At 44.2% G+C, this 144,179-nt stretch overlaps 1 protein-coding gene across 1 annotated transcript; it reads right to left on the bottom strand.

Annotated features, from left to right (window-relative positions):
* Window positions 1-47,728: 47,728 nt before the first annotated feature.
* LOC122922745 (complement C3-like) lies at window positions 47,729-124,126 on the bottom strand. The gene is made up of 41 exons (XM_044273454.1): window positions 123,995-124,126; window positions 120,547-120,740; window positions 119,008-119,170; window positions 117,488-117,558; window positions 111,869-111,963; window positions 111,141-111,223; window positions 110,349-110,436; window positions 108,633-108,735; window positions 107,472-107,592; window positions 106,323-106,438; window positions 104,473-104,616; window positions 102,757-102,969; window positions 102,474-102,674; window positions 101,881-102,042; window positions 101,514-101,643; window positions 89,977-90,042; window positions 87,154-87,363; window positions 86,019-86,160; window positions 85,385-85,470; window positions 84,286-84,425; window positions 83,434-83,646; window positions 79,117-79,183; window positions 78,853-78,942; window positions 78,391-78,594; window positions 78,229-78,304; window positions 77,816-77,975; window positions 76,691-76,786; window positions 76,248-76,398; window positions 74,945-75,108; window positions 74,694-74,852; window positions 74,007-74,066; window positions 70,250-70,340; window positions 69,874-69,925; window positions 69,694-69,781; window positions 68,889-68,978; window positions 68,468-68,573; window positions 67,671-67,760; window positions 53,353-53,439; window positions 48,897-48,980; window positions 48,477-48,612; window positions 47,729-48,263 (listed from the first exon to the last, which is right to left on the bottom strand). Exons 2-41 carry the CDS (start codon window positions 120,574-120,576, stop codon window positions 48,125-48,127), a joined length of 4,767 nt encoding a protein of 1,588 aa, XP_044129389.1. The 5' UTR covers window positions 120,577-120,740; window positions 123,995-124,126; the 3' UTR covers window positions 47,729-48,124.
* Window positions 124,127-144,179: the final 20,053 nt, after the last annotated feature.

The raw sequence follows: 144,179 nt of genomic DNA, 5'->3' as shown, positions 1-144,179 counted from the left end.
GGATGTCACTGTTATGGAGGCACTGTGGAGGTCACTGTTATGGAGGCACTGTGGAGGTCACTGTTATGGAGGCACTGTGGAGGTCACTGTTATGGAGGCACTGTGGAGGTCACTGTTATGGAGGCACTGTGGAGGTCACTGTTATGGGGGCACTGTGAGTTCTTCTAGTGGCCGTAGTAGTAGTCACCCAGCTTCCCCAGGATCTTATATAACTAGTAAAAGCTGAACACAATAATGCTGATTATGTGCCCGCTCATCCCTGCCCCCAGAACATGACCCCTTACTCTGACCATCCATGTGACTATGCAATACCGCGCTGCTCTGTACCGGGGGTTTCCTTTTTAATGAAAGAGTGCAACTGAAAGTCCTGCAGCCTGGGAGAGAGCGGCCTGCCCCCCCCCCCCCCCCCATATCATGCATGGAGCAGAACATGGGGGCATCTGTACATTCCTGCCCCCCATTAATTCCACCAGCAGAATAGTGAGTGGATGTAATAGTGAGTAGATACAGGATGTAACTGAGGATCAGTACAGGATAAGTAATGTAATGTATGTACACAGTGACTCCACCAGCAGAATAGTGAGTGCAGCTCTGGAGTATAATACAGGATGTAACTCAGGATCAGTACAGGATAAGTAATGTATGTACACAGTAACTCCACCAGCAGAATAGTGAGTGCAGCTCTGGAGTATAACACTGGATGTAACTCAGGATCAGTACAGGATAAGTAATGTATGTACACAGTAACTCCACCAGCAGAATAGTGAGTGCAGCTCTGGAGTATAATACAGGATGTAACTCAGGATCAGTACAGGATAAGTAATGTATGTACACAGTGACTCCACCAGCAGAACAGTGAGTGCAGCTCTGGAGTATAATGCAGGATGTAACTCAGGATCAGTACAGGATAAGTCATGTAATGTATGTACACAGTGACTGCACCAGCAGAATAGTGAGTGCAGCTCTGGAGTATAATACAGGATGTAACTCAGGATCAGTACAGGATAAGTAATGTAATGTACATAGTGACTGCACCAGCAGAATAGTGAGTGCAGCTGTGGAGTATAATACAGGATGTAACTCAGGATCAGTACAGGATAAGTAATGTATGTACACAGTAACTCCACCAGCAGAATAGTGAGTACAGCTCTGGAGTATAATACAGGATGTAACTCAGGATCAGTACAGGATAAGTAATGTATGTACACAGTGACTCCACCAGCAGAATAGTGAGTGCAGCTCTGGAGTATAATACAGGATGTAACTCAGGATCAGTACAGGATAAGTAATGTATGTACACAGTGACTCCACCAGCAGAACAGTGAGTGCAGCTCTGGAGTATAATTCAGGATGTAACTCGGGATCAGTACAGGATAAGTAATGTATGTACACAGTGACTCCACCAGCAGAATAGTGAGTACAGCTCTGGAGTATAATACAGGATGTAACTCAGGATCAGTACAGGATAAGTAATGTATATACACTGTGACTCCACCAGCAGAATAGTGAGTGCAGCTCTGGAGTATAATACAGGATGTAACTCAGGATCAGTACAGGATAAGTAATGTAATGTATGTACACAGTGACTCCACCAGCAGAATAGTGAGTACAGCTCTGGAGTATAATACAGAATGTAACTCAGGATCAGTACAGGATAAGTAATGTATGTACACAGTGACTCCACCAGCAGAATAGTGAGTGCAGCTCTGGAGTATAATACAGGATGTAACTCAGGATCAGTACAGGATGAGTAATGTATGTACACAGTGACTGCACCAGCAGAATAGTGAGTGCAGCTCTGGAGTGTAATACAGGATGTAACTCAGTATCAGTACAGGATAAGTAATGTATGTACACAGCGACTGCACCAGCAGAATAGTGAGGGCAGCTCTGGAGTATAATACAGGATGTAACTCAGGATCAGTACAGGATAAGTAATGTATGTACACAGTGACAGTATTTTAGGGTACTTTCACACTAGCGTTTTTCTTTTCCGGCGCTGAGTTCCGTCCTAGGGGCTCTATACCGGAAAAGAACTGATCAGTTTTATCCCCATGCATTCTGAATGGAGAGCAATCCGTTCAGGATGCATCAGGATGTCTTCAGTTCAGTCTTTTTGACTGATCAGGACGGAGATATACCGCAGCATGCTACGGAAAATTTGCTGGAATGCCAGAGCTGGCATTTGTTTCCATAGGAATGTATTAGTGCCGGATCCGACATTCAAACCTGATTGTTTCGGCAGTGGGTGTGAACCCAATGTGCCATCTAGCCGGTTTTGATGTGGGCTAGCTGTAGTGGTGTTTTCCCCTGGTATTTACCCTTTAACTCCAGTACAGGGGTCTGTTTTTTAATGCAGGGAGCCACCAGGAGGCTTTCTCTTGAGATAGTCCCGTTATGGTTGTCGGCTGACTCACGGGGGTCAGAGACAACAGCACTGAGAGGTCAGATGATATGTATACGTAGTCTGGTAACAGGCCAAGGTCAGGGCAGGCAGTGTACAAACGAATCCAAGAATCAAGTCCGAGGTCAGGGCAGGCAACAATGGATCAATACAAGAAAGGGGCTAAGGTCTGGGCAGGCAGCGGTAAAGAGTCAGAGTCTGTTGTCAGTTTTGAGTATGGTGCATGGGTAGTCAGACACAGAATGATACCATTGCTGGTAACTAGATAGTAGCTAACCTAATGCTCACGCTGGTTAGGGCGCCTTAAATACCTGGAGATCCTCAGTCATTGGTTCCTAGAAGAATTTTTTGGTAATATCTGGGCGATGAACAATGGGAAACGCAGAAGAAGGAGCCTGCTTCAGACTTTAAGAAGCTGATTCTGCCTCTGGAGTCCACTACTTGGCATAAACAGCTTTGTGGGTCAGAGCGGGTATAGGTTCTCTAAGGTGGAGAAACAAGGGATGAAATATCTAGAATATTTTTCAAGAATAACTGAATTGCACATAAGCTGGATGGTCAAAAACAATCTAAGAAGGCGGACAAATTTTCAGGATCCATTTGAAGACCTTGTTCAGAAAGTATATAATCAAGGGATAGGAGGGAGCTTTTCTCAAAGATCCATTTGTCGAATTTTGGGTAGAGTCTGTTCTGTTGACGTTACGATTAAGGATTTACTCCAAAGCACGTCAATGTCTGTCCAGATGGTGGTGGACCTGGCTCGTTGTATTGCTACTGAAATGTCGAAATAAAGCCTAAGAAACATTCAAACGGTGCCGGAGTTTCCTTTTCTCCAGTGTTGACGTTCTCTGGTCGGACCTGAGAGGCAAGTGAGCTGGAGTATTTTACTGTTTGTTAGACTCTGTTCTCTCTTTCCCTGCTGGAGCGCGGTGCGGACATGTTTGTGATGAAATATGAGGTCGGCAGAGAACATTAGGATGTAGTCGAGGTACACCACTGAAGATATTATCACAAACTCACCAAAGGCCATCTTGTGTTAAGTTAAAGTATTGGAGGCAGTCTTCCATTCATCACTTTTGTGGATACAGATCAGATGATGAGCCCCACGCAGATCCAATTTAGTGAAGAATTGTGCTGCACGCAACCGGTCAAAAAACTCAGGCATTAACAGTAGGGGATATATATATATTTTTTTTTTATAGTAATGGCATTGAGGTCCCGAATGTCAATGCAGGGTCTGGCTGAGTGGCTGACCATCTTTCTTTTCCAGCTGGGGAAGCGGACTTGAAGACTTGAAAATCTCTCTATAGATATTTTTTAATAGTCCACTATAACTTGAGTTTTTGAAAGAGATAATGGATATATATACACGCCTTAAAGGGGTTGTCCCACTTTGCTTTTTCAATCTTACCAGCAGTAGATGTCCTGATAACTTCCTGGTTTGGCTCCGGCAGTTGAGTGAAGGCCACGCCTCCTCATGACTCACCCTGAGAGCTCAGTCCTTGCGTGCTCGTTCATGTGGATGAGTCATCCTTCTGGAGCCGACAATGTATGTGAGGCCCCCCCCCCCCAGTATAATAAACATTGAGTGAGGCCCCCCCCCAGTATAATAAACATTGAGTGAGGCCCCCCCCCCAGTATAATAAACATTGAGTGCGCCCCCCCCCCCCAGTATAATAAACATTGGTGGCGCAGTGGGTAGTGCCAATGAGGGTTAAAAAAATAAATAAAAAATTAACTCACCTCCACCAATTGATCGCGCAGCTGCCGGTCTCCTGTTCTTTCTTTAGGACCTGTCAAAGGACCTGTGGTGACATCACTGTGGTCATCACATGGTACATCATATGATCCATCACCATGGTAATCGACCATGTGATTAGCTCAGTGACGTCACCACAGGTCCTGAAGCAAGAACAGGTGACCAGCAGCTGCGCGATCAATTGGTGGAGGTGAGTTAATTTTTTATTTATTTTTTTAACCCTCATTGGCACTTCCCACTGCGCCACCAATGTTTATTATACTGGGGGGGGCCGCACTCAATGTATATTATACTGGGGGGGGGCCGCACTCAATGTTTATTATACTGGGGGGGGGGGGCCGCACTCAATGTATATTATACTGGGGGGGCCGCACTCAATGTATATTATACTGGCGGGGGGCCGCACTCAATGTTTATTATACTGGGGGGGGGCCGCACTCAATGTTTATTATACTGGGGGGGAGCCGCACTCAATGTTTATTATACTGGGGTGTTGGGGGGGCCGCACTCAATGTATATTATACTGGGGGGGGCCGCACTCAATGTATATTATACTGGCGGGGGGCCGCACTCAATGTTTATTATACTGGGGGGGGGCCGCACTCAATGTTTATTATACTGGGGGGGGAGCCGCACTCAATGTTTATTATACTGGGGTGTTGGGGGGGCGCACTGCGCCACCAATGTTAATACAAATGCAGGTGGTGGGTGCCGGAGTGAAATAGCCGGCACCCGACCTCTATGATAGGGGGCTGCGATCAGCGGCAGTTAACCCCTAAGGTGCCGCACCCTGTCATAGAGGTTGGGTGACGGCTATTTGATTCCGGCACCCGCCTCCTGTATTTGTATTACAGGTCAGTTTTCATCATTGGTGGCGCAGTGGCCACAGCCCCTCCCCTCCTCCTCCCATGTCTCTTCTTATTGGCGGGTGTTCGCGCATGCGCAGCGCTATCTCCGACACACAGGATAAACTGCGCATGCGCGGACGTGCGCGGACTCGTACGAATAGAGAGGCGGCCCAATGACTGTGTTCAGCGGTTGTGCGCAGGCGCGGCACAGCGATGTGGCCGGCCAGAAGAGGCCGTATCCATGGGATACTGAAATAAACAAAGGGATCGCATATCTGGATTTATTGAAAGAAAGGTAGCTTTTTGATAATGACATAGATAGGAAGATATGTTCTGTGGGGGTAAATAAATTAGATAAAACATATTTAATGAAGTGGGACAACCCCTTTAAGGAAGCGCGACCTGAGGTACCAAATCAATTGGGCAATCATAAGGATGAGGTGGCAACAACTCTGCTTCTTTTTTGTCGAAGACACCCTCAAAACCATGGTATGCTACATGCAGGCCTTTTGAGGTAGTGGTGGACGTTGGAGAGGCTGTACATAAATCAGGCAATTGGAATGGCCAGTTGATCCCTAACAGAATTTTGCTGGACTTCCAAAATAAGACAGGACTATGTGTTTGGAGCCAGGGTTGTCCCAGCAGCAGGGGACTAGAAGACTTAAGAAGATCCAGCAGAGAGATCTTCTCAGAGTCCAGAGTTCTTGCAGATCCATGGGCACAACGTCAAACTGAATGGACTTGGAGAGAGCCTTCCCATCAACAGGTCTCAGAAGCCGTTGCATGGGTATCCAATATTGATTCACTACGGCCTGATGCAGGAAGTTTCCTGCCGAACCAGAATCCAGAAGGGTCGATATAGTGTACCAAGTACCTGAGAAAGACACAGTCACATGCAAATCCAATCTTGGAGAGAATTGATCTTCACCTATAATAGACTCTCCTACTGGACTTAAGCTCTGGAGTTTCCTGGCATGAGAGGGCACGGGCATAATGCCCCTTGTCTCCAGAATAAATGCAGAGATTACTAGTATTCTTGTTCATGCTCCTCCATCAGCCTGAGCCTGTCCACCTGCTTAGGCTCTGATCCAATAACTGAAATGGAAGTAAGAGATACAGAAAGTATTGTCTGGACCTGGGTTGCCAATCAAATAGGTCTTCTTTTACAGTCTGTTTACTTGGAAAGATCACAGAACTGCCAGGGAGATCAGAGCATCCAGAAGAGAGGAAATGTCAAGAACTGCTGATTCAACCTCGAATCTTCCCAAAAGACCTTTCCAGAAGGTTTCCACCATAGTTTCATTATTCTAAGCAGTTTCTAGGCCAGGGTTTGGGACTGGATGGGGTATCAGCTTGTGGTGAAAGTACCCTGATGTAATCGTAGTAGGGAGGAGTCAGCTGAAGAAGTGCATCTATGTTCTTCAAAGACCCTCTGGAAGGCCTCCAGGAAATTTCTCAGGGTATTAGTAATGGGATAATTCCTCTCCCATAATAGATTTATCCAGGACAGCGCTTCTCCAGAAAGATGGGACATTAGAAACGCTATAAAGCATAAACAAACATAAAGCAACAGCACTCTACAAACACAAATACACTGGGAACATTTTTTAAACATAGTAACATAGTTAGGGATGAGCGAACTCGAACTGTATAGTTCGGGTTCGTACCGAATTTTGGGGTGTCCGTGACACGGACCCGAACCCGGACATTTTCGTAAAAGTCCGGGTTCGGGTTCGGTGTTCGTCGCTTTCTTGGCGCTTTTGTGACGCTTTCTTGGCGCTTTTTGAAAGGCTGCAAAGCAGCCAATCAACAAGCGTCATACTACTTGCCCCAAGAGGCCATCACAGCCATGCCTACTATTGGCATGGCTGTGATTGGCCAGAGCACCATGTGACCCAGCCTCTATTTAAGCTGGAGTCACATAGCGCCGCCCGTCACTCTGCTCTGATTAGCGTAGGGAGAGGTTGCGGCTGCGACAGTAGGGCGAGATTAGGCAGATTAACTCCTCCAAAGGACTTGATTAACTGATCGATCTGCAGCTGTGGATCATTGAGCTGCTGATCCTCAATTGCTCACTGTTTTTAGGCTGCACAGACCGTTTGTCAGTCTCATTTTTCTGGGGTGATCGGCGGCCATTTTGTGTCTTGTGGTGCGCCAGCACAAGCTGCGACCAAGTGCATTTAACCCTCAATGGTGTGGTTGTTTTTTGGCTAAAGCCTACATCAGGGTGAAGCTGTCACACCAAGTGCATTTAACCAGCAATAGTCTGTTCATTTTTTGGCCATATACAAAATCAGGGGCAAGCTGCGCCTGTCACCAAGTGCATTTAACCCTCAATGGTGTGGTTGTTTTTTGGCTAAAGCCTACATCAGGGTGAAGCTGTCACACCAAGTGCATTTAACCAGCAATAGTCTGTTCATTTTTTGGCCATATACAAAATCAGGGGCAAGCTGCGCCTGTCACCAAGTGCATTTAACCCTCAATGGTGTGGTTGTTTTTTGGCTAAAGCCTACATCAGGGTGAAGCTGTCACACCAAGTGCATTTAACCAGCAATAGTCTGTTCATTTTTTGGCCATATACAAAATCAGGGGCAAGCTGCGCCTGTCACCAAGTGCATTTAACCCTCAATGGTGTGGTTGTTTTTTGGCTAAAGCCTACATCAGGGTGAAGCTGTCACACCAAGTGCATTTAACCAGCAATAGTCTGTTTATTTTTTGGCCATATCCCAGTCTAATTCTGTCACTAAATCCATACCGGTCACCCAGCGCCTAAATACTAGGCCTCAAATTTATATCCAGCTAAATCTGTCCCTAGTGCTGTAGCTGGGCGAGTTATTTAGTGTCCGTTCAAGCACATTTCTTGTTCTGGGTTGAAATACAATTCCCAATTTAGCAATTTCATAATTTAGTGGTTCCTGCTATATCAGAGCTATTTGAAATCTATCCCAAAAAGGGTATATAATATTGAAGGTGCACATTGGGTCATTCAGAATAACTTCACACACACCCGCTACTGTGTATTTCCAAGTCTAATTCTGTCACTAAACCCATACCTGTCACCCAGCGCCTAAATACTAGGCCTCAAATTTAAATCCCTCTAAATCTCTCGTTACCGCTGTACTGTTGTTGCTGGGCAAGATATTTAGTGTCCGTCAAAGCACATTTTTTGTTCTGGGTTGAAGTACAATTCCCAATTTAGCAATTTCATAATTTAGTGGTTTCTGCTATATCAGAGCTATTTGGAATCTATCCCTAAAAGGGTATATAATATTGAAGGTGCACATTGGGTCATTCAGAATAACTTCACACACACCCGCTACTGTGTATTTCCAAGTCTAATTCTGTCACTAAACCCATACCTGTCACCCAGCGCCTAAATACTAGGCCTCAAATTTAAATCCCTCTAAATCTCTCGTTACCGCTGTACTGTTGTTGCTGGGCAAGATATTTAGTGTCCGTCAAAGCACATTTTTTGTTCTGGGTTGAAGTACAATTCCCAATTTAGCAATTTCATAATTTAGTGGTTTCTGCTATATCAGAGCTATTTGAAATCTATCCCTAAAAGGGTATATAATATTGAAGGTGCACATAGGGTCATTCAGAATAACTTCACACACACGCTTCTGTGCATTTCCAAGTCTAATTCTGTCACTAAATCCATACCGGTGACCCAGCGCCTAAATACTAGGCCTCAAATTTAAATCCCTCTAAATCTCTCGTTACCCACCGCTGTACTGTTGTTGCTGGGCAAGATATTTAGTGTCCGTCAAAGCACATTTTTTGTTCTGGGTTGAAGTACAATTCCCAATTTAGCAATTTCATAATTTAGTGGTTTCTGCTATATCAGAGCTATTTGAAATCTATCCCTAAAAGGGTATATAATATTGAAGGTGCACATTGGGTCATTCAGAATAACTTCACACACACGCTTCTGTGCATTTCCAAGTCTAATTCTGTCACTAAATCCATACCGGTGACCCAGCGCCTAAATACTAGGCCTCAAATTTAAATCCCTCTAAATCTCTCGTTACCCACCGCTGTACTGTTGTTGCTGGGCAAGATATTTAGTGTCCGTCAAAGCACATTTTTTGTTCTGGGTTGAAGTACAATTCCCAATTTAGCAATTTCATAATTTAGTGGTTTCTGCTATATCAGAGCTATTTGAAATCTATCCCTAAAAGGGTATATAATATTGAAGGTGCACATAGGGTCATTCAGAATAACTTCACACACACGCTTCTGTGCATTTCCAAGTCTAATTCTGTCACTAAACCCATACCTGTCACCCAGCGCCTAAATACTAGGCCTCAAATTTAAATCCCTCTAAATCTCTCGTTACCGCTGTCCTGTTGTAGCTGGGAAAGTTATTTAGTGTCCGTCAAAGCACATTTTTTGTTCTGGGTTGAAGTACAATTCCCAATTTAGCAATTTCATAATTTAGTGGTTCCTGCTATATCAGAGCTATTTGAAATCTATCCCTAAAAGGGTATATAATATTGCAAGGTGCACATAGGGTCATTCAGAATAACTTCACACACACCCGCTACTGTGCATTTCCAAGTCTAATTCTGTCACTAAACCCATACCTGTCACCCAGCGCCTAAATACTAGGCCTCAAATTTATATCCCTCTAAATCTCTCGTTACCGCTGTCCTGTTGTGGCTGGGAAAGTTATTTAGTGTCCGTCAAAGCACATTTTTTGTTCTGGGTTGAAAGTACAATTCCCAATTTAGCAATTTCATAATTTAGTCGTTTCTGCTATATCAGAGCTATTTGAAATCTATCCCTAAAAGGGTAGATCATATTGAAGGTGCACATAGGGTCATTCAGAATAACTTCACACACACGCTTCTGTGCATTTCCAAGTCTAATTCTGTCACTAAATCCATACCGGTCACCCAGCGCCTAAATACTAGGCCTCAAATTTATATCCCGCTGAATTTGAATACAATACATTGGGCCAAATAATATATTTGTTGTTGTGGTGAACCATAACAATGAGAAAAACATCTAGTAAGGGACGCGGACGTGGACATGGTCGTGGTGGTGTTAGTGGACCCTCTGGTGCTGGGAGAGGACGTGGCCGTTCTGCCACATCCACACGTCCTAGTGTACCAACTACCTCAGGTCCCAGTAGCCGCCAGAATTTACAGCGATATATGGTGGGGCCCAATGCCGTTCTAAGGATGGTAAGGCCTGAGCAGGTACAGGCATTAGTCAATTGGGTGGCCGACAGTGGATCCAGCACGTTCACATTATCTCCCACCCAGTCTTCTGCAGAAAGCGCACAGATGGCGCCTGAAAACCAACCCCATCAGTCTGTCACATCACCCCCATGCATACCAGGGAAACTGTCTCAGCCTCAAGTTATGCAGCAGTCTCTTATGCTGTTTGAAGACTCCGCTGGCAGGGTTTCCCAAGGGCATCCACCTAGCCCTTCCCCAGCGGTGAAAGACATAGAATGCACTGACGCACAACCACTTATGTTTCCTGATGATGAGGACATGGGAATACCACCTCAGCATGTCTCTGATGATGACGAAACACAGGTGCCAACTGCTGCGTCTTTCTGCAGTGTGCAGACTGAACAGGAGGTCAGGGATCAAGACTGGGTGGAAGACGATGCAGGGGACGATGAGGTCCTAGACCCCACATGGAATGAAGGTCGTGCCACTGACTTTCACAGTTCGGAGGAAGAGGCAGTGGTGAGACCGAGCCAACAGCGTAGCAAAAGAGGGAGCAGTGGGCAAAAGCAGAACACCCGCCGCCAAGAGACTCCGCCTGCTACTGACCGCCGCCATCTGGGACCGAGCACCCCAAAGGCAGCTTCAAGGAGTTCCCTGGCATGGCACTTCTTCAAACAATGTGCTGACGACAAGACCCGAGTGGTTTGCACGCTGTGCCATCAGAGCCTGAAGCGAGGCATTAACGTTCTGAACCTGAGCACAACCTGCATGACCAGGCACCTGCATGCAAAGCATGAACTGCAGTGGAGTAAACACCTTAAAACCAAGGAAGTCACTCAGGCTCCCCCTGCTACCTCTTCTGCTGCTGCCGCCTCGGCCTATTCTGCTGCTGCCGCCTCGGCCTCTTCCTCCGCCTCTGGAGGAACGTTGGCACCTGCCGCCCAGCAAACAGGGGATGTACCACCAACACCACCACCACCACCTCCGTCACCAAGCGTCTCAACCATGTCACACGCCAGCGTTCAGCTCTCCATCTCACAAACATTTGATAGAAAGCGTAAATTCCCACCTAGCCACCCTCGATCCCTGGCCCTGAATGCCAGCATTTCTAAACTACTGGCCTATGAAATGCTGTCATTTAGGCTGGTGGACACAGACAGCTTCAAACAGCTCATGTCGCTTGCTGTCCCACAGTATGTTGTTCCCAGCCGGCACTACTTCTCCAAGAGAGCCGTGCCTTCCCTGCACAACCAAGTATCCGATAAAATCAAGTGTGCACTGCGCAACGCCATCTGTAGCAAGGTCCACCTAACCACAGATACGTGGACCAGTAAGCACGGCCAGGGACGCTATATCTCCCTAACTGCACACTGGGTAAATGTAGTGGCAGCTGGGCCCCAGGCGGAGAGCTGTTTGGCGCACGTCCTGCCGCCGCCAAGGATCGCAGGGCAACATTCTTTGCCTCCTGTTGCCACCTCCTCCTTCTCGGCTTCCTCCTCCTCTTCTTCCACCTGCTCATCCAGTCAGCCACACACCTTCACCACCAACTTCAGCACAGCCCGGGGTAAACGTCAGCAGGCCATTCTGAAACTCATATGTTTGGGGGACAGGCCCCACACCGCACAGGAGTTGTGGCGGGGTATTGAACAACAGACCGACGAGTGGTTGCTGCCGGTGAGCCTCAAGCCCGGCCTGGTGGTGTGTGATAATGGGCGAAATCTCGTTGCAGCTCTGGGACTAGCCAATTTGACGCACATCCCTTGCTTGGCGCATGTGCTGAATTTGGTGGTGCAGAAGTTCATTCACAACTACCCCGACATGTCAGAGCTGCTGCATAAAGTGCGGGCCGTCTGTTCGCGCTTCCGGCGTTCACATCCTGCCGCTGCTCGCCTGTCTGCGCTACAGCGTAACTTCGGCCTTCCCGCTCACCGCCTCATATGCGACGTGCCCACCAGGTGGAACTCCACCTTGCACATGCTGGACAGACTGTGCGAGCAGCAGCAGGCCATAGTGGAGTTTCAGCTGCAGCACGCACGGGTCAGTCGCACTACAGAACAGCACCACTTCACCACCAATGACTGGGCCTCCATGCGAGACCTGTGTGCCCTGTTGCGCTGTTTCGAGTACTCCACCAACATGGCCAGTGGCGATGACACCGTTATCAGCGTTACAATACCACTTCTATGTCTCCTTGAGAAAACACTTAGGGCGATGATGGAACAGGAGGTGGCCCAGGAGGAGGAGGAGGAGGATGAGGAAGAGGGGTCATTTTTAGCACTTTCAGGCCAGTCTCTTCGAAGTGACTCAGAGGGAGGTTTTTTGCAACAGCAGAGGCCAGGTACAAATGTGGCCAGCCAGGGCCCACTACTGGAGGACGAGGAGGACGAGGATGAGGAGGAGGTGGAGGAGGATGAGGATGAAGCATGGTCACAGCGGGGTGGCACCCAACGCAGCTCGGGTCCATCACTGGTGCGTGGCTGGGGGGAAAGGCAGGACGATGACGATACGCCTCCCACAGAGGACAGCTTGTCCTTACCCCTGGGCAGCCTGGCACACATGAGCGACTACATGCTGCAGTGCCTGCGCAACGACAGCAGAGTTGCCCACATTTTAACCTGTGCGGACTACTGGGTTGCCACCCTGCTGGATCCACGCTACAAAGACAATGTGCCCACCTTACTTCCTGCACTGGAGCGTGATAGGAAGATGCGCGAGTACAAGCGCACGTTGGTAGACGCGCTACTGAGAGCATTCCCAAATGTCACAGGGGAACAAGTGGAAGCCCAAGGCCAAGGCAGAGGAGGAGCAAGAGGTCGCCAAGGCAGCTGTGTCACGGCCAGCTCCTCTGAGGGCAGGGTTAGCATGGCAGAGATGTGGAAAACTTTTGTCAACACGCCACAGCTAACTGCACCACCACCTGATACGCAACGTGTTAGCAGGAGGCAACATTTCACTAACATGGTGGAACAGTACGTGTGCACACCCCTCCACGTACTGACTGATGGTTCGGCCCCATTCAACTTCTGGGTCTCTAAATTGTCCACGTGGCCAGAGCTAGCCTTTTATGCCTTGGAGGTGCTGGCCTGCCCGGCAGCCAGCGTTTTGTCTGAACGTGTATTCAGCACGGCAGGGGGCGTCATTACAGACAAACGCAGCCGCCTGTCTACAGCCAATGTGGACAAGCTGACGTTCATAAAAATGAACCAGGCATGGATCCCACAGGACCTGTCCGTCCCTTGTCCAGATTAGACATTAACTACCTCCCCATAACCATATATTATTGGACTCCAGGGCACTTCCTCATTCAATCCTATTTTTATTTTCATTTTACCATTATATTGCGATGCTACCCAAAGTTGAATGAACCTCTCCTCTGCCTGTGTGCTAGGCCTAAATATATGCCAATGGACTGTTGCAGTGGTGGCTGACATGAAGCCTGATTCTCTGCTATGACATGCAGACTAATTCTCTGCTGACATGAAGCCAGATTGTCTGTTACGGGACCTCTCTCCTCTGCCTGGGTGCTGGGCCTAAATTTATGACAATGGACTGTTGCAGTGGTGGCTGACGTGAAGCCTGATTCTCTGCTATGACATGCAGACTGATTCTCTGCTGACATGAAGCCAGATCCTCTGTTACGGGACCTCTCTCCTCTGCCTGGGTGCTGGGCCTAAATTTATGACAATGGACTGTTGCAGTGGTGGCTGACGTGAAGCCTGATTCTCTGCTATGACATGCAGACTGATTCTCTGCTGACATGAAGCCAGATCCTCTGTTACGGGACCTCTCTCCTCTGCCTGGGTGCTGGGCCTGAATATATGCCAATGGACTGTTGCAGTGGTGGGTGACGTGAAGCCTCATTCTCTGCTATGACATGCAGACTAATTCTCTGCTGACATGAAGCCAGATTGTCTGTTACGGGACCTCTCTCCTCTGCCTGTGTGTGTGCTGGGCCTAAATATATGCCAATGGACTGTTGCAGTGGTGGCTGACGTGAAGCCTCATTCTCTGCTATGACATGCAGACTGATTCTCTGCTGACATGAAGCCAGATCCTCTGTTACGGGACCTCTCTCCTCTGCCTGGGTGCTGGGCCTAAATTTATGACAATGGACTGTTGCAGTGGTGGCTGACGTGAAGCCTGATTCTCTGCTATGACATGCAGACTGATTCTCTGCTGTCATGAAGCCAGATTGTCTGTTACGGGACCTTTCTCCTCTACCTGGGTTCTGGGCCTAAATTTATGAAAATTGACTCTTACAGTGGTGGGTGACGTGAAGCCTGATTCTCTGCTATGATATGAAGACTGATTCTCTGCTGACATGAAGCCAGATTGTCTGTTACGGGACCTTTCTCCTCTGCCTGGGTTCTGGGCCTAAATTTATGAAAATTGACTCTTACAGTGGTGGGTGACGTGAAGCCTGATTCTCTGCTATGATATGAAGACTGATTCTCTGCTGACATGAAGCCAGATTGTCTGTTACGGGACCTTTCTCCTCTGCCTGGGTTCTGGGCCTAAATTTATGAAAATTGACTCTTACAGTGGTGGGTGACGTGAAGCCTGATTCTCTGCTATGATATGAAGACTGATTCTCTGCTGACATGAAGCCAGATTGTCTGTTACGGGACCTTTCTCCTCTGCCTGGGTTCTGGGCCTAAATTTATGAAAATTGACTCTTACAGTGGTGGGTGACGTGAAGCCTGATTCTCTGCTATGATATGAAGACTGATTCTCTGCTGACATGAAGCCAGATTGTCTGTTACGGGACCTTTCTCCTCTGCCTGGGTTCTGGGCCTAAATTTATGAAAATTGACTCTTACAGTGGTGGGTGACGTGAAGCCTGATTCTCTGCTATGATATGAAGACTGATTCTCTGCTGACATGAAGCCAGATTCTCTGTTACGGGACCTCTCTCCTCTGCCTGGGTGCTGGGCCTAAATTTATGACAATGGACTGTTGCAGTGGTGGCTGACGTGAAGCCTGATTCTCTGCTATGACATGCAGACTGATTCTCTGCTGACATGAAGCCAGATTCTCTGTTACGGGACCTCTCTCCTCTGCCTGTGTGTGTGCTGGGCCTAAATATATGCCAATGGACTGTTGCAGTGGTGGCTGACGTGAAGCCTCATTCTCTGCTATGACATGCAGACTAATTCTCTGCTGACATGAAGACAGATTCTCTGTTACGGGACCTCTCTCCTCTGCCTGGGTGCCGGGGCCTAAATATCTGAGAATGGACTGTTCCAGTGGTGGGTGACGGGAAGCCAGATTCTCTGCTATGGAACCTCTCTCCAATTGATTTTGGTTAATTTTTATTTATTTAATTTTTATTTTAATTCATTTCCCTATCCACATTTGTTTGCAGGGGATTTACCTACATGTTGCTGCCTTTTGCAGCCCTCTAGCTCTTTCCTGGGCTGTTTTACAGCCTTTTTAGTGCCGAAAAGTTCGGGTCCCCATTGACTTCAATGGGGTTCGGGTTCGGGACGAAGTTCGGATCGGGTTCGGATCCCGAACCCGAACATTTCCGGGATGTTCGGCCGAACTTCTCGAACCCGAACATCCAGGTGTTCGCTCAACTCTAAACATAGTACATAAGGCCAAAAAAAGACATTTGTCCATCCGGTTCGGCCTGTTATCCTGCAAGTTGATCCAGAGGAATGCAAAAAAAAAACCTGTGAGGTAGAAGCCAATTTTCTTCCCGACTCCAATCAGGCATCAGAATAACTCCCTGGATCAGCGACCCCTCTCTAGTAGCTATAGCCTGTAATATTATTACACTCCAGAAATACATCCAGGCCCCTCTTGAATTCCTTTATTGTACTCACCATCACCACCTCCTCAGGCAGAGAGTTCCATAGTCTCACTGCTCTTACCGTAAAGAATCCTCTTCTATGTTTGTGTACAAACCTTCTTTCCTCCAGACGCAGAGGATGTCCCCTCGTCACAGTCACCGTCCTGGGGATAAACAGATGATGGGATAGATCTCTGTACTGACCCCTGATATATTTATACTTAGTAATTAGATCTCCCCTCAGTCGTCTTTTTTCTAAGGTGAATAACCCTAATTTTGATAATCTTTCAGGGTACTGTAGTTGCCCCATTCCAGTTATTACTTTAGTTGCCCTCCTCTGGACCCTCTCCAGCTCTGCTATGTCTGCCTTGTTCACAGGAGCCCAGAACTGTACACAGTACTCCATGTGTGGTCTGACTAGCGATTTGTAAAGTGGTAGGACTATGTTCTTATCACGGGCATCTATGCCCCTTCTGATGCAACCCATTATCTTGTTGGCCTTGGCAGCAGCTGCCTGACACTGGTTTCTGCAGCTTAGTTTGCTGTTTATTAAAATTCCTAGATCCTTTTCCATGTCAGTGTTACCCAGTGTTTTACCATTTAGTATGTACGGGTGACTTGCATTATTCCTTCCCATGTGCATAACCTTACATTTGTCAGTGTTAAACCTCATCTGCCACTTATCTGCCCAAGCCTCCAATCTATCCAGATCCCTCTGTAGTAGTATACTGTCCTCTGTAGTATATATACAGTATACTGTCCTCTGTAGTATATATACAGTATACTGTCCTCTTCAGTGTTAATTACTTTACACAGTTTAGTGTCATCTGCGAAAATTGATACTTTACTGTGCAAGCCTTCTACAAGATCATTAATAAATATATTGAAGAGAATAGGGCCCAATACTGACCCCTGAGGTACCCCACTAGTCACAGTGACCCAATCTGAGTGTGTACCGTTAATAACCACCCTCTGTTTTCTATAATTGAGCCAGGTACTTACCCACATACAGACGTTTTCTCCCAGTCCGAGCATTCTCATTTTATATACTAACCTTTTTATGTGGTACAGTGTCAAATGCTTTGGAGAAGTCCAGATATGCGACATCCATTGATTCGCCGCTGTCAAGTCTAGAACTTACCTCCTCATAGAAACTGATTAAATTAGTCTGACATGACCGATCCCTCAGGAAGCCATGCTGATATGGCGTTATTTGCTTATTTTCATTGAGATCCTCCAAGATAGCATCTCTCAGAAAACCTTCAAACAGTTTACCCACAACAGATGTTAAACTTACCGGCCTATAGTTTCCAGGCTCTGTTTTTGCATCCTTTTTAAATATTGGCACCACATTTGCCATGCGCCAATCCTGTGGGACATTCCCTGTCAGCATAAAGTCTGTAAATATCTGAAATAAGGGTTTGGCTATGACATTACTTAATTCTCTTAGAATACGGGGGTGTATGCCATCCGGTCCTGGCGATTTGTCTATTTTAATTTACTTTTACAGTCTGCATTTCCTCTGACAGTTTTTGGTGAAAAAAATATTTAACAGCTTTGCTTTCTCCTCGTCGCTTTCTGCAACTCCCCCCTCATTTATATAATTGAAGAAAACAACTGCAGTTTGTTGTCGTAACCGACTTGAGTGGGAAAATGCTCACATTGGATGGCGTCTGGCTCGTTGGAGAGGCGTTCTGTTCACGGATGAGTCCCGGTTTTCACTGTTCAGGGCAGATGGCAGACAGCGTGTGTGGCGTTGTGTGGGTGAGTGGTTTGCTGACGTCAATGTTGTGGATTGAGTGGCCCATGGTGGCGGTGGGGTTATGGTATGGGCAGGCATATGTTATGGACAACGGACACAGGTGCATTTTATTGATGGCATTGTGAATGCACAGAGATACCGTGACGAGATCCTGAGGCCCATTGTTGTGCCATTCTTCCACGACCATCACCTCATGTTGCAGCAGGATAATGCACGGCCCCATATTGCAAGGATCTGTACACAATTCCTGGAAGCTGAAAACATCCCAGTTCTTGCATGGCCAGCATACTCACCGGACATGTCACCCATTGAGCATGTTTGGGATGCTCTGGATCGGCGTATACAACAGCGTATTCCAGTTCCTGACAATATTCTGCAACTTTGCACAGCTACTGAAGAGGAGCGGACCAACATCCCACAGGCCACAATCAGCAACCTGATCAACTCTATGCCACGGAGATGTGTTGCACTGCATGAGGCAAATGGTGGCCACACCGGATACTGACTGGTTTTCTGACCCTTTCCCCTGACATTTCAGAGTTGAATTTTATTTTGGGCAGTCTAAGGCACACCTGTGCAATATTCATGCTGTGTAATCAGCACCTTGATATGCCACACCTGTGAGGTGTGATGGATTATCTCGGCAAAGGAGAAGCTCTCACTAACACAGATTTAGACAGATTTGTGAACAATATTTGAGAGTAATGGGTCTTCTGTGTATGTAGAAAATGTTTCAGATCTTTGAGTTCAGCTCATACAAAATGGGAGAAAAACCGAAAGTGTTGCGTTTATATTTTTGCTCAGTGTAATAAAGCAAATGCAATAGTGCCATGCTCACTATAGAAAATCTACTAGTGCTAATGCTACGTTATAAATGTGAGATTCTTGGCAAATTAATTTTGTGGAAAATTATTTGTGCCTGTCCGCCAACAGCAAGGTGATCTCTTTAGGATGAGAACCAACACAAAATACTACCTCCGGTGTTGCCATGCTGGCCTCCATTAAATTCACTCCTAACTAACCTGTCCATCCCATAGGCTGATTTTAATTAGTACAACGATAAATAGCAATCAACCCGCGCTTACTAGTAGGCACCTATCTCTTCTTGTGGGGTATTGGTGGTGATATCAGTTGGATGCTAGTTTTAATATTAATATTCCAAACCCACCGATACCTATTGTGCCAACTGCAATAGAAATAGAATAGTAATAAGACTCCCAGACGAAGGAGACAGAGTTTAAGGACCAGTACACCTGACGAAGGAGACCGAGTTCTCTGAAACGCGTTTGTTTGTTTGTTTCTGGTTCCCAGAGGCTGCTGTACTTTTGCGATGTCACACCAACACTTTGGGAAGCCCGCTCTGACTTCTAAGACACGAGCGTACGCCGCCGGCCGGGTAGGTTTCAGTGGGTTTGGAATATTAATATTAAAACTCGCATCCAAGTGATATCAGCACCAATACCCCACAAGAAGAGATAGGTACCTACTAGTAAGCGCGGGTTGATTGCTATTTATTGCTGTATATTCACCACATCAAGTACGGCAGGTTACTTTTATTACAACCCAGCAGCTACACAGAAAAGGAAAGTTATATTTATATACATAAGAATCTATACTGATAGGATATTTAGTACAGCACACCCAAAATATTACGGAGCGCAGCAGTGGAACGTTATTTAAGTTGTGTGATTTGATTTTAATTAGTGCAAGTATAAAGCTGAAGCCGGCTCTCTGCTTTCATTGGAGACCATTGTGGCACCACAAGAGGTAAAATACAGAGTGGGGTCAGCAAATATGTGGAACCTCAAATTTTCACTAAACAAAGGACTCCAATTTTCACCAACCAATAAACTGGACAAATTTTCTACTTACATCGGCATTGAGAAATTTGTGAGAAAAGTATGCAGGGAATCCAATAGCACCAGGAAATACAAACAATATCCAAACAAGAAATAGACCAGAAATAGCAACATTTCGATGAAATATAGAATCGGATATAAGAAAATTAAAAAGTAAAACAATGTTTGACAATCTGACAAGACAGGAGAGAGAAGCCATTAAACAGCTACAAGCTCAGCACAATATTGTTATGAGGCCGGCAGATTAGGGGGGCTGCCATTGTGATATTGAATTCTGATCAGTACGATGGAGAATGCAAACGCCAATTGTCTGATCCGGATACATACAAACCGGATTCCCAAAAAGTTGGGACACTAAACAAATTGTGAATAAAAACTGAATGCAATGATGTGGAGATGGCAAATGTCAATATTTTATTTGTAATAGAACGTAGATGACAGATCAAACGTTTAATCCGAGTAAATGTATCATTTTAAAGGAAAAATACGTTGATTCAAATTTTCACGGTGTCAACAAATCCCAAAAAAGTTGGGACAAGTAGCAATAAGAGGCTGGAAATAGTAAATTTGAGCATAACGAAGAGCTGGAAGACCAATTAACACTAATTAGGTCAATTGCCAACATGATTGGGTATAAAAAGAGCTTCTCAGAGCGGCAGTGTCTCTCAGAAGCCAAGATGGGTAGAGGATCACCAATTCCCACAATGTTGCACAGAAAGATAGTGGAGCAATATCAGAAAGGTGTTTTCCAGTGAAAAATTGCAAAGACTTTGCATCTATCATCATCAACTGTGCATAACATCATCCGAAGATTCAGAGAATCTGGAACAATCTCTGTGCGTAAGGGTCAAGGCCGTAAAACCATACTGGATGCCCATGATCTCCGGGCCCTTAAACGACACTGCACCACAAACAGGAATGCTACTGTAAAGGAAATCCCAGAATGGGCTCAGGAATACTTCCAGAAACCATTGTCAGTGAACACAATCCACCCTGCCATCCGCCGTTGCCAGCTGAAACTCTACAGTGCAAAGAAGAAGCCATTTCTAAGCAAGATCCACAAGCTCAGGCGTTTTCACTGGGCCAGGGATCATTTAAAATGGAGTGTGGCAAAATGGAAGACTGTTCTGTGGTCAGACGAGTCACGATTCGAAGTTCTTTTTGGAAATCTGGGACGCCATGTCACCCGGCCAAAGAGGACAAGGACAACCCAAGTTGTTATCAACGCTCAGTTCAGAAGCCTGCATCTCTGATGGTATGGGGTTGCATGAGTGTGTGTGGCATGGGCAGCTTGCATGTCTGGAAAGGCACCATCAATGCAGAAAAATATATTCAGGTTCTAGAACAACATCTGCTCCCATCCAGACGTCATCTCTTTCAGGGAAGACCCTGCATTTTTCAACAAGATAATGCCAGACCACATTCTGCATCAATCACAACATCATGGCTGCGTAGGAGAAGGATCCGGGTACTGAAATGGCCAGTCTGCAGTCCAGATCTTTCACCTATAGAGAACATCATAAAGAGGAAGGTGCAACAAAGAAGGCCCAAGACGATTGAACAGTTAGAGGCCTGTATTAGACAAGAATGGGAGAGCATTCCTATTTCTAAACTTGAGAAACTGGTCTCCTCGGTCCCCAGACGTCTGTTGAGTGTTGTAAGAAGAAGGGGAGATGCCACACAGTGGTGAAAATGGCCTTGTTCCAACTTTTTGGGGATTTGTTGACACCATGAAATTCTGATTCAACATATTTTTCCCTTAAAATTGTACATTTTCTCAGTTTAAACTTTTGTTCCGTGATTTATGTTCTATTCTGAATAAAATATTAGAAGTTGGCACCTCCACATCATTGCATTCAGTTTTTATTCATGATTTGTATAGTGTCCCCACTTTTTGGGAATCCGGTTTGTATAAAAGACTAAAAGGTGACCCCACCCTCCAATATCAAAATGAGTTGATAAATTACTGCAATAAGGGAATTCTGCTCGAACATAAAATACAAATACATAACTGGAACACCAAAACAATTGCCCGTTTTTTACTGCATCCCTAAAATTCACAAAAATTATACCGAACCACCAGGGAGACCTCAGGCATCGGCTCAATATTGTCCAACCTGTCACAATATATACAACCAATATAATCATCAGAAAGATGGAAGACAACATGTGGAGATAAACACAATGTATTATCATAACATATTTTATTAAATGACATCATTAAGAAGACAACATATAAATAATTGAAAGTATGAATGACTATATGGCAGCAATGCGGTTAGCGCTGCGAATAAGCAGCTCCCCAGCAGGTACACACAGTTAGAAATCCCCCCTCTGAATAATGCATGAAAAAGACATAAGGGACTCCTCAAAAAACAAAGGAGGAAGTCCTCTCCAAATAATACAGGTAAAACCGCAGACGTTACATGAACCAAATAGGTAAAAGAGGTCACAGCATGGACAACCAAATGCATATATTCCAACCCATATACAGCCAAAAAACAGCAAATACCGGATTAGCACCTGGTTAATGTTGAGTAGGGAGAACAAGCCTGGACCACCCTGGCGCGCATTTCGCTCTGCTTTCTCAAGGGGCGTGTCTAACCTGCCTTCCTTATCCTCTTAAATACCCCATGTAATTGGTAAATGGGAGCACTCATGTCCCGCGATGTTGAATGTGAATTTGACGATAACGTCACATCCGCCCGTCCCATCTCACCAAGATGGACGGTAAAATCTTGCGTGATCTTCAAGCGTTCACGTGATTATACTGGTCACATGATCGGAGTAAGCTACTGCTCCTCTGTCAGCTCCGAATACGCAACAGTGTGGCCATGGTATGGTGACGTCACCGGTTCCCATGGCCACACTGTTATTCATCAGAATACAGGTGGATAAAGATCCCTTCCTACATTTAACAAGTTTATATATTTAAAGGGGAGCCATAAGATAAGATGCCTTTATTGTCACTGTACAATACAATGTAATACAATGTACAATACAATGAAATGGTGTTTAGAGCAATCCTGGATGCCATGGACAGAGGAACAAGAACTGACATTTAAACTAAAGCATTACACTAGAAAATATTTATAGTCACAGTTCACAGCATATACAGTGGAATGCGAAAGTTTGGGCAACCTTGTTAATCGTCATGATTTTCCTGTATAAATCGTTGGTTGTTACGATAAAAAAAGTCAGTAAAATCTATCATATAGGAGACTCACACAGTGATATCTGAGAAGTGACATGAAGTTTATTGGATTTACACAAAGTGTGCTATGATTGTTTAAACAACATTAGTCAGGTGCATACATTTGGGCACTGTTGTCATTTTATTGATTCCAAAACCTTTAGAACTAATTATTGGAACTGCAATTGGCTTGGTAAGCTCAGTGACCCCTGACCTACATACACAGGTGAATCCAATTATGAGAAAGAGTATTTAAGGGGGTCAATTGTAAGTTTCCCTCCTCTTTTACTTTTCTCTGAAGAGTAGCAACATGGGGGTCTCAAAACAACTCTCAAATGACCTGAAGACACAGATTGTTCACCATCATGGTTTAGGGGAAGGATACAGAAAGCTGTCTCAGAGATTTCAGCTGTGTGTTTCCACAGTTAGGAACATATTGAGGAAATGGAAGACCACAGGCTCAGTTCAAGTTAAGGCTCGAAGTGGCAGACCAAGAAAAATCTCGGATAGACACAAGCGACGAATGGTGAGAACAGTCAGAGTCAACCCACAGACCAGCACCAAAGACCTACAACATCATCTTGCTGCAGATGGAGTCACTGTGCATCGTTCAACCACTCGGTGCACTTTACACAAGGAGATGCTGTATGCGAGAGTGATGCAGAGGAAGCCTTTTCTCCGCGCACAGCACAAAAAGTGCTGCTTGAGGTGGGCTAAAGCACATTTGGACAAGCCAGCTTCATTTTGGAATAAGGTGCTGTGGACTGATGAAACTAAAGTTGAGTTATTTGGCCATAACAAGGGGCGTTATGCATGGAGGAAAAAGAACACAGCATTCCAAGAAAAACACCTGCTACCTACAGTACAATATGGTGGTGGTTCCATCATGCTGTGGGGCTGTGTGGCCAGTGCAGGGACTGGGAATCTTGTGAAAGTTGAGGGACGCATGGATTCCACTCAGTATCAGCAGATTCTGGAGACCAATGTCCGGGAATCAGTGACAAAGCTGAAGCTGCGCCGGGGCTGGATCTGTCAACCAGACAACGACCCTAAACACTGCTCAAAATCCACTAAAGCATTTATACAGAGGAACAAGTACAACGTTCTGGAATGGCCATCTCAGTCCCCATACCCGAATATAATTGCCTTCAGAACTGCCTTAATTCTATGTGGCATTGATTCAACAAGGTGCTGATAGCATTCTTTAGAAATGTTGGCCCATATTGATAGGATAGCATCTTGCAGTTAATGGAGATTTGAGGGATGCACATCCAGGGCACGAAGCTCCCGTTCCACCACATCCCAAAGATGCTCTATTGGGTTGAGATCTGGTGACTGTGGGGGCCATTTTAGTACAGTGAACTCATTGTCATGTTCAAGAAACCAATTTGAAATGATTTGAGCTTTGTGACATGGTGCATTATCCTGCTGGAAGTAGCCATCAGAGGATGGGTACATGGTGGTCATGAAGGGATGGACATGGTCAGAAACAATGCTCAGGTAGCCCGTGGCATTTAAACGATGGCCAATTGGCACTAAGGGGCCTAAAGTGTGCCCAGAAAACATCCCCCACACCATTACACCACCACCACCAGCCTGCACAGTGGTAACAAGGCATGATGGATACATGTTCTCATTCTGTTTACGCCAAATTCAGACTCTACCATTTGAATGTCTCAACAGAAATTGAGACTCATCAGACCAGGCAACATTTTTCCAGTCTTCAACAGTCCAATTTTGGTGAGCTCGTGCAAATTGTAGCCTCTTTTTCCTATTTGTAGTGGAGATGAGTGGTACCCGGTGGGGTCTTCTGCTGTTGTAGCCCATCCGCCTCAAGGTTGTGCGTGTTGTGGCTTCACAAATGCTTTGCTGCATACCTCGGTTGTAACAAGTGGTTATTTCAGTCAACGTTGTTCTTCTATCAGCTTGAATCAGTCGGCCCATTCTCCTCTGACCTCTAGCATCAACAAGGCATTTTTGCCCACAGGACTGCCGCATACTGGATGTTTTTCCCTTTTCACACCATTCTTTGTAAACCTTAGAAATGGTTGTGCGAGAAAATCCCAGTAACTGAGCAGATTGTGAAATACTCAGACCGGCCCGTCTGGCACCAACAACCATGCCACGCTCAAAATTGCTTAAATCACCTTTCTTTCCCATTCTGACATTCAGTTTAGAGTTCAGGAGATTGTCTTGACCAGGACCACAACCCTACATGCATTGAAGCAACTGCCATGTGATTGGTTGACTAGATAATCGCATTAATGAGAAATAGAACAGGTGTTCCTAATAATTCTTTAGGTGAGTGTATATACACTGATTCAGACACCACTGCAGACAAGAGGTCATCATGGGGTCATGAATGCAGCAGTCACTTTCAGTCTGTGGTAGTTTCTATTCTAGGAAGGGGCAATAGTCTCTGAGCATTTAGAAGACTGATTGCTTTGGGGTATAAGCTGTTCTTCAGCCTAGTGGTGCGGGCATGTAGGGCTCTAAGACGCCTACCAGAGGGTAGGGGAATGAAAAGGCTGTGGCCGGGGTGAGTTGGATCCCCGCAGATAATTTTTGCCCTGTTGCTGCAGCGAGCAGTGAAGATGTCATCCAGTGATGGTAACTGAGCACCAGTAATTCTGCCAGCCATTCTGATGATGCGCTTGAGGGTCTTCATATGTATTCAGCTTGAACTATTATATTGTACGAAAATTTAATTAGATGTATTCAACGTAAACTTTGATATTTTGCAAAAATTGGATGTATTCAGCGCGATCTTCTGTACTCAGCAGAGATTGGATGTATTCAGCGTGAACCGGTATGTCGATACTAATGTATTCAGCAAGCACCTGATATATTCAGCAAATACCTGATGCACCCAGACGATTAGCAGTTTATTATCAGCAGGACTTTCTGATCTATAATAATATATTTATAATTTTTTGTTCTTAATGTTATATTTTTTATCTTTTTATCTTTCACGCATTTAGCAATTACTTCATGTACTCAGCCGAAGTTCCAATTTTGCATATGCAATGCTAATGCATTCTGCCCGCACCTATTTCCGTGAGTACTGAGCTTCTTTAACGGTTATACTCTCACAGAACAATTACAGGTCACAGATAGAGATACACACAGTTACACCATTTTATTTCTATGTTTTCTTTTTTCCTCTTCCTATATATTTTTAATTTACAGTACAGACCAAAAGTTTGGACACACCTTCTCATTCAAAGAGTTTTCTTTATTTTCATGACTATGAAGATTGTAGATTCACACTGAAGGCATCAAAACTATGAATTAACACATGTGGAATTATATACATAACAAAAAAGTGTGAAACAACTGAAAATATGTCATATTCTAGGTTCTTCAAAGTAGCCACCTTTTGCTTTGATTACTGCTTTGCACACTCTTGGCATTCTCTTGATGAGCTTCAAGAGGTAGTCACCTGAATTGTTTTTCACTTCACAGGTGTGCCCTGTCAGGTTTAATAAGTGGGATTTCTTGCCTTATAAATGGGGTTGGGACCATCAGTTGCGTTGTGGAGAAGTCAGGTGGATACACAGCTGATAGTCCTACTGAATAGACTGTTAGAATTTGTATTATGGCAAGAAAAAAGCAGCTAAGTAAAGAAAAACGAGTGGCCATCATTACTTTAAGAAATGAAGGTCAGTCAGTCCAAAAAATTGGGAAAACTTTGAAAGTGTCCCCAAGTGCAGTCACAAAAACCATCAAGCGCTACAAAGAAACTGGCTCACATGTGGACCGCCCCAGGAAAGGAAGACCAAGAGTCATCTCTGCTGCGGAGGATAAGTTCATCCGAGTCACCAGCCTCAGAAATCGCAGGTTAACAGCAGCTCAGATTAGAGACCAGGTCAATGCCACACAGAGTTCTAGCAGCAGATACATCTCTAGAACAACTGTTAAGAGGAGACTGTGTGAATCAGGCCTTCATGGTAGAATATCTGCTAGGAAACCACTGCTAAGGACAGGCAACAAGCAGAAGAGACTTGTTTGGGCTAAAGAACAAAAGGAATGGACATTAGACCAGTGGAAATCTGTGCTTTTGTCTGATGAGTCCAAATTTGAGATCTTTGGTTCCAACCACCATGTCTTTGTGCGACGCAGAAAAGGTGAACGGATGGACTCTACATGCCTGGTTCCCACCGTGAAGCATGGAGGAGGAGGTGTGATGGTGTGGGGGTGCTTTGCTGGTGACACTGTTGGGGATTTATTCAAAATTGAAGGCATACTGAACCAGCATGGCTACCACAGCATTTTGCAGCGGCATGCTTTTCCATCCGGGTTGCGTTTAGTTGGACCATCATTTATTTTTCAACAGGACAATGATCCCAAAATCACCTCCAGGCTGTGTAAGGGCTATTTGATCATGAAGGAGAGTGATGGGGTGCTGCGCCAGATGACCTGGCCTCCACAGTCACCGGAACTGAACCCAATCGAGATGGTTTGGGGTGAGCTGGACCGCAGAGTGAAGGCAAAAGGGCCAACAAGTGCTAAGCATCTCTGGGAACTCCTTCAAGACTGTTGGAAGACCATTTCAGGTGACTACCTCTTGAAGCTCATCAAGAGAATGCCAAGAGTGTGCAAAGCAGTAATCAGAGCAAAAGGTGGCTACTTTGAAGAACCTAGAATATGACATATTTTCAGTTGTTTCACACTTTTTTTGTTATGTATATAATTCCACATGTGTTAATTCATAGTTTTGATGCCTTCAGTGTGAATCTACAATTTTCATAGTAATTTTCTCTTTGAATGAGAAGGTGTGTCCAAACTTTTGGTCTGTACTGTATATTTTTAATGTTCAAATGGTAGGTTATTTTATATGAATAAATTAATATTTTCCTACTTGATAAATCACCAGATATAAGAGTGCCTTCCTTTCTATGTAATTTAATGGAGGCCAGTATGGCACCAGAGGAGGTAGTATTTAGTGTAGGTTTTGTGCTAAAGAGATTGCCTCGTCGTTGGCGGACAGGCACAAATGATTATGTAAAAAGTGTATTTGCCAAGAGTCTCACATTTATAACGTAGAACTAGTAGAATTGTGCTCCCAGCCATAGCGACATGCACCTGCGCATTGGAATGTGATGACTGACCCTCATTTCTTTCTTTACATTAGAAAGGCTGAGGGGTTGTAGCAGGGGAATTGGTGGGACTGGAGGTCAAAATGCAAAGTACACTGGTTAATGAATCCCTGCTTAGAATCACCATCATAACCTGGAGGACATGTTAATATGAGGACCGGAACCTCTCGTAGGTGTGGTTTGAGGTGGTGGTACGGGTTCTGTGGCTGTTGCTGAAAACACAAATAAAATAGTAGGAGTATCAAGACTATCAGGGGGAGCACATGTCCTGTGTCCCACACCTCACGTCAAGAAGGCTGACAGTTGGAGCCCACAGTCAGAAAGCAAACAGACATTTCTTGAAAAGTGGGGTATCTTTATTCTAGCTCGATGCATTTTGAGGAACCAGTATTTCCCCTTTATTAGGAGTAAAAACCTGAACAAGATCAGGTCAGGAGGAACTTCGTAAGCGACTTGATGCATGTCAACGTGGAACACAATGGAAGTGTAAAGTATATAAAGTATTCCAGTCTGGGACACATCGCAACTGGAATATCTAGAACGTCTCTTTCCTACACAATTGTTTAAATGAACCTGATTTGGGTTTAGTTGGAGTAATGGAGAAATACTCTTTCTCAGAGACTGAGAAGCTCATCCAATATACAGGAGGCCACAAGGGCACTCCACCATATAAATCACAAATCTAGACCCACAGTCCAAGAGTGTTTATTCTGGAAGGTCTCCCCACGTTTCCTGATTGTAGTGGTATGGGTGTTATGTGTGATGTTAGAACTGGGGCATAGCAAGGGGGGGCAGCTGGGGGCACGTGCCCCGGGGGCAGAGGCTGGGAGGAGGGCAGTTCATTTCCATGGTAAATCAGGGAGCTGTCTGCTCCCAGCTTCACTGTTCTGCTGGTCTGAGGTGCTCCCCTCTCAGGTCACACATCGCCATCCTTCTGCTGGATGTGCCAATCATTAGGGAAACGGGTAAGCATTTGTGTTTTTTTTTATTGAGCTGGAGGGAGCACTAGGGACCAAATGAGGACATAGGGGCCATAAGAAGGACACAACTACAGTGAGGGACCACAAGGAGGACATAACTACAGTGAGGGGCACAAAGGTGGGCATTACTACTATGAAGGAGCTATAGGGAGGACATAATTACTGTGAATGGGCCACAAGAAGGACATAACTACTGTGAGGGGGCATAATGTGGGCAGAACTGCAATGAGGGGTACAAGGTGGGCATTTTTGCTGTAAAGGAGGCACAATGTGGACATTACTACTGCGAGAGGGGCACAATGTAGCCATCGCTTCTGTGAGTGGGCACAATGCAGGCATAACTACTGTGAGGGGGCACAATGCAGGCATAACTACAGTGAGGGGGCACAATGTGGGCATTAGTACTGAGTGGTAGCACTAATGTAAAATGCCCTAGATTACACTGTCTTACAGGCTGGCACAGATATTTAACAGGGACAGTTGCCATCCCTTCCAGCAGACATCACGCCTACACACCAGCAACACCCTGGATGAGGTAGGATCAGTTGGTTCTTCTATATATTGCAAGGTGTATTGGTGTATTGGTAGTGCTGTGTACCCGATGATAGATTTTATTAGGTGGGACTGGGTGAGTATCCATTGGGAGAAGTTAGAGAAGTGGCTTAGTCTAAAAAAAATTACACACATTGCTGAACTTTTTCCTCTTTATGTAAATTTGAGTGCCACATGTCCAGGGCTTTGGGTGAGTAGGGTGGGGCGCCATGCTAAATTGTTGCTCCAATTGCTGGAAAGCCTAGCTACACATCTATGTTAGAACAACATTTATTCCTCACTTATAAACGCCCATCTCCTTGTTTTGTCCTAAGGTATTTACCGTGATCTTTGGATTTCCAGGAAGCTTTCATTTGGATATGAGGGAGCCACCAGATTCTTCAAAATACGGACTCTCCTGTCTTCGGTCTAAAGGGCACTAGATTCTTCAACAGTGGATCTCCAAGAATGATTGGCCAAAGGGATTCCAAAACAGTTTGTCTATGACAATAGTTCACCCACCATTTTAGGTAGTCACTCTGCGTCTTAATCTTAGCCCTATCTATAGAATCTCCAAGAAACTTCCTTGGATATCCCTTTGGAAGAAAACAAGTTGGCTCTCTAGATGAGTATTATGTAAGCATCTACCCTGAATTCTCCTCATTTGGCTGTAAGGGATGTTGGTTCTCTACTTACGGTAATGCCAACTGTTGCAATCTAAATAACTGTTGGAATCAACCTTCTTAAAGTGGGTCCTAGTTGTAATGACGTTTCTGTAAGAAGAAAAGTGCAGACCTTGGGAAACCATTTTAATGGGATCTATGTGTGCCGTAATTTCAATCCACCAGTCATTTTGGTTCAGTCCAACTATAAAGGTCATAAGCTTGTCCTTGCCAAATAAAGATGATATCATCGACCACATCCTTTTAAAAACCTAATCTTTCCTCAAGGGCACATATAGCATAGCAAGGGACAAGCTTTGTCCCCATAGCTGTGCCTTTAAGTTGTATATAAACTTCAGGCGATAGCTATGTTGTAAAATGACATTTATAGCCCTTAAGATAAAGTCTTCCTCAGAGTCTGGAATTGATGTGTCAGATCTAAGGAATTTATCTACTGCTCTAAAGCCTAACCCATGTGTAATTTTGCTATAGAGTGAGGCCACAGCATGGCTCACCTACATCCAGTGGTGTATCTTGGTTTTGTGCTGCCCTAGGCGAGACTAAACTCGGGCACCCCCCTAATATAAATTTGACCCACCCCTTCCTGTCAAGGCCAAACCCCTTCCTCTGTAATCCCCATCCCTTCCTCTTTAGGCTCCACCCTTTACTGTTAGAGCTAGCTATAGTACAGTATTAACTAAGTAATTCATTTTTTGTGAATAACTGTAATTTAAGTACTTACAGTTTTTGAAGACAGCAGGCTCAGGGATCAGTGCATTGGTGGCCGCGGCCTGGCCTTAGTTTTCACGGTAACCGTGTGCAGGATCCGTTTTGCACTTGGAGGAGATAAGGCTCACCCTAGCGTTGCCGGCCCGTGACTCCACCTCCGTGTGACGTCACAACAGCAACGTGCGGACGCAAAAGGCAGGGGAGGTCGGGAGGAAGTCAGGAGGAGGAGGAAGTAAGTCTTTCAACTCCTTCACTATGCGGCGCCGGCAATGCCGCTCGCATAGTGAAGAATCGGATCCAACAAGGGGCAAAAAAAATATTTAGCATATTGTGTAACTATCGCTAAGCAAACAAGGCATTTTGCTGCCCCATTGGCAAGTGCCGCCCTAGGCAAATGCCTTGTTTGCCTTGTGATAGATACACCCCTGCCTACATCCCATCCTTCCTGGAAAACTCCTACAGTAAAAAGATAAGATGACTAGCTCTCGTATAGGAAGGTAATTTGAGAGTAAACCTTTAAAGCTTGTTGTCTATAGATTCAGAAAGGTTGGCAGTAAGAAAACCAACCCCTCCGGGTGGTTTAGTTAAAGATTTATGATTTCTTTTGTAAAAACAAAGAATATGGGATAGCTGGGTGAAAGATTTTAATATATCTCTTTAAATATTTGTAACTGTCCACTCTATCAACTCATGGAGGGATTTGGTAAAATTGGAGGTTGGGTCCTCCTCCATTTTGGCATAATATTCTGCATACAAACTCTTCCTGGTGGTAATCAGTGGAGTTCATTATAACAATGCCCCCACCTTTATGTACATTCTCAATCACGAGTTTGGGGTTAGTTCTAAAGTAGTCAGTGGCCAAAGATTGTGGATTTGAGACCTTCCTGTGACCAATATCTTAGTGGTTTCCCCATGGACCTCAGATCAGTCAAGACCATATTATAGAATGTTTTAAAGTGGGGGCTCTGACTCTCAATGGGGTAGAAAGAAGACTTATTTTTAAGGCCAGAAGGAATGGGTTCTTCCTCAGGTACGCTGATAGGGTTCTCACTTTCAGTTTAAAAGGTCCCACACGTAGAGTCAATATCTGAATGGAGAAGAATAGGCCTCCTAGGGACCTCCAGTTCCTTCCTCTTTCGATAACTTGTCCCATTAAGCTTTTTAAGGACCAAATGTCTCTTTAGAGTTAATTTAGGAATAAACTGGTTAAAGGCCTCTTTACACAGGCTGAGAATCCACAAGGTAATCGCTAGTGTTCATAGGAACGCTTATTACTGATTACTCTCAGTAATGTTTGTTTGTGTAGGCACCTAAATCACTGTTTGATCAGCAGATCAGGGTGTCTAAACAGCATATGCTGCCGTCAAACAACGAGTTAGTATGGGAACAAGCAATGGCATTAGTGATCTCTCCTCCCCATACTGTAGAGGGGATCGCTGTATGTAAATGTCTCCTCCACTGACCAGCAGGTCATTGTTGTGAAGGAACACTTGCTTCAATACAATTGTCTGCTAAATTCTCCCGTGTAAAGGGACATTTGCACACTTACTTAATCTCTATTGAGTATATTCCGATAGATTAAAAGGTCCATTGGTTCTACGTTTGGCCATCAATTGTTTGTTTATTGGGCTCCTTCCTCTTCCCACTCTACATCCCTGTCTTCTGAGTTTAGTCTATTTTTGTTGTGTTGTTGGAGGTGACTGTGAAATTGTCTTATATTGGTGGATTGGACAGTCGGGAACCTCAGTTTAGGTGTTGAGTAATAATAGGAGTCAGTAATTGGATGCTGGACAACACCGTCCTCAAAGTCATTGGTTGGGGGTGAAGGATAAAGTTGATTGAGAGGTCGGTCCTCGGAAATGTTGGTGGCAGAGAAGATATAATATGGACTGAAATATTAGATAGTAGTAGTGTATTATCCTAATCTATGCAAAAAAGGAGGGCTACTAGGTGTAGATGCTGATGGATCAGAGGAAGAAACCTCAGAGAAAGACAATTTGAATGATGTGTATTGTTGAATAGCATCTAATAACATCTATGATAACATCTGAATGAGTCAGCGATAAAACCTCAGAAACATCATAAGGAAGGATCTTGGATTGAGTAGTCTTCATGATACCATGTGTTAAAGGAGTAGGAAGTTCTAGGCAAACGACTAATGGTGAAGGGTCAAGTTGAGGGTTGTTTTCTTTGGGGGTGGGGGATGGTTTTAAATGAGTTACTATTGTGACAGACACAATGTCTATGGCTGTGAAACTACTTGGGTGTAAGTTCTAGTAAGGGGCCCGGCTGTCTAAAACTTTCCAGTAGAATGGAGTGATGAATCCCTAACTTTCGTTCTCATAACCTAATTCTCTTGATATGTTAATCCATAATACTGTTTAATCCCTCTAGATTATTTAGATTATTTTTTCACTGCTTCATTATGTTCAAATCTCCCCAAAAAATATATATATATTTTTAGATAAAGAATCAATACTTCTCTCTGCATGCAATAAACATTTCTTAAACAGTCTCTGTACTTCCACACAATGTCATATCTTTTACTAGAGAATGGTGTATAGCCTGGATCCACCTGAAAAAAAAAAAAAAAAAAAAAGCAGTAAAGTCATGGCCAGTAGGGGGTCATCCCTAGTAACAGAGACTCAGAAGACAGAAGTGGGGGCATGTCAGAGCTAGCTGAGCTCCTGAGCCAGATAAAGCAACTGCTTCTGAACATCACAGGAGCCTCCTGTGTGTCTGTGAGATCTGCCTCCTTATCTGTTCTGTGAGCTCCAGAGCTGAAAGGACATCACAGCTGTACAGTGCTGGCAGAAGTGATATGCTCCCTGCTTCTGAGTGAGATGCATATAACTGTGCAGCTGAAACAGGGAATTATATGGTTAAATGGCTACAAAAATGTTAGAGAAGCCCACACATAGCTTTTCCTTCACATGTATGATTGTACAAAGAAGAACAGCTATTGTGTAAAAAAAAATTTTAAGTCTCCCCATTAAGTCTTCACATAAATTAGACCATGTACTGGAAATCTTGAAGTCAGATTTTGATTTTTCTCTTGTGGTGGTTGTATGGTTAAAATTATTCATACATCTTTCTAATAGTCTTGGGAAGTCCCTCAGGATATACTCTCTTCCTGAGGCTGCCAAAATATTGCTGAAGGGAGCGGAAACGGTAGTCCGGTCTGTCATGATACGTAATTTCCCCCCACCCAAAAAACAAACAAACAAAAAAAACAGATAACGGTTATAAACCTTACTTCAGGGGACACTGACTGAATATAAATATAGGAAGGAGGGGACCATAAAAGTGGAGGACCATCAATCAATGATCAGAAGTCCAACCAAGGAGGCAGCCTTGTCTAACCACCAACGTTTCCCATGTATTATACCAGGAACCATGTGACCCACACCACATAGCCAGTGTCCCACACCTCTCTTGCCAAAATCACTTGTAGTTGGAGCCCACAATCAGAAAGCAAGCAGAAATGTGTCCAAAAGTGGTGTAGCTCAACGCGTTTTGGTCAGCCAAAACTTTTCCTTTCATCAGGAGTAAAAACCTATACAAGATCCTCATGTACTTATGTTAAATATGCCATCTTCATACCTCACTTCTCTTGTTTGGGAGGGCGGGGAAAAACAATCACATATGGTGCTTCGGAAAAAGGAAATGACTTGGTGCGTGTCAACGAGGAATGCACCGGAAGTATAGGACAGACGAGGCCTGCGCTGTGCGCTATATCAATTTGGCTGAAAGCTTCATACTTCATTTTGCTGACCATCCCTTCTGAAAAGTTGACCAGTCCAGTAATATTAATTTATGGATATTAATTCACTCAATGCTTCTTTGTGTAGATGTTGCTGTTACACACTTGTTATGGCGCCCCCTAGTGTTACACACTTGTTATGGTACCCTCTGGTGTTACACACTTGTTATAGTACCCTCTGGTGTTACACACTTGTTATGGCGCCCCCTGGTGTTACACACTTTTTATGGTACCATCGGGTGTTACATACTTGTTATGGCACCCCCTGGTGTTCCGTTCTTGTTATGGCTCCCCCTGATGTTACATTCTTGTTATGGCTCCCCCTGGTGTTATCTATTTGTTATGGCATCCAATGGTGTCACGTTCTTGTTATTGCCCCATTAGTGTTACATTTTTGTTATAGTGCCCCTTGGTGTTACATACTTGTTATGATGCCTTCTAGTGTTGCACACTTGTTATGGTGCCCCCTGGTGTTACATTCTTGTTATAGCGCCCCCTAGTGTTACATACTTGTTATGGCACCCCCTGATTTTACATACTTGCTATGGCACCCCCTGGTGTTACACACTTGTCATGGCACCCCCTGGTGTTACATACTTGTTATGGCGACCCCTGGTGCTATGTTCTTGTTATGGCACCCAATATTGTTATGTTCTTGTTATTGCCCCATTAGTGTTACATTTTTGTTATAGTGCCCCTTGGTGTTACATACTTGTTATGATGCCTTCTAGTGTTGCACACTTGTTATGGTGCCCCCTGGTGTTACATTCTTGTTATAGCGCCCCCTAGTGTTACATACTTGTTATGGCGCCCCCTGATTTTACATACTTGTTATGGCGCCCCCTGGTGTTACACACTTGTCATGGCGCCCCCTGGTGTTACATTTTTGTTATGGCACTCCTTGGTGTTACATACTTGTTATGATGCCCCTTGGTGTTACATACTTGTTATGGCGCCCCCTGGTGTTACGTTCTTGTTATGGTGCCCCCTGATGTTACATACTTGTTATGGTGCCCCCTGTTGTTCTTTAGATTCCCTCACGTTAATTTTATCTAATGTGTCAGCGCTGGTGAGAAGAGGCGACTCTAGTGCTAATTCATATTGGTTGCACACATAGGAGGAATTACTCCACTGCCCATTTACAGGTGGCACAGAGCTACTGAAGAGGTATGACCATGAGCCCTGGACACATCAGACAGACCTTCTAAGAGGGAATAACAATAGTAAGAAATCTCTGTGTCCTGAATGGCCAAAAAGCCAGATCCAAGTGGGTTAAAGAAATAGAGATTTACAGGACATGTTCATATGACACAGATGTCCGCCCTTCATGACCCTGACACTGGAGTAATGGTCATGTCCTGGCTGAGCTGTGGAGGAGCCTGCAGGAAATAACACAGGAAGCTTTGCTCCTTGAAGTGCAGAAGAACGTGCAGAGAGCTGTAATAAAACCTAGAACTTCTGCATCACTGCTGGAGATGTTGCTCCAGTTTCTGTATGTCGGCCCCTACTGGAGCAAGATTGTGCCATTTTTATGACTATTTAAAAGTCGCAGTTTGTAAATCTGGAATGTACTTAATGTAGATAGCTAACCACACCCACTTCCACACAAAAGTGCCGAGAGCGGTGTAAAACCCAAAAAGTTGCAAACATGGCTTTCACCATAACTTGGGACTTTTTGACGCTGCTTTTCTGCCACAAGTGGAATTATTCAACCCCCACTGAAATTGAGTGTTTTGGCCAGTTTGACATTGATTTTGATAATTTTAGTCATCTTGTAAGTCAGACAAATATAACATAACATTTATAATGAAATAACCACAAATGTCTTTTCTGTGCTCACATCATTATCAGTTTTATTCAACCCCCAAGTGACATTCAATCTTAGTACTTAGTACAACATCCTTTTCCAGTTATAACAGCTTTTAAACTTGAAGCATAGCTTGACACAAGTGTCTTGCAACGATCTACGGGTATCTTCGCCCATTCTTCATGTTCAGTCACATTCTTAGGCTTGCGCTCTGCTACTGCTTTCTTTAAGTCCCACCAGAGGTTCTCAATCGGATTTAAGTCTGGTGACTGCGATGGCCACTTCAAAATGTTCCAGCCTTTAATCTGCAACCAAGCTCTAGTGGACTTGGAGGTATGCTTGGGATCATTGTCCTGTTGAAAGGTCCAACGTCTCCCAAGCCTCAGGTTTGTGGCGGACTGCATCACATTTTCATCCAATATCTCCTGGTACTGAAGAGAATTCATGGTACCTTGCACACGCTGAAGCTTCCCTGTACCTGTAGAAGCAAAACAGCCCCAAAGCATGATTGACCCCCCGCCATGCTTCACAGTAGGCAAGGTGTTCTTTTCTTCATAGGCCTTGTTCTTCCTCCTCCAAACATAGCGTTGATCCATGGGCCCAAACAGTTCTAATTTTGTTTCATCAGTCCACAGAACACTATCCCAAAACTTTTGTGGTTTGTCCACATGACTTTTGGCATACTGCAGTCGACTCTTCTTATTCTTTGGAGACAGCAAGGGGGTGCGCCTGGGAGTTCTGACATGGAGGCCTTCATTACGCAGTGTGCGCCTTATTGTCTGAGCTGAAACTTCAGTACCCACATCTGACAAATCTTTTTTCAGTTCCTCAGCAGTCACACGGGGACTTTTCTCCACGTTGCGCTTCAGGTAGCACACAGCAGTCGAAGTCAGCATCTTCTTTCTGCCACGACCAGGTAGCGTTTCAACAGTGCCCTTTGCCTTGAATTTGCGAATGATGCTTCCTATGGTGTCTCTTGGTATGTTTAACATCTTTGCAATTTTCTTATAGCCATTGCCCTTCCTGTGAAGAGAAATCGCCTCTTCTCTTGTCTTCCTGGACCATTCTCTTGACTTCACCATGTTTGACGAACACACCAGTAAATGTCTAGAAGGAGCTGAGTATCACAGTCCTCATCTGCCTAATTGGTGCTTATTATGCTCTATTGCTGATCCTTGACATCCATAGGTGTTTTCAATACCTGATCGAAAACACTTGAATGAACCTCTGTTCTTAAGAGTGGTAGTCTTTAAGGGGTTGAACAATTGTGTCAATTAAGAAATCACAAAAAAAAACCATTTAATATTGTATTACAAAAACAATTGATGTCACAATTACAAATGTACACTAAATTCCCTAAAACCCTTTACAGCATTGGGGGTTGAATAATTTTGAACACAACTGTAAACTCTCAATATTGATTTTCCTTGATTCATAAAAAAAACAATTGCGGTAAATAAAGCTGCTAGATTTTTGATTCACAGAGGCTGAAGAGAAGGCTGTAGAGCTTCAAGCTGAGATGGCTGGTCTCCCATGGGGTCAAACTGGGTTTACACTTGTCCACCAATTATAGTGTCTCTGCCAAGAAGTCAATCGTAGTGCCTCTGTAAAGAACTATTGTAACCAGTAAGCCTGTGAGAGAGACACTTGAATCACTAGTCTCAGTAGTGGGTTCCTGTTGTTTTTCTGAAAATCTCTGCTACATTTTTGTGTGGGCCACAGAGTTCAGGTCAGAGGACAGAGGTCTAGAAAAAACTGAAGAATTGATCCTCCTCCCCTTCATCATCTGGTCTCAAAGTTTAGTGCTGGAAACAAGCCAGACTGTCAGAATATTTGGACTTTGGGATTTTACATATCTCATTCCCACAGATAAATAGAGAGAGGATAGATCTGAGATGTATAGATATGTACCATGGTAGAGCGTCCTCCTCTGTTACCAATTGTTTAGCTCTTTTAGCCGAGTTGGGCAGTTGGGTTTTTATATGGTTCCTCACGAGGTAATCTGTATTAAACCTGTTTTTCCCAGCTCACCACACTCAACTTACCCAAATTTCCTGGGTGTCATCCAGGTTTTTGCCCCCTCACCCGCTCACATTTGTCATTCACCCAGCAGAGATACATTGTTAATTTTTTTTTACTGCAAATTTTTAACATCTTTGCTAGAGCCCGGAGAGATCCACATGTAATTTTCAACATCCCTGTGTTTTTGTGGGAAAATTCCCACCATTTTGGTCCACCATCTCTGGGCAGATTTGCTGGGACGGTGGTCTGAGTTTATTGGCTAGCTTTTTTACCTATGCTGATTTTGTTGCTGGGGAAAATAAGTTTGTTCCCCCAGTAACAGAAGGCCATTGGGGCTCAGAGTTTGGCATATGACCGGCTTGAGCTATTTAGTTTGGACTTTCAAGGTTGGTGGGCCTGTTTGCTCTTCCAGCCTCGAAAAGCTAACGCTGATGGTCTTCTTTCTACGTACCTAATGGAGCCTTTGATCTTGGAACTGTGGAGACGAGCTGTCAATGCTGAATCCCCTGCCTGGCTCCATGACTGACACAGTCTTGGTGTTTGCCCTGATGTTTGGTCCAAGAGTTCTGAAGAGTGGTGTTGCTGCCGCCTCCATACCACTGTAGAGTGGAGCTGAGATCCAAGAGACAGATGCAGAGATATTCTCCTTCTCTTGGACATAATCTGGCACACTCCTTGACTTCTGGTCCCCCTGTTGAAGGTACCAAACAGCCATTTCCAGTGTGCAGAGATGCACTGGTTCCAAGGGGGTTAAGCTGGTCTCCCCTCTCTTCCAACAGTCCCTGTATCACTATAGTTGCTGTGTTCAGTGTAGCATGAGGATCAGAAGTGAAGAAGTCAGTCTTGGACCCACTGAGCCAAGAAGAACGTCAGGACCAGCCGTGGACACATTCAGTGGGCCTGGGTCACAGTCTGCTGAGTTGCCTGCTTCACTACTTCTTGATCTGGTACCCCTAGGCCCAATAATAATATTGCCAGTGCTTGTTGACAGTGAGGGCGAGCCAGGTTACATTCAGCCTTGCCCCCCTTCTGCCATTAAAAAGGAGTGGCTGAGTCGTATTTTGGAGAGGTTATGCAGTGTGATATATCTTCTCTTGACTTTCCTTTACGAGGGTCTAGCAAATAAAATATCTACAAATTAATTTTTCAAAATTCTTTATCTCGCCTTCCTGCTAGTAATAAATTGGACAGAAAGGATGAGAAGTCTGAGGAGGACAGTCCCCGGCCAATACCACACGTAATAATTGGTTGCAGGCGTTCTGCATTTTTTCCTATTATAATGGTTGAGACATATCTGGAGAAATGTCCCTACTTCAAGGCCTATTATGCTGAAGACTTGTGAAAACGTTGGTGGGTTTGGCCGATTACAATAAGACGGAAATTTTCTATGGGAATTGGCTTCTCATGCTCAATTACATTGTGGTCCAAAAGATGTCGGCTTGTGACTTCATGTAATGATTCTGCAAATCCGGTGGTCCCTTTGCAGAAAGTTTCTTTTGCTACCACCATGCCGAAAAGGGGCACTTTTTTAATGACCTGCTAGCTGTTATGGTGCTATTAGTGGTTCAGAAAATTGATCAGTTTCAATTTTTTTGTGAGATTTCAACGGCTATGTTTTTTCTTGGTCAAAATCAGTTGGAGCTTTACACGAGTCTGTTGGTTTTGGGATTTTTTGGTCAGATCACTAGTGTGCCGAGGTTGCCTCCCTCATGGGTAGCTAATGGTATTGTTCCTAACTTGGTTTTCTTGGAACATTTTTGTGGGGTCGCTACTTTACGAATAGAAAATTTATTTTTCATGCTGATAGTAAAGGAGTCATGTTTGTTATCATTTATTTGACTTCCAAGTGCCCTCTGGTGGTTAAACCTGAGAGATGTGGTGTTATTATGTTATGTAAACAAAAAATGTGGGTGAAAGCGGTTCATTTCTGGTGTTTTTAATACTATTGCAGATTCTTGTTCACGTTTACCAATGAAAACATTCCAGGAACTAGAGTTCTTGGCCAACGAAATTGGGGAGCAGAACCTGGATCACCTTGGTTTTGATTTGGTTTTGACTAGAGATGAGAGAATTTCTTGAAATTTGTTTCAGGTCCAATTATAATGAGTCAGTCACAAAATTTGATTCAGGTCCAAATCGATTCCACCTGAATCAAAAGTGGTCAAATTGCCCTGAAAATTGGTATATGACGCTCTGAGGTTTCCTAGAACTCATATTTCTTACTCTCATCTTTCTCTCTTGTTTTTGTTTTATTTTTTTAATTTTTGATCTTTCCTCCTCACCCCTTTTAAGCTCATTAACAGAATGACAGCGATAGTAAATAATGTCAGAGTGACATATATAGCTATGGGTAAAGGCATGGTTCACAGTGTCAACAAACAGTGTGTTTAAAAACACAGTATCATTGGGGGAAAAAACTGTGGCTTGTTCTGAGCAAGCCCCCCCAAAATTCTCCCTTTTTTGGGAACAGCAGCAGCAGTGGAGAACTTCAAGAACAAGGCAGGAGATGTGAAGCTGTTTAGGGGTAGTAGTAGCGACAGCAGGGGAATAGCAGCCACGACAGACAGTGGCAGTTGCAGCCAATGTCAGCAATGGCAGACCTTTCATTGCCACCAGAGATGTGTGGAAATCCTCATGGATCCATGTGCCTTATTCATTTTGACAATGGTAATGTTTTGGACACTTGTGCAGGACAACTTTATCCATTTGGGTGTGACAAAGCCACCTACCACTCTGAAAACCCTCACTGAGATGACACTGAGGGCTGGACAGAAGTAGCAACACTAGTATAGAACAGAATACAATTTGGGTAAAGAATGGAAGTACATGGCATGGCATCAACTACACCACCAGCAACTTGGCCAGGTGGAAGTTCTGCTTATGTGATGGTCGACCGCCCACAGGGGTAGTGGGAGGTTGCGAGGGCAGATATGGTGGCAGTGGGAGGACGGAGGTAGTGGTTACTGATGGTGCTGATCCTTCTCCAGCAACGCATACAGTGAAGGTAGGGACACACCTTTTCTTCCCCTTGGGACACACCCTGTATGGGGGTCTCCTGGTGTTGGACCACCACTGATCAGATAGTGATGACCTATTCAAAGGTTAGGTCACCAGTAATTAAATCTCGAAAAAACCCTTTTAAAACATCATAGATCCAAGTCTGTGAATACCACCTTCTCTGAAGGCATCTTCTCACTTTTACTAAATGCGGCAAGAACGGTGTAACATTGGGAAAAGTCGTAAACTTTGATGCAAAATGGTGGAAGCCTCAAAACTTTCCACTTTTGTTAGCTGACATACATCCTTTGATAAGATTCCCCTGAGGTGTGTATTTGGAGGGTGGTAGGGGCAGGTTATTTATTGTGTCCCGGTGGTACAAGTTAGAAACCATGCCAGTGTCAGTTTTTCACATAGCTTAGGTTATGTAATGCTGGACAATCTGACTTGCACCACTGTGGTCCCGGATTTAAAGGGTTTTCCCACTAATAGAATAGAGCATAAGTGTCTGATCGGATGTGGGTTAACCACAGGGACCTCTTTACCGCCAACATCTATATGGTGTTGATGTGTCCCACTGTATTTTGCTCCCAAAACTCCAGATTACATCCATGTGCCAAAAACTAACCGTTTTGGCATTAAGCTAGCAGTAGATAAATACTTTAATTTTCACACCTTTTGATTTGATTACTGCTTTGCACACTCTTGGCATTCTCTTGATGAGCTTCAAGAGGTAGTCACCTTAAAATGGTCTTCCAACCGTCTTGAAGGAGTTCCCAGAGATGCTTAGCACTTGTTGGCCCTTTTGCCTTCACTCTGCGGTCCAGCTCACCCCAAACCATCTCGATTGGGTTCAGGTCCGGTGACTGTGGAGGCCAGGTCATCTGGCGCAGCACCCCATCACTCTCCTTCATGGTCAAATAGCCCTTACACAGCCTGGAGGTGTGTTTGGGGTCATTGTCCTGTTGAAAAATAAATGATGGTCCAACTAAACGCAAACCGGATGGAATAGCATGCCGCTGCAAGATGCTGTGGTAGCCATGCTGGTTCAGTATGCCTTCAATTTTGAATAAATCCCCAACAGTGTCGCCAGCAAAGCACCCCCACACCATTACACCTCCTCCTCCATGCTTCACGGTGGGAACCAGGCATGTAGAGTCCATCCGTTCACCTTTTCTGCGTCGCACAAAGACACGGTGGTTGGAACCAAAGATCTCAAATTTGGACTCATCAGACCAAAGCACAGATTTCCACTGGTCTAATGTCCATTCCTTGTGTTCTTTAGCCCAAACAAGTCTCTTCTGCTTGTTGCCTGTCCTTAGCAGTGGTTTCCTAGCAGATATTCTACCATGAAGGCCTGATTCACACAGTCTCCTCTTAACAGTTGTTCTAGAGATGTGTCTGCTGCTAGAACTCTGTGTGGCATTGACCTGGTCTCTAATCTCAGCTGCTGTTACCCTGCGATTTCTGAGGCTGGTGACTCGGATGAACTTATCCTCCGCAGCAGAGGTGACTCTTGGTCTTCCTTTCCTGGGGCGGTCCGCATGTGAGCCAGTTTCTTTGTAGCGCTTGATGGTTTTTGTGACTGCACTTGGGGACACTTTCAAAGTTTTCCCAATTTTTCGGACTGACTGACCTTCATTTCTTAAAGTAATGATGGCCACTCGTTTTTCTTTACTTAGCTGCTTTTTTCTTGCCATAATACACATTCTAACAGTCTATTCAGTAGGACTATCAGCTGTGTATCCACCTGACTTCTCCACAACGCAACTGATGGTCCCAACTCCATTTATAAGGCAAGAAATCCCACTTATTAAACCTGACAGGGCACACCTGTGAAGTGAAAACCATTTCAGGTGACTACCTCTTGAAGCTCATCAAGAGAATGCCAAGAGTGTGCAAAGCAGTAATCAAAGCAAAAGGTGGCTACTTTGAACAACCTAGAATATGACATATTTTCAGTTGTTTCACACTTTTTTTGTTATGTATATAATGTGTTAATTCATAGTTTTGATGCCTTCAATGTGAATCTACAATTTTCATAGTCATAAAATTAAGAAAACTCTTTGAATGAGAAGGTGTGTCCAAACTTTTGGTCTGTACTGTATATCTCTAGGGGTTCTGGTGTGACTGTGTGGATTGTGCTCACCTGCTGGGGGTGCGGGTCAGTCACTGCTGCTGCAGTCACTGGGAAGGGGGGGGGGGGGGGTGCAGCAGGATCCTGCCACAGATAAGAGCGGCTGTGAGCTAGGCAGACAGCTACAAGCAGAAGGACGGTGAGATCCAGAGACTGCCTGGCAGGATTGAGAGAGAGACCCAGGGCTGGAGGAGATCACAGGCTCGAGAGATAGGTCCTTGTGTGGATACTGGTGGTGTCAATGCCGCTGCACCACGAAGCAATACACAGACTGACGAGCAGCTTCCCCGTACCCCACTGATGTCAGGGGCTGTGTATAGTTTGATGTACAGCGCTTTGCAAATGTATTCACCCCCTTGACTTTTTTCGTGTTTTGTTACATTACAGTCTTAAGTTTAATGTTTTGTTGATCTGAATCTTATGTGATGGATCCAAACACAATAATCTAAGTTGGTGAAGTGAAATGAGAAAAATATATAAATACAACTATTGTTTAGAAATAGAAAACAAAAAATTGGCATGTTCGTATGTATTCACCCCCTTTGTTAGGAAGCTCCAAAAAAGCTCTGGTGCAACCAATTACCTTCAGAAGTCACATAATTAGTGAAATGATGTCACCTGTGTGCAATCTCAGTGTCACATGATCTGTCGTTACATATACACACCAGAGGCTGCATCACCTAAGCAAGAGGCATCACTAACCAAACACTGCCATGAAGACCAAGGAACTCTCCAAACAAGAATGGGACAATGTTGTTGAGAAGTGCAAGTCAGTTAGGTTATAAAAAATGTTTCCAATTATCTATATCACTGCAATACGCTCCCTCCTCTGGCTTGGTGAGGAGGCTTTATCTCCTCATGAACGTTCTTGTCAAGCCATAAGGAGTGGCGTTTGAGGGGGTATAGTTACCCTGTGTACTTCTGGTGAGCTGCTGAATCACAAAAATTCATTATCATTATGCATGTGTGTTATTGTTTTTCGGTAATATTGAGTATATTCTCACACATAGCCTTGCATCTTTTTGATGATTGCTTTGGTTATAACAAATGGAAAGAGCATGGTACAACAGCAAACTTGCCTAGAGACGGCCGCCCACAGTAGACCGGGTAAGGAGGGCATTGATCAGAGAGGCAGCACAGAGACATAAGGTAACCCTGGAGGAGCTGCAGAGTTTCACAGCAGAGACTGGAGTATCTCTACATAGGATGACAATAAGCCGTACGCTCCATAGAGTTGGGCTTTATGGCAGAGTGGCCAGAAGAAAGCCATTACTTTCAGCTAACAACAATAAGGCACGTTGTGAGTTTCGCATGTGGGAGACTCCCAAAATGTATGGAGGAAGGTGCTCTGGACTGAGGAGAGTAAAATTGAACTTTTCGGCGATCAAAGAAAATGCTATGTCTGGTGCAAACCCAACACATCACATCACCTAAAGAACACCATCCCCACAGTGAGAAATGGTGGTGGCAGCATCCTGCTGTGGGGATGGGACTGGGAAACTGGTCAAGGAATGATGGATGGTGCTAAATACAGGGATATTCTTGAACAGAACCTGTCCCATTCTGTGCGTGATCTGAGGCTCGGACGGAGGTTCACCTTCCAGCAGGACAATGACCCCAAACACACGGCTAAAGCAACACTTGAGTGGTTTAAGGGGAAACATGTAAATGTGTTGGAATGGCCGAGTCACAGCCCAGGACTCAATCCAATAGAAAATCTGTGGTCAGACTTAAAGATTGCTGTTCACAAGCGCAAACCATCCAACTTGAAGGAGCTGGAGCAGTTTTGCAAGGAGGAGCAGGCAAATATCCCAGTGGTAAGATGTGGCGACTGCTCATAGAGACTTATCCAAAGCAACTTGGATTCGTGATAGCACAAAAGGTGGCTCTACAAAGTACTGACTTTAGGGGGGTGAATAGTTATGCACATTGACTTTTTCAGTTATTTTGTCCTATTTGTTGTTTGCTTCACAATAAAAAATAAAAAAACATCTTCAAAGTTGTCGGCATGGTCTGTAAATTACATGATGCAAATCCTCAAACAATCCATGTTATTCCAGGTTGTGAGGCACCAAAATACAAAAAAAGTCAAGGGGGTGAATACTTTTGCACTGTATATATGATAACTTAAGACTGTGCTTATACTGAGTAACCACCAAGTGTTATGTGTCTTCTGATAGACTGTAACCATAAGGCTGTTGGACTTGTGTATATTAGAAACTGCTAAGTCCTGTGTGCTGAATAATTGTTGATTGTGAAGTACGTGTCCTCCTGCAATTATTATTTTAATCAAAAGATTAAAATAAGACAGATATGAGATACATAAAGATTAGATTAATAGATGTATATGGATGCCCAACATGCTGCCCTCCTGTTGTTGCAAAACTACAACTCCCAGCATGCCTGGACAGACTACAGCTATCAGTCTACAGCAGGGCATGGTGGGAGTTACAGTTTTACAACAGCTGGAGAGCCGCAGGTTGAGCATTCCTGAGATAGATGATAGATAGTGTTCTCCGTGTTTCTGTAGGTTTCCTCCCACACTCCACAGACATACTGATAGGGAACTCAGAATGTGAGCCCCATTGGGGGACGGCCCGATGCTAATGTCTGTAAAGCGCTGCGGAATATAAATAAATAGATAAAAAAATAGTTAGAAACATAGAATGTGTCGGCAGATAAGAACCATTTGGCCCATCTAGTCTGCCCAATATACTGAATACTATGGATAGCCCCTGGCCCTATCTTATATGAAGGATGGCCTTATGCCTATCCCATGCATGCTTAAACTCCTTCACTGTATTTGCAGCTACCACTTCTGCAGGAAGGCTATTCCATGCATCCACTACTCTCTCAGTAAAGTAATACTTCCTGATATTACTTTTAAACCTTTGCCCCTCTAATTTAAAACTATGTCCTCTTGTGGTAGTTTTTCTTCTTTTAAATATTCTCTCCTCTTTTACCTTGTTGATTTCCTTTATGTATTTAGCAGTTTCTATCATGTCCCCTCTGTCTCGTCTTTCTTCCAAGCTATACATGTTAAGGTCCTTTAATCTTTCCTGGTAAGTTTTATCCTGCAATCCATGTACTAGTTTAGTAGCTCTTCTCTGAACTCTCTCCAAAGTATCAATACGAGATCTGGTCTCCAGTACTGAGCACAATACTCCAAATGAGGTCTCACTAGTGCTCTGTAGAGCGGCATGAGCGCCTCTCTCTTTCTACTGGTAATGCCTCTCCCTATACACCCAAGCATTCTGCTAGCATTTCCTGCTGCTCTATGACATTGTCTGCCTACCTTTAAGTCTTCTGAAATAATGACCCCTAAATCCCTTTCCTCAGATACTGAGGTTAGGACTGTATCACTGATTTTATATTCTGCTCTTGGGTTTTTACACCCCAGGTGCATTATCTTGCACTTATCAACATTACATTTTAGTTGCCAGATGTTTGACCATTCTTCTAGTTTTCCTAAATCCTTTTCCATTTGGTGTATCCCTCCAGGAACATCAACCCTGTTACAAATGTTTGTGTCATCAGCAGAAAGACACACCTTACCATCGAGGCCTTCTGCAATTTCGTTGATAAAAATATTAAACAATATGGGTCCCAGAACAGATCCCTGAGGTACCCCACTGGTAACAAGACCTTGGTCTGAATATACTCCATTGACTACAACCCTCTGTTGTCTGTCCCTCAGCCACTGCCTAATCCATTCAACAATATGGGAGTCCAAGCCCAAAGACTGCACTTTATTGATAAGCCTTCTGTGTGGGACAGTATCAAAAGCCTTACTAAAGTCTAGATAAGCGATGTCTACTGCACCTCCTCCATCTATTATTTTAGTCACCCAATCAAAAAAATCAATAAGATTAGTTTGACATGATCTCCCTGAAGTAAACCCATGCTGTTTTTTATCTTTCAATCCATGGGGTTTTAGATGTTCCTCAATCCTCTCCTTGAGTATGGTTTCCATTAATTTCCCCACTATTGATGTCAGGCTTACTGGCCTATAGTTGCCTGATTCCTCCCTACTACCTTTCTTGTGAATGGGCACAACATTTGCTAATTTCCAATCTTTTGGGACGACTCCTGTTACCAGTGATTGGTTAAATAAGTACCGTATTTTTTTACCCCATAAGCACCTGCCATATCAGGTAATTGAACTTACAGAACATGCGACAACAGATCACCTTCTATTACGAGACATTTCCATTTATTGATACATTTATTATTTTACACCAGAAACTATATAACAGTGATTTACTACTAGTAAAGAGAGGAACAGGGGACGGGGCTGTGACTACCTGTCCTTTTACCTAGGGAAGCTGTCTGACAACCAACATGGTGTTCAGTGAAGGCCCCACAGGGGTTGTTGTCAAGCCTTCCTGGATGGTAAACCTGCCTTCTTATGAAGTGATACATATGTGATGTGCCATTTCCAACTCTAGGAAAGCTGGATCATGTGACAACCACAGTGGTGGCCATACTGGTTGTCACCCAGCCTTCTCAGGAACACTTGCAGTGTGAGGGCACCTCAGTGAGTTCTGGTAAGGGGCTGGAGGCAGAGGACACTGGACGGGTGGACTCCAGCCTCAGTTCTGGCATCCGAACAACATCAGATCATCAGCAAACGTTTCCATCTCTTTACACTCCTTCTTCCTGGTGGTGGTGCACTCCTGATCGGAGGGGACACTCTCAAACCACGTCCCACCATTGATGACATAGGACATCCTGAGGAAGGGAAGGCACACAGTCATGGACAAACAGAGAAAATCTATATCTATCTATTATCTATCTATCTATATCTCTCTTTATATTGTCTATATATTTATTATCTATCCTTCTATCTATATCTATATATCTATCTCCTATCTATTATCTATCTATCTATCTATCTATCTCATATCTATCTATCTATGCTTTGGTTCGCCTCTCTGTACTCACTTGTTCTGCATTTCCCATATATCTTCTTTGCTGCCCCAGATGATGTAGGTTTGTCCCACTTGGACCTCCACTGAGTCTCTGCAGCTTTTGTGGATGAAAAATCGCCGTTTGTCACCATCCTGTAATTCATCAGATCCTATAAAGAGAAGATCGGGAGGTGACATCATCTGGCCCAGTATTTACAGTAGTTAACCACTTGGTGCAGAAGTTTGAGCTCCAGAGCTGTACTTGAATCAGGCAGGTACAGCCACAAGCAGCCATTGTGCTCAGGATGGAGAAACATCTGTTCTATCTTCATACTGTTAGTTACTCCACTAGACAAGTATTAGATGGCAGCACACACCTAGAAATAAAACCTGCCTCAGGGCAGTACAGCTGTAATATGGAGAGACAGGAGCACCCTGAGGCACAGGTACCTACCCCTCTTGATGACACGTAGGACCTCCATGATGTAGATGTCATAGGCCCCCGTCTTCTCAATCATATCCAGTTTGCACTTATATACTGTAATAAAGAGAGAGAAAATATCTATTATAGTCTGGAGATCCATCCTGGCAGACCGGGGACAAGATGTCTCCATGGAGCCCAAGCCATGGGAAAATAGATATGAAATAGATAGATAGACAGATAGATAATAGATAGATAGAGGATAGATAGATAGATAGATAGATAGAGGATAGATAGATGATGTGAGATTATAGATAGATAGATATGAGATGGATGGATAGATAGATGACCCCAGGAGTGAGCAGAACTGAACACGAGCTCCTGAGTTTTCATCACTTTATACCTTGTAATGAGCAAATTTTTAAACAAAATCTGGGAAATATCGACTCCATGGGATACAGAAACGAGCAGGACTAAAGCTCTTCATGAAAAGGAAAAACGTATGGATTTTGCTTAGAGGACAGGCGGCAATTAACAGGACAGACTACAAACAACAAGCACCATCATCCTCCAGAGTCCAGAGAACTGAGCACCCACAGGTAAGAGCTCCTACTCCAACACCAAACCCCCTACAACCTCACTAGAAACTGCTAGAGACCAAGCTCCTTAGAAATAAGGATATCATTTAAGAAATGGAAAACCACAATTTGGAACAAGGAATGTGTAGGAATGTAGCTAAGGAAAAGACACAAGCCTCAGCAAGCAGGGGGTTAGACATCCCTGAGATAACATACTCAGAAGGGCTGAGGAGAACTCAAGCAAGGAAAGCTATAAAAGATGCCACCATTAGATAGAGTCCAGAGACCCTCTATGCTGATTTCCCTTATAAGGAGCCACAGAGGAGAAGAACAGACGTAGTGTTCTTCACTGATAATCCGTTTGCCTGGCACACAGCCTTCTGCAGACATTATATTAATGTATCAAAGTGCGGCATCAACAGGGGCCGACAGATCAGGATAAAGGAAACAGGGGATGAGGAGGACACTGTACTCACCATAAATCTGTACAATACCGGCACCCTCATGATACAAATGTAACTCCCCAGAGTTGTGTTACTAAACTCTTTTACCCCGCTACAATCTGTTAAGAGTCTTAACCTTGTCATCTAATGTGATTTTACATAATATCCTCACAAATGTGCATTGAAAACCTTGTTAATTGTATGTTGCTGTAACTTCCATGTTCACCAGCAGGTGGCAGCAATGCGTTAGCAAGGACTTAGTTTCAGTTTAGTGTTCCTAGGCTGGAATAGTTCATTCCAGTTTAGCTCCTCCGTCTGTGAGCAGAAGTGGGCTATGCCTATATCCTGCCTCATGGGGAGAGAAGGAAGTTAGAGTTAGTGTGCCAGCCACCCTTGCTAAGGGAAGGCTGTGCGTGTAGGAACTCCCAGATATAGGGAATAAAGCCAGGATCTTGTCTCGGCTGAGACATTGATCATCATCCCCATCCTGAGCCCTGCAGTATCAGCTGAAAGAAGCAAGCAGACAACTCCAGAATTCCAGGAAGAAACCATACCCTGTGAAGGCAACTGTGAGTAGAGACCAGAGACCCAGGAGAAGCCTTATTCCTCCTCAGCTAGTCAGTCCCCAGACAGCAGAAGATAGAAAGTGCAGAAGCCAAATTCCTGCCACAGTATAGAGCTACAAAGCAGACATCCTTTCCTGCAAGTTCTAGGTACATGAGAGAGCAGAAGATTAATTCTTGCCAACCATTGCCAATACCTGCTGGGACCTAAGACTAAAGCTGTACCTTGCTTGGATGAAAGCTACTACCAGTAAAGACAAGTTTGAACTTTACCCAAGGTTTCGATCTCAATTACTGCTGCAAATTCCTCTATTACTCCTACTAGCACCACACTCATTTTATTGCAGGTGAGCCAGGATCCAGGAGTCCAGCCGTACCCAGGTAGGAGACACTGTTGACACCATTACCACTACCATACAGAGACATTACACCACACTGACATTCCTAACCTGGGGCGTGAGTTACAACACCTTAAAGGGCCCTGTGATTGTACCCTGCGCACGCTGCAATTGGCGTCACAAACAAAACTATAAACTATTACCTACATCTGACCCAGCCATTGCATAATTTGGCGTCAGAGTGCATACCCCGGTCCAGCTCTATTGCACAAGGCAATGAGGACAACTTAACACAGTTTGAAAGAACCTTTCTCCATATTAAAAACCTGGCCCAAAAATACAAGTCAGAAGAAAAACCTGAGACAACCCCCAAAGACCCCCCTGAGGCTTGCGGTGAGGATGCTTCCCACCCAACACCCGGCATTCTCAGAGACTGTTTATCTCAATTAGAAAGAGACTTTGTTCAATTCAAGGAAGAACCTCAAAGAGACCGAAGTGACAAAAATGCAAATGACAAAGCATTTAATGAAATAAACAAACTGAAAGGTGAATTTACAACAGTTCTGGGAGAAATGCAATGTAAACTGCAAGCCCTACAACAAGAAAATAGAAAGCTACAACAAGAGATAACAGATCTAAAGACGCAGATACAGAGTTAGGAAGGGGGGTCAGGGAAGAGCACAGACACAATGACAACCATCATCCAGAACTTTATAACAAAGATATGTAACACATTAACAACACCAGAAATGAATATAACCACACCAACCAATAGCGGACTGCTACACGCGGAGACAGAGCCAACGGTTATTAGAACCCCAAGCACAAACCAACATGAAGACCCAGTAAAAGGACCGAACAGCACCCAGGAAACCTTCACCAAACAGCAAGTGGCCCGTAAGCCCCAATGTCCTGATACAGTACTAATCATAGACTCCAATGGGAAATGCCTGAACATGAGGAAGCTTTTCCCAAAAGAAAGGGTTAAAAAAATTAATTGTGCAACGATCGAACAAGTCACAGCCGTTATCAACGATCCACACTTCACCAATCCAACCAATATCATCATACATACGGGTACAAACAACCGTCAAGACCATCAGCAGCAGATTGCAGAACAGCTGACCCAGCTGGCAAAAACTGCACAACAGAAGTTCCCGGACAGTAAAATAATAGTGTCATCCCTGCTGGCCAGAAAGGATGTGCCCAACCATCCAAACCATCAACAGTGAACTAGCAGCTAAGATCAGCTCTGTGCCAAACGTCACCCTGGCACAACACCCCACTATCAACCGCCTTCATCTATATGACAGCAAACACCTCAATAAGCAAGGAGTCAGCCTCCTGGCCAAAGAAATGAAGGACATTGTACTAAACAGAACCCCCGGCCTAGACCCAACACAGGCCAATTTGGAGACAACAGGTAAAGTCCAAGGACAACAAAAAGACCTCAAGTATCAAACTCCACACCACAAACCGGAAACAAGGCCCTGTACCCCAACGTGGGCCACCAAAGGCAAAAAACATGGAGGAAACCACCCGCCTCATACAGAAAAATATGTAGAACATTCAAGTGACTGGACAACACAAGCCTAATCTATCATACCAGAACCAGTCAGACCCCCAGCTCGTCCTATGAAACCCACTCATTGCTAGGTATAAGGACCTGCTATGACATCCTTTATATTCAGCGGCTGGAACATCCAAGGTCTGAACGCGTCAGCCTTTGGATGTAAAGTAAATGATCCAGACTTCTCCCAGAGTTTGAGAAACATCGACATTCAAATCCTTCTAGAAACATGGACTAAGGCAGAGATTGAGTCCCTGGCGCCCACTGGATACAGGGAAATCTCTGTCTCTGCTCTGAAAAATATAACCACCAAACTTGGCCGCTGTTTGGGAGGAATACTAGTGTGGTATAAAGTGGAGCAGATCAGACCAGTGAAACGGGGAAACAGCCACATCTGGATCAGAAAAGAACCCTCCATCCTCACCTCTGTGTGGCCTACATACCACCACCTGAGTCCCCCTACTACAACTCAGAATGCTTTGAGATCCTGCAAAGGAAAGCCGTCCACTATCAAACCCTTGGCAAAGTACTTATCATGGGAGACCTCAATGCCAGAACAGACAGGGAAAGAGACTACCTGACCACAGATGGAAACATCTATATATATGGAGCAACAGCTCAGTACATACAGAGAGGAACAGTTACGACAGCACTGTAAATAAAAAAAAAGTGGCAAAAAATTGTTGAATCTTTGCCGAAGCCTAAGACTCCACATCCTCAATGGTCGCACCAAGGGAGACTCTCTAGGAAGGACTACATTAAACTCCCATGTGGACTATGCCATCACAGACATGGAACCCGCAAACATTGGGGCCTTCATAGTCAGCCAACAATCGCACTTGTCTGATCACAACCAAACATCCCTATAGATAGATAGATATGAGATGTATGGATAGATAAAGAGATAGATAATAGATAGATGGATAGATAATATGAAATAGATAGATAGATATGAGAGAAAGGCAGATAGATAGATATGAGAAAGAACTCTCCTCACCATAGTCCACCCCGGGAACACAAGCTAAATTCACTCGTGAAGCAGAGTCCAGATTTCCATTGTAGGCGTTCTTAAGGTTGCATCGTTCTGGAAGACAAATATTTAGACTTCTATTTAGTATTTCATTTACCTTATTGCATGTACATGGGGACAATTCATCAGGACCAGCACTGCCCCAGCCATTTGTGCCTCAAGAGCTGAATTCATTTATACCAAGCTCTGTATACCATGGTTAGATACATATGGCTCCTTTTCTACCATACCTGTTCACAGCCACATTTGTCTAATCCTGGAGAACCCCTTTAGTTCTGTTGACGTAGAATACTCAGTCAAGGTCTGCTTTTTTTGGTTGGCTTCTGGATGGCTTCTGGTTGGCTTTTGTGTATACGGGACTAGTGATGGACTAACATCGGCCGGGATGGTTTGCGAACACGATTGCGCGAACGCGATCAAATGTTCGCGAACCGCAAGTTTGCGGTGGGCCCCGTTTACTTTAAAGGCAGGTGAACCTGGAATACCTTCAGCTCATATTTGCTGCCACCAAATACTTACTAGAAGTGCACAAATAGTCCCACAACATGGACAGTGACATACCAGATGCATTATTCAAATTTGCGATCTCCATTCATTATTTTTTTCAATGCGAAATATCGGCAATGTAATTTTCGCCTATGCGCATGCGCAAAATATGTGTGGCCTACTACAGCAACTGGGTTTCCACCAGACTGAAGTTAGATGCAATCAGAAAAGATGGTTGGCTACAATTTTTGCGACGCTGGGGAAGAATTTCTGATCACTGTAAGTATATTGACATTAAAGCAGTGTGTTTGATTACATTTCACATGCATGTTATAACAATCGCTGTATATGCCGATCGAGTGTTTAAAAAAAGCGCCATTACGAAAATCCCTAATGATGCGATTTATTTTTTCGCGGTACACACAACTTTACATTTTATAAGGTCTCATGAGATATTAGTGATTGGTGCACTAAGTATAGTTGTGAGAACTTGCCACTGCAGTACAGGCCCCAAAAATTAGCCAATAGGCGTTCACCTGACAGCACACAACTTTGTAGGATTCTGTGGCTGGAGGTGCATTAGGCAGTCACAGGATAAAAATGTAACTGTCAGCCAGTACAGGCCCCAAAAATTAGCCAATAGGCATTCACCTGACAACAAAGAACTTTGGATTCTGTGGCTGGAGGTGAATTAGGCGGTCACAGGATAAATATGTAACTGTCGGCCAGTGCAGGCCCCAAAAATTATGCATTCAACGGACATAAAAGGCCTTTTATGCTGCTGTATTTACCTAAGACAGGAACCATTATTTGTTCTGGGTGGTGGCGGATATTTGTGGGCTGTCATGAGGAATTTCAATCAAACATGGTCGACTCGTCACATGTGTTGAATTCCTCAGAGATTCCTGCCTCATAAATTTTTAGAAATGTGAGGTAGTCCACACTGTCGTGAGCTAGGCGAGTGCGCTTACCGGTCCCGATCCCCCCTGCAGCGCTGAACGTCCTTTCGGACAGGACACTGGACGAGGGCCAAGCCAACAGTTCCATGGCAAATTGTGCCAGCTCTGGCCAGAGGTCAAGCCTGCACACCCAGTAGTCCAGGGGTTCCTCGCTTCTCAGAGGGTCCATATCGACCGTTAACCCGATGTAGTTGGACACCTGTCGGTCTAGGCGCTCCCTGAGGCTGGATCTGGAGGGCGGCTGTCGATAGGTTGGTTGCAAGAATGATCTCATATCCAAAGTGACTAACACATCTTCAAACCGCCCTCTTCGTGCATGCGCTGTTGGATTGGTACCCGCAACTGTTTCCCTGTGGGTGGAAATTCCACTGCCAGCGCCTGCAAAAGCAGAATGCAGCATTTCTCGCAGCAAGACCTGAAAGTGCTGCATTCTGACAGCCCTCTGTGATGTGGTAACATTTCCGCCATTTTGTGTTTGTACCGTGGGTCTGAGTACAAAGCCACCCAGTACTGGTCCTTGCCCTTTATGCTTTTTATACGGGGGTCCCTCTTCAAAACACTGGAGCATGAAGGCCCCCATTTGCACTAAACTGGAAGCGGTGGAGTGGCCTGGCTCCTGCTCATCATCCAGGATAATGTCGTCCTCGTTCTCCTCCCCCCATCCACGGACAACAACAGGGATCCCAGAAACGTTTAAAGCATGCTCTTCTTGCTCCTCCTCCGCGCCGCCACCATCCTCCTCTGAATCCTCTTCAGACTCCTGTTGCTGACTTGTCTCAGATGAAGTAGCCCTTTCCCCTGGGAATTCATCCAGCATTGCGACTTCCTCATCTTCCAGCTCCTTCTCCTCGACGGCTTGATCAATCACACAAAGCGATGCACGCTATTTCTGCTGGAGCAGCCTATCAAGCATATACAAGGTGGAGTTCCATCGCGTCGGGCAGTCACAAATCAGACGTCTGACTGGCAGGTGGTGTCGCCGCTGAATGTCTTCTAAAATGGCCAGAGATTTTTCTTGTCTGTTGCAAGACGTACTGGACCCCGGGGTATTTGGTAACGAATTGCTGCACGACTTAGTTCAGGACATGTGCCATGTGTAATTTTGCCCTGTTTCAGCACACTCAGCAGATTGGCACCGTTGTTGCACACCACTTTACCAACTGTCAAATTGAGCAGGGTTAGCCACTGATCTGCCTGTGACCGCAAAGCTGAAAGGAGTGCAGGAACGTTGTGGCTCTTCGCTTCCAGGCACAACAGACGCAGCACAGCATGGCAACGTCTCACCTGGCACATCGAATAGGTTCTGGGGAACTTGGGGGGTGCAGCGGAAGAGGCGGTAGCAGTGGAAAAAGAGGAATCAGCCGAGGAGGAGAGGGAGGATGGAGTAGGAGGAGGAGAAGAAGAGGCAGGCCTGCATGCAATCCGTGGCGGTAACACCAAATCTACACGGGTGCCACGGGTTGCATGCTTGACGGCTGTCAGAAGGTTCACCCAGTGGGCAGTAACAGTCATGTACCTTCCCTGCCCATGTTTGCTAGACCACGTATCTGTGGTCAGATTTATCTTGGCACTGTGTGCCAGAGATACATTCACTTGCCGCTGAACGTGGCCATATAGCTCTGGCTCTGGGAAGCCCTTCTGGGAGAAAAATTTCCTTCTGGGGACCTTCTATCGAGGTGTTCCAATGGCCACAAATTTTCTAAAGGCCTCCGAGTTCACCAGTTTATATGGCAATAGTTGGCAGGCTAGCAGTTCTGACAAGCCAGCGGTCAGCTATTGGGCAAGAGGATTATCCGGCGTCATCATCTTTTTTCGCTCAAACATTTGGAGCAAGGAAGCCTGCCTTTTGCCAGATGAATACGACGACGGCACGGTGGAAGGTGGAGTGGAGGATAACTGGGAGGAGAGAGGAGAAGGAGAAGAGGCAGGACGGTGAGAGCCGGGAGTGTGGCTTTGTGGGTTCTGACGGTGTTGAACGTGGGTGCCCCCCCTCCTCTTCCTCTTTTGTGGGCACCCACGTGACGTCCATTGACACGTCATCATCGGATTCGTCACCTTAACCACCACTGACATTAGAGATCTCAGAGAAGGCAGCAACAGCGGGCACCACCCTCCTTGGGCTGATCAGGGTACTGTCATCAGACTGCTGGGTGGCGGCTGTTGCTACCTCCTCTTCCTGATCCGATGCCAAGAATGGCTGCGCATCGGTAAGGTCTTGGAATGTATGGGAAAATAATTCCTTTGACTCGAGCGGAGGGGATATGGTGGTGGTGGGGTCTTTGGGGGTGGACACAGCAGAGAGTAAAGAGGGTGCAGATACAGAGGATGAGAAGGGTGCAGAAGCTGAAGGTCGAGTTTGGTGCGTCCTTTGATGTAATCGCACACACCTACTGCGACTTCCCACTTAGGCTCTTGCCTGGTGCACCTGCCCGACCCCTACCACCCCTGCCGAATGGCCTGCCTCTTCCTCTGCCTGTCATTTTCAAAATGACCCTGTGACCAAAGTCCCTATAGAAGAGCAGTATTTGTGGAAGAAGGTATATAACACCCCTGCCTCAATCACTTTTTTGGGGGCAACTGGTATATCACACCAGTAGAAATTATTGGTTCCAATTGTGTTTGTCACTCTGTGTAGATGCGGTAACACAGCAAAAACTCAGACAAATGCTGCACTACCTAAATGCACTATATAGAACGTATATTATTGGTAAATAACACCCCTGCCTCAATCAGATTTTTTGGGGGCAACTGGTAAATCACACCAGTAGAAATTATTTCTACTGTGGCTGTGGTATCGCAGCAGAACCGCACACAACTGCTGCACAAAACAATTGCACTATAATATACTTTCTATGTTGGAAAGTATATTATAAGTATATCGCACCCCTCAGTATGTCACACCTATCAATAGCACACCTATACCAGTCCTTAAAAGGACTTTTGTGGTCCTATTAGCTAGCATTTGGTGTCCCTAACAGTCTGTTCCTGTTCCACACAGCAACCTCTCCCTACACTGGCAAAATACTGAATGTAAAATGGCGCCCAGATAAGGTTTATTTATAAGGTAGGGGGTATGTCCATGTGCTGAAATGTCTCAATTGGCTGTCCTGTACCACCTGATGGATGTGTCATGGGTCAAAGTTCTTCACAATGTAAAAAAATATGGTGGGCGCGAATATCGGCATATGTTTGCATGTTCGGCGAATCGAGAACGCGCAAAGTTCGCCGCAAACCGACCGCCGGGGCGAACCTCAAGGCCATCTCTATACGGGACTTCTTCAGGACGTCAGTGCACGGAGAGTTGAGGTTTGATGAAATATGTGGCTATAAGGAGTTGTCTCAAGATACAAACTATCCACAGGACAGGGGATGAGTATTTGATTGGTGGGGGTCACATGTACCCTGCTACTCCATTTATTCTCTTTAAGAGTGCTGGAAATAGCCAAATGTGCATGTACTGGATATGAGGGATTTGGAAGGAATAGGTATCTACTGAACAATCATCGAAAGATGAATCAACCTGATCAACGTAGACTCATGACTCATTGGTCTACAAGACTAGGAAAAATTGGTCTAGTTCAGAAGCCGTGGTGCCACGAATGGTATAACTTGTATTCTAAGGTCAGCAAGATCATAGAACACAAATAAGGCCATTCACATAAAGGAACCCATGATCTTGTACATACAACTAGAGTTGAGCGAACACCTGGATGTTCGGGTTCGAGAAGTTCGGCCGAACATCCCGGAAATGTTCGGGTTCGGGATCCGAACCCGATCCGAACTTCGTCCCGAACCCGAACCCCATTGAAGTCAATGGGGACCCGAACTTTTCGGCACTAAAAAGGCTGTAAAACAGCCCAGGAAAGAGCTAGAGGGCTGCAAAAGGCAGCAACATGTAGGTAAATCCCCTGCAAACAAATGTGGATAGGGAAATGAATTAAAATAAAAATTAAATAAATAAAAATTAACCAAAATCAATTGGAGAGAGGTTCCATAGCAGAGAATCTGGCTTCCCGTCACCCACCACTGGAACAGTCCATTCTCAGATATTTAGGCCCCGGCACCCAGGCAGAGGAGAGAGGTCCCGTAACAGAGAATCTGTCTTCATGTCAGCAGAGAATTAGTCTGCATGTCATAGCAGAGAATGAGGCTTCACGTCAGCCACCACTGCAACAGTCCATTGGCATATATTTAGGCCCAGCACCCAGGCAGAGGAGGGAGGTCCCGTAACAGAGAATCTGTCTTCATGTCAGCAGAGAATTAGTCTGCATGTCATAGCAGAGAATGAGGCTTCACGTCACCCACCACTGCAACAGTCCATTGGCATATATTTAGGCCCCGGCACACAGGCAGAGGAGAGGTTCATTCAACTTTGGGTAGCCTCGCAATATAATGGTAAAATGAAAATAAAAATAGGATTGAATGAGGAAGTGCCCTGGAGTCCAATAATATATGGTTATGGGGAGGTAGTTAATGTCTAATCTGGACAAGGGACGGACAGGTCCTGTGGGATCCATGCCTGGTTCATTTTTATGAACGTCAGCTTGTCCACATTGGCTGTAGACAGGCGGCTGCGTTTGTCTGTAATGACGCCCCCTGCCGTGCTGAATACACGTTCAGACAAAACGCTGGCTGCCGGGCAGGCCAGCACCTCCAAGGCATAAAAGGCTAGCTTTGGCCACGTGGACAATTTAGAGACCCAGAAGTTGAATGGGGCCGAACCATCAGTCAGTACGTGGAGGGGTGTGCACACGTACTGTTCCACCATGTTAGTGAAATGTTGCCTCCTGCTAACACGTTGCGTATCAGGTGGTGGTGCAGTTAGCTGTGGCGTGTTGACAAAAGTTTTCCACATCTCTGCCATGCTAACCCTGCCCTCAGAGGAGCTGGCCGTGACACAGCTGCCTTGGCGACCTCTTGCTCCTCCTCTGCCTTGGCCTTGGGCTTCCACTTGTTCCCCTGTGACATTTGGGAATGCTCTCAGTAGCGCGTCTACCAACGTGCGCTTGTACTCGCGCATCTTCCTATCACGCTCCAGTGCAGGAAGTAAGGTGGGCACATTGTCTTTGTAGCGTGGATCCAGCAGGGTGGCAACCCAGTAGTCCGCACAGGTTAAAATGTGGGCAACTCTGCTGTCGTTGCGCAGGCACTGCAGCATGTAGTCGCTCATGTGTGCCAGGCTGCCCAGGGGTAAGGACAAGCTGTCCTCTGTGGGAGGCGTATCGTCATCGTCCTGCCTTTCCCCCCAGCCACGCACCAGTGATGGACCCGAGCTGCGTTGGGTGCCACCCCGCTGTGACCATGCTTCATCCTCATCCTCCTCCACCTCCTCCTCATCCTCGTCCTCCTCGTCCTCCAGTAGTGGGCCCTGGCTGGCCACATTTGTACCTGGCCTCTGCTGTTGCCAAAAACCTCCCTCTGAGTCACTTCGAAGAGACTGGCCTGAAAGTGCTAAAAATGACCCCTCTTCCTCCTCCTCCTCCTCCTCCTGGGCCACCTCCTCTTCCATCATCGCCCTAAGTGTTTTCTCAAGGAGACATAGAAGTGGTATTGTAACGCTGATAACGGTGTCATCGCCACTGGCCATGTTGGTGGAGTACTCGAAACAGCGCAACAGGGCACACAGGTCTCGCATGGAGGCCCAGTCATTGGTGGTGAAGTGGTGCTGTTCTGTAGTGCGACTGACCCGTGCGTGCTGCAGCTGAAACTCCACTATGGCCTGCTGCTGCTCGCACAGTCTGTCCAGCATGTGCAAGGTGGAGTTCCACCTGGTGGGCACGTCGCATATGAGGCGGTGAGCGGGAAGGCCGAAGTTACGCTGTAGCGCAGACAGGCGAGCAGCAGCAGGATGTGAACGCCGGAAGCGCGAACAGACGGCCCGCACTTTATGCAGCAGCTCTGACATGTCGGGGTAGTTGTGAATGAACTTCTGCACCACCAAATTCAGCACATGCGCCAAGCAAGGGATGTGCGTCAAATTGGCTAGTCCCAGAGCTGCAACGAGATTTCGCCCATTATCACACACCACCAGGCCGGGCTTGAGGCTCACCGGCAGCAACCACTCGTCGGTCTGTTGTTCTATACCCCGCCACAACTCCTGTGCGGTGTGGGGCCTGTCCCCCAAACATATGAGTTTCAGAATGGCCTGCTGACGTTTACCCCGGGCTGTGCTGAAGTTGGTGGTGAAGGTGTGTGGCTGACTGGATGAGCAGGTGGAAGAAGAGGAGGAGGAAGCCGAGAAGGAGGAGGTGGCAACAGGAGGCAAAGAATGTTGCCCTGCGATCCTTGGCGGCGGAAGGACGTGCGCCAAACAGCTCTCCGCCTGGGGCCCAGCTGCCACTACATTTACCCAGTGTGCAGTTAGGGAGATATAGCGTCCCTGGCCGTGCTTACTGGTCCACGTATCTGTGGTTAGGTGGACCTTGCCACAGATGGCGTTGCGCAGTGCACACTTGATTTTATCGGATACTTGGTTGTGCAGGGAAGGCACGGCTCTCTTGGAGAAGTAGTGCCGGCTGGGAACAACATACTGTGGGACAGCAAGCGACATGAGCTGTTTGAAGCTGTCTGTGTCCACCAGCCTAAATGACAGCATTTCATAGGCCAGTAGTTTAGAAATGCTGGCATTCAGGGCCAGGGATCGAGGGTGGCTAGGTGGGAATTTACGCTTTCTATCAAATGTTTGTGAGATGGAGAGCTGAACGCTGGCGTGTGACATGGTTGAGACGCTTGGTGACGGAGGTGGTGGTGGTGGTGTTGGTGGTACATCCCCTGTTTGCTGGGCGGCAGGTGCCAACGTTCCTCCAGAGGCGGAGGAAGAGGCCGAGGCGGCAGCAGCAGAATAGGCCGAGGCGGCAGCAGCAGAAGAGGTAGCAGGGGGAGCCTGAGTGACTTCCTTGGTTTTAAGGTGTTTACTCCACTGCAGTTCATGCTTTGCATGCAGGTGCCTGGTCATGCAGGTTGTGCTCAGGTTCAGAACGTTAATGCCTCGCTTCAGGCTCTGATGGCACAGCGTGCAAACCACTCGGGTCTTGTCGTCAGCACATTGTTTGAAGAAGTGCCATGCCAGGGAACTCCTTGAAGCTGCCTTTGGGGTGCTCGGTCCCAGATGGCGGCGGTCAGTAGCAGGCGGAGTCTCTTGGCGGCGGGTGTTCTGCTTTTGCCCACTGCTCCCTCTTTTGCTACGCTGTTGGCTCGGTCTCACCACTGCCTCTTCCTCCGAACTGTGAAAGTCAGTGGCACGACCTTCATTCCATGTGGGGTCTAGGACCTCATCGTCCCCTGCATCGTCTTCCACCCAGTCTTGATCCCTGACCTCCTGTTCAGTCTGCACACTGCAGAAAGACGCAGCAGTTGGCACCTGTGTTTCGTCATCATCAGAGACATGCTGAGGTGGTATTCCCATGTCCTCATCATCAGGAAACATAAGTGGTTGTGCGTCAGTGCATTCTATGTCTTTCACCGCTGGGGAAGGGCTAGGTGGATGCCCTTGGGAAACCCTGCCAGCGGAGTCTTCAAACAGCATAAGAGACTGCTGCATAACTTGAGGCTGAGACAGTTTCCCTGGTATGCATGGGGGTGATGTGACAGACTGATGGGGTTGGTTTTCAGGCGCCATCTGTGCGCTTTCTGCAGAAGACTGGGTGGGAGATAATGTGAACGTGCTGGATCCACTGTCGGCCACCCAATTGACTAATGCCTGTACCTGCTCAGGCCTTACCATCCTTAGAACGGCATTGGGCCCCACCATATATCGCTGTAAATTCTGGCGGCTACTGGGACCTGAGGTAGTTGGTACACTAGGACGTGTGGATGTGGCAGAACGGCCACGTCCTCTCCCAGCACCAGAGGGTCCACTAACACCACCACGACCATGTCCACGTCCGCGTCCCTTACTAGATGTTTTTCTCATTGTTATGGTTCACCACAACAACAAATATATTATTTGGCCCAATGTATTGTATTCAAATTCAGCGGGATATAAATTTGAGGCCTAGTATTTAGGCGCTGGGTGACCGGTATGGATTTAGTGACAGAATTAGACTTGGAAATGCACAGAAGCGTGTGTGTGAAGTTATTCTGAATGACCCAATGTGCACCTTGAATATTATATACCCTTTTAGGGATAGATTTCAAATAGCTCTGATATAGCAGAAACGACTAAATTATGAAATTGCTAAATTGGGAATTGTATTTCAACCCAGAACAAAAAATGTGCTTTGACGGACACTAAATAACTTTCCCAGCCACAACAGGACAGCGGTAACGAGAGATTTAGCGGGATATAAATTTGAGGCCTAGTATTTAGGCGCTGGGTGACAGGTATGGGTTTAGTGACAGAATTAGATTTGGAAATGCACAGTAGCGGGTGTGTGAAGTTATTCTGAATGACCCTATGTGCACCTTGAATATTATATACCCTTTTAGGGATAGATTTCAAATAGCTCTGATATAGCAGAAACCACTAAATTATGAAATTGCTAAATTGGGAATTGTATTTCAACCCAGAACAAGAAATGTGCTTGAACGGACACTAAATAACTCGCCCAGCTACAGCACTAGGGACAGATTTAGCGGGATATAAATTTGAGGCCTAGTATTTAGGCGCTGGGTGACAGGTATGGGTTTAGTGCCAGAATTAGACTTGGAAATACACAGTAGCGGGTGTGTGTGAAGTTATTCTGAATGACCCAATGTGCACCTTGAATATTATATACCCTTTTAGGGATAGATTTCAAATAGCTCTGATATAGCAGAAACCACTAAATTATGAAATTGCTAAATTGGGAATTGTATTTCAACCCAGAACAAGAAATGTGCTTGAACGGACACTAAATAACTCGCCCAGCTACAGCACTAAGGACAGATTTAGCGGGATATAAATTTGAGGCCTAGTATTTAGGCGCTGGGTGACAGGTATGGGTTTAGTGCCAGAATTAGACTTGGAAATACACAGTAGCGGGTGTGTGTGAAGTTATTCTGAATGACCCAATGTGCACCTTGAATATTATATACCCTTTTAGGGATAGATTTCAAATAGCTCTGATATAGCAGAAACCACTAAATTATGAAATTGCTAAATTGGGAATTGTATTTCAACCCAGAACAAGAAATGTGCTTGAACGGACACTAAATAACTCGCCCAGCTACAGCACTAAGGACAGATTTAGCGGGATATAAATTTGAGGCCTAGTATTTAGGCGCTGGGTGACAGGTATGGGTTTAGTGCCAGAATTAGACTTGGAAATACACAGTAGCGGGTGTGTGTGAAGTTATTCTGAATGACCCAATGTGCACCTTGAATATTATATACCCTTTTAGGGATAGATTTCAAATAGCTCTGATATAGCAGAAACCACTAAATTATGAAATTGCTAAATTGGGAATTGTATTTCAACCCAGAACAAGAAATGTGCTTGAACGGACACTAAATAACTCGCCCAGCTACAGCACTAGGGACAGATTTAGCGGGATATAAATTTGAGGCCTAGTATTTAGGCGCTGGGTGACAGGTATGGGTTTAGTGCCAGAATTAGACTTGGAAATACACAGTAGCGGGTGTGTGTGAAGTTATTCTGAATGACCCAATGTGCACCTTGAATATTATATACCCTTTTAGGGATAGATTTCAAATAGCTCTGATATAGCAGAAACCACTAAATTATGAAATTGCTAAATTGGGAATTGTATTTCAACCCAGAACAAGAAATGTGCTTGAACGGACACTAAATAACTCGCCCAGCTACAGCACTAAGGACAGATTTAGCGGGATATAAATTTGAGGCCTAGTATTTAGGCGCTGGGTGACAGGTATGGGTTTAGTGCCAGAATTAGACTTGGAAATACACAGTAGCGGGTGTGTGTGAAGTTATTCTGAATGACCCAATGTGCACCTTGAATATTATATACCCTTTTAGGGATAGATTTCAAATAGCTCTGATATAGCAGAAACCACTAAATTATGAAATTGCTAAATTGGGAATTGTATTTCAACCCAGAACAAGAAATGTGCTTGAACGGACACTAAATAACTCGCCCAGCTACAGCACTAAGGACAGATTTAGCGGGATATAAATTTGAGGCCTAGTATTTAGGCGCTGGGTGACAGGTATGGGTTTAGTGCCAGAATTAGACTTGGAAATACACAGTAGCGGGTGTGTGTGAAGTTATTCTGAATGACCCAATGTGCACCTTGAATATTATATACCCTTTTAGGGATAGATTTCAAATAGCTCTGATATAGCAGAAACCACTAAATTATGAAATTGCTAAATTGGGAATTGTATTTCAACCCAGAACAAGAAATGTGCTTGAACGGACACTAAATAACTCGCCCAGCTACAGCACTAAGGACAGATTTAGCGGGATATAAATTTGAGGCCTAGTATTTAGGCGCTGGGTGACAGGTATGGGTTTAGTGCCAGAATTAGACTTGGAAATACACAGTAGCGGGTGTGTGTGAAGTTATTCTGAATGACCCAATGTGCACCTTGAATATTATATACCCTTTTAGGGATAGATTTCAAATAGCTCTGATATAGCAGAAACCACTAAATTATGAAATTGCTAAATTGGGAATTGTATTTCAACCCAGAACAAGAAATGTGCTTGAACGGACACTAAATAACTCGCCCAGCTACAGCACTAAGGACAGATTTAGCGGGATATAAATTTGAGGCCTAGTATTTAGGCGCTGGGTGACAGGTATGGGTTTAGTGCCAGAATTAGACTTGGAAATACACAGTAGCGGGTGTGTGTGAAGTTATTCTGAATGACCCAATGTGCACCTTGAATATTATATACCCTTTTAGGGATAGATTTCAAATAGCTCTGATATAGCAGAAACCACTAAATTATGAAATTGCTAAATTGGGAATTGTATTTCAACCCAGAACAAGAAATGTGCTTGAACGGACACTAAATAACTCGCCCAGCTACAGCACTAGGGACAGATTTAGCTGGATATAAATTTGAGGCCTAGTATTTAGGCGCTGGGTGACAGGTATGGGTTTAGTGCCAGAATTAGACTTGGAAATACACAGTAGCGGGTGTGTGTGAAGTTATTCTGAATGACCCAATGTGCACCTTGAATATTATATACCCTTTTAGGGATAGATTTCAAATAGCTCTGATATAGCAGAAACCACTAAATTATGAAATTGCTAAATTGGGAATTGTATTTCAACCCAGAACAAGAAATGTGCTTGAACGGACACTAAATAACTCGCCCAGCTACAGCACTAAGGACAGATTTAGCGGGATATAAATTTGAGGCCTAGTATTTAGGCGCTGGGTGACCGGTATGGATTTAGTGACAGAATTAGACTGGGATATGGCCAAAAAATAAACAGACTATTGCTGGTTAAATGCACTTGGTGTGACAGCTTCACCCTGATGTAGGCTTTAGCCAAAAAACAACCACACCATTGAGGGTTAAATGCACTTGGTGACAGGCGCAGCTTGCCCCTGATTTAGTATATGGCCAAAAAATGAACAGACTATTGCTGGTTAAATGCACTTGGTGTGACAGCTTCACCCTGATGTAGGCTTTAGCCAAAAAACAACCACACCATTGAGGGTTAAATGCACTTGGTGACAGGCGCAGCTTGCCCCTGATTTAGTATATGGCCAAAAAATGAACAGACTATTGCTGGTTAAATGCACTTGGTGTGACAGCTTCACCCTGATGTAGGCTTTAGCCAAAAAACAACCACACCATTGAGGGTTAAATGCACTTGGTCGCAGCTTGTGCTGGCGCACCACAAGACACAAAATGGCCGCCGATCACCCCAGAAAAATGTGACTGACAAACGGTCTGGGCAGCCTAAAAACAGTGAGCAATTGAGGATCAGCAGCTCAATGATCCACAGCTGCAGATCGATCAGTTAATCAAGTCCTTTGGAGGAGTTAATCTGCCTAATCTCGCCCTACTGTCGCAGCCGCAACCTCTCCCTACGCTAATCAGAGCAGAGTGACGGGCGGCGCTATGTGACTCCAGCTTAAATAGAGGCTGGGTCACATGGTGCTCTGGCCAATCACAGCCATGCCAATAGTAGGCATGGCTGTGATGGCCTCTTGGGGCAAGTAGTATGACGCTTGTTGATTGGCTGCTTTGCAGCCTTTCAAAAAGCGCCAAGAAAGCGTCACAAAAGCGCGAAGAAAGCGACGAACACCGAACCCGAACCCGGACTTTTACGAAAATGTCCGGGTTCGGGTCCGTGTCACGGACACCCCAAAATTCGGTACGAACCCGAACTATACAGTTCGAGTTCGCTCATCCCTACATACAACCTTACAGATAGAAATTATGGAACCAACAAGTTGAACGTCAATGTTATGGCCCCACCATGAGAAAGTCAATGAAATACCAGGCCATCATGTAATGCTACATTGCAGTGACCACTGTGATGAAAATGTGAGGTTGTCCTCAGTTGTTATCTTTGAATGAAAGATCTTTTGTCTGGCTATTGGACAAAAATACTGAACATGGCTGCCTTTTTTACTGGTCTGTCATTAGTTGGCTAAAACGATTGCTCATTGTTAAATTTCAAACAATGAACATACATTTTGGTTGAAATTGACTGTTTTGATCAATTTTAGACTATTGTGTATGGCCACTTTTTGAGGCATAGCTGAAGGTGTACAGGAATAGGCTGCACCGGGACCTTTGGTAAGAAAGGAGGCCCAAAAGTTTCTCTGCTGCATAAGAAAACAACAGGTTTATAATGACTACATTATCGTTAGGAAAACTTGTTGCCCATTTTGGCGCCTAGATACTCCTCAGACATTACCCTAAATTTGTAATATTAATCCATATAGCCACAATATCATATCTATTACCTGAAATACAGTGACATTCAGCGTCCTTGCAGATCTTTTTCAGCTCTCCCCCTTCCTCAGTCGGATGATAAAACTTGGTACACCGGTTTTCTAGAGGGTTAGAAGGAATATTTGACTCATGGTCAGATGGAGGTCTCAATATGAAGTTACTGTTACAGCAGTGTCCTGTGGCTGCTATCCTTTGCTCAGCTGCACTCCTGGTTCCAGCTGCTTGGACCCACCAGACTCTCTCTCCTCTTTCCAGCGACCCGGCTGACAAGAGTAACCCTATCCCATCCCTGCAGGCCACAGGCCTGCTATTTGCCTGCTTGGCCTCTCTGCCTGTAGGGTGGCATTCACTCCAGCTCTTATGGGCCAGGACTCTCACCCTATTCTTGCCCAGCAAATTGCACACTACCCTGGAGTACTTAAGACTCCTTCCTTTATGGGAAGGTGCCTGAGCAATAGGTTATAGTCGGCTAATGTCCTAAAAAAGTGTGTTGTTACATGTTTGTCTACCTGTGTACTGACTTCTGCCTGTGTCCTGGATTTGACCCTGGAGCTTCCTGCCCTAACTTTGGACTTTTTGGGGGGATTGCAAAATTCTGCCAGCCCTGGCCTTCACTACAATTTTGTCTGCTTCTGGTGCTCCGAGAGGAAGCTGCCTGGAGGTTCCCCTGCAGCGATGCCCAGATCCATGTACAGGGGTTAAAAGGGTGAAGACCAGAAAAGCCACTTAGATAACGTTCATAAGAGTAGCCCCAAGCCACATCTGTTCAAGAGACACAGCAGATCCACAACCCCTTTGTAACATTTACCTAAAGCATAATATTCATAGATGGTGACCGTTGCTGGTTGTAAGATTCCAACTTCGAAATTCTGATGGATCTTAAACTTTAGACATTCAGTCTCGCGGTTTGACACCTATAGGGATTAAATCATAAGAACATTATAATTTGCCAGAACAAAATGGACAATAGAGACGTTTACAAAAAAAAAGATGAAATATGTCACGAGACACAAGTTGGAGAAGGACAGTAAATGAATGCAGCAGTAGAAGTGTAGACGTACAATGGTCCACCATAGTTAGAACAAAGTTAGAAGACAAGAGAAAAGTGACAAGGATCACTAAAAGAAAAAAAAAACTGACAGGGATCATGAGAAGAGAAGATAAATAATCAAGAACAAGTTCACATGAATGATTTAGACTGGGCTGGCTATTCTTGAGTGATCTCTTACCTTGTCCAGATATAAAATCAAGGACCCCCGTTCGGAACGTTCTGTATCCATCTCATATTTAGAAATATATTTGTCCACATTATTTGTCAGCTAGAACAAAGTTTCGAAATAGAATCAGAATATATTACCATATCTATTGTTTAATAATCGCAGAACAGTTTAGCAATTCCCTCTGGATTCAGAGGACTATGTTAAACCTCATAAATTAGGATGGTCTTAGACATGAAGATACTTTTCTGTGAATGGAATGCATTTTTTTTCCCATGGAAACATCTATTGAAGGAAAGGATATTCACATTCTTTACCTTAACTGGGAATTTCCTTTTGTTTGCCCTAAATGGGAACTGCCCTTCAGGTATCTCAGATACTTCAATAAGTCCTAGCTATATTGACAGGAAATCCATAGTGTAATAAGGAGCAGTAACAGCGAAGGAAACCTATATCTCTCCATACATCCATTCATCTTCCCCTTCGAGATGAGCAGTTTCCCTCCCCAGGAGTTTATATGAATATTGTGATAAATCCTTAATACCTCATGTAACATTGCCCCACCTTGGACAATCCCTATCCCAATCATGGCAAAATCCCTCTGTTGGGAACCACCCCCACTATCAGTTTTCTTACAGAAAGAAAGGCATTGTAAAAGGACATTTCTTGCTGCATTAGTGAAGTCGAACTGTCCTCCAGGGCAACATTTACTTGAGAGGCTCATGAACTGAGGATCCCCTTTACTATTTTAGGTGGCTCCTCAAAAGCTTTGAATTTAGACTCATTGAATCTGTCTTCAGCAAAGATCACAACCAACCCTATTGAGATCTTCCTTGTCAGGCGTGAAGCCTGTGAGAAGAGTCAAATCCACAAGGGTCATTGTAGAGTCACTGTCTCCTAGGTATCTGCAATAGAAACACCATTATGATGATCACACACTTGACACCACAAGAGTGACAGAAATTAAGTCCCCCCCAAAAAATCCCAGTGTCCTTACTTCATACAGATGGTTATGAACATGGATTTTTTGGCTCCAATGGGCATCACGTCTGAAAAACATGCAAGAAAAATGAAAAACTATTTAAATCCCTACATTTTTGGACTGAGTAAGGTCTACTTTTTGGAAAGTTTGATATCAATGACAGGAGAAGGAGGATATTTCAGACCCAAGGGAGGTCATTGTGAAAATGTATTTCTGCTTGAAGGGATATTTACATTTAGAAGTGCAATGGTTTCCCCTCAGACACCAGGTCTGAGTGCCACTGCCACCTCTACACGCTCCATAGCTACGTATCTGCTCATCACTGGCCAAAGAGCAATTTTTTTCTTTCTAGAAACTCTAAGACCCTACATTTTATTAAATAAATGTTCACCATTTGGTGCATCCTCTAGCTTGACAGATAAATCAAATTTCTTGCAGGGGGCGGTTCCTTCAGCTAATGGTGCATAGTAGACGGACATCACCTGGAATGAGATGGGTCAGACATAAGACACCAGTGACAAGGAGATAGGCTCTTTTACATGGGTCAATAAGACAATAATTAGGAAGGAACGTTCACAAGACTGCTCGTTGGACCATTCATTGGCCTGTCTATCTGGTCTGGTCAGATATTTTATATTGTTTGTCAAGTACAAATCATTCCAAAACCATAATGTTCTTCAGATTATGGATTATCTCCTTAAGGATTGTTTTGTAGAAAACAAAGACGAACCCAAAAGGAATATCTTAAAATGGGAAGAACTCACTTGGTCAGCTATCTTTAGGAACAGACTGATCACCATTGTTGAATTGCATGGCTAAAAAAAATGCTAACACAGAGGAGCTAAAGCAGGGCTGGCCAACCTGCGGCTCTCCAGCTGTTGCAAAACTATGACTCCCAGCATGCCCAGACTGCTTACAGCTATCAGCCTACAGCAGGGCATGGTGGGAATTGTAGTTTTTCAACAGCTGGAGAGCCGCTGGTTGTCCAGCCCTGAGCTAAAGACATGTCTCAAATTTGTGAAAAGCCCCCCAAACCTGCTAGGGGAATGTTCTGTGGCTTTTTTTTTTTTTTTTTTTTTATGGATAGATTGGAGGCTTGGGCAGATAAGTGGCAGATGAGGTTTAACACTGACAAATGTAAGGTTATGCACATGGGAAGAAATAGTGCAAGTCACCCGTACATACTAAATGGTAAAACACTCGGTAACACTGACATGGAAAAGGACCTAGGAATTTTAGTGAACAGCAAACTAAGCAGTAAAAACCAGTGTCAGGCAGCTGCTGCCAAGGCCAATAAGATAATGGGTTGCATCAAAAGGGGCATAGATGCCCGTGATGAGAACATAGTCCTAACACTTTGCAAATCACTAGTCAGACCACACATGGAGTACTGTGTACAGTTCTGGGCTCCTGGGAAAAAGGCAGACATAGCAGAGATGGGGAGGGTCCAGAGGAGGGCAACTAAAGTAATAACTGGAATGGGGGGACTACAGTACCCTGAAAGATTATCAATATTAGGGTTAGGCTACTTTCACACTTGCGTTCGGTGCGGATCCGTCTGCTATCTGCACAGACGGATCCGCACCTATAATGCAAACGATGGTATCCGTTCAGTGCGGATCGGTCTGCATAACAGCTTTTTCAGATCTGAGTTTTCACGATCGTGGCAGCGGAGCGGCATTTCCGATCGGAGTCCCAGTTTAATCGATGGGGCTCCGATCGGTTACCATGGCAGCCAGGACGCTACTGCAGTCCTGACTGCTATGGTTACTTAGCTTATACTTACCTGCGTTGTCTGTGGCCAGCGGGCGCTCCTCCTACTGGTAAGTGACAGGTCTGTGCGATGAGCTGCACAGACCTGTCACTTACCAGTACGAGGAGCGCCGGCCGGCCACAGATAGCACAGGTAAGTATAAGCTAAGTAACCATAGCAGTCAGGACTGCAGTAGCGTCCTGGCTGCCATGGTAACCGATCGGAGCCCCAGCGATTAAACTGGGACTCCGATCGGAAATGCCGCTCCGCTGCCACCAATGATGGGGGTGAGGGGGGTTGGTAGCCTGTGGCCACTGCCACCAATGCTTTTAATACTGGGGAGGGAAAGAGGGGGGGCCACACTGGCCACCAATGCTTTTAATACTGGGGAGGGAGGGGGCTGCACTGGCCACCAATGCTTTTAATACTGGGGAGGGAGGGGGGCTGCAGTGGCCACCAATGCTTTTAATACTGGGGAGGGAGGGGGGTCTGGCGACTGCTGCCTTGCAGCACCCGATCAGGGTGCTGAGATCTGCACAATTAACCCCTCAGGTGCGGCACCTGAGGGGTTAATTGTGCGGATCACAGACCCCTGTAAGAGATCGGATGCTGCCAGGCAGCAGTCATGTACACAGCTCTTAGTATATTCTAACTTGAAGCATCCCCATCACTATGGGAACGCCTCTGTGTTAGAATATACTGTCGGATCTGAGTTTTCATGATCTAACTCAAATCCGATGGTATATTCTAACATAGAGGCGTTCCCATGGTGATGGGGAGGCTTCAAGTTAAAATATACCATCGGATTGGAGAAAACTCCGATCCTATGGTATATTAATAGGGACTCCTGACTTTACATTGAAAGTCAATGGGGGACGGATCCGTTTGCAATGGCACCATATTGTGTCAACGTCAAACGGATCCGTCCCTATTGACTTGCATTGTAAGTTAGGACGGATCTGTTTGGCTCCGCACGGCCAGGCGGACACCAAAACGCTGCAAGCTGCATTTGGGTGTCCGTCTCCTGAGCGGAATGGAGGTGGAACAGAGCCAAACTGATGCATTCTGAGCAGATCCTTATCTATTCAGAATGCATTGGGGATGTACGGATCCGTTCAGGGCCGCTTGTGAGAGCCTTCAAACGGATCTCACAAGCGGAACCCCAAACGCAAGAGTGAAAGTAGCCTTATTCACTTTAGAAAAAAGACGAGTCGGGAAGGAATTTTTTCCCCCTAAAGTGAGGAAAATTGGCTTGTATCTCACAGCTTTTTTTTGCCTTCTTCTGGATCAACTTGCAGGATGACAGGCCGAACTGGATGGACAGATGTCTTTTTTCGGCCTTATATACTATGTTACTAAGACATGGGTCCTACTACATCTTGCGAAAGTATTCCTTGATAAAGTTGTTATTCATGGTGTTGTCAGTGTGAGCGTATATGGGGTGAGACCTTTTTGCAATTAGCAGGACCATGCATTTTCCTGTCCACAGGAAAATCCTAAGGCCTTTTGCCCACGACCGTATGCCCTCCGAGACATACGGTCCGTGAGCGGATCATATGTCCCAAAGCAGCATTGATCATGCGCACAGGAGTACACAGCCTCATAGATTACAATGATGCTGTGCACGTCGGGCCGCCCGCGGGGCTATTGTCCCGCACTCATACGATCTTATCGGTGCAGGACAATAGTCCCACAAGCGGCCCGACGTGCACAGCAAGAGGCCTAAAGGAGATGTCCAGTCATCCGTCCACAATCTGGTGCTTGAGCTTTGGGTCGTTACCTAGCTCCCCAACAAAGCCTAAGTCCTGTTACTCAGGAGAAAAAAAGTGACGTTTTGACTCTTGACTTGAACCCTATTGCGGCAGGATCTTATTGATCAGTTCATGGTCAAAAGCTTCCATTGGTGCGTAATTAAAGCAATTCTGCAAAGAAGAATAGTCCAACGTTCCTCCATAACTATGGAAAGACTGATCCCCTGTTCTTGGAAGCATTTGAAGCCATAATTCGGTATAAAATTGGTTGTCTTGGACGTTGTAGCTAATAGTCTTAGCCGGACAATCAGCTCTTAATCTGCATCTAGGGCACTCATTTCACCTACAGCAATCTCTGCAGGGGAAATGGAGCATTACATTCCAAAGAAAGGTGGTTTATGTAATTTACGGATGCACTTAGTCCACTAGAGCAGGAACTGGTTTTACAGAGCAGCTTTCCTTTCTGGCATATAGAGGAGCACCCTGGATCTAAACATGTTTTATTACCAGTATTATTAGTATCATCACCCCCATCATCATTATTATAATTACTGCTATTATGTTCACACAAGTTGAAAACCTTGTAATATTGCATTGATTACAAGAAGAGACGTCATTGGTGAATCCGCCATATGGTTACTTACCGTTAAGGTACCCGTTCCCCTTCCTTTGGCAGTGACTTTAATCTTGTCTTTCATTCTGGTCTGAATGTGAGATAAAAAGATGTATAATTGACTGACCTACAGACAACACAATGGTCACCAGAGCCCATCCACACTGGGCGGCACCAAGCTACTTCTTATCTGACCCACCCCAAGATTGTAGTTTACAGGCACTGGTTGAAAATGCCACAGACTATTGCACTACCATCCATTGGCATGACTTTCTAAGAAAGTGTCTCCAGAGATGTTGGTTAAGTTTGCAGGACACTTGAACAGAGTTGTACTGCAGATGTTTGTTCCATGGTGGTTTGCAAAGAAACTGTTGAAGAGGGTCCCAAGGGTTTGAGCCCCACCATTAATGACATGATGGCATATCTTTTGGTTGGACTTAATATTGATAATTGCCCTTAGGATTCGTAATTGGCATTTGATTGATGGGCACTGAGCTGCAATACCAGGCAAAGCCACAACTGCCTGTGTAAACAATCGACTGAGCCGCAGTGCTCTCTACAATGAGATGGCTGCAAGATTTGAAACCAATATTGAAGGTCTGTCTCATCTTAAGACCCTTTAACATGGAAATATCCCGTTAAGGACATTCTTATATGACGCCTTTTATCAAGGTTTAGTATTTTTATCCTAGATGACAGAGCTGTATCCTGAGGTCACCTTCTCACTGCGCTGGAGCATAATATTCTGTGTGTTGATCTTCCAGGTAAGATCTGCTGCTCTCCCAGGAAGAGACAGAGTCACATCCATGTCAACTTCATTGATTTCAGGTGCAAGAGTCTGGTACTCTGACATAGCCTGGAACACCATGATGGTGGCCTGGGACAATGACAAGACAAAGATAAAGATGATGGGTGAGGTTCATATACAGGTTTTCGAAATTTAATAAGCATAGTTTAGAGGCGGCCTACCTGTGTGGAGCCATAGCCTCCTCCATAGAATCTCTGCTCTGTCAACCATCGGGCCACCGGCTCAGCCGAGGTGTAGTCATTGATCTTGAGGAGAGCAAGCAGAGCGTAGGAGGTTGATTCAATCATGTAGAGATCAGAGGAGTAATCATCCCAGTGGGTTCCATCTAAGCATAGGAGAAGTCATAAAGTGATGTCATATGTGTACTGATAACCCCTGTTTGATGGTGAAATACATGGAGAAATAGATTCCTCCATTTGGTACATCATCCACATAACCGTAACACCAGTATATAGAATATGTATGATATGTTATACTTTGCTCACAAATTGGGGGCCTGATGGCATTTCAACAATCCTGTCAAGTAAAAAATTGATGGCCAGGCATTAACCTAACTCTAAGGCAGTGGCTGTCTCAATTACTTCAGTGGAGAGGTCTATGCACAGAAAGTTAAGTGGGACCCCGGATCTCAAAGGAGGGATGAAGACACTTTCCAACTTTTATCTGGTCCTGGCTACCACTTTCATAGCATTTAAATTATTAAAAGTGTGGTCTACCCTGGTTCACAACAAACAATACTCAAAATTTTCACTTAGGCATCATCAGATGGCTTGAAATATTTGAGGATCGGGAAGAAGATGCAAACTTCCTCCTCAAGATGCTCCTGTGATTTTTGAGGGAGCAATTAAGGTTGATTGACCTTTTTTGTTCAAAATTAGTTAGTACTTGATGACATGAACCTCATATCAGTCTATTTTATGTGATGGAGATTTGCTTTGCAGCCATATGTCCTATTTGCTGTCAAGAAATCCACCATGATCTCCTTTTTCAGTGGCATTACTTGAAGTTCTTGCAGTCCCAATGCAAAAACTATAACACAGCTTCCCCATCTACCATGTGACATTTATAATACGGATGTCTTCTTATGTAGCAGAGGGACCTTTGCGTCACCTGAGCATCAGGGTCTGGGTGAGACTGGTACCTTTGCACCCTCTATAGCTTCATCTCTGCACTCTATCACCAATTGATATTTTATGAAGGAAAACATATAGAATGAGACTTTTTTGATACGACTACCCAAATTGGACAAAAAAATGGTATACAGAAGGAATCTTTTAAAAAAAGAGTAAGTAATAGCTAGAGGAATGTCTTTGAGATGGCTACAACAAATCGCAATGAGAGGTCCAATATACATAAAAATCTAGGGCATAGGTGGTCTTCTTAAATAGGGTTTGAAAAAAGACAAGACTGAACCATCCAGGATGGATGATATCATAAATAGCATTGAACCAACACAATACTAACCGGTTGAGCTTCTCATAAGTTTATTGCTATTGGGGAGTCTGCCAACCAAGGACAGCGCGTAGGATGTGATGCAGATACTATACGTTTTCTTCAATGTCTTCACCCGATCCTCCAAGTAAGCAGCACTCTTATCCAGGCCAGACTGCAGGTTCTGAAAGATGACTTTATGATTTAGTTCTTTCTCCAATGGCAAAACATGACATCATTCCAGACTCCTAAGAGGCTGGGTAACAGCAGATACTTAAATCATGGCTTAGACTCTAGTCAGCCATTAATTGTATCATATAGTGATACTTAAGGCCTGTGGTCCCTATGACTAGGTAGCGCTGTCTTGAGGGAACCAGAACAAAAAAAGGTCTTCTCGCAGAAAAAAGAGATATTATCCTAGTTTTCTAGGTATGTCAACAGCATGAGCTGCCTGGGTACTTGGACACATAACTTACCGGGACTTTGTCTTTACAAAAACTCTTTGCCTCCACGAGGGCAATCAAGACAAATGCTGTCAGGCTGGCATCGGGTTCAGTGTTTCCAGTTCCACCCTACAGAGAAAGGACAGGACCTTACAGATTTTTCAAGATTCGAGTTGTCACAGTAGAGTGATATGTGTGGTCTTAGGCTACTTTCACAATAGTGTATTTTGCGTATCCGTCATGGATCTGCGAAAACCCTTCCGTTACAATAATACAACCGCATGCATCCGTCATGAACGGATCCGGTTGTATTATATCTTCTACAGCAATGACGGATCCGTCTTGAACACCATTAAAAGTCAATGGTGGACAAGCCGTTTTCTATTGTGTCAGGATCCTTCCCCATTGACTCACATTGATCTGTCTTGCTCCACACCGATGCAGCGTTTTTCTGTCCGCGATGGGGAAGCAACCAAACGGAACGGAATGCATTTTGGTGCATTCCGTTTCGTTCAGTTCAGTTTTGTCCCCATTGACAATGAATGGGGACAAAACTGAAGCGTTTTCTTCCGCTATTGAGATGCTATGACGGTTCTCAATAGCGGAATTGAAAACGCTAATGTGAAAGTAGCCTTACTTAGGACTGCATTATTTTAACAGGCACCAACCATTACAATATTATTTCCTCTTGAAGTAGACATGATATGCTCTGGTTACCTAGTCCTAGTGCTCCAATTTTGACAAACAGAGCATCACTCTCCTGTTCCTTAACACTAGAAATGACTCACTTTCTGTTGCCACCACTAGAAGGCGAGGTGTATGTACAGCTGTGTCCACCTCTTATTGGCTGGTATACAGACACAGCCACCACCTAGTGGTGAAAACAGTCAGCTGAGATTTTTCTGGATGTATGGAAATTAATTTTACCAAATGTTGTAGGAAAATGTGGTAAAATACAGTATTTATTCTGCTGGTTTCTTAGAGAAACTGCATGACATATAGATGTATCACAATGTGCGACCTGTGGTGTCAGGATGTCAGGTAAACCCTTTGCCTAACTGAAAAGGCTGGGTGTCAATCCTTATCAATCTCTATGGTATGGGGATATCTTATTTACTAGGGATGGACATAACAATCATGGACTAATCCCCAACGTACCACCATCTCTCCATGGATGACAGGGGCATCCTCCTTGAATACGCCATTTGGTAGCTGTTTCTCATTAAGAAGCCATTTGATGGAACCACATAGAATGTCTATATCTATGTGAACCAACTTGTAAGCCATTGAGAAGACCTTCACCACATATGCAGTAAGCCTGCCAGGAAAAAGCATGGTGGAGAGAAAACAGATAAATGGTTAACTGGAGAACATTTTAAGGAGCATGGCAATTTTCAGAATTGAGTTGACCACCTCTGTACAGATAGACTAGTTGCTAGGAAGACACTTTCCAAGAGCTACATCTATAGAAACCAGTCTGTCTTGGATTATTAAGGTCTTACTCAGACGCTCAGGTGAAGGTTGAATTGGGTTGGAGAACATTTTTAAGTGGTGGCCTATGTCTATCTCACCAGGTGCTTGCTGGTCGGTTGGTAAAGGCAGAGTAAGAGTTGTCAGTTTTACGATATACCAGCTGCTGTATATATCCTGAAAAACAAATATATTTTGGGTAAAAACATAATTTCTCATCAGTCATTGCCATTCCTACCCTTTTCCGTACTGTCTTCACTCACCTTGGTTAATGTTCTTAATTGCTTCATCTCGGCGCTCCAGTCCAATTTTTACCCATTGGTTGGTGACGTCCAGGTAATGAGTGGCAATCACAGTTGGCGTCATGCTCATCATGTTCTGTTCTCCACAACCAGATGGCACAGTGATTAGGTTCTTCAGCTTGGCACCATCAATGGAGTTCTCCAGTGTTTCTCCAAGAAGACCACCTGATGTTAAAATTTTGTTAAAAGGTTCATCACGAGCCAGACTTGAGTCAATAACCTGAAAGGGCCACAAACCTAATATTTAGCCCATGCTACTGTTGAGACCTCCAGTACAGAGCAATGACACTGCTAGTCCAAAGTCAGAATGGAAAGTTCCAGTCATAACCTCAACATCATGATTGTTTCACGAGTGGTGGCTTATGTCTGGAATACCAAAGAACTCTTCCCTCTATCCTTTATCCTAAATATTATGATCCTTACCTTTGACACTGACATAGGTCTCTGGCTCGGTGTTGGGTACAATATCATTTGGTGGAAATGTGTCAACAGTTAATACCTGAAGTCCAGGAACTGTAGGGTTATCATGAAAAATGGATGATTAGGACAATGGACATTAAGATACCCAACAAATGAATGAGAAGTAACAGAGTAGACATCAACTAGAGAACAGCTGAAGTCAACCAAAGTACAGCTTTAGAGATAAAGAGTCTGTTGTACTCTGACTGCATCGCCAGATGATCTTACCATCCCCTGAACGTAGAGGCTCCAGGATGACGCTCTGGATATTTTTATGGATTTTCATTCCTTCTGGCTGTGACAAAATAAATTAATATTAATGAAATGATCAATGTTATAGTCTTTACATTTTTGCATGTAGGGGATAATATTATAATTATATATACTTGTACATAGGAGCAGTATTATAGTAGTTATATTCTTGTACATAGGAGGCAGTATTATAGTAGTTATATTCTTGTACATAGGAGCAGTATTATAGTAGTTAAATTCTTGTACATAGGAGGCAGTATTATAGTAGTTTTATTCTGGTACATAGGAGGCAATATTATAGTAGTTATATTCTTGTACATAGGAGCAGTATTATAGTAGTTATATTCTGGTACATAGGAGGCAGTATTATAGTAGTTATATTCTTGTACGTAGGAGCAGTATTATAGTAGTTACAGTCAGGTCCATAAATATTGGGATATTGACACAATTCTAACATTTTTGGCTCTATACACCACCACATTGGATTTGAAATGAAACAAACAAGATGTGCTTTAACTGCAGACTGTCAGCTTTAATTTGAGGGTATTTACATCCAAATTAGGTAAACGGTGTAGGAATTACAACAGTTTGCATATGTGCCTCCCACTTGTTAATGGACCAAAAGTAATGGGACAATTGGCTTCTCAGCTGTTCCATGGCCAGGTGTGTGTTATTCCCTCATTATCCCAATTACAATGAGCAGATAAAAGGTCCAGAGGTCATTTCCAGTCTGCTATTTGCATTTGGAATCTGTTGCTGTCAACTCTCAAGATGAGATCCAAAGAGCTGTCACCATCAGTGTAGTAAGCCATCATTAGGCTGAAAAAAACAAACAAACCCATCAGAGAGATAGCAAAAACATTAGGCGTGGCCAAAACAACTGTTTGGAACATTCTTAAAAAGAAGGAACGCATCGGTCAGCTCAGCAACACCAAAAGACCCGGAAGACCACGGAAAACAACTGTGGTGGATGACCGAAGAATTCTTTCCCTGGTGAAGAAAACACCCTTCACAACAGTTGGCTTGATCAAGAACACTCTTTAGGAGGTAGGTGTATGTGTGTCAAAGTCAACAATCAAGAGAAGACTTCACCAGAGTGAATACAGAGGGTTCACCACAAGATGTGAACCATTGGTGAGCCTCAAAAAGAGGAAGGCCAGATTAGAGTTTGCCAAACAACATCTAAAAAAGCCTTCACAGTTCTGGAACAACATCCTTTGGACAGTTGAGACCAAGATCAACTTGTACCAGAGTGATGGGAAGAGAAGAGTATGGAGAAGGAAAGGAACTGCTCATGATCCTAAGCATACCACCTCATCAGTGAAGCATGGTGGTGGTAGAGTCATGGCGTGGGCATGTATGGCTGCCAATGGAACTGGTTTTCTTGTATTTATTGATGATGTGACTGCTGACAAAAGCAGCAGGATTAACTCTGAAGTGTTTCGGGCAATATTATCTTCTCATATTCAGCCAAATGCTTCAGAAATCATTGGACGGTGCTTCTCAGTGCAGATGGACTATGACCCAAAGCATACTGCAAAAGCAACCAAAGAGTTTATTAAGGGAAGGAAGTGGAATGTTATGCAATGGCCAAGTCAATCACCTGACCTGAATCCGAATGAGCTGCATTTGACTTGCTGAAAACAAAACTGAAGGGAAAATGCCCCAAGAACAAGCAGGAACTGAAGACAGTTGCAGTAGAGGCCTGTCAGAGCATCACCAGGGATGAAACCCAGCGTCTGGTGATGGCTATGCGTTACAGACTTCAGGCTGTAATTGACTGCAAAGAATTTGCAACCAAGTATTAAAAAGTGAAAGTTTGATTTATGATTAGTATTCTGTCCCATTACTTTTGGTCCCTTAACAAGTAGGAGGCACATATGCAAACTGCTGTAATTCCTGCACCGTTCACCTAATATCCTCAAATTAAAGCTGGCAGTCTGCAGTTAAAGCACATCTTGTTTGTTTCATTTCAAATCCATTGTGGTGGTGTATAGAGCCAAGAATGTTAGAATTGTGTTGATGTCCCAATATTTATGGGCCTGACTATATATTCTAGTACATAGGAGGCAGTATTATAGTAGTTATATTCTGGTACATAGGAGGCAGTATTATAGTAGTTATATTCTGGTACATAGGAGGCAGTATTATAGTACCGTATTTTTCGCCGTATAAGACGCACTTTTTCTTCCCCCAAAATGGGGGAGAAATGCCCCTGCGTCTTATACGGCGAATGCAGTCAGTTTTACATCGCTGGCAGCGATGTAAAGCGAGCGGGGACTCGGGGAGGGACTGGGAGGAGGAGCTGGGGCCGGCAATAGCGGCGGGGCGGTGCAGTCACTGTACTAAAGGCCCGCCCCGCCGCTCCGGTGTACTAATAAAATATGTCATATTCAATTAATGGCTATTAAATATGCCCCTTTATGTCTAATAGTACCTTAAATCCTAAGCGCATCTGTACAATGCAGGCGGGCCGGGCGGGCGGCAGCGTAACTCCCTGATGTCACGTGCCTGCGCCGCCTACTTTATGAATGAAGCAGGCGGCGCAGGCAAGTGACGTCAGTGAGTGACGCGCCGCGCCGGCTGCCCGGCCTGCCGGCATTGTACTGAAGCACTTAGGATTTAAGGTACTTTTAGGAATAAAGAGGCATATTTAATAACTATTAATTGAATAAGACATATTATATTAGTATACTGGAGCGGCGGAGGATCTGTGGATGGCACAGTTATGGGCTGGGAGGGTCTGTGGATGACACATGTATAACAGTGCCATCCACAGATCCCCCCGTAACAGTGCCAGCCACAGATCCCCCTGTAACAGTGAAAGCCACAGATACCCCCATAACAGTGTCTGTCATCCACAGTTCCCCCATAACAGTGTCTGTCATCCACAGATCCCCCCATAAGTGTCCGTCATCCACAGATCCCCCCATAACAGTGTCAGTCATCCACAGATCCCCCCATAACAGTGTCCGTCATCTACAGATCCCCCCATAACAGTGTCCGTCATCTACAGATCCCCCCATAACAGTGTCCGTCATCCACAGATCCCCCCATAACAGTGTCCGTCATCCACAGATCCCCAGTAATAGTGCCATCCACAGACCACCTAGTTCCAAACCCACAGCACACCTTTTGGTTAAAAATATTTTTTTTCTTATTTTCCTCCCCAAAAACCTAGGTGCGTCTTATACGCCGGTGCGTCTTATACGCCGGTGCGTCTTATACGGCGAAAAATACGGTAGTTATATTCTTGTACATAGGAGGCAGTATTATAGTAGTTATATTCTTGTACATAGGAGCAGTATTATAGTAGTTATATTCTTGTACATAGGAGCAGTATTATAGTAGTTATATTCTTGTACATAGGAGCAGTATTATAGTAGTTATATTCTTGTACATAGGAGGCAGTATTATAGTAGTTATATTCTTGTACATAGGGGGCAGTATTATAGTAGTTATATTCCTGTACATAGGAAGTAGTATTATAGTAGTTATACCCTTGTACATAGGAGGCAGTATTATAGTAGTTATATTCATGTACATAGGAGCAGTATTATAGTAGTTATATTCTTGTAGATAGGGGCAGTATTATAGTAGTTATATTCTTGTACATAGGAAGTAGTATTATAGTAGTTATATTCTTGTACATAGGAGCAGTATTATAGTAGTTATATTCTTGTACATAGGAGGCAGTATTATAGTAGATATATTCTTGTACATAGGAGCAGTATTATAGTAGTTATATTCTTGTACATAGGAGCAGTATTATAGTAGTTATATTCTTGTACATAGGAGGCAGTATTATAGTAGTTATATTCTTGTACATAGGAGGCAGTATTATAGTAGTTATATTCTTGTACATAGGAGGCAGTATTATAGTAGTTATATTCTTGTACATAGGAGGCAGTATTATAGTAGTTATATTCTTGTACATAGGGGGCAGTATTATAGTAGTTATATTCCTGTACATAGGAAGTAGTATTATAGTAGTTATACCCTTGTACATAGGAGGCAGTATTATAGTAGTTATATTCATGTACATAGGAGTAGTATTATAGTAGTTATATTCTTGTAGATAGGGGCAGTATTATAGTAGTTATATTCTTGTACATAGGAAGTAGTATTATAGTAGTTATATTCTTGTACATAGGAAGTAGTATTATAGTAGTTATCTTCTTGTATGTGGGGACAGTATTATAGTAGTTAGTAGTAGTATATATTATTGTAGGGGACATTATATATATATATAACATTTCCAAGTTAAAAAGAGCATTTGTCTCTGTAACTTACTACAACTTTTAGTTGTTTAACCACTCCATCGGTCATAAAATGATCCTTGACTGATGATTTTACTTCAATCCGAATGTTCCCAGTCTCTAGAGGAACAATAACAAATGTGATAACCAGAGAGGCCATCGGCTCCAATTTGACCACTTGGCGGAAGTTGGCTTCTTTTGTTGCTGAGCTGCACATCTTCTCATTGTACATCAGATCCACTCGCACCTAGGAAGAATATGATATTACATGATTTAAAGAAGGACAGCAATGTCATTCATCTCTTGAGTAGGCCTGATCCTTCATAGTACCCTTCACTCAAAGAAAACAACTTGCCACATCTGCTTGTGCCCTCCTACTCACACACAACAGAGTCCTGAAGGTTCATACCAAATACTTCCCTGTGCCTTGGTGGTGAGGCACATTTAGTGGTGGGAGTTGAATGGCTTTGGAACTGATGTACACATGGTGGTATAGCATAAGTGTTCTGTGTATGCTGCAGGATTCAGCCCCTAGGTTATTATCAAGAGCTTTAACAGGATGTTTTTGTATTTCCCCTGCAAATGTACTGAGCAAATCTATGGAAAGGTTCAGGCTGTTTTTCTGGTTTACCTTTTGAGAAGGGGTTCCCTGGCTTAATACCAACTGGGGCAAGAAGTTATTGCTACAAGAATGACAATGGTGAAAAGCAGGCCCTACTAAACATTAGGAAAAAATGGGGGATAAGGTTGGGGCTTCATTAAGAAGACGGTGCTTGAAGAAATAGCCAACCAGCTCGTTGCATCTGAAAAACTGGGGTTCCCCAGAGAATGACCCATATGAGTGGCAGACCTAACGTCTAGTGTCATCCAATCCACAGAACATTACCTCAATTTTTTCAGACACATAACTGTACAGGATGGCTCGGATCTCCACTTGCTCATTTCGGACCACTGAATATGGAAGCCGAAGATCGATGAAGAAGTCTTTCCTAACCAGCATTTCATAGGGTTTCGCAACACAGATTCCTGTGGGCCAACAAACAATTCATCAACTAACCATGTAAGCATGGACTTGTCATATGTTGGAGTTATTTAACCATCTGGATACATATAGTCATGTTTCCATAGACCATCATTCAGAATTCTACAGCCATATACCTGTCCATGTTTAATACTGCCTATTAATTTCTCTTCCATGGTAATGAGGACCTATGAGAATGTGTTGGTGCCTCTACAGTAGATTTACAATGATGTGGACACATCTTCTGGGTGTGTATTCAATAATGTTGACACCTTATCCAACATGAAGACTTCATGGTCTCGTTATAGTGCTACCTCTATTAATCAACTTCTAATGATGTTGACTCCTTTAGGGTATCTCTACTAACTCACATCTAATTATGTGGGCACTTCGATAACCCTCAGTGATTTGCTGCAATCTGTGGATGAATCCAGCAGCTGGTGTTCAATTTCCCTGCAGCGCTGCCACAGGGGAGGTAGAACATTACTTGATTTCCAATAAAATCTGTGTCCTGTTTGCATGATGCATGGATGTGCAAGGTCCTCCAGAGCAAAGAAGCTCTATATCCACTCTGGAAAATGGGTACTCTAAATCGGACCCATGTCAACACCTCAATGTTAATATAAAGCATCTCTAGTATCTGATGTATAATAATGGGGCTGCTTATAGAGGAAGGTATCAAATAAGGTGGGCATCTGTTGGATGCTGGGACAATCCCTAATGAGTATAACAAAAGATACCCTTAATCTCAGGGTCAGAGGGACAACAGAGTCCTACAAATATTGGTTGACTAGGAGGATAATGTGAGGTAAATAATGTTCAATTCTTTCAACTTTTTATAGACTCTTTTGCCTACTTTTGCTGTAGGCAGAGGTTTTCATACGTTCCATAGATAATAAGGTCACCAGAGGCTATGGGCAAGGAAAAGGATGCTTCACTGCCTCCACTGTCTGGAGAACATTACCTGATTTGGGAGAAATACCGATGGCCAAAAATTGCCAGGTGGTGATTGACTCTGGTAAATTGGCATCAAAGACCTTTGATGAAAGCCTGTGAGAGATAAAACAGAGAAGACTAATTGAGCTCAGAGGAAGGACTGGACCATATCACAATGACTTCAGTTGACCATAGTCATAAGATATTAGTTGGCAAATCCAACCAATTGTGGTTAGACCTGCCAGTAATCTAAAATCTATAGGTCAATAACTCTCAAGTCTATTGACCCAGGATCTTAGTGCCTAAAGGTCATCTGTCTCTTTCATTCTATGGTATCAGTTAGGGCTTACTCCGGGTGTATGTGGGCTCTTGAGTTACAATTTAAGTTAAAAAAAGGGAATGTCTCCCACCAGTACCATGAGCGCTCCAAGCCCAGAGGTCCTGGCATCTCCCCAGTGTCCATGACCTTTCATCTTCTTATCTGTGTCAATCGCAAGTTGAAGGATAGCTAATTTTGGCAACTGGATGGTTGCGGCTCATGCACCACTGCACCATTTACCTTGGTCAGTGTCAGCATGGGAATGGAAGGGACTAGAATGATATTGAACGAAGCTGGCGCCACACAGTACATATTATACTACAATTGTAAGGTGTACACTTACCCATTCGAATCTGCTTTCATGGGGAGAGTCTCTACTTTCCACAGCCAGCTCTCATAAAAAATACTGCGTGAATTGAAATTTTCCATCTTTTCATATAAATCATCTTCTACGTCATCTGACGTAGCTGTGTTGGAAGGGCGAACTACAAGAGGTCAAAGATAGAATAGAACAAGATCTCAGAGATCAAAGTAGAACATTAGAAAAGGATGAACAAGGTACAATAATGTTGCAGCCTGGGTTGGGCTCTTGACCCATAAAAAAAAAAAAAATATCCCAGATGGACTGTACCCCTCTTTTGTCCTTTGTTTTTTCTCATGCCCGTGGAGCCTCATGGTATTGTTATTGTCTCACATGTGTGCTCACAAATGCCTTAGTTGAAAACTAATATTACAGTATCCCACGAGGAAGACCGTCGACAAGAGAGACAATGCAATGGGTTTCCAAAAACAGTAGCTTGCTACATATGAAACCAGCCATCACTGTTTGAGTCATAAAATAGGGACATTTGTTGACATGTACTCGGGGAAAGATCAATATAATATAATGGAGTTCATGCAGCCTACTTCACTGCGGTTTTCATTCAGAGGAAGACAAAAAGCCCTACAAGTAGATGCAAATTGTCCTTTCCAATACGTAACATCATACTTAGAATAAATCCCCGAATCAAAGACCCAGAAACTACCAGAAATACTCAGTAATGTTATGTAAGGACTGTATCGAGACACCTCAAGGCAAAGAAATGCAACAAACATAGTGCCCACATGATAGTGCCAAACAATACCCCGTGCTGATATAATACAGCAACCATTACTATGCTAGAAATTGAAGAAGACCCGCAAGAGTAGACAGCTTGATGTGGTGGTCCTGGGGCATTTTCCCCATTGCTATGCCCTAATTTTGGCCTCAATTATGTCTTACAAGAATTTCATCCAGAGCCCAGTAAAAAAAAAAATTTTGGGCAACATCCTGTGGCACAGTACCATAGCGTGACTGCTCTTACAAGTATAAAGACCTTCCTACACACGGGTGCCTAAAATTGTACACAGTAATCCATACATGGTCTAAAGACACTTGTATACATGTTTCCTGTACACGGCACTATGGAATACATCATTATTTAGATTGTCATACTTACAAACCGTCATTTCTTTCATAGGCAGCCTTTGGAATTTTCTTCTGATCGTTTGGCGTTCAAAGATGAACTTGCAGCATTCCAAGAAGACCTTGGAACATTCCCCAACCTCTAAGACAAACTCATAACGCTTATTGCATGTGTAGCCCATGGGGTTTTCCATCATTCCATCTTGACAGCACTTCCTTAGGTACATATCTGTATATTCAAGCGCTGGTGACATAAAAGAGGAAAGACATTTTAACGATGATTTGTCACCAGGTGGGTACATAGAGTAGGGGTAGGGCTGCATCTGCCATGAGGCAAGATGAACATCTCGCCTCAGGTGGCTGCTGAAATTTCTCTGAGGTGGTGGCAGTTGAATAGTTGTGTAGTTTTCCACTAGGTAAATGTGGGCACTACGCAAGGGTCAATTGGGCCACGTTGTTTCCACCTCCTGCGGGACAGGGTCACTGTATTTTATATAATGCTTTTATGTGTATTTTTCCCTGTTTATCTGTGTATCAGGCCTGTTAGGGTGTAGTTCCTCCTCCTAGACAGTAGAGGGAGCTAGAGAACCCCTAATATATATATATAGTCAGGTCCTGTGCAGGGAAGGGAGTGTAGAGTCAGAAGAGAGTGTGTACTTTAGCCTGAGAGGAGCTGAAGTGGAGCTTCTGACATGCAGCTAGATAGCCCAGGCTTCTAGTTTGCCACCAGGAGAAGGGTTTGCCTCCTGAGAGAAAACCAAGTTCCTACCAAGTGCAGTGCAGAGCAAAAAGGTATTCCAGCCAAACCAGAGAGCTGAAGGGCAGAAGTGTCTATTTAAAGCAAGGAGACATATACCTGAGGAAGTTTTCCCTAACCAAGGATAAAGCCAGCAATAGGGCATACGGGCCTTGGGATAAAGACAGACAGGATTCTGAGGAAAAGTGCAGCCTGATCTGTAAGTGTTTAACCCTCTGAGTATCTTGCAAGAACATTGTGCCTGCCAATTGATGTAAAGCCTGCCTGTATTCAACCTTTGATGTATGGAACCAACTAAAGAACTGTAAATAGTTGAACTGTTTCAGTAAAGGAAGTTTTGGTTCACTGCAACATTGTGTTCATCAATTATTCCTACAATAAATCGGTGTGCCACCGTTACCGGCACTGGCGTCACGAACTTAAAGGGATCTTGCCACCGGCACATAAAAAATCTGCAACATCCAGGGCACCTCACCTACCATGGTGCCCCAGAGGTCCCCTGTGCCAGCCTCTCCATCACTGCTGTACGTCTGCCCAGGGTATATAAAAGACTGTGAGTACTATAACCACCCTCGGTTAGCAACTACCCCTGTGACCTCACAATTCGCTTCACCCTGCAGGGCTGTGTACTGCAGTTGCAGAGAGGTACGGAAGCTGATGACTCTTGTCCCGGCTGTTTACTCTCATAAGCCACTAGACCTGAAGCTATGCAGGCAAGCAGGCAGTACAACGTTGCAGGTACTCTTGAAACAATGATATCAGTGTGACTTCCTGCATCGGGACTCAGGCACGTAGGCATGTTATCTACATGAAGCAGGAGTCAGGTGAGTATTTTACTGAGTCCACTACAAAGAGGCACTGTGGGCTCCTTAGTGGTGCCTTATAGAGGGTCTTATTACTTCTAGTGGGCATATTACTTCTGGAAGCGCTATAAATACATTATTATTAAGGAAGGTACTGTAGGGATGCATTATTATTATTGGGCACAACATGGAGGGAACCACTACTAATGGAGGTACTCTAAGGGAGCATTATCACAGTAGGGGACACTGTTAATAATGAGGGCACTCTGGGAGAGCAATATTACTATTGATGGGACTTTGGGAGCACTATTACTATGAGGGGACAATCTGTATGGCACTATTATTTCTGCAATATAGTATTTAGTGACATTGGGGAGCATAGTGGGCACAGTACTGGAGTACCATCAGGATAACATTTTTGGGGCACTCAGAGGGGGCAACGATGGAAAACTAAGAAACTTAAGATGTCTGTGTGACAAACTCTGCAGAGACAAGACCTGGCTAAAAGAGGTTGCCATAAAGGTCTGGGGCAAATGGAGAAGAGAGAGCTCACTGGATTTAATTGGTATGTGGTGCTGGATTCTCTTGTAGGTTTTGCAGCATTGAATGTAATATTCATGGAAATATGTCTTTAGCAGTAGGACTGGTGTGTGTGTGGGTGGATTGAGTGCATATGCATTGATCTTTTGAGACCTTCTTAAATTTTGGTTTAGATTTACAAGTAGTGATGGATTGATTAAACGGTTGGCTACTTGGCTTTCCTACCTTTAATTTTTATTTTAGTGGGGTGACATTTACATTTTTACTTCAGCCAGCAGAGAAATTTGAATTAGCCCTGAACAGGGGTGCAGCATAAGGGGGAAGAACCCTCCTAATTGCACATTGATATTGTAAATGCCACATAGAAGGTGGGGAGCCTTGTTGAATTGGAGCCCAGGAGCTTCAAGTGAGGCCACATCTGCTATGGAGCCCCTGGAGAAAGGTGACCCATTCCAGGTTGAGTTTCCACCCATTTTAATGCATTGTGAGAAGCTGTACAGGGATGTGGTCTACACCCCCTCCCCCCCAAGTCATGAAAAGGGGATGTTGTTACCAGAACCTCCTGTGTTGGGTGGCTAGCTTTGATGTGGTGTTAAGCGCTTGATTATTATTTTTGTATGTTCATAGTGCACCGTTTGCCCTCTTTCCCTCCTATGATACTACACCCCAACAATACACCATGACTAGCCTGCTGCTGGTGTTACTCAAAGTCTTTGTGAACCATGGATGAAAGCAACACCACATGTTAGTCAAATACCTTTCTTGGCTTTCCTTTGAGAGAGTGCTGACCGCTTTCTTCTCCGATGTTCTTCCTGATGTAAGTCTGTAGATAAACAATTCATCAAAAAAGAGTTGAAAAATGCTCACCATCTAAGCAACATCACATGTGCACCTTGGTTTTCCCATCTGAGACATTACTGACCACAAGAGCAAGATAATAGACTGATTCGGTAAATCCCATAGACTGGAATGGAGGGATGAGCACATGGGCAGCTTTCTCCCCATCCACTCTCAGAAAACTCCTTTAGCTGAAAACCACAATTAGATTTTTATACAACTTAAAGGGCTGAGGGATGTTTGGCCTGAATACAGCCACGTCTTGTCCTTTTAGGGTGCCATTGTGCCCTGGGACTCGACTGTTTAAGGTCGAAATGGGTGAAAATGGAGGCACTGAGGCGGAGGAGCATGACACAGGGATTTTTTCTTTGGTGTTTTCTAAATCGCTGTGTGATATCCCACCCTCTTGAGGCACAACTCAATATAGGTATGCTCTTTAAACTGCTTGATGACTGCCTGCCGAATACAGTACATACAGTATGGCAGGTGGTGCGGGTGCTAATAGGGGTTTTCCGGTTCCTTAATATTGATGGTCTATCTTCAGACTAGGCCATCAATATCTGATCGAAAGGGTCTGATGCCTCACACCATGCTGATCTAAATTACACCAGTAACCAGCTTTTTCCACTACAGAAATGGACAGAACCGTGTATTTCCAGCACCACAGCTACTGCAGAACAACTGATCGGCAGAGGTGTGGTCACCGATCAGGCATCAACGGTCTATCCTAAGGATAGGCCATCACTATTACTGGAAAACCCCTTTAATGTTTGCACCATGGTATATACACAGCACAGGTTTAAAGGGAATGTGTCCTCAGAAGAGGAACTATTGTTTATATCCCATTTTTACAATAAACATATTATTTTTGAATTTTGGGTGATTTTTGGGGTTTCATTTTCCATGTCATTGGCTATATTCAAAAATGATCAAAAAAAGTTTATGCAGTGGCCACTAGGCCCAATAATATGCTAAGACTTCCTGTTTTGTACAGGTAACTTTTCAGCAGTCATCTGCTTTTCATCCCAGGCAGGATTACAATGACAGATATCATCTCTATACAGATAACCTAGGATTCACAATTCACATTAGGAGATATCACAGCTCATCTGCTTCCTCCGAACCTCTGCACAGGTCACAGAACATGTCTAGAAAACTCTCCCACAGAAATCATTGAGGTCCCCTCCTCTCCACCGTGTCTATGGCCCATGTGACTGCTCAAAAAGAAAAGGAAGTGTTGACATATTTTAGGCCTAGTGGCCATATTTTATGCCTACGGGGCAGCAATAGTAAATGATGTCTGAGTGGATAAACGCACATTTTATGGTATTAACTTACAACATGTTTAGAAAACCCACCGAGCAGTTACATGTCTCATGCGTTTTCATATTCCAAAGCTTCCAAAAATGATCCTTTATCGGGGGCAGATGATGTATAAATAAACACAGTGTTATGGAAAAAAAAAAGTGGCATTAGTGGCATGATGCAGGCTGCAGAACGTGATGGTAGGTAGGCAGGCAGGCAGACAGCAACTGTGGCAAGATGGGGTACCGGCAGCATAGAGAGGTCTATTGATCACATTATCACATTTCTGTAATAATACAGGAATCTCGTACATATGCCGCGTCATGAAATTTAACCCCCCTCCCCAATCAAACCCAACACCCACCCCCCGCAAGAACAATTTTAACATTTCACCTGTCTGGAGTGAGTACATGGAAACTGACCCTCAGGCATTAGTGGTATGATGCAGGCTGCAGAAGCAGTCGTACAGAATGTTAAAGTAGCAGGCAGACAGCAACAGTGGCAAAATGGGGCACCACCAGCAAGTAGAGGTGGGCGAGGTCTTTACATCAGAGTCAGCCAGAGGAGTGTGAAAATCCTCCCACTGGACACTGGTGGAGGACAACTTGGTCCATTTGGTTGTCACCCCCCCCCCCCCAACCTTGCTAAAAAGATGACACTGGAGGCTGGACAAGAAAGAAAATAGTGTGCTGTGCCAGTTCAGGCCACTGTTCCAGTTTGCCTACCCAGAAATCCATAAGGTCAGGGAACTGGGTATGCGATAGAGACTAGCCATAGTTTAGGTAGGCGTGAACCTGGGCATTGAGGCGGAAGCTGTTGGTGTGCTGACTGGCCTCTGTTTGGTGTGGAACATGAAAAAAAATTCTCCATGATATTGAGGAGACTGAAATGGCTGCTGATGCTGTGGCTTCTGCTTCTTGGGGTGGCAAGAGGGGGACAACTCTGCGGGGGGCGGAGAGGGGCCTCCTTTTCAGACACCCTGGTGGAAGGCTTCTGCTTGCCATAAGCTGCGTACACAGTGTTTCCTGGTAATAACGTAATTTGTTCTCCCTTTCTACCAGAGGAAAACATTTCCCTATTTTACCTTGGTAGCGAGAGTCTAAAAGCATGACCATCCAGTAATCATCAGACTGCTTGATGTCAATGATATGTCTGTCACTGCGTAAGCAAGCCAGCATACAGAACGCCATTCTGGCCAGTGTGCCAGAGGAGCCGCTTCTTTCCTGCTCCACCCTCCACTGAGACGATTGGGTGTCTTGGAAAGTGTCATCCTCATGATCGTCCTCTTGCTCCTCAACCTCCTCCTCTTGCAGTGGCAGCTTTTCATCCTCATCTTCCTCATCCCCATCTTTGTCATACTCCTCCTCCATGACAGATTCCTTTTGTGTGTCCCCAACATCTACAGAGCAGATAGCAAGATGCGTCAGCTGCTATTCTTCCGCCATGGTCTCCTGCTGCATAAGCGTCAGCGTTTGTTCTAAGATGGGATGTTCTAAGGGATGTTTGTGGCCACTGTCTGACCTCAAAGCAACACATGCCCACTGCTGCCAAGGCTGTCTGGTGCATGACAAAATCATTCACGGCTTTCTGCTGCTTGTACAGACGTTCGAGCATGTGCAATGTTGAATTCCAGCGAGTTGGCACATTGCAGATCAAGCGGTGTAGAGGCAGGCCATTCTGTCGCTGCAGGTCTACAGGGAGTGCAGAATTATTAGGCAAGTTGTATTTTTGAGGATTAATTTTATTATTGAACAACAACCAGGTTCTCAATGAACCCAAAAAACTCATTAATATCAAAGCTGAATATTTTTGGAAGTAGTTTTTAGTTTGTTTTTAGTTTTAGCTATTTTAGGGGGGATATCTGTGTGTGCAGGTGACTATTACTGTGCATAATTATTAGGCAACTTAACAAAAAATAAATATATACCCATTTCAATTATTTATTTTTACCAGTGAAGCCAATATAGCATCTCAACATTCACAAATATACATTTCTGACATTCAAAAACAAAACAAAAACAAATCAGTGACCAATATAGCTACCTTTCTTTGCAAGGACACTCAAAAGCCTGCCATCCATGGATTCTGTCAGTGTTTTGATCTGTTCACCATCAACATTGCGTGCAGCAGCAACCACAGCCTCCCAGACACTGTTCAGAGAGGTGTACTGTTTTCCCTCCTTGTAAATCTCACATTTGATGATGGACCACAGGTTCTCAATGGGGTTCAGATCAGGTGAACAAGGAGGCCATGTCATTAGATTTTCTTCTTTTATACCCTTTCTTGCCAGCCACGCTGTGGAGTACTTGGACGCGTGTGATGGAGCATTGTCCTGCATGAAAATCATGTTTTTCTTACCTTGCAGACTTCTTCCTGTACCATTGCTTGAAGAAGGTGTCTTCCAGAAACTGGCAGTAGGACTGGGAGTTGAGCTTGACTCCATCCTCAACCCGAAAAGGCCCCACAAGCTCATCTTTGATACCAGCCCAAACCAGTACTCCACCTCCACCTTGCTGGCGTCTGAGTCGGACTGGAGCTCTCTGCCCTTTACCAATCCAGCCACGGGCCCATCCATCTGGCCCATCAAGACTCACTCTCATTTCATCAGTCCATAAAACCTTAGAAAAATCAGTCTTGAGATATTTCTTGGCCCAGTCTTGACGTTTCAGCTTGTGTGTCTTGTTCAGTGGTGGTCGTCTTTCAGCCTTTCTTACCTTGGCCATGTCTCTGAGTATTGCACACCTTGTGCTTTTGGGCACTCCAGTGATGTTGCAGCTCTGAAATATGGCCAAACTGGTGGCAAGTGGCATCTTGGCAGCTGCACGCTTGACTTTTCTCAGTTCATGGGCAGTTATTTTGCGCCTTGGTTTTTCCACACGCTTCTTGCGACCCTGTTGACTATTTTGAATGATTGTTCGATGATCACGCTTCAGAAGCTTTGCAATTTTAGGAGTGCTGCATCCCTCTGCAAGATATCTCACTATTTTTGACTTTTCTGAGCCTGTCAAGTCCTTCTTTTGACCCATTTTGCCAAAGAAAAGGAAGTTGCCTAATAATTATGCACACCTGATATAGGGTGTTGATGTCATTAGACCACACCCCTTCTCATTACAGAGATGCACATCACCTAATATGCTTAATTGGTAGTAGGCTTTCGAGCCTATACAGCTTGGAGTAAGACAACATGCATAAAGAGGATGATGTGGTCAAAATACTCATTTGCCTAATAATTCTGCACTCCCTGTAGGTGAGCGTTCCTCGCCACATAAGAATGGCTAAAAGGATTGGACAGTCTTCTGGACTTTGCCAGCACCTTGCGCAAGCCAGTGTACATATTTATAAAATGTTGCATCACTAGATTGAAGGCATGCACCATGCAGGGAGCATGTGTTATTTCACCCAGGTTAGCGGTGGCCACGATGTTGCACCCAATGTTGCTGACCACCTTGCCCAGTTGGAGTCAGTGGGGTGAAAGCCAGCAGGATGTTTGCTGCGTGATGTACTCTAGCAACTGCTCGCCAGTGGGGCTACTCTCTTCCAGGACATTCAGCTCCAACACAACATGATAACGATTGACCTGTCACAGGTGATAGGAAGGAGGGGTAGTGCGAGCAACCCTCTGCCCAACTACTGTTGGGGACGGGAACATGTCTATGATGGCAGATAAGTGCCTGGTGTGGGAACTAGACTGACATAATCGTGGGGGGGTCAAAAGGACCTGGTATCGTTGCCAGGGTGCTGCCTCGCTGCTGCCAGAAAAAACATTGACCCAGTGGACTGTGAAAGGATGTGCTGTCCCTGCCTGTAAGAGCTGCTCCAGGTGTGCACTGTGGCATGAACCTTGCTGCACATTGCGAATTGCAGGGAGTGACCCACGTTGTGACTTTTTGGGAGAAATAATGCCGGCTAGGAATCTTCCAGAGATGCTGGGCGCACGCTTAAGCTCTCTAAAGGCAGCAGACTTGACTAAATGGTACGGCAGCAACTGCACCACCAGCAACTTGGCAGCTTGCACACAGATGTATGCTGGGCGCGAAGAGTTGTTTCCTGGCCCCACATTATGTTTCAATGGCTGACGAGGGAGTGGAGGAGTCTGAGTGGGATAATGATGATGTGAAAGACACCGTACTGCTCGTGGATGCAACCTGGCTGCTGTAAACTGGACCGGGAGAAGGAAGGAACTGCTGCTTCATGTGGATTAATACAGCTGTGGTGGCTACTACTGTGTTTGCCTGCCCATGTTTTATTTTGCTCTTGCACAGCTTGCACAAGCCAATGCTTTTGTCTTCCGGCAGCATAGAGAAAAACTGCAAGAGGGGAGATCTCCAGATCCCAAAGCAGATGTCGTCCTGGCTGTTCTTTGGGAGGTACGTGGCAACTGTTCTTTATTGCTGCCTCCATCACCCTCCTCCTCTGTTGCATCCTCTTCAGCAACCTGATACGGCTTCCAGGTACTTTCCAGTACACAATCGTCATTGGAGTCCTTACCCTCCCTTTTTCAGACTGTGGGATATCATGGGGGGTTCTTTGGCCCCCCTTTCCTGCTCTTCCCTTACAGTCACTGTTGCTGTTCCAACGCCAATAGTGCGGCTATGGGGGCCACTACTACTACCACAACCATCACATCTATGCCTGGGATCTGCAGCCTCCTCCTACTCAGGGCAGTACAATCACTGACTGCTCTCACACAAGTCGTCAACAGGGAGACTTTCTTGACTATCTGCCATAGGACGTGGTATTTTTTTTTTACCACTTCTTAGGAAAAAGGAAGGTGCCCCACTAGGAAGAAGCAGTTAAGACTGGGAGGACTCAACTGAAAGCCTTCTTTGGACTGCAAGGAGGAGGATCAGGAAGAACGCTGTGACCACTGGCTCCACGGCACGTGTCTGACTCTGAAGTCACCTCCATGCCATCCTGCGACTGAGAGGAGGAGTGAACCATCTATAATGTTGCACCTTTCAGAAGGCAGCAGGGACAACTGCGGCCTACTACTACTACTACGTCTGGCGATATGGTTAGTCCTGCTACTACCCACATTCTGGCTCTGGGTCTTTTGTTTTTTTTAATTTTTTTTATAAATATATCTTTATTTTCATTTATACAAAAAGAAACGTACACATTCCAATCACATCATAGATTTAAGTATCTTCAAGTCACATCTTCAAAAGTACATTTCCATTTTTTCCTGAACAATTATTTTATGCTATTTTTCTCCCCCGCCCCCATTACCCCCAATCTTTTCCCTTTACTTTGCCTTTACCCTCCCCCCACCCTTATCCTTATGAGAGGGGGGGGGGGGGGGAGGGGGACGTGTATACAAAAAGAAAAGAAAAAAAATTAAAAAAAAAATTTGGTAAATCCTGCCCTAAAGCATCAATTTTTTCCAAAGATCCTCAATATTTTTTTTCCCGTGGACCTCCATCAATCGTTCTTCCTTAATAAAATTATCCACCATTTTCCTCCATTGTCTCACCATCGGAGGATCTACCCCCACCCATTTCTTAAGTATAGGGAGCCTAGCTTGAAATAGCACTTTACAGAGAACCACTCGTATATCTCTATTTAAATTCTGATGTTTAGTTGCCCCTAATATGCAAATCACCGGGTCTTCCGGTATATGAACCTTCAGAATTAAATGTACTGTCTCCAAAATTTCCCTCCAATATCTAATCAACCTTGGGCATCTCCAGAAACAATGTATTAAGTCAGCATTCCCTCCCCCACATTTTGAACATGCATCCGAGGCTCTCACACCCATTATCTTCAATAACCGTGGGGATCGGTGCAACCTATGCACTACAAAAAACAGTGAGATCTTATGTGAGCCCCTATTGGAAACCATTGAGTAACTTCTGAGGGCATCTACCCATTTATCTTCAGTAAAGGATTGGAGTTCGTCCTCCCATTTTTTTCTAGCAAGTATTAGAATTCGTTTCTTTTTGCTCTCCATCAATATCTTATATCTTCTTGCAGTTATGCCACCTCTTTCCCCCTCTTTAGTAAATTTGTGTATTATATCCGATTTTTCTATTTTATATTTATCCTCTTGAAGGGCTATCCGCAGGGCATTCCTAAGCTGAAAGTATTTATACATATCTTTTTGGGGGATCCCAAACTCAGCAACTATTATATTAAAGTCTTTCAATTTACCCTGTTCCAATATCTGACTAAGGTATTTTTTCCCTTTTTTTTCCCAGTCTATATAGCTCTTAATCGTGTCTAATTCCTTAAGATTTATGTTTTTCCAAATGGGTGTATAGTGCAGAAACCCTTTAATCTCTAATATTTTTTTAATCTCCACCCATATATAATTTAATAAATTCAGTATTCTATTACTTGTGCTCTTTTTATCCAACATACCGGATTCTAAAACCTCCAAGTGATTCAACTCTTCTTTCCACCCTAATCTATTTACGACTTGTCTACCGACCAAACCATTTAAAGTACCTTTTATGTGACCATATTGTGCCATTAAATAATAAAAAAAACAATTTGGAACAGCTAAACCACCCTCGCTTACTGGGAGCTGCAACACTTCTTTTTTTATCCTGGGGATGGCACCTTTCCAGAGAAAGTCCCCCATTAGACTATCGAGTACCTTAAAAAATACTCTGCGGTAACCTCAACGGGGCATTTTGGAGAACATAAAGTATTTTAGGGAGAAGAATCATTTTTATCAGATTTACACGGCCCTGTATTGACATCGGTAACCGACGCCAGATGTGTATTTTAGTCCTAAGTTCTTTTAGTAAGGGGAGTATATTTAATTTTTCATATTCAGCTATATTTCCGGAAATTTGTATACCTAAATATTTAAAGTTGTCATATTTCTTTAAGACATGAACCCTTAAATCACTCTGTAATTGTGCGTCGCCTAACATCAACATATGTGACTTCCCCCAGTTAATATTTAAACCGGAAAAAGAACCGAACTTATCTATTATATCAAGCACCTTATTTAACTGATCCCTAGTGTTATACATAAACAAAAGAATATCATCCGCATACATCAAGAGTTTTTGTTCTCCACCCTCGTATTGAAAACCTTTAATCTCTCTATCATTTCTTATTATACATGCTAACGGCTCGATTGCAATGGCAAATAATAATGGTGAGAGAGGGCATCCCTGTCTAGTGCCCCGATATAGGGCAAGAGGCAGGGACAAGCTCCCATCCACCATCACCCTAGCTCTAGGATTGTGGTATATTAGCTGAATCCAACTTATAAATTCCTCACCTATACCGACCCTTTTTAGTACGGCCCATAGGTAGTCCCATTCTATACAATCGAATGCTTTTTGGGCGTCCAATGAGAGCACAGCTTTCTCCCCAGCTTGTAATTTGTTAGCTTCGATATTTAAAAACAACCTTCTTATATTTGAATAAATCGTTCTCCCCGGTATGAAGCCTGTCTGATCCGGATTTATAACTCCCCCAATCACTTTTGACAACCTCTCGGCCAAAATCTTTGCCAAAATTTTAACGTCCGTGTTTAGGAGAGATATTGGCCTATAGGATCCCGGGTCAAGTTGTTCTTTGTCCTTTTTTGGAATTAAAGTTATAATTGCCTCTTTCATGGATTCTGGTAACTTCCCCATTCTTTTGGCCTCATTCAATGTTGTTTTTAACTCTGGTAGTAAGACCTGGGAGAACGCTTCATATATTTCAAAAGGGAGCCCATCACCCCCCGGTGCCTTATTCGGCTTTACCTTACTCAGGACTTCCTTTATTTCGGCCATCAGTATTTCTTTTTCTAAATATTCTTTTTGGGGCTGGGATATCTTTTTAAGAGGTATCTTATCTAGGTATATGTCCAGATCTTGTTTTGAATATTGTGCCCTAGATTTATAAAGTTCCTGGAAATAGTCCAGAAACACTTCTTTAGTTCCTTCCGGCGTAGTGATTATTTCACCCGTTTTATCTTTAATTGCCCCTATCCATGATTTCCCTCTTTGATTTCTTACTATACTTGCCAGAATTTTGCCCACCTTTTCTCCCTCTGAAGCTAGGCTGATCCCCTGAAAAAGTAGTTCTTTCCTACTTCTCTCCATTTGATATGCCTTTAACTTTTCTTGATGTTCCTCCCATATTTTCCTGTTGTATTCTGTAGGATGTACTATATAGGTCATTCTTGCTACCTCAACTTTTTTTTCTAGTGCATTACTCAATTCTCTAGTACTCTTTTTCCAATATTTCACCTTTTTAAAGAGCAATCCTCTCAGATATGCCTTAGAAGTATCCCATACAATTAATCTACTAGCAGTGCCGTTATTCTCTAGAAAAAAGTTTTTTAATTCTTCCATTATGTTCTCTTTATCTGTAATCATTGTTAACCACTGGGAGTTAAATTTAAATGGTGGCAAGGTATTTTTTTTTATCAGATTTAATTCGATTACTACTGCACTGTGGTCTGATAGGGCCATAGGCAAATACTTTATCTTAATCCCATTTTGAGATATTAGATTTTTATTTCCCAAAACCATGTCAATCCTTGACCAAGTTTGGTGTGTTTTAGAGTAGCAGGAGTACATGATTCCATCTGGGTTTTGAAGACGCCAGACATTCACCCAATTAAACTCTTGGGCTAATTTAAAAAAATCCACCTTTATTGCTCCTCCACCTCTGCCAGACGTTCTATCCCTGAGTGGGTCCATTACCGCATTATAGTCACCTATCGCAATCATCATAGCTTCTTTTCTATTCAGCATAAATCCATGCAATTTATACAAGACATCTGGTTTATATGGCGGTGGAATATATATATTTGCGATTACCATTTTAACACCTTCAATATTGCAATATAAGAAGAGGTACCTGCCATAGTCATCCACCTCTACTGCCAGAAACTCAAATCTGATCTTATTGTGTATCAAAATTGAGACCCCTCTAGAGTAAGTAGTGTACACTGAATGGTAACCCTCCATTATCCATCTCTTCTGCAACCATCCTAGGGATTCTTTATCCAAATGTGTCTCTTGGAGGCAGATGATGGCTGGCAGGAACCTCTTCAACCACTCAAGGATAGCATATCTCTTTACTCTCTCACGTAAAACCCTAACACTCAACGAAAGAATCCTAAGCATCTAGCAGAGGCGGAGCAGAAAGAAAAAAGAAAAAAAAAAAAAAAAAGAAACACGTAAATCCTAGCAATATGCCCCCAGTGTCTGAGATGGGAATAACCCTTTAATTACCTCAGCATAGACATGTAATATATCAAATTTGTGAGTATATCATAAAGACAAATAATAAGTCGAACACTAAAGTGACGCTATATGACAATCTCTAGGCACGACAATCTCTGAGGACCTATCCTGGCGGCCCCACATTTCGTCTATCATAAAGAAGGCTCACCAGCGGCTCTTCTTCCTTCGACAACTGAAGAAGTTCGGCATGGCACAGGACCTACTGAAGTCCTTCTACTCCTGCACCATCGAGTCAGTCCTGTGCTCGTCTCTCCTGGTTTGGTATGCCGGCTCATCAGACAGTGACAAGCGCAAACTACAAAGGGTCATCAGCTCAGCAGTGAGAACTACCCGACTACCACTACCACCCCTTGACTCTATCTTCTCCGACAGACTGCGCTCTAGGGCTCTGAAAATATCCAATGACCACTCCCATCCGGGCCATCATCTCTTCAGACGTCTAAAGTCCGGCCGCAGGTATCAGGCCATCCCTGCACGGACATCGAGGAGGCTGAACACTTTCTTCCCAACGGCCGTCAGATTGCTAAACTCACCACGCCCCATCACCCGCTCATAATCCCTCGCCCCTGCTGCGCCCATCGCAGAACCTTACCCCCCCTGTGTTCCCCACCGCCTCTTGTCAACCACTAGTACTATGCCAGTACCCGTGCCTAACCCAATTCCGGGCATGATCGATTGTGTCATGTTTGGCGAATAAAGCTGATTCTGATGATGACCAGAAACATTTTTTGTATAAAAGGTAAAAAAAAAAAAATTCCTTACTTTTTCAGACTACACACTTAAAAAAAAACATAAAAATGCAAAAATGAGGTGTTTAAATTGATAAAGAAAACCTGCAGTGGTCATGAAAATAGTAGCCTGAAAAAAGAAAAAAGTTCTATTTTATAACTAATGCCTACTAAAAACTGCTATGATGTGACCCCAAATACTCAAAATATCCAAGCCTCACCTAATCGAGTTGGATTTCTAAGGCCCATATTGGATTCCACAGAAAGCCCAGCATCTGTAAAGACCCCTGCATTGTCAATGCCACCACCTGGGGTATATCCAAGGTCACTTTTCGCCACCTGATCCCAAACCTTAAGAGAAGCAGAAAATACAAGCTAAATTTTTCTACTATGTACGGGTACAAATCTACAAGTTAAAAGCCATGTGACAACCAATAAGGCAGCCATTACATTGGCAACAGGCTATGCCACATAGTTTTTCCAGCTTTGTGTTTCAGGGCATTATTGGTTGTCACTCAACATTTTATAACTCAAGGTCTTATATTTACTGGTGAATTCAGGGCACATCATTAGTTTTAGATGTCTAACCTTGTCCTGAGACATCCGATTCTTCTTGTTCAGGACAAATACAGCTTTGTCCACAGCCACCAGCCCAACACTGGCTCCAGGTTCTCCTGTTATTTTCATTGGCACCGTTGACCCTGGTTGAGGCTCGGAGACTCTTCTTCTTGGGTCCGGAGAGAAGTCAAGCTGCACCAAAAAACACACAAACAAAACAAAGCTCATCATATACCTTATATAGATACTATCTATTGATGTGACCTACTGCTTCTATAATAGATCTCGATCCAGATTCTCTAAGAAATCATTGGCATTGGGGGAAGATTTTTTAAGAGTGAATTCATTGGAAAATGTCCATGCCTCTTAATAAATTTGCTGTGTCCTTCATGGTCATCCCTGCTATTCCAACTGGTGGCAAACATGGCACAAAAAGTAAACAATTTGCCAGATTCTGAAGAAGAACCAAGAAAAGTATTCTTGTTTTGGGTTAGTGACTTTAAGAAGGCAACGGGTGATCCAGCGAACCCACCCATGCTCCGTGTGGAGGGTTATGCTAAAGGTATATTGTGACTACCTAAACATTTCATGCCAAATATAAACCATACAACCTTGAACCTCACCTTTTGTATGCAAGAGTTCACCATGTCCACCCACACAGAATCCGACACAATTTCATTCTGATCGCCTGGCACAGTGTAATAGGCCACAATGCGGAAGGAAGGCATATATTTTTCAGTGACCAAGAGTGTCATCACAGTAAGGGAATGTTCAGGATCTCGAGGTTGTCGTTCCATTTTTATGACTTGACCTTTACTCAATATCTGAGAGGAGATGAGAATATCAGCTCCATGATGTTAACAATGAAGAAAGACATTAATGTTGTAGATATATACTGTGTGTTACCATATAGGTGATGTATGTGAAGCTTCTTTGGATGTTTATATTCTTGGTCTTCACCACAAACTGTACTTGCAGAGTCTCCCCGAAACTGACTTTGGTTGATGGAATGCTAATATGCAAAAAATTCTGAGATCCATGCAGAGGTTTGTAAGCATTCACAACTAATGTGGCAGCTGTCTGTCTATGATCAGGAATACCTACAGCCTTTGTTCTCATCTACATAAAAAAGGAACAATTGCAGTCACTATTCAAAGAGAAAATAATAGGACTACTAATATAGCTACTATAATACTGTTCCTATGTACAAGAATATAACTACTATAATACTGCTCCTATGTACAAGAGTATAACTACTATAATACTGCTCCTATGTACAAGAATATAACTACTATAATACTGCTCCTATGTACAAGAATATAACTACTATAATACTGCTCCTATGTACAAGAATATAACTACTATAATACTGCTCCTATGTACAGGAATATAACTACTATAATACTGCCTCCTATGTACAAGAATATAACTACTATAATACTGCTCCTATGTACAAGAATATAACTACTATAATACTGCTCCTATGTACAAGAATATAACTACTATAATACTGCTCCTATGTACCAGAATATAACTACTAGAATACTGCTCCTATGTACAAGAATATAACTACTATAATACTGCTCCTATGTACAGGAATATAACTACTATAATACTGCTCTCCTATGTACAAGAATATAACTGCTATAATACTGCCTCCTATGTACAAGAATATAACTACTATAATACTGCTCCTACGTACAAGAATATAACTACTATAATACTGCTCCTATGTACAAGAATATAACTACTATAATACTGCTCCTATGTACAAGAATATAACTACTATAATACTGCCTCCTATGTACAAGAATATAACTACTATAATACTGCCTCCTATGTACAAGAATATAACTACTATAATACTGCTCCTATGTACAAGAATATAACTACTATAACACTGCTCCTATGTACAAGAATATAACTACTATAATACTGCTCCTATGTACAAGAATATAACTACTATAATACTGCCCCTATGTACAATAATATAACTACTATATCACTGCCTCCTATGTACTATAATATAACTACTATAATACTGCTCCTATGTACAAGAATATAACTACTATAATACTGCCTCCTATGTACAAGAATATAACTACTATAATACTGCTCCTATGTACAAGAATATAACTACTATAATACTGCCCCTATGTACATTAATATAACTATTATAATACTGCTCCTATGTACAAGAATATAACTACTATATTACTGCTCCTATGTACAAGAATATAACTGCTGTAATACTGCTCCTACATACAAGAATATAACTACTATAATACTGCCTCCTATGTACAATAATATAACTACTATAATACTGCTCCTATGTACAAGAATATAACTACTATAATACTACCTCCTATGTACAAGAATATAACTACTATAATACTGCCTCTTATGTACAAGAATATAACTACTATAATACTGCCTCCTATGTACAAGAATATAACTACTATAATACTGCTCCTATGTACAAGAATATAACTACTATAATACTGCTCCTATGTACAAGAATATAACTACTATAATACTGTCCCTATGTACAAGAATATAACTACTATAATACTGCTCCTATGTAGAAGGATACTACAGTGCTGGTGTTCTTCAGTCACTTACCTGGATTTGCATTTCCTGGATGTCGGGGTTGGTGTTGAGGACAAGCTTGGTTTCTCCTTCCCTGTTTGTTTTCACACATTCGTTGTCCACTGTACAAATCTCGATATCTGATGCCGCCGACCCATCTGGTTTCTTTAGCAAAAGCTGGAAAATAACAGTTTTGGAATTTGCAGCTTTTAGGATTAATCTACTTTTCTAAAGGGGGAGTCATTTAGCAGGATAAGAGAAACACAATTTTTATTTTTCCTTAGAGCACAACTTAAAGGGGTTCTCTGCTTTTGTTAGAAGGGTCTCTTGACCACATGCTGATCCCAAAGTGTCTGCCTTCAGGGAGCGATCAGCTGCAATTTGTATGGAAACCTGACCATAAGTGTTCAGTTTCCCTGCAGCGCCACCACAGGAAAAATGAAGAATTACATTGTTCCCTCAAAATCAATGGGATTTCTCTGTGATGTGGGACAGGACTGGTCCTCTAGGGCGAGACAATCTCAAAAGATGAGGATTATAGACATAGGTCTATATATGAAAATGGGGTTTATAAATGGGACAACCCTTTTTCCACATGATGCATATGCGAGGAGCACCAAGAGAGGAGAGCGAGTGGAGGAGAGTGTTTGTGATGGCATTGGCAAGGTTGGGGGTGGCAGTGATCACCCTGGCCCTCTGTGCGCCTTGCAGTGATAGGAAAAATGTCTGGTAACAATAAATAAAGTCTCCCTTCACTGAATAAATGATGGGAGTTGCAGTACATACAGAAGCAATAGGCACAGTTCTGAGGTATATTACCGAATAGGCTCTTCCCAATAGCGGTGTATTGAAGGTAACAATGATGGTAGCTATCCTCCTTGAGTCTCTCTCTAAGTTCACTTTGCAATCTTCCCAAATAACCATTCCATTCTCATTAACTCTTTTGGCAATGTGCAGGCGGCATTATGCAGAATTTAGATTGGATGACCAGTCCTTCTCAAAGTGTGGTGAGTGCCTGAGGCAATATACCCTCTCCATGAGCAGTAAAGTCTTTTGCCATAAACAAGCAATACCATACTGTCTGTCCAGCATGGCCTTGAAATGGTATCAAAGGGTTTTTCTGGGATGTTTAACTGATGACCTATCTTCTGGGTAGGTCATCAGTATCTGATCGGTGGGAATCTGACACCCAGGATCCGCTCTGGTCAGCTGTTTGAGAAGGCACCTGTCTCAGCTCACCAAGCACAGCGCTGTACATTGTATAGCGGCTGAGCTGCGCCTAGGCCATGTGACCGGTGAACGTGAGGTCACATTGCCTAATCAAAGTTGAGAGAAGGCCTCTGTGCGTCCCTGGTGTTGTACTCCCACTGATCACATACTTATTACCGATCCAGAGGATTGGTCATCAATAAAAAAAAAAAAAATCAGAAAACCCTTTTAAACCTTCTATGAAAGAATGTTCCCTTTCCCTCAAGAATAGTCTCTCAGTGAAGTAATTCTCTGGTATAGAGGTTTTTTGGGCCAAGCTTCAGTTTAGGCTTACTTTGCATGTGTTGTGTCTAGCCTTTTTACTAGCATACTCCCTACTCGAACAAGCCAGGGGGCAGGTGAAGCCTGTCTACCAGGAACCTAACAAGGACTGTCAGTGCTTACTATTTGTTGCCCATACATAACCATTTGGGATATACATAGTGCATAAGAAAATTAGTAGCTAGGGATGCATTCTGGCTGAAATTTACCATCAAGGTCTATCAAAGACTATTTACATCTGTGATCTTTGGTCTGTACTAAGGTGACTTGTATAGTCATCTTGTTAAGTTCTCTGGACAATGGAAGGAAAACTAGAAGTTTATGGTCCCTCCAGGAGCCCATGGTATACTTACATTTCCTATGTAGGGTAAGCCAGGCTTGAAAAATTTTGAGGTTTTAGTAAAAAGCACTTTGAATGCGGTCTTCACTATAGGAATGTCGATCTTCTCAGCCTCCACGAAATCACTGCCTGCAAGTTCATCGCAAAATGCAAAAGTATTTTATTGACTGAACCATAAAGTGATGGATCCTGCTGCTCTAAACGATTAAGTAGTGGCTAGCTATGAGAAGGTGTTAGATATCTGCCTTGTGAAGCACAATATAAAGGTTTACTGGTGTTAAGGTAGAATATGGAACTAGTGATCTGTCCGATTGTCACTTTGGGTCAGGAAGCATTCTTTGCTTTCTCTGGCAAATTGAGGGAGTTTTTGCCTTAGGTTAAATGATATTTGTATAAACAAAAAGGTTCAACCTGACATACTTAGGTCTTGTTTCAACATACTTAGGGTATGGACACATGTTGTGGCCAATGCATGAAGCTGAAACACCGTGCACCTGCAGTGACCAATGGCCACACACTTTTGCTGGAAATATTCTTCGAAAAAGTGTAGCCATAGACCACCACAGGTGGCCTGGACTTTGGCCCTGCATGGTTGTCACAACATGTTAAAATATTGAGCATAAAAACTCCTATCCTTGGTTGTATCCCTCATTACAGAGCTACATGCTGTCTCTGGAAGTGACAGCCGCACAAGAACTACATGTCAGGATCGTCCGTGGTCTCAGCTTCACACAAGGCTAAGGTTACTATGCACAATACCAGGTGTTGGCTGTAGTGGTGTAAAGCACATTGTGACTGGAATCTGGAGAAGGGGAAACACGCTGTCTGAGGTGAGGTACCACCTCTCACTATCTGGCAGTCTGATGGCTTAATCTGGGTTAGGTAGATGTCCGGAAAATTCTGCCTACCAGTATTTATAGTTTAGGTGGGATAATGGTCTGGGGCTGTATATGCCCATGTTTCCGTACTACTGGGTGCAAGAGAGGGTGTCAACAAGCTATTCTGCCATGGCCAGGGTATTGAGGTAGAGGACAACTATGAAAGGTTTCAGCCAACCTGATCTGAGCCCCCTCTTCCAGGGATCCTCATCTTGTTCCTTGACTACGGGGCATGAATTGAGTAATGTAAATTCTGATACATGAGCCTCATGTTCTCTCCATACCTGCGTTGGTTAACACCTTGGCGCTGACGTAGAGTGAGTTTCCAAGGAGGAATTCAAGGCTCGGGTATCGGCTGGTGATCATATAACGATGCAGAATGGCTTGTCCTCTCCCACCTTTCACCTGTTAGGATGATTGTACATTGCTTTCCTGAAACTTACACAACTATGATGAAAATTTCTTAAAACGTTGCATAAAAAAATATCTCCCACGAGAGAGAACCATCTCGCCAGCTCCACTCCCTGAGAGTCAAAATCCAAATTTCCAACAAGTTGTAGAAGACAATTCAACGTGCGGCATCTGAGCAGTTAGAGACAGAGGAAGGCAACACCCTATGTCCTCCAATTGGAGTCCCCGTAATGCAGTAGCTGGATTTCAAGCAGATGTTATGGCAGCCAGGGCCGTTGAAGGTCACTAACAAACTTTCTTTTTGTCATAGAGACATATGTGTAAATAGTGGAGTTCTGAACGCTGAGACTCTCAAGATCTCTAGAACGAGGGGAGTAAAGCATGCACATATTGCACTCTGTCTCAGTGGATAAGGCTCAATTTCAGAGAGAGAGCGTGATACGCATATGACATATCAAAAGTTGTTTGAAAAGATAGTGACCCTTTAAGACCTCTATTACACCCTATTTCTGGCAGGGTGTAATAGAATGCTGGTGAATTCACCATACACTGCAATGCAGTATTATTTTCGTGTATGGTACAACAAATCGAGTGATCGCATGTTCAAGTCCCTGAGGGGGGATTAAAAATAAATTAGCCCAACTTTTTTTTTTTATTGTTTGTAAAAACATCAAAAACACAACCATTAATATTAAAAAGCCCTTTTTTTATTTATCATGTTAAAATAAGAAACCAAAATAAAAAAAATGCTAGTATCCAAATTACAAAAATATCATTCACAGGAAAAAAAAAATTCTGTGGCAGAATTCATCAGGTCAGCTCACCTCTCCGAAAAAAATGCAATACAAAAATCTTAAAGTTGCATGATGCCAACAAAAACTACAACTCACCCTGAAGGGAGCAAGCTCTCGCTTACCTATGTTGACAACATTTTTTCAAAGTTATGGGTGTCAGGATATGGGAACACTCATGGGGGTGGCGAGAAACCTGGGCACAAGTTGCGCCTTATGGCACAGAGGGGCATTTCTCCTTACCGTGATGTTGGTCACTGAATGTGGTAAACTGATTTTCACATTGTTAACAATTACGCCAAACACCACATATCCATAGCCATCCACCGGCTTCCCGTGCAAAAACCTAAAAACAAAAATAGTCCAAAATTAGATTTAAAACAATTCTCAAGTTACAAAAACAAAACTATATGACAGAAATATGTGTCCTCCAAGAGACTGAACAGCAATACGAAGATCAGCCCATGAACAAGGGTGGCGCTATTTCTAAAAGAAGGTAGACATGTTTTTCCAATTTCATACAACTCCTTTAAGGCTAGGGCTATTTGTCATTGGGGGATCACGGTAAAATCATAAGCGACTTTAACCATTACTCGATCTCGCTGTTTCCCTGTGAAGGAAAAATGTGTGTGCCAATTTCAAGGCCAGGACCCCATGATGAACTTTGGAATCCTCACGATTTTTTCTTTACAGAGGTCATCGATCTACTACTTCTTTAGAAGGCAACAGTGACCTCTACAGGACGGGAGGTGACAGCGCAATGTTATGAACTCAAACAATTCAGCAAAGCTACTCTTCCTGCTGAAAACATGAGAGGTTGGAGGTACAAGTCAACTCTGAGAACAGCTTCTCTGCCTTTGTTCCCAAGTCAGCACTTCTTGTTCCAGAGCCTCATAGTACCCAGTCATATATCTTCCTATATTTATGAAAGTTGGATTCTGATTGGTTGTTATAGGGTCTAGTGTCCTGTTGATAACACTGCCCTGTGAGAGCAGATGGGTAAGAAGGCTTGTCATGGGGACAAAGATAAGCTCTTCTCATAGGCCTTCTGAAAAAAATGTTTTTAACAAAATGAAAAAAATTAATGAGAATCAGTGGAAACAAGTCCTTAGAATGTACAGGTTTTCCTTGTGGAGATCTGGCTGGTGTAATCTTACAAGCAATGCCACCTGGGAAAAAGTATGCGAATTGGGTCTCCTCAAGGAGGAAGAAAACTGTCTAGTGCCATCTATAGATAACTCTCTGTAAAGCAATGTCAGATACATCAAAAGACTAAGGCCATCACTTTATGTGTCAAAACTCTTCAATGGTTTGAAAAGACTAACGGATGTACACGGCCCGATTGTTGGGCAGATTAGCAAGAATGAACGTTCCTACGAACTCTCGTTCCCGACAATCTGCCCGTGCTGCCGATCACCTGACGAACGAGCAAAGCGGGTGATCCTGGCGTTCATGCAGGCACGTCAATCATCGTTATTGGGCAGCAGGTCGTGGTGTCTAGCAATCTTCAGCCCAGAAACAATGCAGATGTATGAGGACGAGCAATGGCAATAGCCATCCCTCATCCTCATACTGTGGAGGAGATCTTTGCATGTAAATACAGTGGTCTCCTTCACTGAACGAGCAGCCGACTGTCGGGAAGGTACGCTTCCTTTCCGACAACTGGCTTTCTGGTCGGCATGTGTAAACCCGCCTTAAGTGTAGCCACCTGAAGGTGGCACTAGAGAGACTATCAAGTTTTTTTCCTTCTGGAGCAGAGCTAATTTGAATACAACGGAAGGGAGCAAAAATGTGTTGACTATAAAGAAAATTTGATAAAATGCGTACTGTATATCCATATACTCCATAATTTTTTTAATTGTTTTTTATCAATGTTTTTGTGCCCACTTCCAGATGTACACTGTTCCTTTATGAACACAATATTTCTTACAGGTACGCTTTGGGAGTGAAATGTCTTACTTTGCAGTAATATCCACGGTGAATTGATCGTCATCCACAAAGTAGTAATTCTGTGGGGTCTCCAGAAGAACCTCAAAACTTGGCAGAACTAAGAAGGAAAGAGAGAAAAGGTTATAACAATATGATGGAGTATGTCCCTGTCTAGTTACAAACTCTGCAACTCCTACAATTTTCAAGATGTCTGCTTACTGTGAGTGTTTACCTTGAAAATGCAAACCACTGCCAACCAAACCAACAGCAGCACAAATCTTTCCACTGCCCTGGGCTCCAAGTGTGAAACCTCTTACCTAAACGGTTGCATTGTAATAAGATACTATCCTTTACATGTCCCTTGGGGTTATTCCTCCTACCATTATTTGTTGATATTGCTTTTTGTACAAGAGAATCCTTCAGAGGTTTCTACCACCAAACAGCACAACGGATGGGATCAACCCTAACTGGACTGTCTCCAGGGGCCCCATACCAGCTGCATAAGCTATCTTTATGGTAGGGCAGCCTTGACTAGAGCTATGCAGAGCATCTGACAGATGTTTGTGGCGCAAAACTATCATTTGTTATGGTAGTAGATCCTGAGCTCCTACTCATAAGGACAGAGTCCATCCATAGCTCTTCATGTGATGCCTCCAAGCTTCATTGAGTTGTATATATCGGTTAGGAATTGACTGGAGTATTTGAAGATCTGGGCCATCCCACCAAGAACAAGAGTGTGTGAAATTACCATATAGGCATACTTATGATGGTACGGACAGCATAGTTCTACAGTAGGTATGGGACTTCACTAATTCTGCTTACCATATTCTTTGACCTCAAATTCCGTCTGGAAAACTTCTTGAGGAGCCACCTGGAATTTGCCAGTAATCCGCCATATTCCCTCACTGCAAAGTAAACACATGGCATCATATATCTATTGGACTACTCAGTCAGACTATATAGTGAACATAGCTCAATAGTAAGCAGAACTGAAAGCTTTTTACCCTGACCATTCACAAAATGTTTAGGTGATCAAGAAGTTACCTAACATGATAAGGGCAATGGTGTCATCTTCACCCCTAAATTGAGAAAGTCAGCCCTGGCACCTCCAGTTAAGCTATGTCTCTGAAATATATCCCTTCCTCATTCAGGAGGCCACCAGATTTCTAATCCCTGCCTCTATAATTACCCACCGTGACTACTGCAACCTCCTCCTGCCCGGTTTCTCAATAACAAAGTGTCCTCTACTTGAATAAAGTCACAGTACTGCAAAGTAAGCCAGTAATAATGGATGGGGGCATGTGAGGTTCAGATGGTTCTACCCCCTCTTCAGAACATTAACAAGGTCATACCATCCATGAGATAAGAAGGGTGCAGGACAAAATTAGCCCCACATTTTCCTGTCGTCCTGAGGATAGGATGGAGTGGTAGGAGTTGGGTGACTCATTTAGATTTTTGTTCTGAAGCCCACACTTGGATTATATGTCCCTGCACATTAGTCAGTGATGGACCCTTATATAACTGCTTACTCGGTTGGTATATATACTCACTTAGCAATCTCTGGAAGGGTAAAGCTCTTTTGAATGATCACACTTTGCTCATTGGAAGAATACTGGCTCTTCAACACAACTATGCCATCAGGATTCTGAAAAGTAGGAAGTATAAAAGTTATGGGAGCTCGGAGATATAAATAATTCCTTATTAATCCCTAATCTGATGCTATACAGTGTGCGGTCATGTGAGGTGTCAGCGTGTATACAATTACCTTCATTCAGCCCCCAGCTTTCAGCTCCCGATCCACCCATATACATGCCCGGAGGACTGTCCTGAGTATGCCTGTATTGTCAATGATCTCAGATACCTCCCAGCAAAGGAACATATTGAAATCCAACATCCATTTCTGACCCTTCTTTCCTCAAACATCTGCTGCCGGGTAAAAGGACACCTCATTGGCCAAAATTAATCTAATGTGCATTGTCAGCTTATTCCTGACTCAGGATGGAACATAGATTACTGGGTAACTATTAATATATTTAACTAAATTTGTCATTGTGAAGGGTTGTGGGGAAGGTCAGCAGGAGTCTTCTTGCCCTTTCCTCCTTCCCACCTTTGTTTTCTGGAATTCTAGTAAATTCAGCGATTAGGGATGAGTCAACTTTATCAAACCTGGCTACAACCCAGTTGAAGATTAGTCCAGCTGTACCACTCATTGTTTGCATTGCCCCACATGGGAAATTCTCGGCTTGAAAATCACCACCATGCAGGAAAACATATTGACTTTGATGAAATTTGATGGTCTTTTCATCAAGAGAGAATTACCCTACCAGTGGTCATTATAGGTCACATCTAGGCAGCTTAGGCCTTGATTGTTGATTGAAAGTTAAACCAATAGAAATGGATGAAATCCCAAATGGTCTACAACCTCTTGATAGTATGGGGTTTTGCTCATTTTCTCGATCCCATCATACTGCAAATTCAGTGCTAGTCATTTGAAAACTGTGTCACCAGAGAGGTCTATGAAAGAGCAGGGCATTAACAATTGTCCACCCAATGTCAAACTACGACCAACATTGTAAAGAAATCATTTACGGCTGGAAAATCAATACAGTTGTAACACTCAGTGGGTGCAAACCCGCTGTCCCACGTGAGGAACCTTGTCAGAGGGCGATATCTAAGTGTACACCTCATTTTTACAAAACCTCTGATGATGAGGATAGACTTTCCTAAAGGTGCTACCTCTGAGGGGGGTTGGAACACAAGGAAACAAGAACCTGGGTGTGGACCCACTAGATTTACCTCCAGATGGTATGGTACGGGACACCCAGAGGATGCTGGGGAGACCAGAGGCTGATCAGGCGGTGGTAAGGCAAGGTCTGAGATCTGAGGTCAGGGCAGGCGGCAAAACAACTAAGTCCGTAAACGTAATCCGAGGTCAGGGGAAGCAGCAATGTCAACCAATTGTCCCCAAAGCAAACTCCTATAATTTAATCCATACATACCAACTGTCCTGATTTTACACAGGAACCAGATGGCAAAAGGAGCTACCAAAAATGGGCACTAACGGCAGATTCTGGGTGTTTCTTGAGACAGGGCTTAAATTTTGGTCATGCAAATGCTAGAAAATTCTGCTCTGTTGGATTTTAAGTCAGCACTCAAGTTTTCCTTTAGTGAGGGGCTATATTTAATAAAACAACAGCCCCTTCCTTCTAAAAAGTATTTCTCCCACATTTTTACTTAGTGAAAGATGCTGAATCTGAGGAAAGAGGAGGTCGCAGGAGAACAGGATTACTACTGCAAGGTCGAAAAGGAGCATATGCCCTGACAGATGTGCCATTCCCTAGGGGCCTTGACTTGGAGGGGCAGGTAGTGTATGGCCACTTCCCGCCTAAGCCCTGAAGATACAGTGGAGCAGAGCTGCAGAAAAGAGACCCCAGTTAAAGAGGATATGGGCCTTAGAGATGGCCTTGCAGTTCGCAGAACTTGCAGAACTTTGCTCGTTCGCGATTCACTGAACATATGGCGATATTCGCACGCGCCATATTTTTTTGCATAGCGCCGAACTTTGACCCATGACACATCCATCAGGTGGGACAGGACAGCCAATTGAGACGTTTCAGCACATGGACATACCCCCTACCCTATAACAGAACCCGATCTGGCAGCCATTTTACATTCTGTATTTTGCCGCTGTAGGGAGATTGCATTTTGGAGCAGGGACAGGCTGTTAGGGACACCAAACGCTAGTTAATAGGACCACAAAAGTCCTTTTAAGGACTGGTATAGGTGTGCTATCGATAGGTGTGATATAGAGGGGTGTGATAGACTTATACTTTCTAACATAGAAATTATATTATAGTGTATTTGTATTGTGCAGCAGTTGTGCGCGGTTCTGCTGAGATACCGCAGGTATAGAGAGGGACAAACGCTATTGGAGTAACTAATTGCAACGGGTGTGATATATCTGTTGCCCCCCCAAAAACAGGTTGAGGGCTGTGATATACCTTCTTCCACAAAATCCTGATTAAGGGGTGCTATATACCTGTTTCTGCCAAATACTGATTGAGGGGTTCCATATATCTGTTTCCGCCAAATACTGATTGAGGGGTGCCATATATCTGTTTCCGCCAAATACTGATTGAGGGGTGCCATATATCTGTTTCCGCCAAATACTGATTGAGGGGTGCCATATACCTGTTTCCGCCAAATACTGATTGAGGGGTGCCATATACCTGTTTCCGCCAAATACTGATTGAGGGGTGCCATATATCTGTTTTCGCCAAATACTGATTAAGGGGTGCCATATACCTGTTTCCGCCAAATACTGATTGAGGGGTGCCATATACCTGTTTCCGCCAAATACTGATTGAGGGGTGCCATATACCTGTTTCCGCCAAATACTGATTGAGGGGTGCCATATATCTGTTTCCGCCAAATACTGATTGAGGGGTGCCATATACCTGTTTCCGCCAAATACTGATTGCAGGGTGCAATATATCTGTTTCCGCCAAATACTGATTGAGGGGTGCCATATACCTGTTTCCGCCAAATACTGATTGAGGGGTGCCATATACCTTCTTCCACAAAATACTGATTGAGGGGTGCTATTGCTAACGCATAAGTCGCTGTAAGCCCAACACTCACCTAGGGATGACCGCCTTAAGAAGGCAACTGGCCTCCCATCACCGAGCCCACTGGGAGCAACGCCTGCAGAACCCACAAAGCCACACTCCTGGCTCTCCACGTACTGCCTCTTCTCCTTCTCCTCTCTCCTCCAATTTGTCCTCCATTCCACCTTCCACCGTGCCGTCGTTGCATTCATCTGGCACAAGGCAGGCTTCTGTGGCTCAAATGTTCGAGAGTAAAAAGATGATGACGCCGGATAATCCTCTTGCCCAACGGCTGACTGCTGACTTGTCGGAACTGCTAGCCCGCCAACTACTGCCATATAAATTGGTGGACTCTGAGGCCTTTAGAAAATTTGTGGCCATTGGCACACCACAATGGAAGGTCCCTGGAAGGAAATATTTCTCCCAGAAGGGCATCCCGGACCTATATGGCCACGTTAAGTGGCAAGTGAATATATCTCTGGCACATAGTGTCGGTGCCAAGATACATCTGACCACAGACATGTGGTCTAGCAAACACAGGCAGGGAAGGTACATAACTTTTACTGCCCACTGGGTGAACCTTCTGACGGCCGTCAGGCATGTAACCTGTGGCACCCGTTGAATTTGGTGTTACTGCCACGGGTTGCATGCAGGCCTGCCTCTTCTTCTCCTCCTCCTACTCCATCTCCTCCTCGGCTGTCTCCTCCTTTTCCACTGCTACGGCCTCTTCCGCTGGACCCCCCAGGCTCCCCAGAACCTATTCGAGGTCCCAGGTGAGACGTTGCCATGCTGTTCTGTGGCTGTTGTGCCTGGAAGCCAAGAGCCATACCGGGAGTGCTGCACATTTGTATACATCAAACTGATAGGAAATAACATTTTTTTAGGCTCCAGCGGGGCACATTTTTGAGAGTTTCCCTTTAAGGCTCCATTCACACGTCTGTGATGTGTTGCAGACCCGCACCCCCATAGAAATGCCTATTCTTGTCTGGAAGCTGCGGACAAGAATAGGACATGTTCTATCTTTTGCGGAGCTGCGGACCCAAAGATCGGGGCCGCGCTCCGCAATTGCGGATGCAGACAGCACACTGTGTGCTGTCCGCATCCATTCCGTCCTCATAGAGAATGAATGGGTCCGCACCCGTTCCGCAAAATTGCGGAACGGATGCGGACACATTCTGTGGACGTGTGAATGGAGCCTAAGACGCATAAAAATGGCCCCTGATTAAAATACATATTTTTTGTGGGAATTTTTGCCAATGATCCCCCTCTGGTATATCACTGTCCATGTTGTGGGACTATTTGTGTATTTCTAGTAAGTGTCGCTTCGCCTGCCACTAAAGTGATTAGGGCCCACCCCGAACTCGCGGTTTGCAAAAATTTGATTGCGAACGCCGATGTTTGTCCATCACTAATGGGCCTAGGAGAAATACCTATTGTCCCCTGCATTGTAGGAGGGGTTTACATCTGAGCACTGGTTTCCATGGAAGGTCTATATGTACTTTGTGCTTTACAATAATGCCCCTAGGCATTCATCCAGATCTTATCTTATGCTGACAGAATGTAAATCCCTGTGTGTAGATCTTATCTGTATTAGCCTGAGCTCAGCTGAAAGAAGAGATTGCCTCATCCTGTTTACTTCCTGATAAAAGCCAATTTCCCATCAACAGCCATGACCACATAGTTTGTTTTTCTTGTTTTCGGGTTTTCTCCCAATCTGTGTACTCAGTTGAGCAAATGTTGGAAATTACAATGGTGATTTTTTTAAGCTAGAACCCATGAAATAAACAGTGGCCTCAACCCTTTAGCTGATCTAGGACTGTTGTTTTAGAGGCGATAAGTAGCTTCTGGCCATGGCTTCCACCTCTCTTCCCACTTGGAACACTTTCATGCTTGACCGAGTCTAGGGGCAGAATTGATTTAAAAAAGAAGCATTACTCAGCCAATCAATAGCCCCAGCGTTGGCATCTCCAGACATTTCCTGTAGAGCCATGGACAGAAGACCAGTGGGGACACAGTAACCTTTGAAATGGCCACAGCAGGTCATTGTTGGGCATTATTAACCCTTATTTAAAAAGTTTAACCCACTGGAAAATTCCTTTAAAATGTACTGTAGAACAGTTTTAATTTAGTTGTCCAAAAAATGAGGCGAAGCTGAAGTCAAAGAAATATTTCTATGTGGACTATGAGTGGACCTCCACCTACTGTGTTGATAGTGGAGGCTGCAGATCTCCAGAGGAATGTCCTACAACCATTCCACTGGTGATTTTGCCTACTCTTTGGATGAACTCTAGGGCTGAACATGACCACCCCAATCTTGAGATGTCCCAAGATTTCCATTTACAATGCCCAACAGAGGAACATAAACCCTTTTCCCCCCAAAGCTTATCTGGATCCAAGAGGAAAGATGAGGAAGAACCTATCTGTAGTGACATGTCCTCATGTTTTAGATCGGGTTGGCCTTTCCCAGAAGTTTCCCATCAAGTTTTTAAATTAGTGGCTGTGTTACGTTCAGTCGGTGGAGGCTACGACTAGAGGCTTTATATGTTATGTTACAGATCTTACCGATAACTCCACATCCACCGTCCGTGTGTTGGGCTCCAGGGAGAGTCCAGTGACGAAGAGACGAAACAGAACTAGAGAAGGCAAAAGAGAAGACATCACAGAAGATAATTCTCCTCAGATTGTGTAATCACTTATCTAGAAGTAATCCTGGGATACATCTCTGACTGTGCTAGTTCTGCAGAATGCTATCTCTCCGGAGCCCCCCACACAGTGCATGCTTGGAAATTCTTCTCTACCCAGATATCTGCCATCAGGGGAGAGCTGGAAATCTGCAGGTTCAGCCTCCATTAGTGCAATGTGTGGCCTCTGGTTATACTTCAGTCACTTCCAGTACTAAACTGGTCGTACTCAGTTACATCTACAGCTAAACTGGTTATACTCCAGCCACATCCAGAGCTCCAGAGCTAACCTGATTATACTACAGTCATATCCAGAGCTAAACCGATTATACTCCGGTCACAACTAAAGCTAAACTGGTTATACTGCAGTCACATCCAGAGCTAAACTGATTATACTCCAGTCACATCCAGAGCTAAACCGATTATACTCCGGTCACATCTAAAGCTAAACTGGTTATACTGCAGTCACATCCAGAGCTAAACTGATTATACTCCAGTCACATCCAGATCTAAACTGATTATACTCCAGTCACATCCAGAGCTAAACTAATTATACTCCAGTCACATCCAGAGCTAAACTGATTATACTCCAGTCACATCCAAATTTAAACTGATTATACTCCATTAATCTGATTTCAACTGATTATACTCCAGTCACATCCAGAGCTAAATTGATTATACTCTAGTCACATCCAGAGCTAAATTGATTATACTCCGGTCACATTCAAAGCTATAATGGTTATACTCTATTCACATCCAGAGCTTCAATGCTAAAGTGAATATACTCCAGTCACATCCAGAGCTGATTACACTCCAGTCACATCCAAATTGAAACTGATTATACTCCAGTCACATCCATATTTAAACTGATTATACTCCAGTCACATCCAAATTTTAACTGATTATACTCCAGTCACATCCAGAGCTAAATTGATTATACTCTAGTCACATCCAGAGCTAAATTGATTATACTCCGGTCACATTCAAAGCTATAATGGTTATACTCTATTCCAGGGATCAGCAACCTCCGGCACTCCAGCTGTTGTCAAACTACGACCCCCAGCATGCTCCATTCACTTCTCTGGGAGTCCTGAGAACAGCCAAGGAGCTGTGCATGCTGGGAGTTGTAGTTTCACCACAGCTGGAGTGCCGATGGTTGCTGATCCCTGCTCTATTCACATCCAGAGCTTCAATGCTAAAGTGAATATACTCCAGTCACATCCAGAGCTAAACTGATTACACTCCAGTCACATTCAGAACTAAGTAGTGCCGTGACGGCAGATTACTGGGCCTCTGTATAAACTCAGTATCCCCTGTTAGAACATACACCAGAGCACCCCTTTAATTACTATGATGGTCTGCCCACTGAGGGCTACAACAAGATGGCTTCCTGCCCCTCACCTGTACTCCCGGGGTTGTAGATGGGCTTGTCGGTCTGTATGAAGATGTGTCCGATGTGGAATGATAGCAGCACAATTTTCTGGAGGCTGCAGGTGTCCGACTTTACAGACACCGAGACAAACTGCTTCTGGTTAGAGTCTTTCACAAAATGCTCAGCGGGAATCTAGAAAGTAACCAGACGAGAAGACATCACATGGGAGTGCTACCACCAGCTCACTGCAACATCTAAAGCTAAAGTGATTACGCTCCAGTGACATCCAAAGCTAGAGCGATTATACTCTAGGCAGGGTCTCCATAGGAACTAATGTGTGACAGCCTCATATCACTCAGGAGGACAGAGGCTGCCGCACACTACATCCAGCTCCCCTGATCCCCGCCAGTGGGAGCCGTTGCACGGCCTGGAGCGTGTGCTCCTGGTTTCTGAACTCCTATGCATCTGAGGGGTCAAATGTCTATGATCGGCATTATTGTCGATCGTATGCATTAGCCCGGGGTGTTTGCTGTTTAAAACAGCATGCACTCCGCGGCTATGGTACCTCCTGTGCTTGCGAGTGGGCACCATATTTAAAGACCCGCCCAGTGCTGGGGGAGGAAGGGTTAGCCGAGAAGCATTATGTTTGGGGAAAACTGCCTTCAACTAAAACTTCATCCCATCTGTGAAGCACGGCGGTGGTCGTATCATGGTTGGGGGCCTGTTTTGCTGCATCTGGGCCAGGATGGCTTGCCATCATTCATGGAACAATGAATTCTGAATTATACCAGCAAATTCTAAAGGAAAATGTCAAGACATCTGTCCATGAGCTGAATCTCAAGAGAACATGGGTCATGCCGCGAGACAACGAACCTAAGCACACAAGATGTTCTACCAAAGAAGGGTTGAAGAAGATGACTTAATGTGACTTTAAGGAATGGCCAAGTCAAAGTTCTGACCTTAATCCAATAGGGATGTGGTAGAAGATCCTGAAGCGAGCAGTTCATGGGAGGAAACCACCAACATAGCAGGAGGTGTTCTGTACAGAGGAATGAGCTAAGGTGTTCTGTACAGAGGGAAAAGGACTAAAGTTTCTCCAAGCCGATGTGCAGAACTAATCAACAATTACCGGAAACTCTTTTATCGCTCCACAAGGTGGTCACTACCAGATACTGAACGCAAAGGGTTCGCATACCTTTGCCACTCATGGACATGTGATATTGGATCATTTTGCTCAATAAATAATTGACCTAAGTATATTGTTTTTGACATTTGTCTGATTTGGTTGTTTTTATGTAATTTTAGGACTTGTGTGAAAATGTCATGTAGCCTTAAGGTAAATTTATGCAGAAATGTAGACAACATAGACTTTCAACCACTGCTGTAAATTCGGGGATCTTAAGAAGGAGAATCTGAACAGTGTTATAAGCAAATTCTATTTTTTTTATATCTTTTATGTCTTTACCACATCTAGTGACCTCCCAGCATTCCATAGTGTAATGTCTTCTATTGTCACTGTAATATACTGATCTACAGGTGACTATATCTTAGTGGTCACATCTCCTCACCTTTACATTCACTTTGTCCACTGAAGCCATTAGCACTGTTCAGGGTAACCTCAGCCTTGGCCACCTGAAGTTTCTTCAGAGGGTAGTCTTGGATAGTAATTTCAGCCCTGAATGGATTTTTTTGTAAATGGGCATCTAACACAATGGTCTCCTCTACCTCCACATGCAGGACGCTGGGCATGATGAGCATGCATCTGTTGGCAGAAATAGTTAATTATTGTGAGTTTTTATGCTTTACTTAATATTTAATATATATTTTTCAAACAACCAAGGGGATCCTTGAATACATCTCAAGGAACATGACACCAAACATGACTGGACCAGTGGACAAGACCACAAAATGACTCTTTTATACTGTATACATTGAACGTGACACCACCAAACCAAGACCTGGTTATCACTGGTGATCCTTGAGCTTCATCTACACAACAATACTGCCTCAATGGGCCCCAGTATTAGTCCCCAGTTTCTCAGTTTCCAAATGGCTAAAGCAGGACTATGGCATGGGACCTTGCAGACCCATGTAAAGCATGGTCATAACATGTGTGTACACATAAATCTGTAGAGTCCTTCACCATTGGCGCTTGCTAATTGTGGTCTGTCCCTTTTTTTTTGGCGGTGACCTCACGTCACGCTAATTTACATGGCCTCGCTAGTGCTTGCAGCCGGGAAAAATCTGGATCCTCCAAGGAAGCAGATATGAAAGGCAGCACCACCAATTCTCTAGAGGAGACTGTTCATGGGACTAGAGTGAGAGATATGTGGTTGGAAGCTCTAGGAAGATGTCTCCTGTCATGAAGGCAGAGCTCAAGATGGGTTCACTCTGGCCTGGTGGTAAAGCAGCGGGCACAGAATCAAGGGAGTTGGGTTCCCTGAGAAAAAGTTAATGGAGAACAGAAAGTGGATGGTACATAACCTATCAGTGTGTGAGACCACAGCATTAGTAAGGAGCCAGAGTATTAGTTGTCAAGCCACCAAACCAGTTGGTTTCATGCAGATGGTTCCAAAGGTGAGGTATACCAGAGAGCCAGAGACGAGTGTCCACAGTTAGATTTGGCCAAAAGCAGGAGGCACGTGGTGTACTGATGCCACCATTGAGGTGTGAGATAAACAGACTGTGATGTACTCAAGTGATTGCTCTTTTCCTGAACAAGTTTATTGGACTTGTGTCCATTGAGTTCACTGTGGTCATCTACTGTGAGCTGCTGATGACCCATGCCTCACAAAATAAATTTGTTTGTTCTGCAAAAGGTCTTTTGTCTGCAACATTTCCTCACCTGGGCACCTACAAACACCCCTCCCCCCCTTGCACAGCTCAATGACCTATTATCTTAACTGGTGTCCTACAACTGGTGGCTTCCCAGAAGTTCCTGTAACAAGGCTTGCTCATCTCAGGTACCTTGGCCTTCCATAGATTATTTTTTTTCAGGAAACCACAACATGCCTTCATAGTTTCAAACTTTTCCCAAAATGTTGTGAACCCTTTAGGGTTGGGGCAAGAGGTGTGCACCTTATTATTTGTGTACCTCTTTCAAAAACAGCACCACTCCTGTCCATAGTTTGTGTCTGGTATTGCAGGACAGCTTTATTGAAGTGAAAGGGGCTAAGCAGCAATACCACCCTCAACCTGTGGAGAGGAGAAGTGCTGTTTTTGGAAAAAAGGGGTCTGATCTGGGGTGTGAATTCATTTAGGGGTCTGATCTGGGGTGTGAATTCATGTAGGGGTCTAATCTGGGGTGTGAATTCATTGAGGGGTCTGATCTGGGGTGTGAATTCATTTAGGGGTCTGATCTTGGGGATGAATTCATTTGGGGGTCTGATCTGGGGTGTGAATTCATGTAGGGGTCTGATCTGGGGTGTGAATTCATTTAAGGGTCTGATCTGGGGTGTGAATTCATTTAGGGGTCTGATCTTGGGGATGAATTCATTTAGGGGTCTGATCTGGGGTGTGAATTCATGTAGGGGTCTGATCTGGGGTGTGAATTCATTTAGGGGTCTGATCTGGGGTGTGAATTCATTTAGGGGTCTGATCAGGGGCATTAATTCATTTGGGGGTCTGATCTGAGGTATGAATTCATGTAGGGGTCTAATCTGGGGTGTGAATTTATTGAGGGGTCTGATCTGGGGGGTAAATTAATTTAGGGGTCTGATCTGGGGTCTGAATTCATGTAGGGGTCTAATCTGGGGTGTGAATTAATTGAGGGGTCTGATCTGGGGTGTGAATTCATTTAGGGGTCTGATCTAGGGTGTAAATTCATTTTGTGGTCTAATCTGGGGTGTGAATTAATTGAGGGGTCTGATCTGGGGTGTGAATTAATTTAGGGTTCTGATCTGGTGTGTGAATTCATTTTGGGGGTCTGATCTTGGGTATAAATTCATTTTGGGGTATGTTCTTGTGTAATGTTGAGCAAATCGAAGCATCTCAAGTGGAATTTGATCCGAAGTTAAGGAAAAATTTGATTCGCCATGAATCTGAATTTCCTCGTGCATCGTGGTAACAAATCTATTTTTCCTAAAATGGTGGCTGAAAATAAAAAAAATTACACTCGTCTCATCCACTTGATGGCGGAGAGGCCGTCCACTCCCGTCTTGATTGAAGAAACCTGCCAAAGGACCTGCGGCCAGCATGATCACATGGTGATGTCTTTATCGCTCGCTGCAGGTCCTTTGGCGGGTTTTCTTCAATCAAGACGGGAACGGACGACCTCTCCGTGATGAAGTTGATGAGGTGAGTATAAGTATTCTTTTTTTTAACTCCGGATTTACCCCCTGAATGTGAGTCTCATATGCTGTGATCAGCGTTTAACGTGGCATCTGAGGGGTTAAATGACAGGGGGCAGTGCAATCCTCTTTCCCTGTCAGTGCATGAAATGCAGTTCTATTTTACTATTTACACAGAACACTACAACCCTCAACATGTCCACAATGCGATTTTATTTTACTATATACACAGAACACTATAACCCTCAACATGTCCACAATACAATTTTATTTTACTATATACACAGAACACTACAACCCTCAACATGTCCACAATACAATTTTATTTTACTATATACACAGAACACTACAACCCTCAACATGTCCACAATACATTTTTATTTTACTATATACACAGAACACTACAACCCTCAACATGCCCACAATGCAATTTTATTTTACTATTTACACAAAACACTACAACTCTCAACATGTCCATAATACAATTTTATTTTACTATATACACAGAACACTACAACCCTCAACATGTCCACAATACAATTTTATTTTACTATATATACAGAACACTACAACCCTCAACATGCCCACAATGCAATTTTATTTTACTATTTACACAAAACACTACAACTCTCAACATGTCCATAATACAATTTTATTTTACCATATGCACAGAACACTACAACCTTCAACATGCGCCGTCCACTGGACAAATCTTGCTATTACTCACGGTAATTTGGCGTAGGTTGCAGTCAGGTAGGTGAGGAGCAGAAGGCACAGGACTACTCTCTCCATCATCCGGCCGGACTCTGAGCAGCCCTTAGTGGGGGATCAACATTCAAAGCAAACAGAGGCAGTAATCAGTAACTGGGAGGAGAGCCAAAACCAGCAGGAAAGTACAGGCTTGTGCAATCCTCCACCCAGCACTGGACAAACCCTCCTCCCGATCACTGGTACCGTGCCGAAAAGTATGTGCCCCCCCCCCCCCCATCATCCATGTGCACAGTCAGACTAACATATGGAAGGAAATCCAGCAAATCTGGAAACATCCAAAAATATTAAAAACATACTGACGCATCTTTACACTGAGCCCCCTGACGCGTTTCAGCCGCTATGTCCATTCTTAGACATCGCGATAATCAATAATTTCAGCTACAGGTATAACCCCCCCCCCCTTTATCCCCAGAGATCAATAGTGTGCGCCAATCTGCCGTGATTATTAGATAATAAAAATAAAATCGTCTGCTTCGCCGAATTTTCCAAACAAATTTGCTTTGTGGCGAATTACTTTGTCACAAAGAGCATTTCTTTATAAGTAGCGGGTGCAATGACAGGAAGTGGAGATTGCGCTGTTGCCCGTCATGACATCACCACGTCGGCCGGCATGCTGACGTCATACGTCACCGCGCATGGGATTTCGGCCCATCATGAACAAATGGATGAGGTAAGTATGATTTTTTAAATGTTTTTTACCGCCATTCAGGGAACATCGAATCGCTACCACAAAGTGTGAGGAAATTCTGCTTCGCAGCAAATCAAATTTTCCCTGAAATTAAAATCAAAGACTTCGATTCGCTCAACGCTACTTTGTAAAGTACATGTAGCATAGCCAATGAGCTATTCAATAAAATGTATCTGTACAGCGCCACCTGCTTTTTGTTCTTTTTCTCATTTCTTTGTCCGGCTCACTGAGATGGCCGCACATGCTCAGTTCCATCCTTTAACTGCGTCCTGAGCTGTGATAGGGAGAGCATGGACACGCCTCCTGAGCAGCAGAAAGCCACATCCCTGATCAGCAGAAAAGCCACACCCCTTGAGCAGCAGAAAGCCACACCCCTGAGCAGCAGAAAGCCACAGCCCTGAGCAGCAGAAAGCCACACCCTTGATCAGCAGAAAAGCCACGCCCCCTTAGCTGAAGCAGAAAAGAAACGCTGCCAGCTTGATATAAATCCAGCAGAGCAGTGAATGTGGAGATCTCTGGATCCATGTGAGGTACAGGGCTGGTTCTAGCTTAGTTAGAAAGGTATTGGCTAGTGATGAGCGGGAGGTGCCATATTCTATTTCGCGATATTTTGCGAATATTCGATTGATTATTCGTCTTATATTCGGCGAAATCGAATTTTCGTCATTATGCTATTTATCGCAAAGAATATGCGATTTAATTAATCGCATATTGTGATTTTGTGTATTTTACGAATATTCACCATATTGCTATATATTCTTGTTTTAGAATATGACGAATATTCTAAAAAACTAAGTTATAGCAATATAGCGAATATTCGTAAATTACACATATAGACTGCAATTTCACTAATGTAGGGCTGAATCAGAAAGAGACAAAAAAAATTAGACTAAAAAAATAAAATAAAGATTATAGCCCTACATTAGTGAAATTTCAGTCTATATGTGTAATTTACGAATATTTGCAATGTTGCTAAATATTCTTTTCTTACAATATGATGAATATTCTAAAAAATTAATATATAGCACTATATCACATATATTCGTTTTTTAGAATATTCATTTTTTTTTCCCCCAATTAGTACAGTTATTGCCCTTCGGCATATTCCTCCCCAACATGCGACCCCGTCACCATGGGAACGCCTGGTGGTTAGAATATACCATCGGATCTGAGTTTTCACGATCTAACTCAGATCCAATGGTATATTCTAACCACCAGGTGTTCCCATGGTGACAGAGACGGTTGAAGTTAGAATATACCGCCAGGGCGCTGTGATCCGCGCAATTAACCCCTCAGGTGCGGGTTAATTGCGCGGATCACAGCGCCCTGTGCGCCCTCCCCACCCCACCTCCCCAGTATTAAAATAATTGGTGGCCAGTGCCCCCCCCCCATCCCCAGTATTAAAATAATTGGTGGCCAGTGCGCCCTAACCCCCCTCCCCCCAGTATTAGAATCATTGGTGGCAGTGGCCACAGGGTTCCCCTCCCCCCTGGCAGTGGCCACAGGGTCCCCCTCCCCCCCTGGCAGTGGCCACAGGATTCCCTATCCCCCCAGTCATTGGTGGAAGCAGGCAGTTCCGATCGAGTCCCAGCATAATGGCCGGGCTTCGATCGGTTACCATGGCAGCCAGGACGCTACTGAAGTCCTGGCTGCCATGGTTAGTTAATCACTCAGCAGCTTTTACTTACCTGCGGGGCTCTCCTCCTTCTGAGAACTCACAGGTCTATGAGGCGCATTGCTGAAGGCATATGCGGCACATAGACCTGTGAGTTCTCAGAAGCAGGAGAGCCCTGCAGGTAAGTAAATGCTGCTGAGTAAAACTGCCTGCTGATACCAATGACGGGGGGGGGGAAGGGGGACCCTGTGGCCACTGCCACCAATGATTTTAATACTGGGGGGAGGGCGCACAGGGCGCTGTGATCAGCACTATTAACCCGCACCTGAGGGGTTAATTGCGCTGATCACAGCGCCCTGGCGGTATATTCTAACTTCAAGTGTCCCCATTACCATGGGAACGCCTGGTGGTTAGAATTGGCCCACAAGCATTTTAAGCAGGAAGGAATCATGTGTTCAGATGGAGAAAATGACGAATGTTCGATATAACGAATATATAGCAGTATATTCGAAATATTCGCGAATTCTCGAAGTTGCGATATTCGCAAAAAATATTCGTTATTCGAATATTCACGCTCAACGCTAGTATTGTCATGGACTATATGATATCGGCTTTTCATTTTTTACATTAGTCATGGGAGAACCCCTTTAATCCGGAATGGGAGCTTATGTTGTGAGTCCTGGAAAGTATTACAAGGCAAGGTAGATTTGCACGTTTTGCACGGGTACGAAATGCACCTAAATAAAACCCACATATTGCAACCAAGGACGAAAATAAAGCGAGGAGATAACGTGTGCAACCCATGGATAAAATATTATGGAGTCTTTCATCTTCACCGAGCAAGGTTAAATGCTCGGCCCTATGTTGTTTCATTTTTACCATATATGAGATATCTTCCCGATTTATTAGATGCAATATCATACGCTCTATTGAGCATCCACGTTGGATATCCACGAGCTTTTCATCGGCTAGAGATCTCTTGGCATTCATAACTGCTGCCGTTCCTGCGTTCCCTGATCGTCTCCCCCACAGGGATGGACTTGGCATTGGTAGTATGTGGGGGGGGGGGGTGACTATTGGCACACAGGATGGTATTACCTACGGTTTCCTTACGATAAGTGGATGTAACAATAACTTCATTCGTTTTACCTGAAAATGAATAGTAGAAAATGAAAATGAAAAATAAAAGTAATGGGCAAATTGTAAATTAAAAGAATTATTGTTCAGATAATTAACAAAACCTGTTATGGTCGGCATTTTTCCCTTTCATATGAACAGGAGGTCATCGATGTACCTACCTGCCATTCCAGTGCACCTGAGCAATGTACGGATTGGTTATTTTAAAAATAAAAAATAAAATTTATATAGCGATACAACATGGCAGCGTCACCGTACATAATTTGCCTGTCGGTGCGTCTTATCACATCTCGTCTACCTCGATAGACGAGGGGCTGGAGAAGTGATTCCGGCCGCTCGCCCAGGTGCTCAAAAAGAGATCTTATCCCTGAGATGATATAGGGCGCATTGGGTGAATTAACCCCTTCCTGACAGAGCGATTTTCTGTTTTTCACTCTCTGCCTCCTTAACTTTTTTATTTTTCCATTCACATAGCCCTAGGGGGATTTTTGTTTTTTGTGGAGTAAGTTGTCCTTTCTAAAGGCACCATCTAATATTGCATAGGATGTTGTGGGAAGCTGGAAAAAATATTTCTATGTGGGGTTGAATTAGGAAAAAACGCAATTCCAACACAGTTTTACGGGTTTTGTTTTCACGGCGTTCACTATGTGCTCTTTATTCTCCAGGTCAGTACAATTACGGCGATATCACACTGGTATAGCTTTTCTTGTGTTTTAATACTGAAAAAAATTAAAAACTTAAAAAAAAAATTTATTTTTTAATTTTCATAACCATATTCTGACACCTATAATTTTTTTTTTTAACCACGTTTGCCAAGCTGTGTCAGGGCTCATTTTTTATGGTACAATCTGTTATTTATGGGGTGTGTATGAGTTGTTGTTTTTTTAGGTAAAGTGATGAAAAAAATGGCCATTTTTACACCATTCACTATACGAGAAATTATTATTATTATTTTTTTTACTAGTTTGGGTGTTTTTTGCATGCAATGATGCCCAGGGTGTTGTTTTTTTTATTGTTTATTTTTATTTGGGGGAAGTGGAGGTGATTTAAATTTTTTAATTTTTTAAATATTTTTTAAAACTTTTTTATTTTTTTTTACTTTTTTTAGGTTCCCAAGTGGACCCTAACATGCAATCATCAGGTTAATATAATTTTCTGCATTACCCTATACAAAGATCGCTATGTTGCAATTCAGTGCTGCCACCTGCAAGTCTGAGTTGTAATATACAAGTAATGAGCCTAGAAGCCTAGTACAGACTGTGGCTCATTACTTTCTATGGTATCGGTGTGCTATCGATAGGTGTGACATACTGAGGGGTGTAATATACTGATGATATGATGTACTGTGCAGCAGTTGTGTGCGGTTCTGCTGCGATACTGCAGGTATATAGAGGGACAAACGCTATTGGAACAAATAATTTCTACTGGTGTGATTTACCAGTCACCCCCCAAAAAAGTGATTGAGGCAGGGGTGTGATATACCTTCTTCCACAAATACTGCTCTTCTATAGGGACTTTTGTCACAGGGTCATTTTAAAAATGACGGGCAGAGGAAGAGGCAGGCCATTCCGCAGGGGTGGCAGGGGTCGGGCAGGTGCACCAGGCTAGAGCCTAAGTGGGAAGTTGCAGAAGGTACGTGCAATTACAGACTTGGTTGAGTGGCTCACTCAGCCTTCCGCTTCTGCACCCTCCTCATCCTCTCTTTCTGCACCCTCTTCACTCTCTGCTGTGTCCACCCCCAAAGACACCACCACCACATCCCCTCCGCTCGAGTCAGAGGAATTATTTTCCCATGGATTCCAAGACCTTACTGATGTGCAGCCATTCTTGGCATCGGATGAGGAAGAGGAGGTATCAACGGTTGCCACCCAGTGTTTTGACGACAGTACCCAGATCAGCCCAGGGAGGGTGGTCCCCACTGTTGCTGCCTACTCCAAGATCTCTAATGTCAGTGATGGTGAAGGTGACAATGATGACATGTCGATGGTCGTCACGTGGGTGCCCACAAGAGAGGAAGAGGAGGGGAGATCAGAGAGCGAGACGGAGCAGCAGATCAGGAGGAGAAGCAGGCAGAACTTACAGGAGGCAAAAAGCAGACGGCTAATGTATCTGGAACGAGCCATCCACCATGCACGGTCACATCTGGTGCTCCCAGGACGCCGGCACATGGCTCCGCAGTGTGAGCTTTTTTTTAACATGTCTGCTGCTATTCCATCTGCAGCCTGTGCTGTCAACGCATAAGTCGCGGTAAGCCCAACACTCACCTAGGGATGAACGCCTTAAGAAGGCAGCTGTCCTCCCATCACCGAGCCCAGTGGGAGCAACACAGTCAGAACCCTTAAAGCCACACTCCCAGTGCTCCACGTCCTTCCTCTTCTCCTTCTCCTCTCACCTCCAATTTGTCCTCCACTCCACCTTCCACCGTGCCGTCGTCACGTTCATCAGGCAAAAGGCAGGCTTCCATGGCCTAAATGTTCGAGCGTAAAAAGATGATGACAGCGGATAATCCTCTTGCCCAACGGCTGACCGCTGACTTGTCGGAACTGCTAGCCCGCCAACTACTGACATATAAACTGGTGGACTCAGAGGCCTTTAGAAAATTATTGGTCATTGGCACATCGCAATGAAAGGTCCCCGGAAGGAAATATTTCTCCCAGAAGGGCATCCCGGAGCTATATGGCCACGTTCAGCGGCAAGTGAATATATCTCTGGCACACAGTGTCGGTGCCAAGATCAGGGCTGCCATCAGAAATTTTGGGGCCCCTTACACAGCTCAAGGCCTGGGCCCCCCAACCCCCCCCCCCCCCCCACCGGGTGAAAAGCTAATTTTGTCGCCCCCCTTGACTCAGCCCATTGACCACACCCTTTAACCCGCCCCTTTTTGTCGGCCACCTATTTAATGATTGTTTCATGCAACATTTTACCAGCTAATTTTAGATATTCTTGGTGGTCATCTGTGCCATTTTGGCCTCAAAACATTACATAACCCCCTACACTACATTACATTATTGACAACTGTAAGTTTTTACCTTGACTGGTGGTGGCCTAAGTGTGTTTATCAGCAGGTCTGCTCCAGTCACTGTTATGGGGGATCTGTGGATGGCACTGTTATGGGGGGGGGGGGGATCTGTGGATGACACTGTTATGGGGGATCTCTGGATGACACTATTATGGGGGAGATCTGTGTATGACACTTATGGAGGGGATCTGTGGATGGCACTGTTATGGAGGGGCTCTGCGAATGGCACTGTTATGGAGGGAATCTGTGGATGGCACTGTTATGGGGGGCTCTGTGGATGGCACTGTTATGGGGAGGGGGATCTGTGGATGAGACATACCGTATATAGCATCTTAAGCTATGTGTCATCCACAGATCCCCCTCCATAACAGTGTCATCCACAGATCCCCTCCATAACAGTGTCATCCACAGATCCCCCCCATAAGTGTCATCCACAGATCCCCCTCCCCATAACAGTGCACAGATCTCCCTCCATAACAGTGTCATCCACAGATCCCCCCCATAAGTGTCACCCACAGACCCCCCCCCCAATAACAGTGTACATCCACGGATCCTCCTCCCTATAACAGTGCCGTCATCCATAGACCCCCCTCCCTGCCGCTCACAGTAGTATACATTTATAAACTATAATCGGTATCCTGCAGACAGTAACTTTAAATGAGCGCTCATCTCTTTACTAGTGGGGTTTGGATGCAACATCAGATGCTCAGTGCCAGATAGACAGTCTAGTTACGCGAATGAGTCTTTTACCATGAATAGAGACGATATGCTTACCAAGCCCATTGCCTCTAATCTGTAATGCCACTTGTTGTGCACAACACTGCAGAACTGGACTTCGCTTATAGCGGTCTCCTTTCCCAAGTCCTAGCTGTGGCTCGTGTTACTCAGATACCCCAGGACTTACTGTAGGGCTGAATTATACAACAACCAGACAGTGGCAAAAACCACATAAATGATGCACCTATCAATACTGGCAGAAAACTAGACGCTAGTCTACCTTACATTCAGCTCCCTCCAGTAACAGGCAGTGCGGGCGGCAGCGCTCACTCACTGACGTCACGCGCCTGCGCTGCCTAGTGGGAGGAGCAGGCGCGTGATGTCAGTAAGAGAGTGCCGCCCGCACTGCCTGTTACCAGAGTCAGTGTAAGATAGTAAAGAGATGAGCACAGATTTTAAAGTTAACACACTGACACAAAAAAAAATATATATGACTCGGGACCGGCCGGGCCCCTTACTGGGGTATCGGCTTTACCCCCCTGATGGCGGCCCTGGCCAAGATACATATGACCACAGACACGTGGTCTAGCAAACACAGGCAGGGAGGGTACATAACTTTTACTGCCCACTTGGTGAACCTTCTGACGGCCGTCAAGCATGTAACCCGTGGCATCCGTTGAATTTGGTGTTACTGCCACGGGTTGCATGCAGGCCTGCCTCTTCTTCTCCTCCTCCTACTCCATCCTCTGTCTCCTCCTCAACTGACTCCTCCTTTTCCACTGCTGCCGCCTCTTCCACTGCACCCCCCAAGCTCCCCAGAACCTATTTGACGTGCTAGGTGAGATGTTGCCATGCTGTGCTGCGGCTGTTGTGTCTGGAAGCCAAGAGCCACACCGGTCCTGCACTGCTTTCAGCTTTGAGGTCACAGGCCGATCAGTGGCTAACCCCGCTCAATTTGACAGTTGACCCCATGTTAAAAACTACACCCCTCAAGGTATTCAAAACTGATTTTACAAACTTTGTTAACCCTTTAGGTGTTGCACAAGAGTTATTGGCAAATGGGGATGAAATTTGAGAATTTCATTTTTTTGCAATTTTTCTATTTTAACCCATTTTTTCCACTAACAAATCAAGGGTTAACAGTCAAACAAGACTGTATCTATTGCCCTGACTCTGCCGTTTACAGAAACACCCCATATGTTTACACTACTGTACGGTCACACGGCGGGGTGTAGAGGGAAAGGAGCGCCGTGTTGGTTTTGGGGGGCTGATTTTTATGGACCGGTTTATTTAGTCCTATTTCAAGACCCCTTGGTGCACCCCTACAATAGAAACTCCCTAAAAGTGACCCCATTATGGAAACTACGGGATAAGGTGGCATTATTTTTGGGACTATTTTTAGGGTACATATGTTTTTTGGTTGCTCTATATAAAATTTTTGTGAGGTAAGGTTACCAAAAATTGAAATTCTGAAATTTCATCTCTATTTGCCATAAACTGTAAAGGAACACCTAAAGGGTTAATAAAGTTTGTAAAATCAGTTTTGAATACCTTAAGGGGTGTAGTTTCTTAGATGGGGTCACTTTTTGTTGTTATTTTTTGACCGTGTTAATCTGGGGGGGTTGGGTCATGGGGTATTTTTACAGAAGAGATTATTACGGACACGGCGATACCAAGTCTATTTTTTTTACAATTATTTAGGTTTTAGACTATATTATCTTTTTGGATACAAAAATAAATATATTTTTTGTAGCTCTATAGTCTAAGAGTCAAATTCTTTTTTTTATTTTATTTTTTACCGTGTTAATCTGGGGGGTTAGGGGTATATTTACAGAGGAGATTTTTACCGACGCTGCGCTACCTAGTAAGTCTACTTTTTATTTTTTTTAGTTCTACAAAATTTAATTTTTTTGGTGTCTCAAGTCTGAGAATCATAGTTTTTTTGGAATAGTCAGTGGTTAAGTTGGTGAAGGGGATTATAAATTTAGAACTCCATGGAAGTGTGGTACTCCCTGAAGCAACCAATAACGCAGAGGCCCGGATGATCGGGGCAAGTGTCACATTGAGTAGTGGTGTCCTTCCGTATCCCCCTCCTGCGACACACTGCATTTTTGGGGGGTTCGTCCCTTCTTTCCAGTATGGGGAACTAGTGTGGATCACGAATATTCGAATTGCGACTTTTAATCGCGAATATTGGCACTTCGAGAATTTGCGAATATTTAGAATATTGCTAAATATATTCGTAATTGCGAATATTCGATTTTGCTTAAAAGTCCAAAATAATACCTGGAGATAATGAATTCTCGAATATATGGCAAATATTCGCCTAAATATTCGCAAAATATCGCGAGTTCGAATATTGCCCCTGCCGCTCATCACTATGGGGGACCACACCTGGAAAGTGTTGGCCAGGGACGATCCAGGCGCCTCCAATTCCCGAGGTACTCCGGCCTGCTCTTTCCCGGTCAGAAAAGATCAGGTCCTTGAGGACTGCCTCATAGAACTGGAGGAATGTCCCTGTGCTGCCAGCGCTCTGGAACAGTACAAAAGAGTTGTACATGGCAACCTGCACCAAGTAGACCGCAACTTTTTTGTACCATGCCCGGGTTTTGCGCATGGCGTTATATGGCTTGAGGACTTGGTCAGAGAGATCAACTCCTCCAATATACCGATTGTAGTTGACGATACAATCGGGCTTGAGGACCGTTGCCGCGGTACCTCGCACAGGGACAGGGGTGATGCCGTTACAGTGAATTGTGGACAGTACAAGGACATCCATCTTGTCCTTATATCTGACCAGCAACAGGTTTCCACTGGTAAGGGCACGGGTCTCACCCCTGGGGATAGATACCTGGAGGGGGTAGGCAGGGAGGCCGCGCTGATTTTTCCGCACGGTCCCACAAGCGAACGTGGATCTGGTGGTGAGGGACTGGAACAAGGGGATACTGGTATAAAAGTTATCCACGTATAGGTGGTAACCCTTATCTAGCAGTGTCCCACACAAGTTTCCCACTAACACCCAGAGTGGGGGGACATTCTGGGGGTTGAATACAGGAATCTCGCCCCTTGTACACACGAAACTTGTAAGTGTACCCTGAGGTACTCTCACAAAGTTTGTACAGCTTCACACCATACCTCGCCCGCTTTGAGGGAACATACTGGCGGAAAATTTGTTTCCCCTTGAATGCAATGAGAGACTCATCAACCGCGACCTCCCTTCCAGGTGCGTAGGCCTCCATGAATTTGGCGCCAAAGGGATCGACAGATGGTCATAGGCAGGATCACCTTGGGGGGGACATGCTGCATTATCTGCATAATGCAGGCATTTCCGGATGGCCTCAAATCGGGAACGTGTTATGGCCGTACTGTAGAGCGGGGTCTGGAAGACGGCGTCCCCACTCCAGTACAGCCTGATACTGGTCTTTTTGACTAGGCCCATATGCAGCACGAGGCCCCAAAACGTCCTCATCTCGGCTGCACTGACCGGGGTCCAGCCACCGGGCCTAGCCAAAAACGAGCCCGGGTGTTGAACGACGAACTGTTGGGCGTACAGGTTTGTCTGCTCCACAATCAGATTTACCAGTTCCTCACTGAAAAAAAGACTGAAAAAGTCATATTCAGTGAAGCCCACTGTGTAAATCTGAATTTCTGATTCACCAACAAAATCAGGAATCGCTGGCTCAAAGTTCTCTGGGGTACACCAGACAAGTCCACCTGCAGGGGGCTCAGGTGGACTGACCTGGTGGGCCGGAAAACTAGTACGAGCCCCAGAGCTGCTCGTACTAGGCTGGGCCACAGGGTCCCTAGCATGGAGGTCCCCTCGATCTGCCTGGCAGCGTCTCCGCCGCCTTGGGGGCTCATCATCGCTTGATGAGGAGGAGGATGCGGATGACAACAGGAACGTGGGGTCATTCTCATCCTCACTGGGGCTCTCGGACTCGGAGGCAAGGAGGGCGTATGCCTCCTCGGCCGAGAACGTCCGGCGGGCCATAGGGGAGTGTGTGTCTGCGTGTGTATGTGCATGTGTGTACATATTTATTAGGTGTGCGTGTGTGTGGGGCACCGGTGTTCACACACTTACCCTATAGCTATAAAAAAAAAAAAAGATTCCTAACTAAAAAAAGTTTTTAAAAAAGTGCAAAAAAGAAAACATACAAAAAAGTGACAAAATACAAATGCGCTGTGGGGCGGGGTGGGCCATGCGCTAACAGTGGCTGGACGCAAAGAGTGCCGGCACAGATAGTACATGCAAAGAAAAAAGAAAAAAAAAAAAAAAACTTGCACCCCCAAAAAGTGTGTGTGTGTGGGGGAAAGCTGCAGCACCCCTGGGGCTAACTGCTGTGGACCCCAGACACCCAATCAGGGGGCTCACAGATCAAAGAAGTTTTTTTTACCTAATCTAACCCTAAACTTGCCCTAACTACTCCTGCCTACACCTCCCACTACCTGCCTGCTGCTGCCTGTCCCTGCCTCCTAAGGTGCCTGATGGCACCAAAAACTTACAAGATGGTGGGCAGTGCGATCTCTTGCTGCTCTCCCCGCTCTATGGACCGGAATGAGCGAGGAGAGCAGTGGCGGAGATTCAAACTTGCCGCTCTCCGCCCACATGCCGCATGGGGACCAATGAACTTGATGTCTTTGTGAATCAGGTCTCCAGGGACCTTGAGAATCTGCGTGGTATAAGACAGGGCTTTAACTGCACCAAAACGGAGTTTGAGGCTATTCGGTCCTTGGAACAGAGCAAGGAAATTACAGGTAAAGGGGGTAATGTCGTAATAATGGACTCCCCTCAGTACAAGCAAATGTGTCTGGATCTATTAAAAGATAGAGAAACCTACGAAAGACTAAAATCAGACCCCACTCTTGTTTATTAAAAAGAACTAGGACTCATTCTAGCAGAGGCTAGGTCTAAAGGCCTGATTTCACAAGATGAGCATGACTTCCTGTATTGTAAACGACTTTTTACAGCCTGCCCAAAATCCACAAAGGGGTGACACCCCTTAAAGGGCGGCCTATTGTATCAGGTATCAATTGCATTAGTCAGAATGTGGGTATTTACATTGATTCCATCCTAGCACTCTTTGTATTGTAGGGGGTTAGCTCTTCTCCGGGGGTCATTCACACAAATATCTTTGCCAGACACCAAGTTTAAGGTCCAAACTTCGCTTTTATTTGGCACCTTAGCAAAACAAACATAATACAAAACAAATACCTGCCCGGCTGGGTTCTAACTAAACATAGTGCAGAATCCCTGACTCACCTATAGAGTGCTGTTCAGACACGGTCATAACATGTGGCTTTCTCAGCTAGCCCAGCAGCCTCCAGGCTGTAGCAAATGCTAGTCCCTTTGGGGGATGGTGGTCCAGCAGTCCTCCCGACTCTGACCTCGTGGCCATTGTACCGCAGGCGTCACTGTGTCCCCCAAATTCCAGGCTGTCACTTAGCCTCATAGTCCCTCAGCCTAGCCCAGCTGAGGCCACACAGACAGAGCCTCCAGGCCTCTGTCTACAGTCAAAACACTCCCTCCTTTCTGACACTCTGGGAGGTGCCTTATGCCAGGCTGATTACCTCCAGCTTCTCTCACCTGTGGTGGAACAGGGGTGTGGACCGCACTATCCACCCCTTCCTTGCCTCCAACCTGCGTGAGACCTGTCACTGTCTCACAGTATGTACGCTGCCATCATACATCTGGGATACGGGGGATCTACTGAGTAGACTGGAGGGCTCTGTATTCCTCCATCCCGCATAGCCTCGGTATAGAGGCAGTAAAGGCATTTCTCAACACCAGGGGATGTCAATTCCAGCGACATAACCATTTTGTCTTACAGGTCTTGGAATTTACCTTGACGAGGAATTATTTCCTCTTTGGGGATGTCTTCTACCACCAGCTCAGGGGCACCGCGGTGGGGAGTTCATGTGCCCCGTCATATGCAAATTTGTTACTGGGCTGGTTGGATGGTGTCATGTGGGCAAGATTAATTGACAACGTGTTTTTGATCTGGAGAAATGATGATAAAAGCTTCCGAGAACTGGTCTCAGACTTGAACGTCAACGATGTAGGACTGAGGTTCACATGTGAAAGTGACTACACTAGGCTACCCTTCCTTGACATCATGACCACAAGGGGCTCTGGTGGTGAGATGGTAACTAGCATTTTCCGTAAACCTACGGCCACTAATTCCCTGTTAAGGTGAGAAAGTCATCATCCCTATCCCCTGCTACGGGGCATCCATGTTGGCCAGTCCCTCCGTGTCAGGAGAAACTAATCCTCTGACCTTGACTTTAGACAACAGGCTGCGGATCTCCGGTGGAGATTTCAGGAAAGGGGGTATCCCGATCGTATCCTAAGGGCAGCCTATCAGAGGGCCATGGGCAGAGATCGGACACAATTATTACATCCCCAGAAACAGCGGGAGTACAAGCAATGCGAACGATTAATAGGTACCTTTGACTCAGCAGCAAAATAAATGATCGAGAAACACTGGGACACACTGCAGCTTGACCCAGACATCAGAGATGTGATTATGGAGGCCCCACAGATAACATACCGCAGAGGACGGAGCCTGCGGGATCGCCTTGTCCATAGTCACTTCTCTGATAAACCTGCAGTGCAGAGGTTCTGGCTGCTATCGCTGCAAGGGATGTGTAGCTTGTCCCTTCATCACACAGGGCCGGAAATTCAGCAGTAATGTCTCGCATAAAGAATTCACCATTAGACATTTCATCAACTGTCGTTCGAGAGGTGTGGTGTACAAAGCCACCTGCGGATGCGGAATGGAAAAAATGGCGCTGCGGTGCTGCTGCTGCAAAGGGGTGTTATCATGTATAAATGGGTGTGGTTTGTAAAAAGGGGCATTGTTACCTGGTGCCCAGAGGACCTCCCAGAGGACCAGAAGCTTAGCAAGTATGGGTGTAAGAGCCAGCCAATAGCCAGCAGAGGGCGAGCAGGGAAAAATCATCATGACTGTACTGCTGCTAATGGCCAGCAGAGGGCGAAGAAGGAAACGTTATCATGACTGCACTACTGCTAATGGCCAGCAGAGGGCGAAGAAGGAAAAGTTATCATGACTGCACTACTGCTAATGGCCAGCAGAAGGTGAACAAGGAAAAATCATAGAAAGTAGAAGGGAATAGAGGCTCGCCCAACTGAAGGTGTGAATAGGTGCTCTAGTTACGGGTTGACCCACCCAGTCAAAAAAACCACTGATGAAGTGAGCATACACTTCAAAACGCATATAATTAGATTTTATCTCAGGACCTACTCTCGACTTTTATGGATAAAATCAATGGCCTTGACATCTAACAAATAGAAGCACTTCTTTTTTACGTGGCGTATACGCAGGGTATTGTATCTGGACGGCGAAACATCGCGGCCAGAGTTATCTACAGGAGGGAGGTAAAACAAGTTGAGTACTGGCCACTCCGTGGGACGCCACGTAGTAGCGGAGGTACAAGACTGACAATTAGTTACTATCTACTTTTACTATACCAACAAGTTATCTTTTAGCATCTACTATATCAACGCAAGGAATTTTCTAAGTATCCAATACTGACTCGAACAGGTGCTTATTCAAATTAATCCTGTCTATCATAGCCATATGAACTGTGGATTTTGTCTGCCTTTACTTAGGAGACTATCGAGTGAGAGGTCGATTTAACCCTCATCTATAGGCCTTAGCATTTGGGACTACTACTAACAATTATATGTGGATTTATGTCGGTGTGCGATTTTATTACGATTTTATTCATGCGATTTTACATATGCAATTTTATGCATGGCATTATTGTATGAAATATTATATATGTACTAGTATTTATCCACATTTTCTTACTTTGCAAATAAATCGAATTATCTATATCCTCAGAATACTAATGCATGGTGTCAAAGATTGAGTGTCAGTTGCTACATTTTATATCCAAAGGAAAAATCATCATGACTGTAATACTGCCAATGGCCAGTAGAAGGCGAACAAGGAAAAATCATTATGGCTGCACTGCTGCTAATGGCCAGCAGAGGGCGAAGAAGGAAAAGTTATCATAATTGTACTGCTCCTAATGGCCAGCAGAAGGCGGAGAAGGATAAATCATTATGACTGCACTACTGCTAATGGCCAGCAGAAGGCGAACAAGGAAAACTAATCATGGCTGTAATCGTGGCGACGGCCGTTAAACAACGTAGGTGGGCCGCGCCGAAGACACCCGGACCCCCTCACTCTGAAAAGTTAACCAGGATCTAGGAATACCAGGAGACTAAGGAACGTAAGACCCCTTGCTTTTCTTGTCTGTATTATAAGACATATTATAAGACATATAAGACATTTGTGTGTTCAGAAATACAGGGATTTATGTACTTTTGCATAATATAAAGTTTGAAAGTAACTTCTTAATAGGAGGGAAAAAAACAGGAGGGAAGGGGGAAAAGTGGGAAAAATAAAATAAAAAAATGGGACCAAAACTACAAAATAGAAAGTTGGTGGGAAGTTCTTCACCGAAAGGCAGTACAGCATGGAACACCTTGACGCAGCTAGATAAATATCTTAAATCTCCACCCACATTAAGCAAGACGAGGAGCAATCAGAAACAGCTATTGCAGATGGAGGACTGTGACCATACTGAAAATCTGCTAAACAGGGCAGGAGAAAACAGGGTATTAGAAGCAGACAACCAGATGTGTAATATTGATCTGAAATTAGCAGGCATACTGGAGGCAGTCAATACAACTAATCAATCATTAAGCACCCTGACAACCACGGTGGCAGCAGTGCAGACTGATATCTCAGTAATCAGAGAGTACGAAAAGCTGATTTCAGAACTGCAAAAAGATACCAATCAGATAAAAAAAAGGATTGAAACAGTAGAGAGTGATAATAAGGCATTGAAGGAAAAAATGGCGGATCTGGAGGACAGGTCCCGGAGAAATAATCTCAAACTAGTGGGCTTCCCGGAAGGAGCAGAAAGAGATGACCCAACAGGTTTCATTCAAAAATGGTTCTAAGACAACGTAACACCCGTAGAAGCAGCCCCATCACATATAGTGGAGAGAGCACACCGCATCCCAATAAGAAAACCACCACCAGGGTCGGCACCAAGACCACTGTTAGTTAAAATGGTTTCCTCAAGAGACCGGGATGACATCCTCAGGTGGAAACGAGAGATACAGACGGTGAAATACAATGACGCCAACATAGAGATATACCCGGACTTCTCCAAAGTTACCCAAGACAAAAGAAGAGACTGATACAAGCCCAATTAAAATATTCTATGATGTATCCCGCGAAATTACGGGTTATTTATAGAGAAACTGCTCAATTCTTTTCTAGCCCAAGTGATGCAGCTGAATGGATGGACTATAAGGGCATTACATAATTTACTTGCAGCAATACAGGGGGGAGTTAGGGGGGTTGACGGCGGGGGGAGGGGAGGATAGCCTATAGTTAGAGACCTAAGCGTTACACTCAGCGACTCACAGGTCAGTATGGGAGTAGGGGTGGGGGGGGGGTTTCCGCGGGGAACCATCAAGGTATTGAGGGTGTGTCGTTGGGGGTGCCCCTGCCCTTCCGCCCAGCGCTGTCTTAAATTTAGAAAAAAAAAATAATAAATGTCAAGAATATTGACATGGAATATTTGCAGATTCGCGGATAAAACTAAGAGGTGTGCAGTGTTTGACCTAGTTTCTAGACATTTGCCGGCCATAGTCGCTTTGTTAGAAACACACCTATCAGGTGAAAAAGTGGCGCTTGGCGGAAGGAGATGGGCCTCTCATGAATACCATTCCTGTTATTCCACATATTCCCGAGGAATTAGTGTTTATATCCATAGACAAGGTAGATTACGTCCCAATAGAACCACTAATCGATCAAGAGGGTCGGTACATTTTCCTTCATTGTCAGTGGCAGGGTCAAATGAGTATAATCGCTTTTATATATATTCCACCCCCCTTTACAACAACTGTGCTATGTAAATTGATGGATTATATCTCGGCACGAGAGGAGTGCCCGGTGTTGGTGATGGGCGACTTCAACTCGGTCATGGACACCAAAATAGATAGGATATCCACCATAACCAATTACGAACAAAACACCAGTTCAAGCACTTTACTATTTATAATGTGTAAAGAAATAGCACTGGTCGATATATGGCGATCTCTCTATGGGAATAAGCAAGCATATTTATGCTTTAGTAAGACCTATAGGTCCATGTCACGAGTTGATCTGGCCCTCACCAGGCTCATCAATAGGGTTAAAAAAATGAATTATGAAAGTCACGGTATTTCCGACCACTCTCCGGTTACGGTAATATTGGATAGCCATAATAAACCAAATAAAAATAGAATTTTTAAACTTAACCCCCATTGGATCACATTAATAAGGGATGTGGATAAGATGGAGGGACAATATTAACTCAACACACATCCACATGGCTTGGGATTCGCTTAAGGCATACCTTCGAGGTTTATACTCACACCAAATTAGGAAACAGAAAAATGTCTTTGCCCAAACTCAAAAAGAAATAGAAGGTACGCTCAACCAGATAATGAGCGAGATCACTCAGATAAATACCTCAGAAAAACAACTTCAATTAAAAAAAGTGCGAGATGAATATAAACAATATCTATATAAAAAAGCGCAGAATGAAATGTTCTTCTCGGGGTTGAGGACCTTTAGCGAATCCGGTAAGCCAAGTAGATTATTATCCACAATAGTAAAAAATCAAAGGGGGAGCAACAACATTATGGGAATTAGGACAGAGGCAGGAGACATTTTAAGAGACCCTGATGATATCCTAGGGGAATTGACTCGATATTTTTCCGTGCTATACCAGGCTGGGCCCATAGATCAGGGAGGAAAAATAGATCAATATCTAGATAACATTAAGATTCCGGAATTTGACCAACAAGATATTGATTGGTTGAACAGACCGATCCAACTGAGTGAATTACAGAATACGCTAAAATCCATCAAGGGCAATATGTCCCCAGGGTTGGATGGTCTCCAATTCAAAGTATACCGAAAACATGAGGGCATTATCCTCCCCCAAATGTTGGAAGTAGTAAACCAATCGTGAATATTGGGCTCTCTACCCCCCTCATGGATGGAAGCAACCACCACACTGATCCCCAAAAAGGGGAAAGACCCGCTGTCAGTTACATCTTATCGTCCCATCTCTCTGTTGAACACAGATTTTAAAATCCTTGCAAAACTGTTGGCCAATAGATTAAAAGTCGTTATTCATAAAGTCGTCCACGCGGACCAAACTGGGTTCATTCCTAAAAGGAATATACAGGATAATGTAAGGAGGGCCTTCCTGAATATTCAGATGGGGAGGACTGTCCATCCTGTCTCTCGACGCTGCTAAGGCGTTTGACAGGGTGGAGAGGCCCTTCCTCTGGAGAGTGATGTCACGGGTGAAGATAGGTGAATATTTCTCCAGATGGGTTCACATTCTGTATCAAAACCCGGTATCCAGGGTCCGAGTCAATGGGGAATACTCTTCCTCTTTTCCCCTGACTCGAGGAACACGTCACGGATGCCCACCATCCCCCTTGCTCTTTTCACTGTTCCTGGAGCCAATGGCTTGTAAAATCAGAGCAGATGAGGAAATACAGGGCTTTGGATGTGAGGGGGAAGCTGACAAAATAAGTCTCTAGGCGGACGATACTCTACTCTTTTTGGGAGGAGGGTATAGGAACTTGCCCAGGGTTATGGAAAGTATAGATGAATTTGGATCTTTATCTGGATACGAGATAAACTGGGAAAAATTGAAGTTTCTCCCATTGAGACGCCCTGTTCCATCGGGTTATAACTTTCGGGTTAGTAGGCTGACCCCATCAGAATCTCTACTATATCTGGGCATCCATATGGGGACCAAACTGGAATATTATAAGAAACTGAATATACTCCCAATATTAGCTAAAGTTAAGGAAAAAATTAGAACACGGCTAAGGCTCCCCCGTCACAAAGTAACCGTATAGCTCTTATAAAATTGACATTATTACCAATGCTATTATATGTAATAAATGTGAGCCCAATAATGATAGAAGATACGTTTTTTAAGAAACGGGAGACCCTTTTCAATGAATTAATATGGGGGCGCAAACGAGTTAGAATTAAAATACAATATCTGTTTAAAGAAGAGGGTGGCATCTCCGTCCCTTTTCTAAAAGGATATTACGTGGCTGCACAGCTGAGATGGTGCGTGAGGAATCGAAGGAATAAATGTATACGGCTTATTTTTGGGGAGAACTGCGGACCCTGGGAGGATCTTTTCTTCATCGCACATCTATGCAAAGTTAAAATATTAATACACAAAATCGATCACATTTAGAGCTGAGGCCAAATGGGAAAAAGATCTGCAGAATGTGGAACCCATCTCGTGGAACATTGTTTATAAAAATATTAAAAGGTCCACGGTCTCCCCCGCCCATACGTGGATTATTTTATACACCGTCTCTACTACACACCAGCATTTTTGCACATTATCTATAAAGACAGAGAACAGAACTGCTATGAATGTAACAAAGACAGAGGAGAGTATAAACACTTGCTGTGGGAATGCCCGGGGATAAAAGAGTACTGGACTAAAATATTTCGGAAACTTCAGAATAGCTCCCCCATGAAATACAAAGTGCGCATTGATTATGCGATTCTGGGTATTTTCCCAGAGACAGATAAAAATAAAACTGAGCAACTACTTTGGCTTCGGGGCATCGCCTTGGCCAAAATAACAATAGTTAAACACTGGGGCTCCACTAGATATCCCAATTTCCAGGAATGGATAGAGTATATGAACAGGGTAAAGCTGTACGAACATAGTCTCTGCCCATACAGTGGGAAAAAAAGCAGCCTGGCAGCGGATATGGGGTAACTGGAAATAATAACACTAGGTGCGATGACGGTAGCTCCACGGAAGAAAAGGGGGGTTGGGGGAGAGGGTATAAAACAAGAGGGAGATTTAATACATGATGA

The sequence above is a fragment of the Bufo gargarizans genome, unplaced genomic scaffold (assembly GCF_014858855.1).
Source record: "Bufo gargarizans isolate SCDJY-AF-19 unplaced genomic scaffold, ASM1485885v1 fragScaff_scaffold_689_pilon:::fragment_2:::debris, whole genome shotgun sequence".
Lineage (NCBI taxonomy): Eukaryota > Metazoa > Chordata > Amphibia > Anura > Bufonidae > Bufo > Bufo gargarizans.
The sequence above is the reverse complement of the archived record's forward strand: the minus strand, read 5'-3'. Positions and strand labels throughout refer to the sequence as shown.

What these genes read in the sequence shown, in the direction of transcription:
- LOC122922745 (XM_044273454.1), bottom strand. Translation starts at nt 120,576, where the DNA reads ATGGCTTCAGTGGACAAAGTGAATGTAAAG. An exon ending in ATGTGTCTGAAAAAATTGAG is followed by an intron (nt 83,647 to 84,285) that starts GTAATGTTCTGT and finishes TATTCTTCCTAG; the next exon opens with GTGCGAGTGGATCTGATGTA. An exon ending in TTTGTAAAGACAAAGTCCCG is followed by an intron (nt 76,399 to 76,690) that starts GTAAGTTATGTG and finishes GTCATCTTTCAG; the next exon opens with AACCTGCAGTCTGGCCTGGA.